Source organism: Paralichthys olivaceus, chromosome 6 (assembly GCF_024713975.1).
Source record: "Paralichthys olivaceus isolate ysfri-2021 chromosome 6, ASM2471397v2, whole genome shotgun sequence".
Classification (NCBI taxonomy): Eukaryota; Metazoa; Chordata; class Actinopteri; order Pleuronectiformes; family Paralichthyidae; genus Paralichthys; species Paralichthys olivaceus.
In genome coordinates this window covers 6,986,831-7,131,009 of record NC_091098.1, presented here as the reverse complement: position 1 = coordinate 7,131,009, position 144,179 = coordinate 6,986,831, and the positions used below count along the sequence as shown (strand labels likewise).

Genomic DNA, 144,179 nt, shown 5'->3' with positions numbered 1-144,179 from the left:
GGTAATTTGGTTTTGCTGCAGGCCATACGTAGATGTCTGTCTGTGTGTTTAAAAAAATATAGTGTGTGAATGTTGGTTAGACTGTGATGCAGGATGTGAACTTGAGTTAACCCTTGCCTATCTCTGGAAAAATGTGATTGCAACTAAATGAGTGACTAAAATGGGCTTGACAGGATCTCTTTTATCAGAATAAACATAGTTTTTCCATCACGACAGCAGTAACTTTGCTTGGTTAGTTCTGCCTCGCACTGCAAACTTTTTTCCTTCTTATTTGACCTGAGGTCAAAATGTACTTGATACACTGCTCCAGAAACAAGTCACCAGGCTGTTTCTTTGTTCCCTGCCTTTTAGTTTAGATTAGCATTCTCCACTGTGAAGCATGCCTGTGTGATCACACTGTGTAGGATTACAATGCATGATTCTCTGACTGGAAGCCTGCACTCACTGTGCCCGGCTGCGCAGACTGTATGCTGTATGCATGTTCGTGCCTGTGGAAAAACCCAGTGAGGTCATGGCCACGGCCACAGGGTCTGATTACATGTGTGTTGTCCACAGGGCAACTGACACTGGTGCTGTCTCCTTTTGTCTTCCTCTTTAATTCCTCGTTCTTTATCCACAAATAATCTCATGTTAGAGCGTATCACTTGCTGATGTATCTTCCTCTTGGTATTTTTTAAGTCCTCAAACTCAAATTTTACACAAAAAAAGAAGTACTATCTACTGGAAGTCTATCATAAGTTATATTCCATGACACTCCATCATATATTATAAATGTATACAAAAAATAAATGTTTAAATCTTCCATGTCAGTTTTAATAAATTCCACTTCTATATAAGTTAAATATATTTTTTTATCTAATATATAATGAGCAACAGACCTCAAGACCCTGGTTTAATGTGCCACTAATCTTTCTCATTTCTTTATATGACTGTTTAACATGGAGTAACCTGACCTCACTTTAACATTTAATCAATAGGTTTAGTCTTCATTGGGTACAGAGGTAATATATCACTGAACAACACACTGGAGTGGCACTGCTTCTGCAGCCATGGCACTATTTATTCAACAGTAAATTGTGCCCCAACCTGTATGTCCAGTGTGTGTAGCGCTTTTGTTCCTGAACAGTATAAAGTCTTTAAATCTCAGCTGCTGGCCTAAAAAGATTGATTTAAATTATTTATTATGATCACCAACCAAATTATTAACCTCTGCTGATATATTAGGGTCATTTTGAACTTTGGGGACAATTAAAGTTAAACTGCAGAGCGGACTCAAGCTGTGCAGTAGTTGTGTTAGTAATCGTAGTAATAGTAGACGCCACGGAAGGGGGCGGCTATTTTTTGACCTGCTGAACAAATGGCTCGATTGTCCTGCTTCTAGGTGCATGAAATCACTTGATATGTCTGCACTAATGTTATTTAATACTCTCTAAGGGGCCCATAGCACTGTGCATGTGTGTGTTTGTGTGTATGTGTGTGTTGTTCTGTTTCGCTGTGACAGCCTGGATATGTTAATGGTATTTTGGTGTGAAGTGTGTGTGGTGTGGCCTGAGGTAACAGAGTCCTTAAAGTTTTATTAGTGTGTCAAATCAGTTTGAGTTGCATTAACCTTCGAGCTAAAGGCTCCATGTTGTGGTCAGCTGGGTAAGTGGTCTCTGATCGCCCTTGAGCCACAGTCTGTATCCCCATCGGGACTTCTGACTCTCTCTCTCTCTCTCTCTTTCTCCTTCATACATACACACAGATGCAATCCTGTTATAATTTACTGAAGTCTGTGGAAGTATTTTTCTAAGGATCTATTCCTGTGGCGTTTCGGGAGGAAAAACCTTCAATTTTCACCTCAGCGTTTTTCCTCCTATCATAAAGCAACTTTTAACAATTTCTACTTTTGTGTAGAATCCCAGCATGGGCTCAAGGCTATAGGCTTGTGAAAACTGATACTGACACCATTGATACTGAATATTTCTGCTTGTGCTCAATCCAACTTTTGGTTTTTCATTCTTTTAAACTGCTAGTCCAGTGCCCATTCTACACCTGCCTGTTTGGAATGACCTGAACATTGTTTGCAAAGGTTTTTGTAAACAGTTGATGGTGCTGAGTCAAGTTAGGAAACTTTGCGTTAATCCTACCTGGTTTATCTGTAATGAAATATTTATCTTTTTCATATAATGAAACTGAATTTGCTTCTCCACTGTTTACGAGTGTGGTTTATATATAAGTCAGAAGATTCACTCAACTGCTGTTATTTTTTCATAAATTACATTTCATACAATCACAAGAAAAGCTCTGTTATTTAAGTTTTTACAAAGCATCACAGCAACACAACAAATCTTGTGCCTGTACTTTGATGACAGATTGCTAAATAGGAAGTGATTTTATGAATGTTGTTGCCATGATAGAGATCAGTGCCTTTGAATATCTGTGTACGACATCGTTAACAGTATATATACCAAGTGTGAAGCAGAGAAGACGAACGGGTTTCGAGATGTGTGTTCCACATACAGACTGACAAGCATTTGTGGAATTAGTAGGTAGATGCAAGCCTCACAAACCTTACTCAGTGGTAAGAAAAGTTCTTGGGTCCCTTCATGAAAATATTTGATCTACACCAAACATCTGGCTAATAAAATGACAGTTTAACAGATGTATCTGTCAGGGATGCTCATCATCTTGCACATGAATGATGATTGTCTGACATGTGATGTCTGATAAAGGGCGAGCATTGGACACATTTATCAGGGGAGCCTGAAGTTGTCCGAATCCAGACTACCTGCCGTTCTTTGATATTGTCTGACCTAGAGCGCTGCCGAGAGTAATGGCTGGCTCACATTCACTCTGCATCACGGGGGTGACTGACACTGACCTCAGATCAGATGGCCCGTTGTGATCGCACATGTAACAGGATCTCCTTTTATCAGGACTGACTCCTGACTTTAGATCTGACTGCGTGTGTGTGTGAGTGGGATGGATGGTCTTCAGTAAGGTTTACAGGTCAAGGCTGATTCCAAAAACCCTGTGTTTGGAAGTAGGAGTGAGACACAGTGTGTTTGTTTGTTTCGTGTGTGTCTGTCTGTGGGTGTGTGCACATGTCTGGGTGTGGATACAGACAGGTTTCTCAGATACAGCTTTTTGAGATGTGCACGCAGATGATGTCCGAAGGCACACAAGAGAATAGCAGGGACTTAAGGTGTGAGGAATTAGGCGTGGCTGTCACAAATGTGCTTGAGGAATATGTCCAATATCCCAAAGAGGACTCGTCAGTTTCTGTTTTCCTGGCAAACTGTTGGAAGTTCAAAAACTTAACAGTGAGTGCTGCCTGTGGCCTGAGACACTGCAAACCAGGTCACTTACACTACAGAGAATATATTGTGTAGCCTTGGTTATTTCTACGACGAGCTGCTATCACATTACTTGTGTCAAGTTAACTGCAAGTAAGTATTATTTTTTTCATGATCATTCTATTATTTTATTTTTATATCAGATCTAAAATAGTAAACCTCTCACTATTGTCTTCTTTTTAAACTTAAATAGAGCAATTAGATGATTATTTTACATCTTTGAACTTTCTAATTCTCATTTCTCCCATGAAATATATAGAGCAAGAATAGAAAAAAATGAATAACTGACTTTTTTTTTTAAATCGCAATTTTCCATAGTAACTTGGTGTTGGTTAATATTTTTTCAGTCAACTGGTAGACCAGAGCTTTAAAAAAGAGCTGTCAGCTGTTTTTCAGCTTGTGGCTTTATAAAAAAAAATCACATGACATATTACAGAGGGTATCTGTGCTTTCTGGCTACACACATCTTCAATTGTTTGTGAAAGAGAAGAAACCTTTTTTCTGTGTGCAGGTTTCAGAGTTACAGAGTTTATTTGTGGTTGTTCATGTCTGCATTTGTATGGATTTCCTTGTGTGTGTGCGCGCGTGCGTGTGTTCATCCCTGACAGAGTGTGGAGCATGTGCAGGAATGTTAATGTCTTCTTCCTTTGTTGTCGGTGCAGACAGCTGAGTGTGACTGTGCATATTCATTAGGCTGCCTTCCTGGAACATGTTAACTTTCACCATGAAAAGAGGGCAGATATATCTGTATAAAAACAAAGTATGATGAAGAAACTGAATGGAAGCAAAAAGATTTGATAAAGCCACAGTGTTTACTTAGAAATGGAGAGGGTGGTGGAAAGTTGTATCAGAACAAGAGCATGAAGTGAGAGATCCTGTCAGCCGATCCCATCACACATACACATCCCTTCATTAATGTTTTGCTCTTTCCAGAGGAACTGAAGTTGTTTTTATTAAATGTGAGTTGCTCTTGCAGTCAGCCAGCTCAAGGTGCTACAGTACAAAGTCTCTGTGTGAAGAGATCATTTGTCCTGCACTGAAACATTGAGAAATCCCCCAAAGATGAGTCCATGAGAAAAGAGAAGATGCTCGACTTTACTGACAGGACTGACCAAAGCTTTTATTTGACTTTTAGAAAAAGCTATTGAAAAGACAGTGAATTGAAAACATGATAACTTCGAATCGCTGATGAAACGTTGCATTTCTTCATTCAGCAATGTCTTTTTTTACTGAAGTGGGTTTTGACAGAAGTTCGTGTGTAGTTTTGCTGATTTTGCAGCAGGCTAAAGTGAGGCTTCAGCAGGATAAGCAGATAGCTGCACTGTTCCTTATCAGCAGAAAAGCCATTGCTGCAGATTGTCAAGGGTTTTTGATGTAGCTTCCAATCTCTCCACCGCTACCACAGGCTATCAGAGTGTCAGTCGCCACTGTTTTCATGCCATGCTGTTTTCACTACTGATAACCAATCATTCCGCCTCTGGTACTGTAAAGCATGTGTGAAGTCTTAAGTTAGAGTTGTGTGCCAATCTGCTTTTGTTGGTCTCATCTGTAGATTTGGGTGTGATGATAGAGGTGGACTGATAATTGTGTGCCTGTGTGTGATGTGAGTCTGTGTCTTATACAAGATAAAGGGGGAGATCCCTTTAAGTGAGCTGCCGTGTTGAGTGGCTTTATCTGTGTTGGCAAATGTGGAGAATGCGTTTGATGTGAAGGAGAGCAGGAGTGTGTGTGGAGAGGCGAAAAGGAAAGCTCGGACAGATGTACAATAACTTTTTGACCTTTCTTCCCCGTGTTGGTTACAAAATAATTTGTTTTTAGATCTGTGAGAGTGGAACCTGCAGATTTATGTCTGAAGACGCCCAGAAAAGGCTGACCGAGTGCAGAAATTGAAACCAAAAGTGTATTTGTTTTGGACATTTTCACTTGTAGCTGCTGCATGACCAGTGCTGCTGTTGGCCGCTGAGCAGCTGTATTGCAGCAGCTGCAGGAAACGGCGCTTTGCCAAAGGGTATCTACACAGTACTTGTTCCTGTCAGGTGTCCCACAAGTTCTCACATTCCTGATGGATGAAACATGCAGCGAAACGATTCAATGCTAAGAGAGATGTTCATCCTGTTACACTTTTCCTCATTACCACACATGCAGGAGAATTATTTTCACTGTGTGTGAAGAGCCTGGTATCTCAACTATTTCAAACAGATGACACAGATGAGTTCATGCTTTAAAATGTCCACAGGCCAAGGCCAGATCTTTCAGTTTCAGGATGCGTCTTCGTAACAACTCATGACCTTTTACCTCCCTGAGGAGGGCAGCACGAGAGCAGATGAAAGAATTTACCCACAGGGAGCAGTAAAGCATCAAAGCATGACTCCTCCATTAAAGGAATTTGGTTTTGAGACAAGTTTAGTGTTTTTTATTGTCTTCAATTCAAATTAAACCAGAGGCAAAATCTATCACTGCTCTCCACATAATATGTTGCTCCCTGTACATGGAGAGGTTGAATCACAGTTGCAGACCATGTTAAGTTCTTATCTATGCTATCGTGAACATCAGAACACAGTATGAAGTATTAAGGGCAGGAAACCGAGGTGAGAATGTCAACAAGGGCAAAAGTTGGACTCTTAGCCTAGCTCTTGTTGTGCTGCAGAAAAAGGACACATTGTCGTTTGTCCAACAGGACAGCACACCTGGTGTCTCCTCTCTGACTGACAGAGGCATTCACATACAGCAACTTGCGTGTCTGTGTGTTTGTGTGTAATGAAAGAGCTGTTCTAAAGTTTCCAGCTTCAGGCAAATTGCAACACCGCATCAAGCACAAGATGACGGGGACACATGGAATGTTTATGAAAGTGCTTTGTAAATGGGCGTGTTGCTGGCACGCAGACCTGATGAATCTAAAGCACCTGTTTAGTTGAAGTGGTGCAGGATGTAATAGTTCACTCAGATTCCTTTTTTATGATCTTGCATGGTGTTCACATAACCCTCAGAGAAGAAGGAAAAGCAGCCACATTTATGAACCTGTAATTTTACGAACGCAACATTTTGCTTGTGACGCAGCGTGTCAATGTAATTATTGTCCAAAAGTCTCCTTCGATCATATGAGTCTTCTAACCCGTTAAAACATGAGCATGAACATTGCTGTCATTATTGTGAGCGTTGCTTTCCTCAGAAATTCCAAAAAAGGTATATAGATTTGCTGATGTTTCATAAAAATTGTGATTGTAACAAGTTCCTTTTTGAGAAAAAAAAAACACAGCATTCATCATTTATTTTTCTTGTCACATAAAGCACTTATTTTTCCAGTTTTAAACTGCCGTCACGACGCTCACATCTTCTGTAATACGATCTCTCAAACAGGTAAACGTATCCTGGTAGATGTGAAGCACTGAACATTACAAGTGAGGTTAAATTCATGCGTGGATTTAATTTTCTGTACATGATGAGAACTAAAAGAATCCACCTTCCTTTCAAAGAGGTCTCACATGAAGGCCTGTAGCCAAAGAATTACAAGTCATGTGGATGATTTAGGTGCTGCCGGTGTCCTCACTTAACCCTCTGTAGATGTAAGCACCAGCAACACGTTCTCGCTGAAGAGGGTCATCAAGCTAACCTTGTAACACACACACACACACACACACACAGCAGAGGGTATAGATCTTAAACTTGTTGACAACTACACACACTTCATTTACACTTGAACACTTGAGTGTGCACCAACCAAGCAACATCATAAATATAGAAATAGTTTGGCGACAGTTGTAGGCAGGCAGGCCTGCACACACACACACAGACACACACACACAGACACACACACACACACACACACACACACACACACACACACACACACACACACACAGACAAGCCAGCGTCTGGCCAGCTGCTTTGGGTTTTGAATGGGAGTGACAGCTGTGGATTCCTCAGGATGAAGGAGGGAGAGAAAGAGAGATAGAAGTGAGCAAAAGAGGGCGATACGTTTTAGAGGGAATGAGTGTGTGTCTGTGAGAATCGCAAAGAAAGACACGGACAAGGAGGAATAAAAAGAGATGTGGTGTGAGAACATGAAAGATTTATATCTTTGCTTTTTTCCTTAAATGACAAAATATTTTTTTTCAATCCACGTCTGATTTGATTGATTTAAAATGGCTGACCTCGCAAAACACACACAGACACACTCACACATGCACACATGACTCTAACTGTCAGCATCAGACTATTCATAGAGATCCTGTGTTACACAAGACCAATTTAGCAACTCTGTAGATTTTCTTTGGGAATACACCCTCGGTGCGATTTACTCTGGCAAAAAAATCACTTCTGTGCTGATACATATATTTTCATAAAACAGTGAAATTAGAAAGAATATCCAAGGATCCAAGAACAAGATATATGAACAGTAGCTTTCAATGTAGCTGCCCTAAATGATAAATATCTGAAGGTCTTTCCAGGGAACTTACTTTGATTCCGATGACTTTTACAATTTCATGTTCAAACAGATCATTTTTTGTAATAGGGACGAGCTGGATATCACCATGGGCTGCAACACTCACTGTGGCTGAAGACAAAAGAAACACAAACAGCATCAGCTCAAACGTTATCAGAAGATCTAGAGAGAGAGAGAGAGAGATTATATTTCTTGAATGACAGGTAATATCTGCCGGAATGCATCCCTACACTCTCCTAAAATGTAAAGTAAGCAAGCAATGCAAAAGCACTAACCGTCTGCTGACATGAGGGAAATAATGTCCAAGACTGTTCTCTTACAGGCCATGTGACACTGATTGTAACTGACCTTATAGATTCAATTTCTGGGATCAGCACAGCAGCAAACAGCTTTTAGAAAAATTCACACTCCATCTGTAATGCAGGCTGCCATTTGTTTTAATATAGACAATATAACCTTTACGGTGTCTGCATCCTGCTTTAGGTTTTGGAAAGAAAAGGGAAACTCTTCACATCCTGTAAAAGCAACTTTCAAAGAATATTCTGATATTTTGGGGATTTGATTTGCTGCTGATAAAGCTTTAGTCAGCTTCCTCTTGCTTCTAAGCTAAGCTAAACTAACTCATTTTACCTACAAGAACAATGCATATAGTTCCTCCAAGTTTGTCAAAGTAATACTTGTAAGTTTTGTTCATAAAGTTCCACAAACAACTGAAGAAATAAAGCCCATTTTACTGGCTTATCGTTCCTTGGGCTATACCTGGTAGTTCTCCATGTTCCTGTAATGGGTGTTTTTGTGAGCGTGTTGCCTTCAGGGCCAGTCTTAGTCATTAATCAGAGTCGTATATGGATATCAAAGCACTCAATGTTTCTTTAAAGCCAAGTGTGAGAAAGAGAGTGAGCCTAAGTTTAAATGACTGCTAGTGTTCCAGCGGGACACTTTACTGCCGCAGGGCTCAAGGGCACTGCGGCAGCAGCGTCACATCAACAGCAGGGGGAGGAGAGGGGAGGAAATGGCAGTCTAAACTGAGCTCTTGTACAGGAAACCACCCCGGTTCTTTCATTGTTGTGTTTTTATAGACTCAACTTCCTGCTGGCACGACCGCCCCCGTTACCATGGTTACAGTGTCTGTTGTTTATGGGATGGATTGCAAAGATCCCTCAGTGGCAAGAGTTGATGGTCGTAAAGTGTCAAAGTGTGACACTTAAAAAAATTAGAGTGAAACAGGAGTTGGAATGTTGTTGAGCAACAGGCTCGTTGTGTGTTCTGGCCTGCGAAGTTGTAAAATGCTTCCTATATTGTTATTAAAGGTCTTATTTATCATTACTTCATATGTTTCTATTAAAAAAACATTTCCGTAGCCTGAACATTTATATTTCCAGGCTGATTTCAAAATTCATTATGCCTTAAATCATTCTGTCTGAAATGCATTTCCGAACAGCGTTTAAAGGGGGTTCTTCAGAAAGTGTTTTTCTGTCTGGATTTTGCCGATACACTGCGAAATGCCCTTTTGCACCCAAGCAAGGTGCGAGTGTGTGAATGAAATGATGAAATCAACAGTTCGGCGTCAGACAGCTGTCAACAAACACAAGCCGAGATAGCAAGAGGGAAGCAGGAGAAGAAAGAGAAGGAGTTAAAGAAAAAGAGGATGTGGCCGACAGTAAAAGATGACTGGAGGGGAGTGGAGTTCTCTGGCTAATTATAGATCCTGCTGTTAGCTGGCTGATGCAGAAGTGCTACTGGGGTTTTTCACATAGCCGGATATTTACAAGACAAACACGGGTACGTGCCTTTGACTTTATTGTTTACTCCATTGTGTCTGTGTTTGTGTGTGTGAGCTGCTTGTTGTTGCCGTGAACATTTCTACCTCAGTAATCCGTTCTTTTAAACTTTCTCACATCTGAACTGTGCAGTGGAAACCTGCTGTTTGTCAGTGTGACAAACGTCTGCCCCGTCAGTCCAGTGTGCAAGAGAGAGGCAGGAACACACACCCACCCACACACACACACACACACAGATTTTCTTTCTTGTTCAGTGATACTCTTCCCGAGCTTCTATTACTTCTACACTTGTATTTACAACAGTGACACAACACAAGCCATACCTGTATAGTGTGCATGTGTGTGTTTGTGAGAGAGCGAGAACTTGCTCTCCGCTCAGAAAATGGTCCTGGATGTTTATGGAAACTCAGTGAGGACCTTCGAAACTGGACCTGTGCTGCATTATACATCAACCTTCCTCTGTTACAGACGCACACACACACACACACACACACACACACTGACTTTGACTTACACGTTCGCATGCATACATTTCCTGGAGTTTTACTCTGACCTTAATCTTAGCTGCTACTTGCCTAACCCTAACCTTCAACCTTAACCTAAACAAGTCTTCACCTTAAAATGTAATGATTTACATGACTTGCTTTTTGTCTCCATAAGGAAGACAAGTTCCCATAATATGACTGTGTAAGCAGATTTAGGTCCCCACCACACACATACAAACACACACACACACACACACACACACACACACACACACACACAGTCGGCTTAGTCTTACATGTATGCACGCCAAAAAAAAACAACACAAATGTGCAAATCCATGATAACATCTCGAATGAGCTCGGACTTTCTCTCACACACATTGTTCATAACGATACCGACATTGACTTCAAGTGCACCTTTAATATGAATGAGAGCATTGAGTGTGGGAGGCCACTGACATTGCTCCATGTGTTATTGCCCAGTAACTGTGTCTGTTTTGGGATGGGTGCTATTTTGAGTTTGTTTAGCATCCTGTTTGTTCCTTTTAGGCCGCAGCTATATATCCAGCGTGTTAATGGAGCATGTAACTTGTGTGTGGGATCTACTGTATCTGCCGCAGCACAATTAAAACAAATAAAATCAAGCATTGAAAAAAGTACTCAAATTGCCCAAATAAAAGTGGAAGAAAATTAAATTGTACATTTCCAGGTGATGAGATGAATGATTTAATCAAATAATGATTTGAAAAAATGATCACTGTCAATGATGTTCTAAATCAACTCTGCAAACAAGTTATATTGTTATGCTGTGTCATTTGTACAGAATACGGTTTAAAATGCACTTTCAGCATAAAGTTCTGGTTTACTAAATAAGGAAGTGATGAATAGCAGGATTTCAACAGTGCCCAACTCTCCAATGCACTGTAGAACTCTCAATGATAACGTTAACCTCTACTCTGCCTGCATTACAATCAAGTGCTGTAAGAGTAAATTATTTTATTCATTAACAATAATCTCCAATAATAGAAGAACTTTGCACTGTTAAATCAGCACAAATAGAACAGTCAAACTAAAAAAGGAATTTCAAGAAGTCACTTTAACAACAAATTATGACCTGTTTGAGTTCTGAAAAATAATCATCAAAAGAATCAATAGTGTCAAATCATTTAAAGGTTCAGTGTGTAGAATTTTGTGACATCGAGTGTTGAAATTGCATGTTGCAGCTGAACACCCCTCACCTCACCCTCTCCTTCCAAACATGAAAAAGAACCTGTGGTAGCTTCAGTTGTCATAAAAACTCTAAAGGTGTTTAGTTTGTCCAGTCTGGACTACTGTAAAAAAAACACAGCGGCCTCCGTAGAGAGGGTCCCCTTGATTTAAATATAAAGTATTTAAATACAAAGGGCCTTTTCTGGGGTAAAGAAAACTACAATTCATAACATTTTGATGAAATGAACTAGTGAAAACATCATGAGAATTATTCTACATTAACTTTCTGCCAATAGTTCCCTTTCACCTAAATCTTACACACTGGACCTTTAAACCAGGTTTGACAGAGAAGTCTTAGTCATTGATATACCATTGTCAGGGATTGTTCCAAGTGGATACCATTCTTTTTTAATTGGCACTAGTAGGAAACAAATTGCACTTAGATCTTTTTTATTGTGTCACTCGCAGAAAGAGATAAGAAAGAACCTTTTCAGAGCGAGCGTCACAGATACCCTGAGGTAGTGACAACCTTAGTAACTCCAAGTAGCTGCTGCCTGTAAAAGGTGTTGTATGATTGAGACACACGGTACAGTCAAAACACAGGGAGGCTGTGCTGCTATATCTGGACGTGTAACAAGACACAAAGTGGTGGCGTCTGCTCGGACGTTTGTTGACTTTGCACGGCTTGAGTGCCTGTCACTAGTGGCACTGTGCTGGCTGTCAGCTCGTCCTCAGTGTGCAGAGAGTGACGAGGCTCCTCTGCAGGCTGTTGCAGACTCGCCTTGTCTCTACTTTTTTTTAATTTCATCTTTCTGTTTTTCTGTTTTGTGGCTTTTTTTTATCTCCTCAGCTTTCTCTCTATTAACATTTGTAAGAGGGTATGGAGGGGCTGAGGGGCAGAGGAAGATAACTTAAAGAGAGAGAAGGGGAGGGAGAAAGAGAACGTGAGATCTTTGTATAATCCTTGTCTTACCTGTAGAACCAGTCCCTATAGCAGAACACATGTTCACAGTAATAGAATGGAAAGGGGGGGAATGAGTGGGAGGGAATTAACCAAATACCAGATCAGAGAATGGACTGTCTCTCACTCTGCCTGTCAGTCAGTCACATGCACGTCACACACACACACACACACACACACACACACACGCACAAGAACATGATCCTCATCTACATAACCTTTTAGATAAATGGTACACTCCTAACTGTCTCTAACCAGACAGGCAGTATCATACTGCATCGTTGGTGATTTACATGACAGACTGACACACACACACACACACTCATAGTCACACACTGGTTAGATAACATTGTAATAACACAACTCTACATGAACAAGCCCCATCAGAAACACTCCAGCAAATACTGTACACTCTCATTTTTAAACTCTGTTCTGAGGTTATTAAGGTCAGTTTTATTTATAAAGCACAAATTCATAACAGTTATCTCAGGGCACTTCTCATATAGAACAGGTCTCGGATTGGAACTTGGATTGTGGAAGGAAGTAGAAGTGGCGAGACACAAGGACATAGAAACTGTGAGGCAAATCCACCAACTCTGACTCCTTTCAAGAACAACCAAAAATTAAAGATATAATATACAACTCTTCAGTAAAAAGTTTAAAAACATACACTCACATAATCCAAATGTTCAAACCCAGAGCAATGTTCAAACCCAGAGAAATTGTATTCAAGGTAATGGAATGTTTTATTTTGTTTTATATCCACCTTACCCATGACTTTGTCTTAAAAAAATAAAACTTTAGCTAGATTGCCAGTCGGCTGCTTTTCTCATTGTTTGTGTTGGTCACTTGTAATGGTTCACAGTTGATAATTGCTATTTACTGCGTTACATGAATACAACTTTAATACACCACATCATCCGTCAACAGGATTGGTGCTTCATGGGAGTTGTCAAGTAAACAACATCATCCAACTAGATTTTTTGTTGTTGTTTTAATTGACAGAACTCTAGAAGCCAAAGTGAAAAGAATGCACCTCCCACAAATCCTGCCACATCTTGACATACTTATACCAAAAATCTATTTGCAACTGTAAAATTTAGGTTAAGAAAATCCAAAAATAACTCTAGTCTCAGTTGTTGCGTTCACCTCTTGATGATGATACATTTTGTTTGAAGAACAGTGAAGCCCTGCTCCTTATGAGCAGCAGCAGGAAGATCAGGGAAATCCTCGTCATTCCAGCACTGACAAAGTGTAAACGTTGCTTTTGTGCTTGTTATTTAACTTTCCTGTGGGCTTTCTCAAGGCAAACATATTATCTCACATGGTACTACTGCTGTGTACATGCTTGTTATTCTAGTACATGCCTTCCCAACTCTGTACTATCTAAATTAAATCAACACAGAATCACACTCACAGGATGTCAGAAGATTTGTTATTCTTCTCTGAGTACTATAGACTAGATTTAATGAACTCTTACATGACACCACTTTTTAAGAGAACTAAAGACATTAGTGTCTGGAATTACTCAGAGACCCAGGAGGTACCAGGTTGCAGGTACAGAGACTAAACCACCTCAAGGACCATGTAGACTCAACCGTGATGGTGAGTGCCGTGTACACCAACGTACAATTTCCCTTAAGTATCCTTCTAAGTATTCCAGAAATCTCCATTAGTTCTTTTTCTTGACAATCGTTTCTCTGAGGATTTTTGTTTTGTGTTTTTTTTGGATGACTCTTTGCCAAGACCCCAACTTAAACCTCCAAGAGCATCATCACCAGGATCACTTTGATGTCATCCCATTACCAAAATGTTGCTTTGTGACTATTTTCTATTCCAGTGACACGCAGCAACAGGCACTTCTTCACGAGACAAGAATATAGTTAGTATTTTTCTATTGACTGAACCTTCCACTCTTGTCCACAAGTAACACATTGTTAGAGTTATGAGCCGTGAGCAAAAGGCGGAAATGTCTCTACCCAAGTGGTCACGGGATGTATCGACAAAGTCAATGACAGTGAAAAGTCACTAAAAGTCACTTTGCATTATTACCAAGTGAGACCAACATGTTACATCCCCAGTATCATTCTGAATCCCTTTAACTTTTCTTTTTCTAGACATCTCATTTATTCCTTTACTTCGCTAACAACTGGAAACTGGAGGTGACATCACTGTTACTACATATGTGTGTGTATTTGTGTGTGTGGTGTTCTCTGTAGAAACAAAAGGCCCTGTGTAGGTAAATGTTGGACCAGTGTGTGTGTGGCTATTTATAGCAAAGGAAAGAGAGACACTGGTGTTCCCGGCTGTGTGCGTCTGTGTGTGTTAACTGTGGCAGCCTTTGTTTCCTTGTATAAGCATGTTCTCCTCTCCTTTTCCTCTGAATAATAGCCTTGTTATTCTTTGCTGTCATTACCAAGAATATGTGCATCATCTTGTGTGTGTGTGTGTGTGTGTGTGTGTGTGTGTGTGTGTGTGTGTGTGTGTGTGTGTGTGTGTGTGTGTGTGTGCGTGTGTGTGTGTGAGACTGTGAGTGTTTACCACGGGATTTCTGTTATTCCAGCCATGGTCGGCATTCAGACTCTGCATTTGTGCCTCCTAATATGGAGGAGTACTGACACTACACACACACACACACACACACACACTCACACACACACACACACACACACACACACACACACACACACACACACACACACACACTCACACACGTGCACTGCAATGTCCTCCACAATCTGGTTTGGATCCAACTTCCGTCTCAGTGTACAATAAAACCAGTCGACCTCATTGTCTCACTGTCTCATTTACATGTTGTGATCTGAGTGAGCTGTGCAGTCACACCTCAGTGACACCAGCAGTGGATGAAGAAATCCCGTCTGAAGGATTCACTATTTTAGCATTTCCTTTTTAACCACACCCAGCATGCACCTGTTAGCGACCCGACCGCAGGCGGGTGTGTTTGATTTGAGACGGCGACGTGTTGGCCCGCAGGTGCATCAAATCAGCAGCCTCTTCTAATGATCTTTCATCGAAGCAAAGTAAAATACTTGAGTCCCAAACTATTGCATTAACCTACTGATTAGATAATTAAATGCACAAAACAAACAACGAATAACGTCATTCATTACTTCCATCTTTGAAGTTGTTTTCATTATCAAGGTTTGTTGGTGCAGTCAGTGGTGTGAATGAATGTCTGACATGTGAATGTGTAAGTGAGCATGTGTGATAGTTTGTGTTTGTGGGTTGAAATTTACTGTGTTAATAAATATACTCAAGTCTGAGACCATGGATGAGAAAGTGATCCCAGACTTTTGTTTGCAGCTGTTCATCTGCAGTTGAACATGTGTTGCTCTCTATTTTATCATCAAGTTTATTTGGTGAATGTCGGCATGTGTTTCTTTGTGAGTAAGTGTGCATTTTTGTCTGAATATGCAAGTGCATCTGTATGCGTGTGTATGTGTCTGTGTGTGTGCACTTATATGTGTTTATGTGTGTCATAGACAGAAACCACCTCCAGCCTTTTCCCAAGATCCTTCCTGGATCCTGTTTTTAGTGCCGGATGAGGCAATCTTTCCCATTGACTCAGCCATGCAATGCAAATAGCTCCAGAAGCATGCAAAGAGCATGGAAATTTGTGTGTATGCATTTGTGTCTGTGTTATATACAGACACACACAGACAGTGTGAGAGTGAGAGATGGTATAAGTTCATAACACTTTAAAGGAAAATAAAGACACATTGTAAGTGTGGTACTAGTTTACATATTGGCTCTTTATACTTCCATATTTTCAGCCTGTCTATCAGCAGTGGATTTTATTGGTGTTGGTTGGTTTCATTGTGAGTTGTGGATCTTTTTCTCTGGAGCACTTTCAGTATCCAGTATCGTTCATGGCCCACCCATTGTCTGTTGGTATTACAGAGCCCAAGTCATCTTTATATAAAACATATATACAGATCCTGTATTCATACGCAATTAGATAGATAGATAGATAGATAGATAGATAGAATAGAATAACATATGCATGCACACATACATGCCTAATGAATAAATCCCCAGTGAAATAATCAACAGACAAGTGACATAAACATTTTTGAAACATTCCTTGCCCAAAAAGAAGTTGGAAGAAGCAACATGTTTATCTTGTCTTACCCCAACAATTATTCAAATGCTATATTTGCCCCATACAATGATCCTCCTCCATGATACCCAACAAAAACAATGAAATAAACACTGACATTGTCGCTATGAACAGCATTCTCCTTCCTCATTTCCTTTTGAAAATAATTTTCTTCTAATCTTTTTGAACTGTATATTATTACTTTACTTCCTCCAGACTATTCCACATAATCACACCACAAACCGAAATACACATACTTTTAAGTGTGGTCAGACTACAACAATGTTGCAAATTAAATTTGCCTCTGAAATGACTGTACGCTTTTGTGTGTTACCAGGAAGTACGATATTTCTTCTTAAATGACACAGACAAAGCCTGACACAGAAAATTAAAAATAGCATTAATCAAACCTGACAGTTCTAAACTTATAAAATGATTCTGTAGCTACAATATAAAGTTATTATCATGACCAAAAGATAATGAGAGATATTTATTCAAGCAGTAAACTGTCTTGTTTTTATTCACATTATCTTCATTTGGAACTCAGTCACACAATATTTAACACTGAACATCTCTCAAATTTTTTTTAAACCATAATAAATTTCTCCAAACACTGGCTCTTTCAGAATCTGTTTCCATGTGCACATTGATTTTCAGGTCTAACTTTCTGCAGTGTTTGTTTAAATCAGCTGTTCTTTGGAGGATGAAGTAAATTTACACCTCCCCCCCTTCTCATCTTTTCCCAGATCCTTCGGTGGCGTTGCCGGTGTTGTGTGCGGCCTTGTTTCCCATGGACCTCAGGGTGGGAGAGCGGGGGATGCGCCCTGGTTCGGACACGGCGCTGTTCACGCCGCTGCACCCACCTTTACTCCTCACCCAGTTCTCCTCTCAGCCCTGCACCTCCTTCTCCCAACAGCAACTGCACCAGCAAATCAGGGTAACAGACATTAAGAACATGAAAAATGAATGAATTAGTTGAATGAAGAAAAATTGTGTTTATTATTATTATTTTCTTACATGTTGATCTTACACAAGCACTTGTTTCATGCATGTTGCTATGATGTAAATATGTGTGTGGTTTCAGTTTAATGTGGAGCAGAGGAGGCGAGAGCAGGAGCACCATGAGAAGCAGCAGGAGTTGCAGCAGTTAAAACACAAAGACAAGAGTCAACAAAGTGAGCCCACACACACGCACACACACACACACACACACACACACACACACACACACACACACACAAACACACACACACACACACACACACCCGCTTCACTAACATGTTTCTTCAAGTCTCTGTTCACATCATTGTATTTTTTTTTCATTTTCAATTATTTCTGCGACTGTTAAAATAATTATGGCCCAGAGTGTTGATCATGGGTGGAGAGGAAAGTACCCGTGAGAAATCTTTATTTCATCTTTATTCAACGGTGTTTCTCGACTTTCAAGGCTGTTTGCTTTGATATGAGAGCTAAATATAACCGGACAAGTGGAGCTGCAACAGTGGAGTCAAATATAGCTGTAGGTCTGTGCACATAAAGTCACTCGGTCAATATTGACTCCCCATCACCTCTGTGTGCATACACACACACACACACACACACTCACACACACACACACACACACACACACACACACACACACACACACACACACTCTCACATGCAAACAGAAATAGCAAACTTAATCTTAAACTGGTGACCACCCTGTCTCATACTAAAAAAATACAAAAAGCATCCATAGTCTCGCACTACATGTTTGCCATTAAACTCAACCACAGTTTGGTTGAGCTGTCTCTGTTATATGATTTACTATTAGTCACTGATTATGTGTTGCACAAATATTCAACAATGGCTGGTTGTGTCCTGTGCTTTTGACTTGGCCGCTCCTCCTCATGATGAAGCAGTTTGTGAGTCATTTATATTTTTAATCAGTGGTTTGTGCTCTTGACTGACAGGCGCGGTGGCCAGTTCCCTGGTAAAACAGAAATTGCAGGAGGTAATTCTTAAGAAGCGGAAACAGGCGGCGCAGGAGAGAACGAACTCCAACACTGTAGCCTACAGGTGATGCAAAATACACACATAAACATGGAAAATATCAATACTCTAAATATGTTTGGGCAAATAGTAACAAACTACTAAAATCATTTACTCGTTGACAGTAGTAATTATCTGACCTTAAAATGCAAATTAGAGAAATGGCTTTAAAAAAACAACTTGTGATCATGTGCAATCATTACACTTTACAATGACACCATTACGATGGACCATGATGGTTTACATGCATATTGGTAGCTTTGTATTATACCTGGCATTGTGTTGTTTAATTTTCAGCCAGTTTAATTCATTACCTTGTTGTACAGTTAGCTTGGATGGTATGTATAATACACATGCCTTATACATATATTTGCAACAATATAATATAGGTCCTTTTCTTTTATTTCAGGTTGCCATGTAAACAGATAAAAATGAGCCTATACAGACTCTCATACAGAATGCAGTATTAGTTATACCCTGTCAACTCTACAATCTGCATGCAAAATACACTTTAAGTTTATAATCTAATGTAAACTTTGATCTATTTGTGTTTGTGTGTTTCCTCAGAAATCTGGGTCCAGACCCAAGTGCGTCCTCCCAACCTCTGGTGCCATCACCGTCACAGCCGTCTCCAGAGGGTTCAGAAGGGACGCCACTCCGCAGAGCAGGTAAGTCATCATCACGTCACACTTTGAGCTCTATTTTAACAATTTAAGTACATGGTGCAGGTGCAATGAGGGTGTGTCAAAATACAGAGTTGAATAGTCTAAAAAAAGATTGCCGTGCCAGGCAGGATTTAAAAGGGTTTAGTCTCTTAATTAATCATGGGTGTGTTTTGGGCGTAACAAACTATAAATTTATCAGCGAGCTCTATTGTGTGAGCTTTGTAGGATTGTTTGTTTTATTTTTTTAGATAATAAGAGAGAACACTTCTCTGCAGAGGAAACACTTTTACTTTGTACACAGGCAGACAGACTGTGTGTGTGTGTGTGTGTGTATCTATATGATATCTAAACGAAGTGGGCACTGGTTCGAACCAGCTTAGCCACCATTTTGTGCCGTTGTCCTTTTAAACAAAAACACTCAGAAGTATATTCTTATTGGTTAGGGTGCTCATAATAAAATTAGAAATTCAAAATTAAGTGACAAATTACTATAAATTAGGATGTGAAACATCATCTTTGTTTGTTTCTTTTTTTTTTCTTCATTGATATGAAATATTCTGATCTTTTACCACCATGGATTTACCCAATAATGCAACTCACTACTTCAGGCAACAGTGATCTTATATTACTGAAACTAAAGCTGCAGAATTTAACTGCAATGAATAAAGAAATACATTATCCCGTCTTTTACAGTCAGCCATGTATTGTGTCCCCTCTTAACTCTTTGGTGAGATAACAGCTCTGGCCACACTTCATTGTTGCGTGTGTGTCACAGAATGTGTGTCTTCATCTCAGGCGTGTCTGCTTTTTGTTTTGTTAATCTTGGCTCACTGGGAGACATGGATACAACCAAACAATATTTAATGTTAATACCTGTATTTTTGTGTCTATGTCTGCTGTGACCAGTCGTTGTAATGATGTTAAATCGTTGTTAGGAGGTAACACTCTGCAGCAGAATAAAGTAAACCATTTAGACGCGATCATATAACATAACTTTCCTGCTGTTGTTTTAAATTGTCAGCATCTGAGCCCAATCTGAAGGTGAAACACAAGCTGAAGAAACACCTGAACACCCGCAAGAGCCCGCTCACCCGCAAAGAGAGTGCCCCGCCCACTGTCAGACACAGAGTTCCTGACACGCTGGGTAAGATCACACACACACAAACGAGTGGGATTGGTAACACACTACTGATTTGATATGTGATCATTTCATTGGGTCAAACAAAGGAGCTTAAACAATTGTTTCACAGATGTAATGTAATCGACTGTAAGTACACTATGGTCCAGAGACATTATTGTATTGACACTCTCCCACTGTCTGTCTCTGTCTCTCACCAGACTCGTCCCCCAGCAGCAGCAGTACTCCAGTCTCTGGCTGCAGTTCACCGAATGACAGTCTGCCCAATGAAAATGGACTACTGCCATCTGCAGGCGGCCTCTCACATGAGGTCAGCATGCATACATGCACACTCTCACACACACACATGCAACTCACACACACGCCTTCACAATGTTGATGAAGTAATGTAAAGAGAAGCCATTCTTGTTCCACCTGAAACAGATTTTTACATTTGGGACATAAGTAAAGAAATAACATTGAAGTTTTATGAGAGTAAGAAACATATAAAAGACCAACGATAAATAGAAGCACTTACTTTTAGCCTCTTAGACATTTAAACAAGTAAGCACACGGTCTAATTAAAAGGTTCTTTCATGTACATGAGCTGATCTGAGTCCTTGAGTAATGACATGTTTAAAGCAGTGACACAAGAGTAAAGGAACAATGAGTGTCAGCCGTTTATGCATAATTAATTTAATCACAGAGTCGGAACAGAGCAGCCTCTGCCACACCTGCCTCACATGTCTGATTCATGATTCAGCTCAGGACAAAACATTAGCTCAGGTTTAATTAGACTACATGGGTGTAGGTTACTCTACATGTGACATTCACTCATATTAAGAGCACACAGCAAAGACAGATGATGTAACTAGAGCGGAGCAGCGATGGAGGAAAGCTCCTCTGATGTGAGAATAAATGTAATGTTTTTTTAATAGAAAATATGTTTGGAATTTCCAGGCCCAGAAGCTGCTGCTCAGAGACGGCACTCTGGCTAACTTCACCATCCAGAGCCCCTCCACTCTGCCCACCATCACACTGGGACTACCAGCCAACGCCAGGGTAAACACTGAGCTGCACCACACGTCTGTCACAACAACTCGGTTATTCTTACATTGTCTTTTATCCCTAAAACAAGTGGGAGGAGCTGCTGAAAAGTTTGAGAGTTGCTGAAGTCTGGATATTTTCCTGAATTATTCCAAAAGGGGCTGGATGTAAGAATGCAAATGTCTAAGTCAGTTGCTCTGGATATTTTCTGGAACATTTCTCACCAGCCCCCTAGTAAAATACCAGGAAAATGTCAGAGTGAACCCATTTGAGAATACGACTGAGTGGGCATGTTGATAAAAGATGCTAAGCAGGAAGAATACAAATATCTCAGGATGTAATCTAACAATATATTTTATGAGACTAATGCAGCAATCTGCTTCATTTAAGAAACATTGTTATGTTGTATTATAGCCAGTGACTGAGTTTCAGACTAAGTGGCTTGAAGAGATGTGTAAAAGTTAAAAAACAAACATACCATGATTTGACAATGAATTGTTCCAGGTCACTACCTTGTGTTTAATAAGAAGTATATCAAAAAAAGGAAGCACGGTGCATGTTCTGTTTTTTTTTCTTCGACATTGTGGGACATGCAGTACATTATATTTATCTCCTACTTTGCTGTATGTTTCCATGGTAACTGAGCTGTGATAAAAGGAACGTGAGTGTGTTTTCTGTCGTTGTAAAGATGCTTGGTCGTGTGCAGGGTGAAGGAGAGCTGTCTTCTCTGAAGGTCGGCCGGTTGCCGGTGGTTACAGCCGGGGTCTCCCCCGTCTTCCTCCCCCTGAGCAGAGAGGATCAGGCCGGGCACCCTCACCTGCCCGTCATCATCCTGGAACCCTCTGGACTGGTGCACACTCCTCTACTCTCTGGTGAGGCAAACACACACACTTTAGACATTCATGATGAAACACAAATGTTACTTTGACTGTCTTTAACCAATTAACATCTCAGACTTGGATGCACATCAAAAAATGTACAAGGCTGCAAAATACACAAATATGTACGCATGGACACACACACTACATTCATTTACTTCAACCACCTGGGGAAGCAGTCGCTTTTCAATGAAAGGGCTTTTCCTTGTAGTTTATTAAATGCTAGAGCACCACCCAGTGGCTACATTCAGATTGTTTCTGTTCTTTGATGTACTTGTGTTAGTATATTATTAACTTCAGACTGATTAACTACACATCCATTGCTGCATTTTTTTTCAGTGGCTTTACCTTTTGAACACAGCATAATAAAAAAAGTCAAAACTCATGTAAAGTGAACTTTAAAGAAATTATCAAATTTAATCTCACAGAGTAACACATTTGATTTTTTCCCCCCAGTTCCAGGCTTAGACTCTGTCCCGCTGCAGTTTGCCACCCAGTTAGACCACCTGTCTCCTGGAGGCTCTCAGCCCCACAAGCCCCTGAGCCGGACACGCTCAGAACCCCTCCCCCAGAGCCAAAGGACCCTTCATACACACCTCCTTCAACAACAGCATAACACACAACTACTTGAGAGGCTCAAACAGCAGACCCACCTCGGCAAGGTATGAAAGCTCCCTTATTGTTGCTGCCTTATTCCACATCCCTCAAAGTCACAACACAGTCCAGTTTGAACACATATTATACACATTTAGAGTTACGTGTAAATTGATTGAGGGTGTCATTATCTCCATCTATTATAAGTATTATGTGCAAGAGAAATTATAGAAGAGACACTACTTATTAATCCAGAGAATCTCCTCCTGAGAATCACAGCATTTCCTTCAGTGCGTGCATCCATCCAGCAGCTAACCTGGCAACCCTCTAATGGAGTCAGACTTAGAACCCCTTTTGTTTACTGTGAACATGACACTTGAACAATCCTTTTTCAGGAGGAGAAAATTAAAATCTCAAGGCTGCAATCTTAGTTTTGATCATTACAGTTTATATAAACAGATTTTTGATTAGATTTAGTGACCGCAGCAACATTTTATTTCTAACAAGCACTTCAGATTTATACTCATAGTACCCTCACTTATCAGTCTTTGAGTGGTAAAGACTGTCTACACTACGTCAGCAATGTGCTGGGTCACCTTTTAAATTCCCCTGTTTGTATATGTTAATGAGCAAGTTATTACAAGATAATGTCATATCTGCGTAAACACACATTGATCTGCATGTGTGATTCATGCCAACTTCAATCCATGCATGTTTGTCCGTGTGCGTGTGCAGCTGATGACTAAGTCCAGCGAGAAGCCCAGACTGCATCAGATCCCCTCTGAGGACATGGACTCAGAGGACGGGGGTGGGATTTCGCCCACAGAGCCAACCTATCAGAGCAGAGTGCGGGCAGAGTCACTGAGGGAGGCGGAGCCAACAGCATCCAATAGCCATGAGGAGCAACTGAACCTGCAGCATGCACTCATACTCAACCAGGTTGGGAACGTAGTATACTTTGATAAATGAGCTCGATTCACACAGCAAGCAGGTGTAAATGACTCCTTTTATACATTTGTCCTGCAGATGGCAGCGTAACACCTGCACTTGCATCTTTCTAGTTGCAGCCTCATGGTTTTTTATTACAACTATTCATTACCTTAATGTGATCGTTTCAGCATGATGTGATAATATGGTGCACATACATGCTGAGCTTGTCAGAAAATGTGAAAGCTGCAAACAACACAAACCACACCGCTGAAAGTCTGGCTTCAACATTAAGAAGGATTAAAAAAAACATTTAAAGAAGAGTTCAGAATCAAAAAAACAGATTAAAATCATCACATTTGATAAAGTCTGCTCAGAGGTTTTAATGATATTAGGCTGGAGGAAGGTCTGCAACCTCCATCACACAATATCAGCTGACAATACAATTAACGTTGCAAATTGTAATGATTATTATGAGCAGTAATATTGACATATGTTATCAAAAGTTCTATGCACTTCTGTTTTGTTCATTATATTTATTTTGAATTCATCCATAATGTCAATATATTTCATCCTCATCACCCCAACTCTTCCTGTAGTCGTTGCTATGGGAGCAGCAGAAGCAGCTGCAGCAGCTGCATCGACAGATGGAGACCCTGGCAGTGCCCATGCTACGCGGCGGCAGTGGGGTTGGTAGCGGGCTGGGCGTCCATCGCCCCCTGTCACGGACACAGTCATCCCCAGCCTCCACCTCTCTCACTCTGCCTGAGAAGACCCTGAGCCTGGCTCCACAAGACACCAGCAGCAAACCACGCTTCACCACTGGTGAGTCAGACATGGGTATAAAATATTAAAAGTGGTACATATAATAACTGTATTTCAAATACAGCCATGGCTTATAGGGGTGAAGATCCTGACTTAATGATCACAACCTCCTGGTGTGAATTGAGGTGGAGCATTTGATGCATGTTGTCGGATATCTTGCTCCCATGTGAAATTACAAAGTGGATTAGCAATAAAGTTTGTTTAAAGGCAAGAATATAAGTGTTTTTTTCAAATAAGTAGTTTGAAATTATAGTAAATGCATATATATTTATATTGTTGTTGAGACTTAGAGGATAAGATAAAAATCCCTCACACAGACGTTTCCCCTAGTTGCACTCCAGGAAGTCTCCAGTCTAAAGAAACGAATATGCATAAATGAAATAACATTGGAAAAATATAAAAAAACTGTTCTTGATTCATATTTAATGCACAGAGATAATTGGTAAATGTCAATTTAAAATGTCAAGGAAGGAGAGAGTTGCCATCGATCACTCACAACTCTTCTGACTTTAGGATCATAAAAAAGAAGAAGCGTATGTTAGTGTTTTAACCTTTAAGTGCAAACGCTGCTTTATTGGCTCTGTTCATCTGAGAAATTGACAATGTCTATATGACGCTTGTGTGTGTATATGTATGTTCACGCAGGTCTGGTGTACGATTCTCAAATGCTGAAGCACCAGTGTACATGTGGAGACAACAGCAGTCACCCAGAGCACGCTGGCAGGATACAGAGCATCTGGTCTCGACTACAGGAGAGAGGCCTAAGGGGACAGTGTGAGGTAGAGCATGAGCGCGCACACACACACACACGCACACACACACACACACGGTATAACGTGCAGATCATTTGTTTTAAAAAATGATAATTTTTCATCCTAAATAAAAAAATCTATAAATAATTAAATAATTGTATTTATTTAAAAAGACAAAGTTTGAGTTTACAGTTACAGATTCTTTTGGAGCAGAACTTTGATAACAACAGCTTCTCTTTGTGCATCATCAAAGTATTAACGATAAGAGAGTCACTTAATACCTTTGTGTCTATACAGACTATTCGTGGTCGTAAAGCCACTCTGGAGGAGCTGCAGTCAGTCCACACGGAGCGACATGTGTTGCTCTATGGCACAAATCCTCTCAACAGACTCAAGCTGGATAACCGCAAACTGGCCGGTATGTATACACCTCACAGTGATGGATTTGTAAAGTCTGAAACTGATGAGGTGAACTCTATTTCATGAGTCATTTAGTCCACAGAGTAATGTCCTTGACCTACACTAGGTTTACAAAAATTCGAAAATTGATGGAGGAATATAGCGTAACAATAGTTTTCTTGTGCCAAGGGATTATGTCAGGCCAACCAATGCCTTCATTAGCCTCCAAAGCATAGACTTGTTATACTAAAAAGTGAAACTACATACATATATATGTTTCTGAATGTATAATAACACTTATTTCTGTTTCCTCAGGAATCCTCTCTCAGAGAATGTTTGTGATGTTGCCATGTAGAGGAGTAGGGGTAAGAGAAACACACACACGCACTTTTTTTGCTCTTAATGAAAGCTACACAACACACCACAATAAATGCACGCATGAAAGACGACATTGTTTCAGAGCAAAGCAAAAAAGATGAGCAAAAGACAGAATCATAAGAAGGACAGTGAGGAAGGCAGGATATGAAAGAGGAAAATAGAGCTGGCTGGGCCAAATGCTAATGTTGGCCTGACAGTTCGCGTCAGACCATGACAAGTCAGACTAACCAGAACAATATGTCCACGACCAAGGATAAAAGAAATGCCTCAAATTTCATTGTCCAAGCCAGATGGACAGTAATGCCAGCCCGTGAACAAACAGCAGAGAGAAAGGAAAAACTAATAAACAATGGAAATGGAAAAAGTATGGGTTTGACCACAACATTAGAGAGTGAAACATTTTCACTTTCGAGTCACAGCTGTAAGTTGGGTTCATCCTTGCCTCAGAGAAATTCTTCACTTTTCACATCCTGTTCTGTACAGGTGGAAATCATTCTTAGAATCAGTGTGAAGGTCTGTCTGATACTGGCCAGTTATAATAAATTAATGAACACATAAAGAGTTCCACACTTTTGGATATGTGTTGATATTTAGTTTTAATGGATAGATTAATAACCTCCATCATTTGTCTGTTAATTGACAGGTTGATAATGACACAATATGGAATGAGTCGCACACCTCTACAGCGGCACGCATGGCGGCGGGCAGCGTTGTCGAGCTGGCATGCAGAGTGGCCAAAGGAGAACTGAAGGTGAGAAACTAAACTCTGCAGTCGCTCTGCACTAAGGAGGCGACAGTGTCAAAGAACCAGAAGTTACTCTGTCAACTTCATAACAGGAGGCTAGTTGGAATATCTTATGTGAATGAACTGCCTCACATTGAAGTAATGTATGATGTATAAATACAAATCCAAACTGATGATTACAGATTAATCTTAAAAATATTAATTTAAAATCTCACCTCATACTTCTGCATAAGTGTATCAAAGGGTGTACCCCACAGGAGAGTATGTAAGGGGACACTTACCGTTTCAACCGTCTTATTTATCGTGAACAATAATGAAGCAAGTCCGATTATACCAAAAACATTGCCTGTAAAATCTTCACTGCAGATAAACTAGGTAGGATGAACACAAAGTTTATAGAAAGCTCTGCACACAAGCTCCAGCACACAAACAATAAAAAGTGGCAGTGGATTGTGAAGTAGCTCAGGAGCATTAACTCAGGACGAGGGAACAGAACATTACCCCCCAAAAAATGGATGAAATGTAGTCAAGGAACATGTAAACATCTCAACTTTTTTTTGCAGACATGAAAATGATGTTATACTCCTACAAGTTCTCCTTTTCAGGCTCTGGGCAGTGGGACAAAAGTAATTTTAAAAACATTGTGAAGTAATTCTGGAGTACTTGTGTCCACAGCTAACAGTGCTTTGTTCCTGTATGACAACTCCTAGCCTCTGAGAGAATTGGAAATGCTAAGGAGGCCTCATTCTGCCTTAAGAGGCCACCAACCCACTTCAAAGATGACTGGGTTTCAGAAAGAGTTTTCCCTGTTATAAAAATGCCTCCATTTCCTCACTCTCCTCCTCACGATGATTAAAAGTCTGGGATAAACATGAAATCAAATTTAAATATACCACTGGCTAAAAGCGTATCAAAGGCGGCAGCTTCATTCCAAACATTTCAACCCTAAAATAAAACAATAAAATTGGGCAAAACCAGGGGAGCAGAGAATGCAAAACAATAAACAGCAACCTATGATGAGCCATTGTAGTACACAACCACTACACTGCTACCACTGTATATATTTATTTTACAATAAGTACCATGAATGACTGGAACTGTGTGTGTGCTCTGGGGTTTACTCTTTGAGGCAAAGAAGTTGACTAATTCAAAGAACGTTTTACCAAAAATCTATTCATTTATAAAACAGTTTCAGAACATGAGGAATAAAAGAGGGTTCATGTCTTCTGCTTGTGCTCGTGGGCACCAATGTGCTCCGTGTGCTGCTGCTTTGAGGAACTGGGAGTTGAGGCTACAGGAAGGAACCTGTGTCAATATACATTTCCAGGATTTTCTATCATATGATTGAAGATTGTAATCATAACACTCTGCACTGATGTAAACAAACCTTACACAGACCAAAAAGCATTGGTTGTTGTGCGTCGTGGGTTTTGAATTTCGTCAGTGGGATTGTGCCTTTGAGGAAGAATTAAATTTTTCAGTTTAACTCCTGAACTGTATAAAAAGTAAGATTAAAGATTGTAGTGACGGTGCGTGTCAAGTTCCAGTCGCACACTGATTAATAGAATGTTCTTTCTTTCCACAGAACGGCTTTGCTGTGGTCAGACCGCCCGGGCATCACGCAGACCCCTCCAATCCAATGTAAGTGTGTGTGTGTGTGTGTGTGTGTGTGCGTGTGTGTGTGTCACATGCTCAGCCTGACCACAGAGTGCTGCACAGTCAGCAGCTTCTCTTTGAAGGATATTTACGAAAAAGGGACAAAATAAGAAAGATATATACTTTTTTTGATTTATACGTCCAACGTTATTGCACCAGTTTTAAAACCTCAATACTGTATACCGTCTCTTTTTTTTATTTTTCCATCTTGTGTACATCCAGGGCATGCATCATCAAGTAGCTGGTAACTAACATATGTCGATGTTCCAAAATGAAAACGTGGACGTGGACGTTAAAATAAGATTGTCTACATAATGTGACTTAGATTGTGATACTCTGCATGTCTTAATTTGTTAATTAATTATTCTGAATATGATCTTATTCAGGTTAAGTTACTAGGAAAATGCTGTCACAGTCAGTGTCATTTTGTCTTAATGGGGTTAATATTAGGATATTGGTGTCCATGCAAACGCAGTCACTGACTCTACAGACAAACCAGAGGGACAGAGGCTTTTCAACCTTTTATGACTGTATTACACTCACATAGCAACAATGGAGAATCAATGATCAATGGAAGAGCTCAATGAAAACGACTTTTTAATAATCATATGTATCCATTGTTTGTCTCTACAGGGGTTTTTGTTACTTCAATTCAGTGGCGATAGCGGCCAAGCAGCTCCAGCACAAGCTCAGCGTCAGCAAGGTTCTCATTGTTGACTGGGTAAGATGGTTTCTTTACTCTGACTCCATGCAGTTATTTTCACCGTTGTTAATTATTTTGATGTGGTATTTGATGTGAGCATGTCTGTGGAAGTGAAATTATATCCTGTGGAGCTGATTGGTACAGTTTAATAGTAATATGGCTTCCTTCATTCTGCTGCTAGGATGTTCACCATGGCAACGGCACCCAGGAAGTGTTCTACAGCGACCCCAGCGTTCTCTACATCTCGCTTCATCGCTACGACGACGGGAACTTCTTTCCTGGCAGTGGGTCACCGGCTGAGGTGGGTGGCATCCACATTCCTCCGTATCCCTTTCGTGAATCACAAGAATTCAAATAAATTCTAGATATTTTTCTGGTTTTAGGTTGGTTCTGGAGCAGGCGAGGGCTTCAATGTTAATGTGGCGTGGACGGGAGGACTGGACCCGCCCATGGGAGATGCTGAGTACCTCGCCGCATTCAGGTAGAGCCGGCTTCTGTTTCATACACAGGACTTTTTAACACAAGCTGAAAACATATAAACAGATGAGTGACAAATCAAAGGGGGATAACTGGCATTAAGTGTCTGAGCTGAGCTAGAGTGCTCCCTCATACAGATCCTCCATGTCTGTGGGAGCGCTGTACACCGCAGGGACCAACAACATCCCATAATGTTCCAAAATCTCCCATAGATCATAGGTTTGGCAGAGATCTGATTACTGTGAGGGATATAGCATATGATTCATATACATTTAATACTCATCAAAGCCTTCACTGACCCCATGTGTCCTTTATGGAGGCATCTGCTTTCGCTTATTCACATTTTCTCGTTATTTTGTCGCCCATCGTTAAGTTGTAGAGATGTGGAAGTTCTCCGATCCACTACATTTAAAGGGAAAAGGCCTCCTTGAACATATTTTGAGAGGAGTTTTTAAAGTTGGTTGATATTCTGTGAAATATGTATGTATTTGTTACCGCAGGTTTTTTTCATTAAGATCTGGACATAAAACGTTGTCATGGTGCAGAGACAATGAGCCACAGTAGATCTTTCTGTTGTCATTGTATCAGCATGCTCACAAATTAAGACCAGGACACGAGGAATGCAAATCGTTTTTCTGTCCTTCTGGGTTTAATTTGTGTCTGGGATGGGAAATCTGGTTGAATTGGCAAAAAAACAAAAAAGCCATAGTTTTGCCACCAGCTGTTTTATTGATCAGGATAAGGACATTAAGTGGGGCTGTAATCAGACAACCCCTCTCACTTCCTTTACACTGAGCCACAACAAACACACTGAAGCTGATCAGAAGCTCGGCCTCACATCGCCTCTGACGTACTTCTTGCGTAGTTAATAATCCTTGTCATTTGGAGAGCATGTGTCTGCCGATGCCTGTTTCCAGTAACTTCAGATGCTTTACAGCAAATAACATCCATGTTTGACAGACTACAGCCTGTTACTTCCTGCTCGTGGGTTGGGTAATTGTTGTCGGTGGGTGTTTGGCACCAGTAAAGTTTCAGTAGTGTGGGCTTTTTGGTTGTCTGGTGCAGCAAACCCAAAGGAAACTGCCGTAACCACACGGTTACTGGAAAAGGGGAACAGTGGCAAAGTCGCAGACATAACAGGGGGGAACCTGTGCCCATTCACACAAGCATGCATATGTTTATATGCAGCACAAACACACAAAGTCAAACACGCACTCACACACATGCGCCCATCAGGTGGGTGGGCTGTGATCCGAACATTAGCGAACTGACATAATAATGACACAGGCCCAGACAGCAATGGTCTGCCTCAGTGCATTAAGTTCCTGTCATTGCTGATACACAAGATTGAATTTACTTCATTAATATTTAGATACAGTGGCCGTTTTAAACCTGCATGTTTGGAATGGGCCGTCTGCATGACCTGTCCTTCTGAAACTGTAAAATTCAGAGTAATTGTAAGTAGAGACCTGCAGCGGGACCCTGAAGCTGCAGCACTGCTGCTGCATAAAGAGCTGTTCACCTGTTTATTCAAAGTTCAGTGAAACTCGACTCGACTTTGATCGATGATTAGTCTAAGCTGCGGACCACTGGAGTGTGTCCAATTCACATCAAATTCGACAATGCACTTTTTTGGGTTCTCAACAATACACATGCCAAGTGTGGAGATGAACAGTTCCTCATACAGAATGATTCAGGATTTAGTAGATAATTAAAAAGGCAAAGGCTGCAGTGCCAAAGGAGGCTGCCCTTGTAGTTTAATCCTGACCTCTGACCTTTGTTTTTGGAGCAGAGAACAGAAAAACAGATTTACCCATGAGAATAATTTGAAGGTGTGGGTTTGTGCACCCAGTATTTTTGAGAGGGAGCAGTTCACCTCCAGGGCAGTGACATGAAACTCGACACTCAAGATGTGTCAGTGTTCAACATGTAGGTTAGTAAGAGAACATGTTCGTCTGGCCCAGGATGTCGTGTGTGCAGTATGAATATTGCATTTTATATCATGGTAGTCCAGAAGGTGGTATAATGATATTGCATGGTATTTTGTTCCATTGACAGTGATTGTGCCACTTTGACAGAGAAAAGTTTTACAACCAGATATTTGATTTAGATGTAATCTTTTAATAATGGTGCCCTCCTTCTGGAGTCTGAAAAAAACTGCTGCTTGGAACTGCTCGATATTTGATGCTTTCACATCCATCTGCTTATTATTAAGAATGTGTCCCTCCCTGTTTGCACAGGAGAAGTTGTGTGTGCACTGAACGATGCAATGCTGGCTGCAGTCTCTTGTTTTCATGTGACAGACCGTCTTTAGCGTTTGGATGTTTAAGCGCTTCTGTTTTGTCCAAGTTTAAAACAAAGAAAGGATCAAATTACAAAATTGAGTTGAACCATTCTCCCAGAATCAAGATGGATGTTCCTCCTCATGTTCAATGGGGCCAACATAATTACATAATGCCACTTGTATGGCCTTGTCTTCAGATCTGGACCTAATAGAAGTTCTCAGCAATCATTTGATTTGTGTCAGTCTGCCTGCAGCTCCAGATGATGAGATGATGAGAGAAATATTTCCAGATGATTGTCCACTTAATTATAGAGAATAATTTAAAATTTTTGTTTTTAGTAGATCTCTCTAGAATCTATTTCTGCCACTGGTCACTATTAGCAATTATACAATGAGGCGGGAGAAAAAAAAAGTGTATTCAGACAGAGGATGGCTTGCAACAAAGTGAATATTGAACATTGTATATAGATGCAGAAGCCACCAGGATGCCAGATCAGTTAACAAATCAAATTTAGTAAATAATAATAGTGGGGAAATTCAAAGCAGTTGTTTCTATCAGCAGTAGTTTGGCTGCTTTCTTCTCCATACACATTAGGATGTGTACAATGAAAACTCTTCAAGTGTTTTCATACTTTGACACTTGTGCTTAATCTTCCCAGAAATTATGATTCCAAATGTGAGATTATTTCTGATAATGAAGTTCCCATTAAACTTTGGTACTGATTTGGATCAGGGGGTGCATCAGGAAATTATTTTTCACTTTAACATCGCAAGATAGGGAGTTCTTAAATCTTAATGAAAAAAATCAGGCATGTTTAGGGGACTGATAATTATAAGCAGATCCAAATTAGAATCTAGACTAGTGAATTTAAATGTAGATTCACAAGGAGACTGTTGGGCCATGATAGTTATTACATGATGATCATAGTGAATGTGCCGAGAAATTAAATAACTGCACTGTACTCACTGAGAAGCAAGAGCTGGTAATATTTGGAGCTTTTTATTTTTATTTTTTCAAGGAACATTTCTTAGGTTTTATGAATATCCTGTGAAATGCGGGTCTAACAACTGAAACATTTCATGCAGTCACTTACGTATCCTGCATCTCTTTGTAATTGGTAAAGTTTGCAAGTCTGAGGTAAAGAGTAGAAGAAGAGGTTTATGGGTAAAGTCTGAGTGCTGCAACTTCAGAGGGGGAGCTTTGGTGCTTTTTCACCTTATCCTTCACACTCACTCCCCCCTTTCTTTTCCACCCCCCTGACCCTCACCACCGTAGACACACACACACACACACAGGTTCTCCCCACTCTACTTCTCCTCATGTGATTGATCTTTAATAAGTGCCCCCCTTTTCCTCCACCTTCCCTCCTTCCCTCCATCTTTCCATTAGTTTGTCTGTAGTTACTGTCTGGGGGGAGCGCAGGAGTTTTAATGGGTCTACAGGAGAGGTGGGGTTGGGTTTTGTGGTAAGGTATGTGTGTGTGTGTGTGTGTGTGTGTGTGTGTGTGTGTGTGTGCGTGTATGTGTGTGATGAGTTTGTGCATGCTCTGCTTCATATCCGCATGTTTATGATGAAGTTTAGGTCTCCTTAATGGATCGTAATTATTCAACCAATTAAAGCGTAATACAACCCCAGCATGCAACACACAGCATTGTAAAAGTGTTACACAGTAAAACCACTTCCGCGTCATGTGTTTGTGTCAGTATGTGCATGAAATGTCATCCGTGTGCCGTCTTTGTCTTTGTATGTGCTGGAAGTGCGTTAGTGTTTTACGTACGTGCGCTCATTTCTGTGTGTGAGCTCATGTTGTCCATCTGCATGCAGTCATGACAGCAGTATGTGTTTGAATATGTGCGTGTGTGTTGGTGTGGTGTGTATGAAGGGGAGGGAGGTCTCCAAAGTCCCCAGGCAGAATAATGAAGTTAAATGGATCCCAGATGGGCAGTTTTTCCTCTTTTCTCTGTGTTGTCAATGACGTGAGGCGAGTGACAAGCCTCTAATGGGAAACAGACTCGCACACTCCGACTTTGAACTCGCCGACAGCATCGAGCAGCAGAGTTGAGCCTCTTTCCACCTCGGGACAGCTCAGCTCTCTTCTGAACAACAATAGCATTAAGGAAATGTTCACGTGTTTGAAGTTTACAAATAACACTGTGCAGCTATGAGAGCTGACAAAACAATATGACTTTGTCACACAGGCTCTGCTGCAGACGCACGAGAGGAACAATGGTCCTTTGTCAGCTCTGCCCAGGCTGCTGAGTCTGGGATCAGCCGAACCCTTGTTTCACTTTTCATGTAAATGATCATTTTAGACTTGATCATTAATATTTGTCACGTCAGGGAGATGGTCCGGTTTTGAAATGCCCAAATAAACAGCTACTATTTACTGAATATTAGGGACAGTGTTCATGAACACAGTGATGAAAAGTGATTTATTAAGCTGTGAATCAACTGAGATGTGGGCAACAAGTCAGACTGTGAAAGATCATTGTCATGTTTTCACCTCTGTTTGGTCCAGTTAGCTCTTTTTTTTTAATTCTCTTTATGTGATTTGTTCATTCCAACACAAATGCATGTTCTCATGCATTTAGTGATTTAATGCTGCTGTTTATTAGGGTGTCAAAACAACTCCACTCAGTGAAACCTTAAGCTGGACATACACAGTGAGACTGAAGACATGTATTTGTTAAAATCACCTCACACTGACATGTTCAAATTCATCACTGTCCGATGAGTCCTCTGACAATGAGGCTGAAAATCAGCCTGACTCTAAAATGAATAAATAAACATAGATGATTTCTGTATTTTGAACTGGTGGCGCTGACATTTCAAATCTCAGAATCCAGATTTCATGAAAGATTTCTGAGTCTTATTATTCTACGATTGGTTTTCCTGTGACTGCACAGAAAAAAACCCTGTTTCCTGTCTGTTCTTGTAGCAGCTGCTCTGTATAATTGAGGCTCAAATGTGCACATATCTGGACAAAGGACAGAAATACACAGTTTCAAAGATTGGATTTTTGTGCATTTCTAACCTTAAAGAGTTATTAAACACTGGTTGGATGCTACAACAAGGAGACTTCTCAAACCGGTGCATGGCAAAATAACAAAATCTTCAATGATCACCACTTATTTTAAAAGTAAAAAAGTAAAGTTGAATAACAATTGCGTTACCTTTGTTGTGGAATATATGACTTGTATCATACCTCTATTGGTAACCAGTAGGAACTGCATCAACACAGACGTCTCTTTATGGTCTGTTTAAGTGACAGTGGTCTGTGTTTGTGTGTCTGCAGGTCTGTGGTGATGCCCATCGCTCAGGAGTTCTCCCCGGACGTCGTGCTGGTGTCAGCTGGATTTGATGCTGCTGAGGGAAACCCGGCTCCTCTGGGAGGGTACAAGGTCTCCTCTAAATGTGAGCATAGCAGTCCCAACATCAAGGTCTAATTTTTAGCAACAGATGGAAATAAAACTTGATTCTCCTGTGGATGTTATTATTACTGTAATTAAAGCGACTTTTTTGCAATGTGTGGTGTCAACATTGCACCTGTACCTGCCAGCCAAGCTTTATTTCTGGCTTTTCATACTTTGTATGTGGACCTTTGTGCACCTCAGGTTTCAGTTTCCTGACCCGCCAGCTGATGTCTCTAGCAGGGGGTCGTCTGATTTTGGCCCTCGAGGGAGGTCACGACCTTACAGCTATCTGTGACGCATCTGAAGCCTGTGTCAGTGCACTCCTGGGCATACAGGTAAGGCATGCTGGGTAATGGAGTTGTTTTTAAGTGACTGATCCAAGATCATCTGTGACAAAGAAAGAAAGAAAACTTAGCATACAAACACAAATTCATGGAGCCTGTAGTATGATGTAGCATATTTAATAAAATGTTTTACTAACATCTGTGGATTCAGTAAACTTACAGTTTCGGTAGAAAGTTGTTCCTCGTAACAATAATCATGTAAATCTGTTACATCTCTTTAGTCACTAACCATTTAACGATTGAAACCATGACTCCCTCTCTGTCCTATAGGAGCCACTGTCAGAAGAAGTCCTTCTTCAGAAGCCCAACGCTAACGCAGTCCACTCGCTGCAGACTGTCATACAGATACAAAGTGAGCAGCACTATTATTTATTCTGTTTTGTTGTCAGAAATGAACTGAGTTTCTTCTCCTCCTTTGCCGCCTTCTTACCATTTTAACTTAATCCAATAAATCCGACAAACTTGCCAGGATTGCCCTTTCTCCTTCCTCCTTCAAAGTAATTTCCATCGTTGTTATCGTCAATGAAACTGCTGTAATCTATCGCTCCCCTGGCTTAGACTATGTGTGACCTGTGTGGGTTTGTACAGGTCAGTACTGGCAGAGTGTGAAGGCTAACAGTGGATCAGTGGGTCTGTCCCACCTGGCTGCTCAGACAAGAGACTGTGAGGAAACAGATGCTGTCAATGCTTTGGCCTCGCTCTCTGTGGGAGTCCTCTCCAACAAGAGGTACATAACACACACACACACACACACACATGCATGCTTAATGCTTGCACCAACTCTCCACTCACGTCTATTTTTCACCTTATTTTCCAGCGTCCCTGATGAGCCAATGGAGCACGACTGCGACTCCATGTAGAAGAATCTGACCAATCACCTCACAGAACTCGCTTTAAGGAGTTGGGCCCAACTCATCGCCTCGGATCTCTTGCGCTGTCACATTACCATGAAGTGGGGCGCCTTTGTAATGCCACTGAGCCCCATCCGCCTTATTCACACACACATGCACATCCACTGACTCTCAATGCTGAACCTCTACGGATCTGCCACGTGAACACCTCAATGCTGGTAACCGCTCAGATGAAGCCAGCAGCTCAACATGCAGCTGGGAAACCTTCTGAAACCTCACCAAAGAGCAATACACATGAGTTTTTATGGACTTTTCATGTCTCCTGACTAACATTGGACTGTTTGTACGTTCAGAGGTCTGAGCTCTGTGACCTCAAACCTTACAGGAAGTGACAGAATCCAGAGTCCAGCTCTGATTCTTCTTGAAGCACTATTTACCAGCAGCTGATTGGGTGCCTTAACTTTGCCTTAACGAAAGGACCAACAACTGTTTTCAGAAGGAGACGACTTTGGATTCTAACATTTTTTCTCTTGTGCCACGTGGCCTCACGTATCAGAAGCAGCTGTCAACCAAATGGGATCCAAAACAGCTGACGCAGAACGTACCTACTGTTTGACATCAGGTGAAATCATGAAGTGTACACATTAGAGATGCACGGATCGGCTCTGACGTCCTAATCTGCATGTATGCTTGACTCATCCACCCATCACCCACCCAAAGGAAATATATTCTCCAATGTAGAGATCTGCAACCACATGACCATTCCAAAAATAAAATAGCATCCACTGTGCCATGATTTTGGTGAGTCCGCCTCACCTCAATGATGCACCCTGCTGCACTGAACTCGCAGCGTTTGTCGCAGGAATGCACAAGATTTATTTTGCAAGGTGCTGCAGCCGTGGGAATGAGCGACCTTGTATCCCCCAAAAAGAAAGCAAATTGTTCTCTGATGACTCGTCCAATTGGCCCATTTCACCAAATCAAACCCAACCACTGTTAATCAGATATTTTCATTTTACGAACCGATCCACCAGACCTGCAGATCGACCACGAGTCCGCGGGTCTGACGGCAGTAAGCGCATCACCAGTACACACACACATACACGCCTAATGGATAAGATATCAAAAAAAATATCAACATGAAAAGTGACCACATGAAACAAAAGAGAACGTAAAAGGACAGAAATGGTCTGTTTAAATGATGTCATAACCACTAAAAGAAGATAAAAGAAGTCGAGGGAAATAGAGAAAATGAAGACACAAAGTGGACCACTGTGGTTTTTGTAGAAACAAAGAAAAGGGCAAATGTCCTTGTTGTTAAATTGCACTGTTCATTCCATAATGTGAACCATAAGAAATTCCAAAGCTCTGGGGAAAAGAACAACAACTCCTCTCTCTAGGTTATTTAATGTTTTTTTTTTTTGGAAGATCTGGATGAAATGGTGTTTGCTATTATTTTTTTTCCCACTCGTCATGAGATGTCTTATGAAGCCTGTTACTCATTCTTAGGACACGCATCGGCCGAAATACTGTACAGCTGTAGTTCCTATGAAGTTAATCGGAAAAGTAGGCAAGATTTTAATATTAACTCGTCTTCAGTGTCTTACACACTCACACACTTGATACATACCTACACACACACACACACACACACACACACACACACACACACACACACACACAAACACATACAAAGATGAACTCTTGATGTACCACTAGTATTGAATACTGTATGTTATTGTTAATATTTGAGACTAAAGGAGCATTCATTCCACTGTGGCACCACTGAGGACCATTGTATTGTTCTGTAGTGGCAATAATGTTAATGCACTTAATGGACATCACCCAAAGAAAACTGCCTTAAATCATTCTGCGCTTGGCAACAGGACTGTGTGTGCAAGCAGCTCGAGGGACCAGCATGGATAGTGCTCTCACAGAGACTCTTAATTTTAAAAGACGACATTTGAACCTGTGGATTTAAGTGAACATCATATATGCAGACTTTTTGATAATGGCCTCGTTTGAATGTTCTGTTCATTATGTTAAAAAAGAAAATTAGATTTGGAGCTTCATCACAGTCTAATTAAGGAAACTAATGCTTTGTGTTTTGTTTGCATGTGAACGTGAGGGTTTTTTTTCCATATGTGACAACCCAGCTTAGCTTCTGCACTTCTATAGACAACGCCATACTAAACATGTCAGTCCGGCATCTTTGTAGTAGCGGTCGTGTTGATCATTGATATGAGGAATTTTCTGACTTGCCCTGCTGTAGGGGCGTGGAAGGGCTCTGCATCCTAAAACTAACAACATCCTGTTTCTTGGTTTATTGTGTCTCTTAGGTTGTTAGGCAGCAAAGTAAAGTGTGTCGATGCACATTAGGTCCAATTTAGGCTTTTTTAGATTAAAGCTGCAAAATAATGACTTTTAGCTAAATTTTAATTCTTATTCCAGATTTCTTTAATTTTATGTTGTTAAAGCTTCTGGAGTAGCTTCTTAAGTAGACACTAAACAATCTCTCTAATGAAACTAAGACTAATGAAATCCTTTTTGTGGTTTGTACATCCATTATCCATTATTTGATTTAAAGCAGCTCATTTTGGCAGAGATTTGATAAAAAGAGACTCCATTTGATGTAAATGCAGCTTTTGTAAAATCTCGACTGAAATCAGGACAATGTGTAGACGGCTGAAGGAATAATTATCAGTCCAGCATCCAGGTAGGGAAGTGGATTGTAGCGTTGCTTCAATTAGACCCTGGGCAGTGTCTGCCCAACAGAAGGTCTCAGAGTTTTTTACATTGGACAAAATGACCACAGGGCCTCTGATACCACTGCTCCATGACAGTCGGAGCTATCAAGGAGGATTGATGTTCTTTAAAGCAGTGCAACTGAAACAAGTGTGTCACTCTTTTCATTTTGTCCATAGTGTTGTTAACAAGTGACAGTAACAATATGCTGTGTCAGTCTTACACAGCGTGCCTAGCAGGTGCCTGTAGTGTCTATGAAGTAAATGTCCACGTCGACGAGAGTGTGTGTGTGTGTGTGTGAGAGAGAGAGAGAAAAAGAGTGTCTGATTGTACGTGCACTAGTATATATGTAAACTTCTATCATGTGTTTTGAGTTTGCATCCACAAGTGTTAGTCTGTGTTTATGTTTGTGTGCCTGTTAATACTGTAAGTGACCTCCTGTATTATATTCCCCGTCTTTGTCCATGTAGAGGCCACTGTCGCCTCAACTCTTAATTCCCTTTATTAATGATGTCATGTGTACCTTCTTCTTAAAGAAAGACACTGTAAATAGAAACTTCAAGACCAAAATACACATGTCACACATGTGCCTTGATGCATTCAGTAGTGTGTGTATTGGTAACTCTTAACTAACTGGACTTACTCTGTATCTATGAACATGACATTGAAATCTTTGTTTCATACTATTCTTTATTATTTACCTGTTACATGTTATTTTTCTTTCACATTTCCTGCCATGTGTATGTATAGAAAGATTCTCTATTTTGTACTGTTATTTTTCTCTTTACTCTCGATTAAAAGAAATAACTTCTTGTATGAGCCAATTTTGTGTATTTCATTGTCCAAGTATCAGAATGTGAAATGATTTGCACGTAACTTGTGCATACAAGCAGTGACTTTCTCAATGGATTCGATTTTATGTTAGCAATAACAAGAAAAAAAGAGAATATTACCAGATCACTAGAGGGCACTCCACAGAACCACAACTCACCATTTTTATTCTGTAAATAAAACAATGCAAACGATAAAAGCAGCAAAACTACACATCCTTGCGCTTATATTAGCTGCTCCTCCTGAAGTTAAAGATGACACACATCCTAACTTTGAGACTTTAATGCAGAAATGTCTGAAAATTAAATAAATATATTGTAGATAACAAACGTCAGACAGAGTCAATATCAGTTCAGGGCAATTGAACTCAATGTTAGTCATCCAAGCATCTCAATTATAAACCTTCCATTTCTGTGCTGTGTGTAGACATGATGACTAAATAGGTGCAGACACGATTCAGCCATAAACCTTTGTGGTCACTGCTATAATCTGTTTTTGATATGGTTTAATCACTGCAGTGCTCTGTAAGCAGTCCGTCCATCTTGAGATGACGTGAATTCTTGGATGAGACATTTATCCCAGATGTGACGTCTCTGTGTGATCAGCTTTCTAATCAGTCACCTGCAGAAAGCCAGGATCCACAGAACAAGCAGCTCCACAGGTCTGTGAACTAAAGCTTCTCTTAATCAATGTGTCATTTGACTCCGTTGAACTCAATCAAAATAAAACAGTGAGGCTTTGTTGGCAGAATTTGATTTCACTGTTAAATTATTCCCATCACACACTTTGAGCCATGCGCAGCACTTCAGCTCTAAAACATTTGTCCTGAATCTGAAAAATAAATAAATAAAAACTGATTGACGTCTGGATTATTCTACAGTTAATTTTGTTGGACAGGACGGCTTGGTTCTTTCATGCACAAGGAGCTGAGAGATGCGTGGATTTGATTCCCTTCCTAACTTGAATCTGCAGACATCTGATCAGAACAACTGGAAACACCTGCGAGTTTGAACAGAGCCTTGACTGAAAACTCACCAGTCCTTCGATCTGCTACAAGTCAGTGTTTGATAAAGCCTGCTGCACACTGGAGTTTCAGCTCTCGACAAAATGACAGATTTCACAGGTTTGTAATAATTGAATCGTGAGAACCCCAGAATGTCAGGCCACACACTTGTCTTTTGAAGGAAACACGTTCACAGTGGCAATTCCAGATACTTGGAATCTCACAAAAACCTGTGATAGTCTAATGCTTCTTCAGTTTTAAACAAATATGGATTAAATCAAGGCTGAGAAGGCGTATACATTTTGCAACGTGAGCTGGAGGTGAGTTGGAAATGTGTTTTTGTTTTTAGCCACTGCTGTATAAGTATGCTACATCCAGTTTGTGACGCTTCCTGGTCAGGTCATGAAGCAAATTATATCAAACATGTTTGATGTTTGAGATTGTGAAGGCTCTAACTCAATTGCATTAAGATTATAGAGGCTAAAATCTGCCAGATTATCCTTTAGTGTGCAGCTGCGTTAAGATCAAGGCAGATTACCACATAACTTAAATGTAACGTGCAGCTAAATGTTGAATGTCATTTTAATAATTTTTTCAAGCCCTGCCAATACTTAAATATATCAAATCTCTTCTTTGCCTTCTGATCTGTGAGAGACTACCTTTGTTTCTTCATTTACACTGAGGATTAAATACATCAAGGAAGCTTGGTACAGAAATCCGTGGGCTGAAGAGACAGCAGCTGTGTCTCAATTCAGGGGCTGTATCCTTCGGAGGGTGCTTTTAAAGGAGGATTGCATCACAGCGGTGCGACCAGGCTTTCCAATTTGAATGCTCATCCAAATTCAGCCCACAATGGGTCCTTCCATGTCATGAAATGAAAGCTCCAACAGGCAGATCCTCCTCAGGTCAACCTATCCCAGAATTCACTGTGCTTTGATGACTAACTGTTTTTCAAAGAGGTCATGGCACCAGTAAGCAACAAGACGTCAGTATCACACTTTTATCATATCCAACTGCAGCTGTTGCTAGGCGACAGCAGTAAGGGCGTGACACGCTGCTGACGCCTATCACAAAAATCCTCCGCAGAACAAACCATTTAATTTCCGCTTGGTCTTTGTGGGCCATGTAGGCCGCATCCTCTGAAGAAGCCGGCCCCTGAATTTGGACACAGTTTGTGTGTTGTTTATTAGGTGTTATGATAGATGTGGGATGACCAGTCACTTCACTGCCAGGAGTTTTTATTTTTAATGGTTTGATATAATGTAATATGGCCAACATTTGGTGATACTGAATTACAAAAGCAAGTTACTGATCAGTTTAGTTCAGCCATGCTGTTTCTCTTTTTAGTGTTTTTGTCCAGTCTTGCACAAAGTATTAATGATTTCAAGCACCAGGATACACAACTGGAATAGGATCAAGTTACAACTTAGAGGGTAAGTCCATACAGGCTATAAATATTCCTTGAGTCCTTAATTGCACATTAACATGTTGTTTTTTGGAGGAATTAACTGTCCTTGACTGACCAGGCAAAGGCACAGAGAGACCTCATTAAAAAATGAGCGAGGGAGAGAGAGAGAGACAGAGAGAGAGAGAGCGGGGGAAGGAGGAAGGAAGGGAAAACAAGAGAGACAGTTTAACAAGTGAGACAGGAGACAAAGAGGGTGTGGTGCCAGCAGGACAAACAGTAAATCTCTGCGCTGTTCCTCGGCCAGTTTCAGCAACAACAGGAACGTCAGCAATAGTTTGAAGACAGTTTTATTTTCTTGGATTAATAATGATACGTGTCCTTTTTGTATCACTTGTTTATAACCAGTCAAAGTGTGTTGTTCATTTCACATAGAGCACCACACTGTACATACTTCAAGTAAATGCAACACAAAGCCACACAATCACCCTCTGTAAACTGATTCACAGGAGATGAACACACGATAGTGTAACGTCTGAGGGTGAAGTCTTGGTTTAACTGCAGGTTAAATCTTTTTCCAGTGACAGCAATTGTATAAATTCACTTTGAACAATTTAATAGGGGAAAATATTATGAAACAAAAACAGCGAAACACAAAAATGCTCCAGCTTCATCAGAAATGTTTGATTTTGATTGTTTGGCTGGTCAAAAGAAACGCCCCGATGTCAGTCTGTATCCTGATGCCTTCAATTAAGTCTCTTACACAGTCTCTCTCCATAATTCAAACATGAGGTACCTAAAGGTTTCCATTGCCATCAAATCCACATGATTAGAAATTGTAGCAAGGACTAGAGATGTACAAGGAAGATCAGTCACTTTATTCAGCAGCTGGAAAGATAGAAATACAGACATGTTACTATGGTAACGATTCATATTTGTATAAGAGCTTGTGATGGTCACATTGGACACAGTTTAATGTTTATATCACTTAATGTTGGACGTATGAATAAGATTCCCCCACATTACTGCTCCCAAAAGACATTAATGAGGCAATGATATAACAATGTTATATGGAAGGAAGAAGACAAATAGTTTTCTTAATTAATTTCATCATTGGATAATAACAGAAGTAAATGTTACATTATTTTTTATTCCTTAAATTCCTTCTCACTGAACACTGAAAAAAGCGTGAGCAGCTTAAAAAAATACTTAAATTCGGGACACACAATTGAATTCTGTTTCTTCAAATTAAAGTTAAGTGTTTTAAAAAAACATTTGCATGTCACCAAGTAGAGTAATTTTTAAGTTGGTCCAACAGTTCACTTTTTCAGTGAATCACTGTTTTTCCAAATGTGGTTCTCGTCCAGTCTCAGTAATTTGACGAATGCTTGACTGAAATTGAACCCTCTCTATAAAATGCTTAGGGGCCGTTTTTTTAGAACTGAATTATTTAGAAATTTCAAGTTACTTCTGGGTTCGTCCTCTGAGCCCACGCTGTGCTGACTGCTGGGGCTCGGTAAAAAAAGACTTCAAGAGTCTTTATAGGAGCTGGAAACATTAGCTACCTCCCTGCACATTCTAATGATAGGTTGCCGCATACTGGCACTGAAGGAACAAGTGGTTTGTCATGGATATGTGTTGGGTACAAACAGCAAGGCAACCTTTATCACTTTGTGGTTAGGTTAATGTGAAAATAAAGCTGAATGTTACAGGTGATGTTAGCTTGGCATTATCTCTTACGCAAGGACAGAATCAGAGGTACAGCAACTCAAATAACAGTTTGGTTTTTTTTAGTTGCTTTTTTGTCAGCTCTCACCTCCTCTATCACTCCCAGTGGTTTGACGGCGGGAAGCCACATCAGCCTCTCCCTTTGATGGCAACATGCATGATTCATGGCTTTTTAAGACCATTTGTTTTCATTACGCCTCCTCGTCAGCTCGCTGTAGCTGTATCACGCTTTCATGCAACGCAAGCAAATTTGGGCCAAAATGAGGGGAAAGAATTTCTGGAGGAGAGGCTTTTTTTTGGCTTTGGAAGAAACAAAGGGGCTTGGTTTGGGTAAAAAGAGAAGAAACTTTAGTCAGGATGACAGCCGCCCGCAGCTCCTTTTTCCACTGTCGCTTGGGTTCAGAGGTGGTCAGGGATTCACAGTGTGTCAGAATCTTGGAAAAGTAGGAGTTTAAAGGGTATGGAAATGTCAGAGGTCTGAAACATCAAATTTTGTCTTTCCAGTTCTGACTTTCTTCTAATCCCATCCCTGTGTTCTCTACATGTGTCGCTTACTGTATTACATAAAACCAGTGCAGTACTTCAATGCAGAAATTAAATCAAATAAAAAAATGAACAAAATATCTAATGTGGCTCAGAGTATGCATACCTATGATGATGATGTGATGATGCTGGTAGTGATGATGATGTTGACTGATGGCAGTTACAGGTGATAAAAGGTGGGGATGAAACCAGAGGTCAAGCTTTGGAAGCCAGGAGAGCTGAGGGGTCTGGAGGGGGGCTCCTGGAAGAACAAGCCGTGCTGTCATGTCTAGGCAACATTAAGGTAAGGGCATCCTTAACCAGCAGCTGGTTGAACTGAATGAATGTAGAATGAAGTCCGGCTGTTTTTGTCTCTCGCCTGTCCTGTCGTCCCCTGTGATCGATGTAAACAGAGGACAAGGGTCGTAAAAAAAGATCCTCAAAAAATACTAGGAATCGCACTGAGCACAATGTCCCTGTTTTGGAACATTTCTCCAAAACTGACACACATGAGCAGTAGGGTTTAACAAATGAATGATAAGAATTCATATTTACATCAGATATCTGGTCTGACAACAATGGATGTGACTGCAATTTACATGAAAGGGTAGTGGCTTCAAACTCCCAAACTCTCTTCTCATTGAGGTGTCAGATAGTCTTTCCACTGAGGCAAACAGATCAGCTAGGTTGAGGAGTTTATTAGTGTGAATCCACTGGTCAGCTGTCTGTAACAATATTTCCAACATGAGGAGGTTTTAGGTATTAGCAGTCAAAGGACAAATCTCTCTTCCAGGCGGGGTTAGTGACCCGCGGACATGGTCGACCAGGCCCCCTCCATCCTCCACACAGAGAAGGCGTAGCTCAGTCTTTCATGTGCAAGGTAGTTACATCCAGCTAGTTTAGAGTCCATCTCATCACTCTGCAACACCTGGTACAGGAAATCAATGTAGCGCGATGCCAGTTTAAGGGTCTGGATCTTGCTCAGTTTGTCAGAGGGGAGCGTGGGGATAATCTTACGCAACGAGGCAAAGGCTTCATTCAGAGATTGTGTCCGCTGGCGCTCCCGGATGTTGGCAATCACTCGCTGGCCGTTCGTGTCCTCGAGGGCTGAGAAGCCTCCAGGACTAGGACAGGGTACGGGGGAGAGGGAAGGGTCTGAGGAAGGTGGCCGGTGCAGAGGACTCTTCTTAAGTCTCTTGGGTCCAGAAGTAGTGTAGACCTGGATCTCGTCCACTGGCTTGACTTTGCTATCATCCACTACTGTAGTGGGAGCAACTGTGGTGGGAGCAACTGTGGCGACGTGATCCTCCGGATGTGAGCCTGTCTGCCTTTTACGCCCGGTGGCCCCTGGTGTTGCTACAACAACGGGACATGCGTTAGAAGGTGGTCTACCCATGTTTTCCTTGCTGGAAACCAACCCTCCCTCAGGGTGGTCATCATTAGACTGCTCCTCCTCTCTCATGCTTGGCCACGTTTTTCTTCTTTGAATATCTCAGTGCTTCTCTCTTCTCTTCAGTATGTTTCTCTCCACTCCCCCTCTGCTTCTTTCACACAGTTTTCTTGGCTCCGTTAGTCTTCAGAAACTCCCTCCGTTACCTCCTGTGTTCCTCTGGGCCTCTGCTGTGTCGTTCTACTTTCTCCAACAGTCGTCAGATTCTCACTTTGTCACATCTAAACGTGTCACGTCAAAATGGAAACGTAATCAGCTCTCAGGTTTGGATTGCCACAATGCTTCTTCATCGACACGCATGGAAATCTGCCAGCGACATCTACTCATTCTCTGTCAGCGCATACACTGCATCGGCAAACTGGACTGCTCTCATGCTCCGCTCCTGTAGCTGCATGTGAGACAGCAGCAACCCGAATCTGACTTTTTAAAGGGAGGGGACCGTAAAACTTTCAGCTTCCCTCCCATTTGACTCACTGATTGGTCCGGAGGTCTTTTTTTTGGACAGCTGAGCTTAAAACAACAGGAAGAACAAATTTTAAGCAATTGGTTCGATCAAAGTGATGAGGCGGAGACAAAGGTGTGCCTTACAGCCAACCAAATTGAACCGTTGTGACGTTTGCTTCTTGTCATAGAAGTTGCCCAAGTTTATAGGTTCCAGATTTCCTCCAAAGCTCGCCGACCACCCCCCTCCCTTTTGCTGCTTAGTTCTCTGTCCTCTCCGCAACACTGCTCTCCATATACTTGAGAGAAAAGAGAGAGAGAAAAAAAACTGCAGAAGAAGCTCCACAAATGTTTTTGTTTCTGGGTCGAAAGTTGGACAAAGTTCACCTACGTCCTTTTGCCACGTGCTGGGTCTTTAGTGAAATGTGTTGATATTTCTTAAGATGCAACATTCCAGTCAGATGGAGTCATGACTTAAGAAATATATCTTTACAGAAAACAAAATAACATTGTTGTAGGTGTCAGGTCGGCCAATTATAGTGAGTGAAGAGGAATAGAAATATATAATTCTTGTAAAAAAGAATTATGGCAAAAATGTATTTTTACAAAACAAAAATTGATTTTGGTGTTTTATGAGTAAGTGAAGAGCTTACTTTAAATACGTTATGTGACAAATTAGATGCTAGAATGCTTTATTATAGGCCTAACAGAGAGAGTTTCTTCTTGTTTGTGAAACAACAAAGACAGTGAGTTTCATTCTGCTGGCTATGACTTGACTGTAGATTGTGAGTGTAGACCTGGAGGGAGGAAAGCTGGCACTCTAGTCACAGCATTAAGGCAAGAATATGAGTCCTGTGAATCAGAAGGAGGCCTGTGGGACATTTGAATTTCTTTCATCCACTGAGCTTCATCTAGAACAAGCTTTGGTCCAGGTCCAATGGGGACTTCATGCTCCAAACTTTCTGGGTGAGCCTCTGGCATGGCCCTCAACCACACCTCCACAAGAAAAGAGTCTATTGTTAGCCTGATACTTTTTCAGAGACAAGATGATTCCCTGTGATGAACACGATGGAAAACTTAGAGTGGGTTTGCATTGAACTAGAAAATCTCAAAGTCTCTCCATTGAGTCATATCAAAGATGGCTCCACAACAAGAAGAGGGCCCTCTACTGTCTGACCACATATGATACCCCCCTTTTTTTTGTGCCAACACAATTTTGTCACGAGAATATTTGCACTGGTATTTGTAACACGCACAGTTTGAAACAGTTTCTGGGTGTTTTAGTATCATGACCCAGTTTTGTACCCACTGTTACCTACTTCATCTGTATCACATCCTTCTTGTTCTTTTCCACTCCAGTGCCTTGTTGTGCCTGTGTAGCCTTTTGTCTACTAGTCAAAAACTCACTAACACCTGTCTACCTCTGCATTTTGTCTGGGAAAGAATGCAATCAACATTCACTGCTGGGTCAAATGACACAGTAGCAGTAGACCCTGGTCTATGTCGGCCCTGATTGGCAGTGATGGAAACAAGAAACTTGGGTCAACGTGCTAATTAGGTAAGACAGCAAGGTGAGAAAGTGCCTCAGTTGTCAGTGCATTCGTGATGTTGAAATTGACGAATAGAGGAAAAAGGCAAACTCCTCTACTGGCAACCGGACAGGACTCAATTGCCCTTTTTAAAGATTTAACCGCATGTTTAACCAGGCGTATAGCTGCTAATTTTGTAATTTTGGTGGAAAAGAAGTCTAGTTCACTGGAGTTGCAGTTCTCTGCCAGTGTGAATGTGTGTAAGGTCCTATCACGCTGCCATCTTTCTGCTTGTTTCAAAAGTGTAGAGCTCCACTGGAGCATCACAGGATGTGGCTTCCTTGGAGTTCTCTGATTGGTTGGTTGAAAAGAGGTTGTCTAGATATTTTAACCTTGCAGTAGATATGCAAGAAAATATGGAGATTAATTAACAGGTAAATTGTCATTTGGGGATAAATGCACAGGTTTAGATAGTGTGACAGATAAAATATACTAATACCCAACTGTTCCTTAACAACAGCTGCATCTTGGTCAGGACATGGCAGCAGTTAAGAGGACAGTTCACCAAAAAATTAAAATTCACTCATTATCTACTCACCACTATGCTGGTGGAGGGATGGGTGAAGTGTTTTAATCCAGAAAACACTCCTGGAGTCTCAGGGGTAAACTGTGTTGCAGCAGAATCCGACTCAAACTCTTCACCCACTCCTCCATCGGCATAGTGGTGAGTAGATAATGAGTGAATTTTCATTTTTCAGTGAACTATCCCTTTAAGACGTCCATCCAGTTAGATCCTATCTCTGCCCATCTCATAGAGGGCACCATGTGTGAATGGCTGGTATGTCCTAAGACAAACCTACTATATGAACAGTGTGTTCTTTATCACAGCTGCTGTTAATTTGCCTCTTGCTGTTCATCTTGGCATCGTGGCTCAGTTGTTAACGTCGCTGGATGTACATAACATCTGTTGCCCTCAGCCAGGGCGGGTCAGGGTAGTTAACATGAAGTTTGCACAGCATAGAATAGCTGACTCATTTACTCAAAAACATAGCAAACCCTCTGTGGATATTTCCTGTAGAGTCTGTCTCATGTCACGGTGGGCAGACTGCAGGGTTCTCCCAGGTTCCCCCATCCACTGCAAGGTAAGGCCCTTAAATACAGCTGGTTGCTGGGTCATCGCCATAGAACAGTTCAGATGTGTAAAAAGCACAGTATAAAATGCACCATGGGGATTTATAGGGTATTACAAAAAGTAAACCAGAACACAGTGCAAACCTCTGCTGAGGCCAAACAATCACACGTCCACATCTGTAGAGCTCTAATAATAGAAAAGTACGAAAATGTTTCTAATTTTTTAAAACAAAATTTCAACTCAACTCACCATTGACTTCAATTGTATTGGATTTAAAACAGGTTAGCTCTGATAACTTGGCTACATACTACAGAGATGTTTTTAATGCTTCAATATTTTCACTGATATAATCATTTAAGATAAGATATGATAAGATAAACCTTTTTGATCCCACAACGGGGAAATTCACCCATTACAGCGGCAGATAATAATAACATAGATAACAATAATAATAATAATAACAAGAGAACACTATGGAAATAAACTTAAAAAGGTAATTAAATAGAAAAGGCAAATAATTAATTGAATAAAAAATGTCACTACAGAGGAAAATGCAGTGACACAGTATTATTACATGAGGACGTCTACTGTATTTGTGCAAATGTATAAGAAGATATTGAAAAAGGCTTAGATGTAGAGAGCGAGCAACTTCTCACACAAGCAGAGGGTAAATAAATAAAGTTTTAAATATTTAAAAACATAAGATGAAGATTGGTAGATATAGATTATCATTTTCGATGTCAAGGGAATTAAAGCATATACATTAGAGGCTCCTTGCATAGTTTTTTTTAAATAGTTTTTTATGCTTTCTCCAAAATGGAGCAACCACAAAGTAAATTTGGTCTTTGACCTGATCAATGTAAGTGTAGAGTTCACACTGTCCTTTTAATTATGTTTCTAAGCTGCTTAATGTTTCATTATATTCATCGCTAGCTCGTTAATTATCCACAATGTGTTTATCAGAATATATAGCTGCCTGCTGCAACTGGAAACAATGACAGTTGAGTTGCTGGACAGAAATCCACAACTTCATGCTGAAAATTGGTAGAATTAAAGTCAGAGGAGTTTCACATCATCATTTGAATCATTATCATAATAAAGCATTCCTTTCAGTGCAGTTAGAAGGTGGAGAGTATGAGTAACATATCCTCAAACATGACATGTGGTCACATAATGAAGAAATTAATATAAACACAATCAGCCTGGTGTTGAATGACTTGAAATATTTACATGACTTATTGCAGCCGTCCTGCTCTGCGACGTTTCAAATTGTTGTTGTGGAAATCAGTGTCTGTGTGCGCAGACCGCTGACTCCTTTTCATCTTCTTCTCTTCAAACATCATCAGACTGTGCGTCCTCTCTGTGGGCGACGGCACACCTGTGATGCATCACAACTATTTACAGATCACAGCTCCCTTGAAACTGTCCCTCGCTTGCTAAAAATAAATACCTCCGAGCTGGAGGAGTGATGGAAAATGGATATCAGGTTTTTGATATAAACACATATATATCGGAGCACGGGAAAGGGCGAGGGTCAGAGCCTCGCTCACAATGCTTGGTTTTGTACGGGAAGACCCCCCCGAGGCTGAGTGCGTCTGGAAACAGGGGAAAGAACACGGGACCCTGTCTGTTTGAACTGCACGCTCAAATGAGGGCTCGGCATAAATATTTCCACAATGAGAAATAGGAGAATGTTATCACATATGGAGCTTGTGTACACACACACACACACACACACACACACACACACACACACGGTTGAAAACGTATGGTTTTACAAAATGGTATACACAGACTCACAAAAAAGAGGAATAGAGGATTCACCATATAAACAAGTGAGTAAAAGATATTATATTTGGGTAACCGGTGAAAATGAGTTGTTTTTTATAAGTGAAACTCATTTTCCATTTTTTGTGCTACATGGATAATTTGAGTAGAATGTTTATTGAACTCTTTTAGACCTAAGGGGCAGAATAAAAACGCACTTCAAGACCTAAGCATTGTTTGAAAGCAACCTCTGGTTTCTGAGGAGCGGACTGAATTACCAACATTTACAAACAAGCAGATACAAACATGAATTATATACTTGGTGAATGTGAAAGAAGTATTTAAAAAGTGGACTAAGATGAGCAATACAGTTGGCACATTCGCAGAGATCCCCCCCCCCCCTTTCCTCAAACATGTCTCTTACCAAGTCTTGGTCAGCAGTTTCAAGTTTCATATTTTATTTGACATATGCAAGTCGACACAGGGTCAACAGTACAATGAAAGGATTGGGACAAGAAGGAACAGGTCAGCTCAGCATATTTTGACTCTCCCAGAGTACTATAGTGAGTCACTCATCAGTTCCATGTCCTATAAATGTTGACATTGTGGATGAGACGCACATGTCTCATCTGGCACGGTCACACATATAACAAATCAAATATCGTGGATCAAAGTTGAACAAAGTTGAACTCCACATGAGGCCATGCAGTGATTTGCCGTGCCACAGAAGGGAATGTGTTGCCACCTTGCGAGCACAGATTGGAAGTAAACAGGAGGTCCTCCAATGATAAAATATTACTGTGTGTAATAATACTCTGCTTGTACAGACAACCAGTAGATACATTTTTCTGTTCAATTTTTCAAACTCAAAAATGCTTCTATTCTGTTTTTCACATTTTATTTTATTTTGTTTCCTTTCCTTGTTTCTCATTTCAGTGCATTTCACTTCCTGTGTTTATCTTCATTGGTTCCTGCCCCTGTCGACTACCTGACCTTTCTTCACTAGTTTCACTTGTGTCTTGTTAACTTTGTGTATTTAGTTTGACTTACCTGGATACATTCTGCATTACTGTATATGTACTCATGTACATGTATGTCTAAATCATTTGGCATAAATTAGAGAAGATTTGTTAAAGGAGAAGGGACTGAAGAAGCATGAATCAAATCAGCAATAAATGAGTTATATAGATTTAGATTTTTTGTAGTTATTTACAGTATTCTCAAGTTTTTGGTTCTCATTGAAACAGTGTGCCTCTGGTAGACATTGCATATTACTTTTCCATCATAAATCAAGCACTTTGATGTAACTTATATAGGAAAAGACTTGAGACCAGCAGTTGTTGTCCGCTCAATGACGCACTATAGGAAACATGCAGATTCATTTTGGCAAAATGAAGTCAGATGCAGTCAGACCAAGTCCTTTAAGAATGCACCTTTTTTGCGATTGGTCCTCTTGTACTATTTGCATTTTGGGTCTTCATTCATTCCTGGACTAAGGACAAACCAAGTTTTCCAACACACCATTACTAGTCTAGTTGCATTTCACAAGGAAGGAGAATCATTAGGTAAAAAAGCCAATATTGCTTGTTCTGGTGCATTGATAACCTCAGTTCCTGCAAATGTAAAAATGTATTCTAGCAAATAAACTAGTGTAGGAGGGCACAGACATATTGCTTGGGTTCTTTTCTGAAGAAATAAACCGTTCACTTGGAATTTGTATTTTAAAGGAACAGTGTGTAGAATTTAGTGATATCTAGTGTTGAAGTTTCATGTTGCAGCTGAACACCCTTCACCTCACCCTCTCCTTCCAAACTTGAAAAAGAACCTGTGGTAGCTTCAGTTGTCATAAAAACTTAAAAGGTGTTTAGTTTGTACAGTCTGGACTAATGTACAAAACATGGCGGCCTCCATAGAGAGGGTCCCCTCGATGTAAATATAAAGTACTTAAATGTAAAGGGCTTTACTGGGGTAAAGAAAACTATGTCATACAATTCAGATGAAACAAACTAGTGAAAACATCATGAGAATTATTTTACATTAAATTTCTGCCAATAGTTCCTTTTCACCTAAATCTTACACACTGGACTTTTAAAGAAAAAAGAAAAATCCTTGACAGCAGAGGACTGAACTGTTTGCTCAGTAACGCTAAGACAATAAAGACAAATCTGCAGATGACCACAGGCATAAACTGCAAAAACAAAAACGTTCAATGATACAAGTTCAGAGCACAAAACAATACTGCTTAAATAAGCATACTGCTTTTCCTGATTCCATATCCCACATGATTACAAGTGCAATCGATTTACATTGAAAGTTGTTCTATAAAATGTTGCACTTAATGTACAAAACTACATTCTGACTGCTCCGTGCATCAGTCCAGGCACATATACTATATAGAGAAGGTCACCATGCATCCATCACAGCAAGTGTCGGCCTTCGCCGTATCTCACAGCACCTTTAGGTACATGATCTCTGTGTCGTTAGGAAGAACAAAACCTACTTGCTGTGTCATGTAAAAATCACTGAAGTGCCACTAGAGGTCATTGTGTCTATTAGGATTGTTTTTTACTGACAGTAGACTTTGCCTAACTTTTTACAAGTGACATTTAGTAGTAGTATTTCAACCATGGCTGTATGCTATATAAAGAGAGTCTGAATACTTTTTCTACAGCTACAGTCATTGATAAAGAATGCTGAAAATTTACATTTCGAAAAATCCATATCCTCATTTAGGATGATGCTTACCGGCAATGTGCAAAACATGTTACTGGTGGGAGTCAGCAATCTGATCACATAACACTTCTTGTTCTGTTTTTTTTTTTTTTTTTACATTTATTAACAATTGAACACTGAATATTTCTAAATTCATGTCAGGTCTGTAGTTTACAACAATTATCCCCATGCTTTGTTTCAACTGTAATTCTTACTATTCAGTCATGGGTCAAACATAATGTTGGTTTCTGTCTCAAATGTTTTCTTGCTTGGTTTAGGGATTGTTAGTTTTTCTTTCACATTAATAAAGATGCTTAGACATCATGGGAAATCATGTAGCCTAAATTTAAATTGATGATAAAGAATCTAGTTCCATACCTCCATGTCTGATCCTGATGTATATTTCTACAAAATGTAATATATTATCATATAATGCAGTGATAGTATATTTCATGCTATTTTTAAATATATATTTATTACACTATCAACCTGTATGTTGTGTATTAAAAAATAAGGCCTACAGTTACAATATATGGTTTTTGAGGTCTATGAACAGTCTTATGTGTTTCCTGTGATAGTGCTGATAAACTCCACAGTCCTCCTGCACACTCATGCATTCCAGTCCTGGTTGTTTTCATTTTGGTCCAGGACTGACAGTAGCTCGTATGGGACTCTAAACTGGAAAGACTTTGGAGGACATAGTATCTGCTTGATTATATTAAGTCTAGACTGATAAATGTTGGAATATACAATAATTTGCACAGAAGATTTTGCCCCCATCACTTGCATCTAAATCACACAAGGATCTCTAAAGGGTCAGTATGAATAAAACAAATAATGACCGCAAGAGGAAAAGACTGTTCACATGAGCACCAGATCATAATTTTAACACGAGAATGTACAGTATCATTTAAGCCAGAGACTTATCTTTATATTATGTGAAGAGCTAAAGCAACCTCATCAGCAACCTCATCAGCGTCACATTGGTTTAAGAAAAACTTCTCACTTGACTTGTCAAATACAATGAACAACAACTGATGCTGTCTCACTTTTCTTTTCTTTCTTTTCTCTGTACCAGTCGGATGAAATCTATCAAACTGCTGCTCAAACAGGAAATTCAGCATTTTTTTAACAGGACAACATGCCAGCACGTTAACCTTTAATTCTTTTGACATCTAATTGTTTTTGACTCAAACGTCACAAACTTTTGAAACTTGTCAGGCTTCTCCACAAAGAATCTATCGGAGCGTAACAAATAACATAAAGCTTGCTTGTTTCTTGGGAAAATAGTAATCATTGGCCATTTCATCCATCGTCAAGTTCTGCAAGTTAAAAATCCAAGAGAAAACACTGCTCCTGAATACGTCTCCTTAGCTTTCTGGCCGATACGTTCACATCATCATCATGATATCATGTGTCTTCCCCACGTTGGCATCATGCACACCTAATCTTTTTATGCCCATTGGGAAATCACAACAATGATGTTGTGAGTGTTGGCATTATGCACACCTAATCTGGCACGCCTCCTAACAAAGACAGGTATGGTGAGGTCCAACATTTCGTGAACATGCTAGAATGGGTTAGCCAATCACAACAGAGAGGGCCTGAAGGAGCTTAAACCAAGTGTTCTCGACAGAGGTTGAAAACAGGAGCTGCAGCAATGGAGGAAGGAGATGTGTTTTCTGAACATTAGAGCATGAAAACCTTTTCAAGTAATAAACCAAATTAAAATTGTCAAGCACAATATGAGCATAATATGTCTCCTTTAAGCACTGGCATCAATACTTAGTCTTACAATAGTGTGAAAGCCAATAGTGTCAAGAACTTGACAGCAACAGCAGCAATCCTCCAACAATCTTTCAATCAATTAAAACAAGTCCCAAAGCTCTAAGTATACACAGCCATTAGTCAGCGGAGGAGGCAGTCTGGGTTTCCAGGTAGCCTTTTATATTTCTGGTAAAGGAAAATCTCCTGACACAGCAGGAATGCCGATCATCAGGTTCAGTTTGATATTCAGGACTTTGGCTTTCAAGAATCTTTTCACGTCTAACTCCCAGTAGCTGGAACATTGGGGCTGTGATGAGAAACAAAAGACAGTAACTAAGGGTGCAGTTCATTTGGTATCGCTTTCCTGGCAAAAACAAAAGAGAGGATAGAAGATGATGTGAACATGATCACATAAGATTTCCACCTCTACTGAAACCTACACTGCAGACATATTAAAACATAAAGCAGCAGCTAAAGCAGATTAACAGCAGAGTTCATCATTTCACTTTGCCTGAGCTGATTGAAACAGTGGAGAACTGGGTGTGGACGTTATGAAGCCATTGTTCTAGCAGGTTTTCTCTACTGCAGGTACATTTCCTTCACTGGAAACACAATATGATCGCACCTGGCAGGGGGGGATATGACATCATGTGAAATGGATTATCATGCAAAAAAAAAAGATCACTATCATGCTAATATTTTCTTATGGTTGTTGTGAAAAAAATGACCATAATACATTGAAATGATATTAAACTAAGATATTACAATTAAATCTGTATTAATGGAGAAATTGCTAGATTTGTGTGTCTCTCTCCCAGCTTGCCAGTGTAGGCTAATAAGTCAAACAAGTAGTCAGGACATGGTCCTTGCAGTTGTCGGTTATAGTCATTGCTTTCGGCTGTATGACTAATTTCAGAGAAAGCACTTCACTTTCACTGCAAAACTTGTGATTGTGTTTTGCCCCCTCTTTCCTTTATATAGGTACAGGTGACCTTAAAACGCACCAAACATGGAACACAACAACACAGAAGGAGGTGGAAGCGATGAGTATTTCCTCCCGATGTGTTGACAGTCAACAGGAGACGCGTGCACATGTGATTTCACTGTGTGTACGGTACCAGCTTCCCCCATTTACAGTTTGTGGACCAAGCACATGCAGAAACAGACTTGTGCACACTTCCATGCTTACAATAAACCAGACAGAGATGCTGTTAGATAAAACTTCTGTTTTGTTAGATTGAGTGCAATGCATTTTCTCCGCTGAATTTTCTCAAAGTTGTGCGATGTAAATCTATTGAGAAAAAAACTGAGAGCTTGTGTGTGAAACTGTCATGTGGAGCATATTTTTACCATCAACAGCAGCCATGATGATGGTGTCAATTTCTGGCAGCACAGACGACCGGGCCTCTTGGACAGGAATGTTGTCGTGCACCTCCTACTATTCAGATAAATACATAAAGGGTGAGTACTTCCCCCTTTGCTCTGTATTACCAGTCTTTGCTTCACACTCACCTGTGGCTTTGACAGACAAGAAAGCAGAGAGAGCAAAGCAGATATTTCTTGGACCCAAGGTAGATATGTAGTGTGATGGGTAGAGGGCGTTGACAAGAAGAGAAAAACCAGTAAGCAGCTACCATCCGCTCTCAGCATGTCCAAGCCGGAGGAGCAGCTTGTTCAGGAGCTGAGTTGCCCCATCTGCCTTCAGCTCTTCTCCGACCCAGTGGTTCTCCCCTGTGGGCACAACTACTGCCAAGCCTGCATCTGCAAGACCGTAGCCATGACGGACGAGTGTGGCAAAACGCTCCCACGTTGCCCGGAGTGTCGAGAGGAATATGAGGGCATAGGCTCCCTCCAGAGAAACTTCAAACTCTGCAACATCATTGAGGGTTACCAAGCCGCCATACCGAATCTGGAAAAGCAGCACGACACTCATTCCCCGGCCGTGCAAGTTGTCTGCGAATACTGCATCGACCAGCCAGTGTTGGCTGTGAAGTCCTGCCTGAAGTGTGAGGTGTCCCTGTGCTCCAGGCACCTTCAGAAACACCATGAGAAGGAGTCATTCAGGATGCACTCCGTGGTGGAGCCTCTGAAAGAGCTGGGGATGAAGAGCTGCACCGTCCACCAGCAGCCACTGGAGTACTTCTGCTCCAATGACATGACCTCACTGTGCAGCACATGCTTCCTACAGGGCTATCACCAGAACCATGATGTACTCACCTTCAGCGTGGCCGAAGAAGAAATGAGGCGGGCACTGGCGAGCCGCAATAAGGTAGATTTGAGTCCCTTTCATAGGCTTTTGCTCCATTTTTTAAAAACATCTACAATGTGTGGAACCAGTTTTAAAAGAAAACATTTGAGTTTCACTTCATCAAATTCCTGAATAATTCAATAATTGACAAGGCATTTCCTGAATGGAATGTAATTCTGTATTATTATGAGAAAATTACAGACACTAGGATGAAATTGGTGCCTAGATATAACTTTGCGCACAGAAGGATCAGTGTGAAAGTGTACCATTTGACATACTTGGAGAAAAAGAATAATAGAAGAGCACTCAGTAGAGCACATACCTGCACCAAGGCCCAATAGGCCCCTTAAATTCAATCAAACCACACCAGATTTCGTACATTCATAGATATTAGTTCACTGAAACTCACAGATTTTTCAAGATTCACAATGTTAGAGAAAGTGAAATAAAAACCCCTGTGTTATGTGTTGGGTTGTTTTTGTGTAATCTTGCTTGCAAACACACAAACAAATAAATGAAAACAACCTCCTTGGCCAAGGTAATGAAGAATAATTAATGTCTTAACTTTAGTTTCAATCAAACTCCAGTTCTCCCCTTTAATTAGAACGTTATGTTTTATGCCCATTGGGAAACAATGATAGAAATATTTGATGCTGAAATAACAGTAACAATACAAAAGACTGATTGAGCTTGTTTAAGTAACGATGATGTCGTGAGTGTCAGTTCCACTGAGTTTTCCATTCTGTGTTTTACCCTTTCACTTTGCTAACACAATACATAAGCAATACATCAATATTTATTGAACCTTTGCTATATTGTTTTGGATGATAATTATATTGTGACAAATATGAAATCTATCAAACAGGCCAACCTCAACAGCAATGCTGTCAATTCACAGAGATCATGGGAATGGAAGAGAAGCTGTGAGAGAATGATATGAAAATATGCTCTCTGTGTTTTCCCCGCATCAGTAAAGAACAACCAGTCATTCCAGATTTTCCTCCTGCATTGTTTAACACACAAATGCTTTAAATGTGCGTTTGCAGCTTGTGTCCTGCAGGCTGCAGATGGCCGAGATCCTCCTTCAGAAAACTGCAGAGGAGCAGGGAGCCTCCGAAGCCATAGGTGACAAACTGATCAACAAGGCTGTCACACTCATGGACAGTATGGCTGCCGTCATGGACAGGTAATAGATTGTACATGTGCGGGTCGAGATACTACTCAAGCAGATACACTGACATATTGACGGATGTTTTTAAAAGCACTGTATTTCCCCAATCAGTGTCTTATATTATGAGCAGTGTTGGACATTAAAAGACGACAGTTTTAAATTCATGAGTGTCTCTGTCCTCCTCTCACCTGTGTGAAGTCTGACTCTGATGGCAAATGCGGGTTTGTTGCTGTTGTTTCTAGGCCAAATCTGAACAAAGCAGACCCACACAGTCCGCAGCAAATGTTTTGACTTAAACTCTTGATAAATAATATGTCAGCACACTTTTTTATTTTTCAAACTTTGACTTGGCTCACTCAGACACTGCGTGCAGAGGATGGCAGTAAATGTATTAGAGGAACTATCATTCAGTCCCCTTAATTTGGTTTATTATTTCTATCAAATCACAATTTGTGTCTAAAATAGAATGAATCTAATCCAATGAGAATATGCAGCCTTAATGCACAGTAATTCAAACACTGTATTTAAATTAGTAAAAACTAATTTACTCCATTATCATATAAAGGTGGTTTAACAGAGTTTCACACGATTGCTCTGCCTTTGTCAGAAATTTTTATCAGTGATAGAACAATAACAGACGTTCCTTCTTAAGACTGGACAAACCGGATCAGGGAGTGACTGCAGATTAAAACTATAATAAGATTTAATCTAATAAAGGAGGTTCAACTGCAGTCTAGGAGTAAACCTTTTCACTGATGATCAGTGAATTAGCGTCAGGGATTATTCAAGGTCAACTCTAACAAATTTCAAGATGTCTCATCATTCATTAGTTACAAAGTTTGTCTGTAGTAAGTAGTGGAATAGAAAGGCTAGTGATGATAACTAAAATGAATAAATCTCATGTGACCTGTTTGACTCCTATTGATGTAGTATTGTTGCTTTGGTTTCAGGTACAGGGAGCGTCTGCGTATGCTTTTGGAGGAGGAGAGAGGCCAGCGCAGGAAAAGCTGGCAGCAAGGAGTGATTGCATTGGAAGAGCAACAGCAGCAGTTACTGGATGCACAGCAAAGGGCAACAGAAGCCCTGAGTGAGACTGACACATGCGTCTTCATACACAGGTACAACAGAGCGAAAGTAATTATCTCTCTAAAGTCTACTTGTAAAATAATAAGGCTTCAGAGCTGATAACAAAGCTTTTATTTTGAAAAGTTGTGAACTTGGGTCAAAGGAGTGTTTGGATTATATTGTGAATTGTGTCCCAGTCCCTATGTAAAGATATTGTGGAAATGAAGTGAGGAACTTTCTCTGCTCATTAGGTTCCTGCTGATTGAAGATCAGCTGAGAAAGGTTGTGGAAATCACCCTCCCCTCTGCAATCCCATCAAAGGCACCGCTCAACACCAGGCGTCTCCAAACAGGCCTCAAAACCCAAGACTTCCGCTCCGAGATGATCCGCTTCATGGATTCTCTTCACATCATCCTCAACCCGCTGGAACTCACCTTCAACATCTACACTGCCCATCCCAGCTTGATCGTGTCCAATGATCTGCGCACGGTCAAGTACAGCTCCAGCAAGCAGACCTACCCAGATCACACGGAGCGTTTCACAAGTGCACCACAGGTTCTGTGCAGCCAAGGTTTCTCAAGTGGTGAGCACGTATGGGTGGTGGAGGTGGGGGCCAACAGCATGTGGTCACTGGGCGTGTGTTACAAGAGCATCCCGCGCCGCGGTGACCACAGTCGTCTGGGACACAACTCTGTGTCCTGGCGACTGCAGTGGAAAAACGGTAAGCTGACAGTGTGCCAGTCCTCGTCTAATGTGGCTCTGGGGGAAATTACTACCCATCCGCTGAGGATTGAGGTAGCGTTAGACTATGAGGGTGGCACGTTATCGTTCCACAGCACCAAAGGGCGCAGGGATCACCTGCATACCTTCAGGGCAGTGTTTAGGGAGCCGGTTTACCCAGCATTCAGTATTCACTCAAACACAACAGAGTCCTGGATCACTCTGCACAGTGGGATGTGAAGTCTAATTTAAAAAAATACTTTTCTTGCATATTTGTCTGTTCAACCAAGTAAACTGGCCTCAAGTGGAGGAAGCAACAAAAGTACAAATAAATAGACTAAAAGTAAAAGTTAAAATATCACAGTAATTGTTCTACTTGAGTGAAAGTAAGTGTTGTTAATTGTAGTTAAAGTATTTATGTAAAAGTACTTGCAAAGTGAAGCCTGTTGTCTAATGCAACACACAACTACATCGTTATGGTTGAGTCTCGGCCTCTTCCAGATCTACTGTATGCTGGACGTTGGTTCACCAGTGATGCAACCGCTGCAGTGGGCGGGGTCTAATGTATATGCGCACTCTCATTGGATCAGTTCCCCTCTTGTTATTGATTACTTTAAATCATTTAAACACCCAATATTAACTTGTAACACAATAAACTTTAAAAATGTTGTAGGAAGAACAGACATTTGCTGATATATGGAGTAAAAGTGAAAAGTCCCTGAAAATAAATCTACTCAAGTAATGCACAGATATGTTAAAAACTACATAAGTAAATGATTATAAACCATTTTGGATTTTCTGCTTCCTTTCAAATCTGCATGGAAATATTTATAAAATGTAAAGTCCTGCTACAAATGTTTATTATTTTTATTTGTACTTTTAATGTGACTTTCTTAATTAGTAATAAGCTTAGAAATGTGATATTCCGCAGCTGTGTAATCCAAGATTTTATGATGCTATGCTAATATAAAGGGTTTATTTACTACTAGGCATGACTGCATTACAAAAAATGTACTAATCGTGAGATAATTTGTTTACAATAGTTGTATTTCTTTCTCATGATCAGGATTCTTTTTGTGGAGTATGTATGCTATCTAGATCCTGATTCTAAATCCTCTACCACGTTACAGTAAACACCTCTTTCTAAATTACTCAGGGCTAAGTAATTACAGACTTATATTTAATTGACCTTTCCCAGGTAAATTTCTATGGAAAATGATGTTTGTTTAGCAAATAACAGAATTTAGAAAAGCAAACCGCAGCGCTGAGATTTGTAAATGACCTGAGAATCAGAGTGGATGTATTAAATGTATGAATTCTCTGTCATATTTCAGTGCAGCTTTGATATGATCGACTTGAGAAATGGGTTTACTTGGATGCTCGTGATCTATGTAATTGCTGTTGTTTTTTCATGATTTATGCTTCCACTGGGAACCAGTCACTATGTTAGTTGCTGACAACACACAGCTTTTTTACCAGATAACCTCAGTACACCGGATGCTCTTATTGCCTGCCTCATGGACATGAATGAATGAATGGGTAAAAGCTTTTTAAATCTAAATGAGGATATAACAAAACAGAGAAAGGAAACTTGTAATAGGACCCCCAACAGCACTGCTCTATGTTTGATTGTCTCAGCAAATTGATTAAAACACATGTCACAAATGAGGAGTGATAATCAACTCTTGTTTTGTTTCTCATTCGAACAAGGTCATTAAAATATTATTTTTTAAATTCTTCAAGTCAGATTTTTTAGAACCTTAGATTCTCCAAACTAATTCAGAATATCATCTGTATCGTTTAGAATAGATTTTAAAGTATTCATTTGTTGATCTTAGTCTTCCCAACATCTTTCCTTTTATAATGATTAATGCTCTAACTGAAGAAAAACCTAAATGGCTGACAGATATGGGGCGCTGTTTATTGTTGCATTTTAATAATATCCATGGTACAATATGTTAAAAGTCTTTGCAATGAATTGTCAAATGCTGTTTTCATTTTAAAATCATAATACGATTTCATTTAGATTTTTGCATTTACTATTAAAAATCGAGTTACATTATTTATACTTCATCTTAATTTTGAAATTTGAGTTAATGTTTGATTAATTGCCACTGCAAGACTTGGAAAATCAAATGTCACAGTTACTCCTTTTTGTATGGTCACAGAACACGTGAAAATAAAAATGCAAATTCCACTGATGTGTTTTCATTCTATTTTTTTTACTGAAATACATGGAAAATCCAAAGGCTGAAATTGCTTGTGCTGAATTATATTTTTTATTTTAAAATTGTATTCTATTTTAATATAGTGTGCTGCAGGCTTCCACAGATTAAAGGTTCAGTGTGTAAGATTCAGGTTGAAGGGATATTTAGGCAAAAAAAATGAATATAATTAAATACTTTATATTTAAACAGGGAGCGGATCCTCTCTGCAGAGGCGGCCATGTTTTTTTTACAGTAGTTCAAACTGGACAAACTAAAAACCTTTTGAGTTTTTATGAAAACTGAAGCTACCACAGGTTCCTCTCCATGTTTGGAAGGGGAGGATGAGGTGAGGGGTGTTCATACTGCAACATGACACTAAATTCTACACACTGAACCTTTAAGATCATTCATTCAACAGAGTGCAGTGGGTGGCACTGGGGTTGCCAGGTTGGGCAGTAAATAGGTAACTAATAATGACTCGAGCAGAAATGATTTTACTCAAAGACACATGTAAACACATTCTAATGAATCTTCTCATGAATCATTTCATCGTTTTGCTCAATGCCACAGAACAACACTGTCTGGGTTTTACACATCACCACGAGAGGGGGATGCTTCAGGAGAGCCTGGCAACCCAGATCCCATCTGTCACAGATCGAGTCCCTGGGCAGGACGCTAACATTATCTTTTCATGACAGTGTCATCCCCGTGCATTAGCAGGGCTCACACTTTAACCACACAGCCATGGGCTCCGGGGAGAGTACAACCAGAAAAGTGTCCTTCGGTGTGGATGACGAGGACAGAGTCAGGATTCTCCGTGGAGTCAAGGTAATGCTAATCTAGCTAGCGCTTGATAAGCCATGCTAATCTTTTTATATGACAGTGTGCGGTGCTGCCTGGTGCTAACTAGCTGTTAGCGTGTTGCTGCCCCAGCTAACCCGGTCCGTGGATCACCTGGATGACCGTGAGCGTGGAGCGTGTTAGAGCTGGAGGAGGAGGATGCGAAGAGAGAGGCAGTGACAGGTTGATGTACAACCTGGGGCGATTTAAACATTCCTCTTGTTCCCTGCACCAGACCTCAGCCGCAATACGCTGCAGGGAAGAAGTGTGCCTTGCTCATCAGCTCAGGGACATATCTGGCATATGATTAAGGTCTTTTAGCAACAATCAACTTGTTCTGGTTGATTCGGCTCGATTTTTATCCACCAAGCGGGACTGACTCCAGTGGAAATCCCACATTTCCCACAGCTCACCAGCGACTGTCCTGGGTTTGCTAGCACCAGGCGTCCTGGTCGCACCCAGGTGAACCAAGTGTTAACCTTCGTTAGTGGTTGAGGTGAACATGTCGGCTGCACTGTGGATGTGATGCAAAGTCAATGCACACAGTCTCGTTGTTGTCTCATGGGTTTAGCTGTGAGGTTTAATGTGCAGAACCACGGGGGATTTATATTTCATTTTTTCGCATGAAGTTTGGTTTGATGGCCTCAGCCTCCTGACAGCGGTGCCTTCCAGTGCTGTTGGACTTGTGGGAATTTTGCCCACTGCAAGTCATGACCAACCAATCAATCGATAATATAACTGCATATGAAGCCAAACACAGCACGCTAAACTATAAAATATAGTAAATCTATTTTGTCCACAAGCATTTCTTGCAGCAGTTGAGGTATACTTATGATTATGGCTTGTGTGCACAATGAATCATATTACAATAGAGTTCGATTGAGATCACTAGTGCTGCAACTAATCATTATTTTCATTATTACTTAATTAATCAACATCTTTTTAATTAATTATTTAATTGATATGTCTATAACATGATGGGAAAGAGTGCAGTGTTTCTCCACTGACTCATGTCAGTCCAAACTCCATTGCTATTTAGTTTATTATAAAGTATTATTAAGAAAAACATTAAACCCCACACTTAAGAAGCTGAGAACAGCAAGCACATTTTTGACAGTTTAGCAAAAAAAAAATAAAAAAATTTAGTGAATAAAACAATTATCTGTTAACTGATTGACTGATTAATTGGCTAATAGTTGCAGCGCTAGCCTATGGGCACATGCCCCAGTGCATTTGGTGATGTCAAGACACATATTTTGTTTAATTCTCAATAGCAGTACAACATAGATGAAAAAGGTTTTAAACAGGTACTTTCACAGAATACATAGACTTTTGATATTTACAGATTTAGTTTTGCAAACATTTATTTACAATTCTTTTTGTAACTTCAGTACTCAGTGCACCTTGATCCTCACAGGCTTTTTGGATGTGTTTGCATGTGGAGCACTCTCCTGACCCCATCTGACATCTGTTAAAGGGATAGTTCACCGGAAAATGAAAATTCACTGATTATCTACTCACCACAATGCAGACGGAGGGGTGGGTGAATTGTTTGAGTCCACCAAACCCTTTTGGAGTCTCAGGGTGTGTAAACGGTGTTGCAGCCAAATCCAATATAATTGAAGTAACTGGTGACTCCTTCTTCAGACATAAAAAACAACAGAACAAAAACATAACATGCCTCCATACTGTTCTTGTGGTGTCATCCAAGTGTCCGTGAGCCCCAACGTTCATATTTGACTCATTATGGCATCATTTACATCAAGTTTTTAGCCTAAATGTCCTCTAATATCCTTGGAGGCGAGTTCACGTTTTCACAGACAAACCGGAAAGCACGTCTGCTAGGATCGCTACTTCCGGTAGTGGACATTTAGGCTTAAAACACTATGTAAATGACGCCGTTTTGAGTGGAATATGAATGTCGGGGCTTGTGGACACTTGGGTGACACCACACAAGCAGTATGGAGAATAGGTCACCTTGGCTGCAACACTGTTTATCCCTGAGACTTCTAAAGTGTCTTGTGGACTCAACACTTTACCCAACACTCAATCGGCATAGTGGCAAGTAGATAATAAGTACATTTTGATTTTTCAGTATAAGAACTATACGAACTATCCCTTTAAGGTATCTGCTTGTGGTTTATCCTTGATCTGGTGCGACTGAATCTGTAGCATTCCTCCTCTCTGAGGACTTTTTGGATCTAATAGCCAAATTTCAAGGAGGATTTGAATTCACCTTTAGACCTAGCTCTATATAATCATCCACATGCAAGCTTGTCAAAGTATAACAACCATTGGATTACAAATGATAAACCACACACGTTAAATGTTAATAGTTGTGTAACTTCCATGCATCACAGTGATTGTGAACTTGTTTGTAAAAATGTAAAAAGCAAAAACAAAGAGGCTTACAGATAATGATATTTGGCAGCGCTGCCTGAACATTCACATGTTGTGAGTCATAGAAACAGTGAGTCAGTGACTCCAGCGGTTTTTGGTGTAGCTAAGTTTAACCATTTCCTTGGAGACACGTACGCACGCAGGCATACACAAACACACACATGCACACACACAGCATACACAAACGAAGTACAGCTGCAGTGATCCTGTGTTTTTCCTCAAGCCAAAGGATTAACAAGATGAAATAATGATTTTCATTTGAATAAAGATGACACCACATGATGTGCATTACATGCTTCATAGTCCAGTAAACCTTTATTAAGTTGTTTGAAAAGGAGGCCTCCCACTGTTGGTATTATGATAAACAGAGTTTAATGTCTTTGCAGTTCTGTGTTGATTCTTTATCTCTAGCCTATACCCGTCTTTGTCATTTTTTAAATTCACCCTGTATCCCTCTATTTAGCTGTCAGAAGACGTTCTTCAGAGGATGCGGGGAGTAGCCAACATTGCTCCAGAACGCACATCATCAGCAGACTCAAGCGCTCAGAAAGACACAGGTACCATTCATCTCTTAATTAGAGCTGATCTAGCAGGTGTCATCTCTGGAGCTTGATATACACTTGCACATGTCAACAAATGCATGTGTGTATCGTCTGTTGACCGAATAGTAACAACTTACGTCCTAAATATACTAATGAACACCTTTCTGCTAATGTCAACACTTTTGAATGTAAGGGTGAGTTGAGGGGGCTGTGAGAGAATGGCAGAGAACCCTGGGAAAACCCTCCCAGACAGGAGGAGGACATAAATGGAGACGTTAATGTCTTTTGTCATTACTGTGGATATAAAAGGAACTGCAGTACAAATTGGAGGCATACACATTGAAAGACAAGACAATAATAATGATAATCAGTAGACATGGAAAATGTAATCAATATAAATCTAGTAATTACTGTATTGACCTGTCAGATTACCATGGTTATAAGAGCCCCCAACTCGATTTTTCTGAAACAAGTTTTTCGAAAAAAAATTGTTTGAAAATAAAAAAGAAACGTTCTGAGGACCGGAGCTGATTTTAATCCAAATATAAGGCTCAATTCAATACAAATGTAACATCTCTTATTTATCTTTTGTCTCTCAGCCACTTACCTCCCACTCTTCTCTCTGGCTCTGAAGAGGATCATTGTCTCTGATAGTTGTAACCATCATTGAGCTCATTATGGCAGCTGTCACATGTATAATGTGACCAAATTGTACCAAATGAAACTGGGTTTACTCAGACTTTTACTTCTGCTGAACTGCAGAGACACTATAAATAGACTTGAGAAACTCACACGACCAGCAACAAAACAACAGCATCTGTTGGAATTGTTAATACACAAGTACTGTCCTTATTCCAAAAGTCTCCACATTTTTAAATGTCATTTTCGGGAAGGAAACTAAATTATATCTGAAATAATAGCTTGTCTTCTGTAAAAGGTGTTATGCACTTGATACCATTTCTGTATTTGTGCAGGTGCCTCTGGCAGTGCCAACTCAAGCCCTCGACCTCAGCAGAGCTCACAGCGCCGCGCCCAACCCAGCACCCCGTCCAGCACCCCGTCCAACACTAGCAAACCAGAAACTAAAGAGGAACAGAGGAGGTGGGTTTGAACGACAAACATTGACTTATATCTGTTAATGTGTTAAAATCACTTCGCTAATAGTGACTCACAATGTCTCTTTACATTTGTACATTTTCTGATGAAGTAATAGAATGGTGCACTGACATTAGAACTTTGCTCAACACTGTTGTATGGCTACATGCTTCATGTTTGCGAGGCCGTGCAGCCAAACACAGAGTTGAAAATTAGTTTGTTGAGACTGGATTTTTATTACAAGGAGTTTGCAAGTTCTTCCCGTGCCAGTTCTCTACAGATACTCCAGCTTCCTCCCACAGTCCAAAGACATGACGACTGGGGTGGCATTAGTATGAGACGCTAAATTAAGCGTAGGTGGGAATGTGAGTATGAATGGTTGTTTGTCTCTGTATGTTGGTCCTGTGATGCTCTGGAGACCTGTCCAGTGTGTACCCCACCTCTCACCTAATGTCCACTGGGATTGGCTCCTGCCCGTGGTATAGATGATGGATGGGTTGACTAAAGTTGTCAGTTATAGTTTACAATAAAGAGTCAGTTGTTTTGGGTTTGATACCTGTCAATGTTAAAAGTAAGGGAGGCACATTTGAAAGATGAAAGTTTTGTGTTTAGAATTTTCATTTCAAAGTTGTTAAAAGCTTTAAATATTGTGTTGAAATGTGCAGTAACTTTGATCATTCCTGTGGAGATCCAAATCTTCTGTGCTCATTTGAGGTGCTCAATGACTTTGACCAACCTGAATATTGGTATATGCTGCCCCCTTGTGTATATATAAGCCTATAGCATTTGACCATAATCTGAGGACTTTGTAAATCAACAAATGCGAGCATTATATTTTGTGTTATTTGATTCTATATTCAATTATTGTATGTGTGTTTCAGATTTGAGAAAAAGCAGACGATACCTAAGGAGGAGCTGGCAAAGAAGGTACAGAAAGAGAGGGAGGCAGCGAGGCAGCAGATGACTAAAGCCATGACCCAGGAAAGACAACAAACACGACAGGAAGCTGAGAAGGCCAAACAACTGGTACGCACACACACACTCTCTCTCACACACACACACACACACACACGCTCACAATCACACACAGACTCATGTACACATCAAATGTATTCCTTCTTTCATAAAGGGATAGTTCACCGAAAAATGAAAATTCACTGATTATCTGCTGACCACTATGCCAATGGAGGGCCAGGTGAAGTGTAGCCGAGGTGACTCCTTCTTCAGACGTAATAAAAGAACAGAAAAAAACATACTGCTCCTGTGGTCTCACCTAAGTATCGGCTTTCAAATTCAACTCTAAACAGCATCATTTACACCGTATGCTGTGTATGAACATGAACGATGATGATATCAGAGGACATTTAGGCTAAAAACCCCGGTGTAAATGACCCGGGAGGAGCATTTTTCTGTTGATTTATTAGGTCTGAAGAAGGAGTCACCAGTTACTTAAATTGCATTAGAGTAACTGGTGACTCCTTTGGCTGCATTGTGTTTTCCCCTGAGTTTCCAAAAGTGTGTTGTGGACTCAAACACTTCACCCACCTCTCCATCGGCATAGTGGTGAGTAGATAATAAGTAGATAATAAGAGTAGGAGATCATTTTCATTTTTCAGTGAACTATCCCTTTAAGCTGAACCCTTCATTGTGTCTGTTAACACGTATTTGGAAAACATCACAATCTGGGTTGACTTAGGTCAAACTCTGCTCTGTTTCCTGTCATAGCTGAGTCTTTGTTACTTCCATATGTACACGATATAAAAATCTCAGTGATTAATGGGAAACACTGCACAAGGGTGAGGCTGCCTGCAGCGAAAAATAACGTTAAAGATCAAAGTGGAGCTCTGCAGATACTGAGCAGACACACGTCTGTTGTAAAATATCCAGCGTAATCGGTAACACTGGTGTTGTCACGGGTGGTGGGAGAATTTCCAGTGTGCCGTCACTAATGGTAAAAGGACTGTATTTATATAGCGCTGTTGTTATCAACCACTTTACACTACCTCTTTACAGTACAAGTCACTTTCACCCATTCACACAGCCTTCTATAGGTCGGTACAGCTGTCAGGGGCATAATGTGTAACTGTGACAACAGAACCAGCCAATCGACCATGCAGCCACCATGTGTGTCTTCCAACTCCTAAATTTGTCTTATCATATTTGCTGGGTGTGCAGAAATATGCACCCGTCAGCCTGAAGGATATGGGATGGGACCATGTGAGATATGTACAGCTCAGTTCTGGTTACTTGATATCGAATGTAATAATGTATTTATATGGAATAAAATAGTCCGACTCTTGGTAAGTTTGTTCTACATTTATTGGTCTGGTGAGTCATTTCTTAATAATGAATAAGCTCAACATTTGTTCGAGAATCAGTATTTGCTAAAGTGATTAAAAAGTGATTAAATATGGACTAAACCAACCAGCACACATTCCGGATGGTGGGTTGTGGAGGCAGCTGATCGTGGTGTTGGATTGTGATTAAGGTGGCAGCTGATCTTGGACTGTGACAATATATAACAAGACTGCTTGAACAGTACGCCTACTCACATATTCTAGTATTGCTGACAATAGCTCCTCCAGTCTTTTGTCATTGCTGCTCCCTTCATCTCTATCAGACATTTTCTTATGTATAAATACTTAGAACATTGACACACTTCTCCTTTATGATACAGACTGTTTCTTCTAATCCCTCTCTCTGAGGTTTCAACGTTTTTTTGGTAGATTTTCCTTATTTCCTTTTGTTGATGGTTGAGGACAGAGGATGTCCCAATAGTGAGACAAATCCAATTTTTGTGACAACTTTGTGAATATGGGCTTTACAAATAAAATTTGATTGATTGATAAATTATGAACATGGTGATGTAAATTATGTTTTATATAGTTTGTGTGCAGTAGAAAAACGTTGTATTTTCCCACTTCTGCATTTCTCAGGAAATGAGGCCATGTTTTCGAATGTCCTTTTACTGAGAACTGGACAATACTTTGTGGAGGATGATTTAGTTTTATAATTATTGGATATTTGGACATGAACATTTAGATAAGAGTATTACTCTACAGTAGGTATAAAGCTGTTCAATATACATATGTGCAGTTAACTTGACATCTCTCCATACTGTACACAATCTGTTATTTCAGCTCATATAGAAGTTGCATATGATGTTGAACAGCATGTTTGTCTTTAGTTTCAAACAGACCTAATGAGACACTGGACGTTGCTGACAACAAATTGTACCTTTTAATTTGTGTTCTCATTTTTCTCCATGAATATGCTGATCTTCAAACGGTGATGTGTTAGGCCTTTGTGTTCCTGATACCTCTTTGTTGGAAAAGAACATGTTGTCTCATATCCCCATAGAGTCTCCGTCAGCATGAGAATGAGTGTGACACCACTGACAGTATATGATTTTCTAAAGAAAAGTCTCTAGTGGCAAAAGATGAATAGTCTTCTTAGGCAATGCTTTGCTGGCATTAGTCCTTCTGCTTTGTCTTTCTCTGTAAGACATAGTAATCTATGTCAGTGGCAAATAATTTTGCAATACTACACAACCCTAAAATCTTATTTGAGCTTTTTTTCTTGTCTCACATTTCCTGTTTTCTGACTGAATATTATAGTAGTTAAAAGAACATGTGAAAAATCCTCTCACCACTTCAACATGCAGTAGTCAGGCTGCGTGTGATGATGTTGTACCATGTGTCAACCCACTGTGAAGTCACCCATTGGTTTTTGAAATGCTGTTTTGAGGCCTCAAGTTTGGCCTTCTGACCAGCGCCATCTTGGTTTTTTGAAACAATTGCGCCTGGGACTTAAACCTATTGGACGGAACAAGCTGTCAATCACACAGTACCCACGCTCCTATGCATAGCGTCCTTTATCTTCTATTTGACTATAAATGAGACCATAATTTGTAAAATGAATGTTGTATTGAAGAACACTTGAAATTAGAGATTGGAGAGATTAACGCATTAACTGACATTATTAATTAAGTGAGAATTAGTCATGTTCTCTTAAACGTCCTTTTCCAACCAATGACGTTGCCCTCTGCTGGTCATTTGAGACGATACAGGTTTTAGTGACTTGTGCATTGGCTTCACTTTCTGGACCCAGAGTGTACGTCCTACCTATTTTTATATACAGTCCATGTGATGTGTTTTTTGGTTAGTTAGACTGAAGACTTAAGAGTTTACATGCTGTGAGTTAAAAGATAAATCTGTGCAAAAGCAGATCAATTCAAGGACATGAGTTTGTGTAGAGGGTCAATTTATGGTTCAGCCTGCTGCAGTTTTCTCTGGTTAAATCACACGTTGCATTTTCGCACAGACACAAATTGGGTCTTTGGAAATGCATTTGTAATTTGCATGGTGATGCTCCCTCTGCCTCCTCCTCTTCTTTTTGCTCGTTTTCTTCCTTCTCTCTTCACTTCCTCTCTGCCTCATTTCCTTGCTCTTCGTCATCTCTTCTCTCCCTCCTCCGGCCCTCTATCTCTGTCTGTTTTTCTCTTTTTTTGTATCCCGGCCCATCACTCTCTTCTGCCCTGCCCTGGAGACAGTATTATCAGTGCTGTGCAAGCGGTAAATAGCACCCCGAGAGTTTCCTGGAGCTGGAGATAGGACTGGTGTGGCGTTGGAGGTGTAGTCACAGGAAGGGGAGAGATTGTTTTACACACCAGCCGATGCCTGTTTCACGCAGCTCCCCCCCCCAGCTTCACCTTCTCTTCCACCTACCTCCCCCATGTCGAGACGTGCTGTAACACCTGCCTTATCTCCACTCCAACACACTCCCACTCCTATTAGAAAGATGGTGGTGGGACGTCGTGAGCAGAATGACCAGTCGAGCAGGACTGGACTTCCCAATGCCGAGGGCTCCTTGTAATTACTGTTTCTTGTGCTTTGAATACATATATGCATGGGCAGATTTGCTCAGAGTCTCAACTCAAATTCGATTTTTCTTTTTCCCTGTTGTGGAATCAGTGAGTGTGATCACTCATCAGCTACAGCTCTCTGCACATGTCAAGCAAGCTAAAGGACTGGGTTTGTTTTGAGCAGTTACTAGTTATTACACAGATGTAAAGATACAGACACCACCACGTGTGATATTTAAAGCAAAATATCAATACATTGAAAAGGGAATGTGTGGTCTTGCTTTCTTTTGCCCTGCTTCATGATTGACACATTATATCAGACTTAATGTTATAACAGTCACTGAAATTAAAAGTCAGAAATATAACATTTCAAAAATCCTTTTTGCAGTTTTAGAATATCACTGCATTGTTAGTGTAGCTACCTCTTTTTGAATCATCTGAAAGAGGCTTCACAGAGATTGTTGCCTTGCAAGTTCATAAAAGACTCAGATGTGACGAATATTTAAAAGAACAGTCACTGATGCAGCAGAGCCTGAGATTACAGATGGAGATGTTGCGATAACGATACCAGAAAATGCCTCAAATATTGCTAAAAATTCCAGTTGGGCATCAGCAGGTGCACAAATCTATGTACTGATTCAAAACCACTTCTTTAAAGTCTATAAGCTCCACCCAGATAAAACTGGAATCTTCTTTTTCTGCAATTCCCTTTTTTCAATGCTCCAAAACAGCAGTTGTGCTGTACTCTCACTAGCAAGTCTTATAAAATTGAATGTAGGTTCATCACTATTAGCAACTAATTTCATATCATTCATAGCAATATTAACTCATATATGTATATATATATATGTGTATATAGATATAATCTAGTTTAGCTTTTAAAGGCCACCACGAATAAGATCGATTAAACATGTAGAACTGATCATAACATTGATTATACAATGTGTTAGTTATTGTTTATACACACAAATCACAAGTAGGGCTTATTATCAATTACTACTTAGTGGAATAACACATTATAAACACCTACAGTACAGGTGTTTTCAAAATGGATTTCCAAGGATTCAAATGGATTTTCACAGCAGTGTCCCCAAATCTTGCCAAAGTTAGCGAGCTGCCATGGTCAGAACCAATCGACATTTGGCAGCAGGCCCTTGTTAATTTCGCACCCTGTGAGGGAAAAGTTTAAAGAGATGACAGTGATGCAATATTGCCAGGAGAGAAAGGGAGGATGAGGAAGACTGAACATATGAGAAAATGAGAAATAAGAGGTGGCAGCTGATTAAGAAATGACTAAGTAATAGGGAGCAAGAAGGATGTGAGGGTGGAAAAGAAGTAACTGAACACTTTGTGAAGGGGAAGGGTGAGAAATGAAGAGGAGCTGGGAATGAATGCGAGTGAAAGAGACGATGACACCCGTTTCCTGTAGAACTGAGCTGAAGAGGAGTGGATGAATGAAAAGGCTGAAAAGGAAAAAAAAAAAAAAAAAGTCTCCACGAGTGATTTGACAATTTCCTGGAGGATCAGGAGGAGGTTGAAGAGCCACAGCGAAAAGAGGAGAAGGGAGAAGTGACTATTCGTGATGTTGCTTTGATGCCTTGGAATGATGTATAGGAGTGAAAAGGAGGAGAGTATGATGAAAAAGGAAGTTGCAAATGCACTTAATATCAAAAGAAGGTGGGCAAGGAGAAGGATGAAGGGATGGAAAAGAGAGGTTGATAGAAAATAAAAATTCTGTTTAAGTGGCGATGATGAGACCGAGGCTGCAACGTGAGGGAGGATGACCTGCAGGAATCTGGTAAAGAGGAAGAGGAGGAGGGAGCTGTATTGTAAATGTGTGGCTGATAACTGTGTAAAGAATCACTGTAGTGTGATGTGGAGGGTTTAGCCTTGAATGAGGAACAAAGGTGTGAGGAGACCGAGCTACAGGTGACTATAGTGCTTCCTGTCCTGTGTGCGTGGGCTCTGCACTGAGTCACAAGTTAGGAGAGAGCCAGACAATGATGTGTGGCATCTTCCATTTAGTCCCCTCTGTCGTCTTCGCCTTCGCTCCCTCACCCATTTCATCCTGCCTTTTGTCCTCTTCAGAGTGAACTGCGCGATCCCGCCATTCCTCTGGCCCTTTCTTCATCTGTCAGCCAAGGCCCTCATCCACCGCGCTGCGCTCTGTGAATAGTCTTTGTTAAAGGCAAATCTTCTGCAGATTAATTTCGGAATGAAAGAGGGGGAACGGGAGAATTGAAAGAAAGGAAGCAAGTCGAACTAAAGGGCTAAAAGGGATTTTTTCTTTTTATAATGTATTAATTGCCTCTTGGTGTCTGTTGAAAGCAAAAAAAGGTTATAAGTCTTATTAGCATATGGTAAATTTCCCTCTCTCTCTATGTGCTCACAGAACAATTAGGATACCTATTTTATTGGCTGCCCTTTAACTTCGTCTGATGGAGCTTCAGCTCATACAAATGCTAACCGTGCTTTCCTCCGTCTTTCAACATGGCTGTGACTCACGGGTGAGTCAGCTGCATGTTACAGTGCCAGTTACTATGGGATCATATTTTTATGTTTTTGTATGATTAGAGAAATTTAAAAAGTATGTCATAGTTTACATTTTTGTAGATTAAATCAGCACTTAATAAATTAATTCTACTTAATAAACACAAACAAGCTTTGGTTGCCCGCAGGTTAACAGTCTTCGTGTAGAGACAAAGACGTGGAACACTGACAGAAATGTATCTACTTGCGACTTTTAAATTTATCTGCATTCATGTGCGGATAGCTGTTAGTAGAGATAACCCAAAATGGCGTCTGGTCCTTAAACACTGCAGTAAGTATTGCCGTTTTGTGTGGAGAAACGTTTACATCACATCTATACTCCATCTCATGCTGCTAGTCAGACTATGAACAGTTTTAATGGAAAACAGAAGAAGGAGTATTGGCCCAAATATCTGCTGTCGACTCCAGAAGCCACAATGTATTGGTCGTTGCTTCCAGAGGCTAATTCGTTGATAGGTAATAGCTAATGGGCTTCTAGATTGCCAAACTCCTGCCCAATAACAATCTCCAGAGCCTCATCAATTTTTCACACATGAACTTAAGTTTACCCATCATGACAAACCGTTTTCAACTCATTCAACAGAAAACTTACAACTAACAGGCTGTGGAGATGTGGGCTTTTACCATTGGAACAGATGCATGATGGGAAGTGTAGGATCCAGGGTTTGGTCTGCTTGGCCCACACTAGGAACTGCAAAAACAGGAAATCTCACCTACTCCTGCTTTAATTTCTTAAAATATATAATTAAATCCTAAAACAACACATAGACACACAGACACATGCTCCTGGCAGCAAATCCACCTTTGAGATTAAGTATGTTTCTTTAAAAACAGGCTGGAGAGAAGTGGATATTTTTCCCTTTCAAATGATAGAGCTCTTCGACAGTTACACCCCAGACATTGAGATTTTTTATGTTAAAAATGGCAAGGTGTTGAATGTCAGCTCCCTCAGTGGTTCCCACTTGTAAACCTTCCACAAAGTACACTGCTCGCAGGCGCACAGGCTGGTGTTATATAATTTACAGAGGTTATACAGGACTGTATAAAGCCAAAGGTTAGGTTAGCTGTCAGTTTGAAAGGGTAGTAGTAGTATAGAGGGATTTAGTTCTGTATACATCAGGTAAAGTTGTTTGAAGTAGCTTCATTTATGGGTTTTACTACAGTGAGATCTGTGAAAGTGCTGGATTAAGCAGTTCCTTCAATTGACTCTAGATGGCACCAAAGGGTAATCCATGTTGCACTGACATCACATAAATGTGGAGGCGTCTCTCTCTGCCTTGCACTGTAATATTTCGTCTACCTCTTTGTCTCTGCGGCCGTCATACTCACAATTAAGTTAAATTTGAAGCTCTCTTGTTTGGAGACTAGTGACAAATGTTATCCCACTGGTTCCCCAATGTCAATCTCATCTACCGACCTCTCTTCCATCACCCATCCAAAAGGTTTTACACTAAATTAATTCTGATTTTCCCTTCTCAGTTTTTCATTGACATTTATTTTGCTGTTGGAGTCCACCACAAGTGTAAAGTTGCCCATGAACCACTCTAAAAAGTCACAAGTCAAGTATGTTGTTTGAACATTAATTTCCCTTTTCAGTCCATTTCATCCATGTGAACAGTTTAAAGAAAAATATAAATACGAAATATAAAATAATTCTAGTGATGTTTTCTCCAAACTGGACAAACTAAACAAACTGAAGGTTTACACAGGTTGTCTTTACTGTTTGGTTCCCATTTGGGAACCACTGCTGTAATTTAGAAGGTGTGGGTTAAAACGATTCTCTCTGTATAAGCATCTTTTCACCATTGTCTGTGGTTGCTTTCTGCTAATATCTATTGCTACAGTACACCATAATAAAAACACTTGCAGAATATGCCTCATATCTCAGGAATGCTCCCCTAACACCACCGCTACTTTACGAATAAAGATTCTGCCTAATTTATCGCGTTTGACTCCTGGTTTTCGGAGGAGGCAGAACGAGTTTGGATCAAAATATGGCTGTGATCCCTCTTGTCTGTATCTGTTTGTCAGACGGTGCTGCCGGAATGAGCCAGATGTTGGCTCTGATTGGACAAACCTGCCTCTCCTGTTTATACCTAAATCCTTGCAATCAACCAGAGATTCTCTGCTGAGGGGGCGACAATGTTGTGTCTCTCTCACACACTCAGGAAACTCATTCAGATTTTTGCTAAGTGTGTGAGAGAATCAGCTGCGTTCACACGCGCACACACACATTAGAGTGAAACAGACCGAGGCAGATGGGGACATGCTTCATTATAGCAGTACGTATGAGCTGTTGAATTGCTTGATGTTTTATCATGTACGCCTCTGACTGCTTATTTAGTCCGACATATGGTAACACACTGCTATTATGCTATTTAGATGAGTGAAGAACAGGTTAAATGAGTTGCTTTGCTCAGAACACAGATGTTGTCTTGAATTCAAATGGGTTTACATTGTTGGAGCAATTTGAGTGTTACTTTGTAGATGCTGAACACGCACACTTTAATTTGTGTTCATTTTACTGAGAAATATGAGCTCTCACGCAGAAGTTGTTCCGGTGTTTGGGCAGAAGAAAATGAGGAAGAAATGATTGTAAAGGGGAAGAGACGATTTAATAAAACAGGGGTGAACAGGAGAGAGAGGAGATGCTGGACAATGAGGGTGCTGGAGAGACGGCAGGAGTGGCATTGAAGGAAATAGGGAGAAAGAGGTGGGTGAAGGAAAGGTATAGACGAGGCTGCGGAGAGGAGGCTGCAGCACAGATAAGCCTGCGGTTGTATCAGTAATTGTAATCTGCAGGAACTGACATGGTTCTGCATGTAAAGCTATTAGGCTGCTCAAAAGCCTGCTTCCCTGTGCTCTGTCAGATAGTCAGGTGAGACGAGCCATGTAAGCAGGCGGACAAGTCCAGTTAATCTCGGCACGCTGAAAAACAGGGCTGAGAGAAGAATGGAGTCAGAGGAGATGACTTCTGTCAACGTTTATCAACAACAATGCTGCTGCAAATTCAGTCCCCTTAGAGTGGTCTGCAATGACAAAAAGACCCATTTCCACATTAGACATGAGCACGTTATAGGTCACTGAAGCAGTTAAGGGGCAGGTACACTGTGTCATCATGCTAAATGTAGTTTGTGCGCTGTAATACTGTAATACAGGCTGGGAAGATGAGAGGTGCCGCAATTTTCCCTAACGGACTGGGACATACATTTTATTATTGCAAAATCAATATTCTCAACACCTCCGTCTATTCCTTTGGTCCTTAACTCATCCTCACTCACAGTCCACTGCAAGCCGCCTCCAAACTAACACCGACTCGGGCTGATAATGAAATTCAGTCACGGCAGCCGACAAGTAGTTTTTCAGCAGGGTTTGATTCCAGTTACAGAGTTTAAGCTTCTTGACATGTTCAATTCAAAGTCCCAGCAGCATGTCTGCTGGCAAAAAAAACCAGATGTTGCTACAAATGAGGGTGTATTTTATTTTTGGGGAGTTAACATCAAAGATTCATGAGCTTAGTCAATATCAAATAGCAGCTGAATTTTTTCATGGTAGACATCTTGACATGTCACAGTAGGAAAAACACAGGTGTAAAGGAAATGAATGACGGCTGAATTGCATTAAGCTGTTTCATTTTCAGGGTCCTGGTGTTGTTCATGTTGGCTCGGTGTCAGACTCTTTTCTCACGGAGACACTCAATATTCATGTCATAATCAACCCCTGCACCTTTTCTACAAGAACAAGTCAAACTGTCAGCTGTGAAAATACTTATTGTAATCAAAGCTGGACTTCTTAACTTTTTCTTTCATGCAACACAGATTTATTTTGATGGGTCACAAAAAAAAGATTTGACTGCAGTGACTCATGCATCAGGTTTGACTCTTTTAGATAAGCAATTCAGGTTTAACCACACAAAACTTAAGATTAAGATTCCTATTTTTGGTCCCACACACAGCATGCAACATGCAAACATGGGGGAATTTGACCTCTGTATTTAACCCATCCGTGTGAACGGAGCACACACGGAACACAATCCACACAGTGACCACACACGGAACAGTGGGCAGCCATGAAGGATGTTGCCCGGGGAGCAATTGGGGGGTTCAGTGCCTTGCTCAAGGGCACCTCGGCAGTGCCCAGGAGGTGAACTAGCACCTCTCCAACTGCCGCCCATGCTGAACTTGAACCGGCCACCCTCCGGTTCCCAAGCCAAGTTGCTATGGACTGAGCTACTGCCTCCCCTTAACTGCGATGTTGAAACTTAAGAAGAAGTTAAATGATTCCTATCATTTCTCTGCATAAATCTGAGATTAAGTTTGTATATTTGTTTGTAAGCAAGATAACAACAGATCCTGAAATGTCTTAGAAATATATTAGACATGTTTAAGAATAGTTTTATCAAGTCAACAGAGAAAACCCATATAGTGGGGTTGATTTAAATAACTTTTCATAGACCCCCTCTCAGTGTGCCACCGACCCCCATTTGAGAACATTAGTCAACATGTCATGATTATAAGGAAAGTAATTTATAACAAAAAATGGGAACATTAAAGAAAGAGTATCACGTGAAAGATGAAGCAATCAGCGTAAAGGGAGGAAAACTATAAACGGAGGAGTACCACTCCTCCCTCTGAATCGCTGCCTAGCTGTAATTATCAGTCAGATTATTATTGAGTGCTAATTTATTTCCTCGCTGGGAGCTATGTGTTAAATAAACGCAGCAGAGTAAATAAAGAGAGGGGGAGAACAGACTGCTGCTGCTATCAGATGGCAACACAGCGCACACGCTGCCCACGGGGGAAGAGTGAGATGCGTTTATATTTATACGCGTCTGTCCCAGAGATACTTGTGAGCCCAAACACTAGTATTCCCTGCCCATGTGGTTTTCTCAACATCCATTGGACTGTTAACATTGGTGCGCCCTGGATGCTCTCTTCATGTGTTCCTCCTGCACTGAATCAGGGAGTTGGCCTTCCACCACTGATATCACCACCCAGTAGACACACTAGCAGCTCAGCCAGCCACCATCTGTTGTCCCTTCAGCACAGTCTCTCAACCTACAGTAAGACATGGCTGTGAAAGAAACATGTTCTTCTTAAAGCGAGTTCAATAATGAGGGATAATTTAGTGTCTGAAACTTGTATTTTGGGTTTGGTTCAGCTGGAATTATTTGAATGGATCGAGGGCTTTTATGATACCTGAGTCTCTGGACCAATTCAGTAATTATTCAATATCTTTCTCGTTTTAGTTTTTTTTTTGATAAGAAGCAAACATTCCTAATCGTCAAATGATCTGTTAATACAGGCAGTCATACAAGAACTTTGCCTGAATAAAAACTCCTTACATTTTCCATATTAATTAAAAACCATCTCAATTAAATCATGAGTAAACAAAAGAGACTTGACTTTAAATGGCACCTCTTGCTACTTGTCGGTTTAATGTACTCAGCACAATGGACAGAATTGTTCTGTATCAAAAAAGTATTGCAGCCAATGCGATTTTTTTGTTTCCAAACAAGTCTTATTTTTTCTTCCTTTCCTTTCTTTTCTCAATAATTGTCTGTGTTACAGTGTTCACATACCAAGTACATAACTTGCCCACCGTCTGCTTTTTATTGATGTAAAATTTGGTTTGTGTATCCGTTGAGCCCCCATTCATCAAATAAAACATCAAGTGACAGTCTTGTCACGACATGAGGAGAGTTGACTGACAAGTATGATGAGGATTTTGTGTAAAAACCTTCCAGATGTTTTGAAGGCTCACCGCCTCACCACCTCACCGTCACAGACAGTTCAACGTGTTTCACAGAGAGAGAACCAGCAAGTGAGCAACAGACAGTGGTGCAGAGCACTGTAAGTTATACAATGAAGCAGCAGCGCGAAACTTCTTTAAGATCTTTTATGTTATTATGAGACGTGGACTGTCACAGTCTTGGTAATTAATGGGAAACTGCACACAGTTTCAAGTGCAGCAGAAGAAGATTAAAGCTACCCACAGTGACATTTAACCCACTCTTCTCTTGTCAAATGTCTGCTGTAATCGGTAGCACCAGTGTTGTCAGGAGTTTATTACCCGGTGGGAAAATTTAATTCATATATGCGTCCCTACCTGGATGTATTAAGATGTACAGATGGGGACTGCTACTAAAACAATTCATGTTTTCCATAGACCATGACAGTGTTTGCAGGGGCATGATAAACTGCAGACTAGCTCAATTATCCCTGGTTATATTATCAACTTTTCTTCCACAGAGGTTTTATATTTGTTATACTTTGCCAGAGCTTGGCAAAAGGTGGAACTTGAAATCTAGAAATCTTTTTTATGCTGCACGGTGACTAATTTTCCTTCAATGTCCAATTCTAATAATGCATCCCTGTTTATATAAGATAATTCAGCTTTCAGGAAACTCATTCATTGTACAGCTTTGATGACTTAACCGTTTCATCAGCACTACACAGACAGTTTGTGGAAAATCAAAACAAGATCTCTTGGCAGCAGATCGAAACCCACATGTCAGTTTTGGTGTTTGGTCCACGCCATGGTGCATCTGGCAGTGAGACATGTAGACAGCTGGGGCCAAAGATGGACAAAGATGACATAAAGAACGGTCAAAGCAGGAGTAAAACAGTATGCCACTCATTTCACAGAATTGTCATATTCTGACAGAGCCAAATATATCGATAAGATGGAAAAGTACAGCAACAACATTTGAATCAGCAGAAATTGATTGTGGCTCAGCTTTACTGAAATAGGTTGTTTTGTCTCTGACAGTAAATAAGTTGGCAAAATTAAGCTGTTTTCAGACATGACTCCCATAAAATGTTGCTTTAACGTATGAACAATGCAGCAGGAGATTGTCCGAGTCAGATGCTTTCACAACAACAGGAAAACGTCCTGAACATTAGGGCGAGGGTGGGTAGAACATACATGAGACAGATTATTGTGCTGTGTTTTTGTTTACAGTACATCAACACTGGTAACAGCCCTAATCGTCAAAGCTCTCAAATTTCATTGTCTTTCTAAGTTGACATCTTCCTCTATGTCAGGGGTGTGAAACTCAATCACAGACAGGGACAAAATTAAAAACTGGGACTACGAGGGCCAAACAGGGTCAACATTTATTAAACAGGATAGACGGGATATTGGACAACGTGCAAAAAGAAAACATATTTAGGTAGGCTACATTTTTCTTTTATTTACATGTGCCAGAGCCAGATGTTTGGCATCTTTTCTTGGCTGCCAGTTCATTAATGTTTGGCGTTAGGTTCTGTGCTGTGGAAACCCTCAAGATGGAGTGAAGGTGCATCACTGAGACGACTCCTGTGTGGGTTTTCGTTCATCTTCATCACAGAGAAAAGCGTGTGGGCGAACTTGGCGGGGCACAGACAGCAGCACACAGGCACTGGGATGTCTGGAACACTGGAAAAATAATTTACTAACACCAAATACTCGGCGGGGGAGGAGGGGCGCTCATTCCGCATGCGTCTAGCCGGGCATTCCGGCACTCTGGCTCGACTTATGGAGCTTTTTTTTCACACACAAAAGTTGGGCATCCTCACATATGATATTTTATCGCGGGCTGGATATAATTGCACCACGGGCCGGAAGTGAGTTTGACATGTCTGCTCTATGTCTTTTTATGTGTATGGTACCTCTGTCTTCTTAAAATATGTATATTCTTCCAGTTTTGCATCAGTCCCGTGCTGTCATGTGTCATCAACACGCCCACTTACTTACTGTGACATTTTCCCAGTGTATTCTCTCAGTGGGACGTTTTATTAGATGGACTTGCCAGCCCCTCTATAAACCTCTATACATTTTTGGGAAAAAATTATAGTGACTATAGTGAATTGCTGTTGTTTTATCTTCTCCATAACTAATACGTGTCCTATTAGCTTAACCAGAACTCTGTGGTCGTGTGAAACAACTTTTACATGTTTGTTGAACAGGTGGTTTGATGAAGTGCTTCATTGGCCTTTTCTTTTTATTGCACCGACAGTAACGAGCGTGGCTTTCGTCAACTTATGTTGTAATTGCCTGGTTCGCTGTGTCCACTGCAGTGTCTCCACTCGTTCATTCTGTGTGTGTGTGTGTGTGTGTGTGTGTGTGTGTGTGTGTGTGTGTGTGTGTGTGTATCCCTCACTATCCTTGTTTAAATTATTGTTGTCGTGACTGTCATGGGTTAAGTGGGTTTGTTCAGGCAAATAAGTGACAAATGTTTGACATGTTTGTGATTGTTATAACAGGCGTGTCTTGACTCCACTTTCTCAAACAGCCTTTTATTTCTAGAGGTAGAAATCCAGGTATGATCAGCAGCAGGTTGTGGGGGTCGGGTGTAGTCTCTCTGGCTCTGAAAATGTTCCCACTGTCATGAGAGTTTTACCCTGACGACAGGGCTGTCAGGTCTAAGGTTGGCAGTCTCTGTTGGTTGTTTCCTTGGCTCAGACCCCTTCAGTCCATTTGGCATGCACACTAAAGATGGATACTTCTAGATTGTTGTTTATGCTGTTCCTTATTTCTTAAAAGTAACTCCAGTCAACAAAGCAAACTGATCACAGATAATAGGAACGTCTCTGCGAGATTTCTTTTTCGATGTAAGATGTTTAAACAACAGAGACTCTGCTTGCTCACTCATTCTTGCCCTGATTTTCTTTTTTTCATTTTCTTCTTTTCCCCATTTGTCAACTTGTCTCTCATTTCTTTCACCACAAATTGCTCTGTCTTGTTTATTCTGTCTCACACATTAACACGTTTTAGATGCTTCGCACTTCAAGCTGTGTGCGAGTATGGTTTCATATGCAGAAGGTGCCCAGGCAGGAATGATATACAATAACCAGCCAGCATCTGCCATATTCAACTATGCACCTTATTATAAGTCGGGGTTATTTTTCTGCACTTGTTTACATCTGTTGAGAATTAGTTTTCCCTGTTTTCTGAATCGACAATCTTTTCGATTTCTTCCTCTCAACCAGATGAAGTAATTTTATTGTTGTCACTTTAATCAATTTTAGGATATTTTTGGAGCATTTTTTTTAAATTGCCAGGGGAAAATAAAATTGATGTCCTATGTGAAAATCATAATTTCTTTAAACAGAGGGAAACATTGTAAATCTCTTCTTAAATACATAAGTCAGTTTGAGTTTGCATGTGAGATCAGAGCAAATTAGTACTCTGATATACATTGTCAGAAGTTATCTAGATATTCCTTTTAAGCCTACAGTATATTTAATAATTGATTTTTTTTATGCACTGAGTAAAAGGAGCAGCTCTTTTATGTACGTGCAACATCACATTGCTTAATATCCCTGTTATTTCACACTGTGGTACAGCTTGTATTGATTACATGATGAACTTTTATTATCTTCCTCAGCTATTCTTTCGTCCTACATCCTATGTTTACTGATTTAAATCAAACATTTACCCAAGGACTCATCCACCTCAAGTTAAAGTTCTTGTGTTTACACCATATTTAATTTTTGAAAAGTTTGGTTTTCTTAATAAAATCAAAAAGTGTAGGAGCTAGCAGTTCTCTGAGGTTATTATGGCATGATGAGCTAAAGGCTAACATGTAAGGGAGTCCTGCATGCATAGGTCATAACCGCTGCTTGTGTAACAGCACCAAAAACTGTCAATGGAACCTTTATCACATGTTGATTCAGACAAATCCATGTCCAGAGCTCCACAAAATTTGATGGAATTGAGTTTCGTAGTTTGTGAGTAATCCATGAGCAGACCAACAGTCAATGGTACTGAAAATGTAACCTCCTTGGCAAAAATAATGACATCTTTGGTGAAATTTTTCTGTGTATGTTGAATTTTTAAGTTTGGCTACACTTTTGCTAACCTCTTTAAACAGATTCTGCATCTTTATGTGCAGGATCTGTAGGGGAGGGACAACATTTTGTGGATGTTAGCCTTCTCGCTGTTTATAACAAAAGCCCCAAAATATTGTCCGTTTCCCCCAGTAGCTAATTTGTAGTTAGACAACAGCCGACGGGCCCCTGGATCGCAACTTGGCTAACCTAAAGGAAGCAGGCTTTGTGACCTACACTGCAGCCACCCACCAGGGGGCAATCTACATGTATTGGCTTCACTTTTGGAATCTGTCGTGTTATCTATCCTTATATAGTCTATGGGTGTGATGTCAGTTAAATACAACTTCTTTATCAAATGGCTGTTTGTTTTGCTGGAGCCCTCAATATGGCGCCACCACTATGCCAGTCTAAAAGGTCATTTGAAATATACTGGGGGACTGTTTGTTTCATGAAGTGATAATGCTACTTTAAAGCAGGTACACGTGAAAACAGATAACACTCAATAGTACAATAATACAAAAAGACTAAATGAATGACTGACACTCTCAGGCGTCCCAAAAGAGAGACAGACCAAACAAGGATAAGCATAGAAGCCTCAGCCATCCTCTGTGTGCATGTGTTCCTTTGAATGTGCCTTGATGTGGGTGTGGTGTGGTGTGTTGTGTATAAAGTCACGCCTGGCTGGCTATTATCTACCATAGACTCCGAGGTCCCTGGAGGGACACCAGAGGAGTCATCTGATTCACTTGCAGTTTCTTCTCCGACTACAAATTAAAACAGGGCCGACACGGAGAGAGACACAGATAGGAAGGAGAGCTGTGTTTTTTTAATTAAATCCATTCTGTTTCTGCTTAATCCCTGCCAAACAGATACTTGTCTGACATAAAATGAACACATGAACAGTTTCAGTTCCTCTTCCCACCTGCATTAACATGCACCAGCTGCAGCTTTTCAGCTCACAGGGCATGTATCTCTCACATCAGAACCAGGAGCCCCCTCGCTCTCCGTCTCTCCTCGGTTAAAGTCTGTTTATGAAACACAGACGATCGGCTCTGATTTGATTTGGCGTTCAGCAGCCCTGATAATTATGATGAATCTTCCTCCCTCTGTTTGTGGTTGTGTGTGTAGACTCTCTTCACCTCAGCTTTTTCTTTACTGATGCTGCTTTCAGTGCCACAGTGCTGTTATTCAGATCTGGGGACAAGTGAGTGCTTCGAAAGTATTGATTGGCATTAATTTGCCGGGTGTAACAGATGCATGCGATCTAGTACATTAGTTTAGTTCAGTCACTGTCTGACAGCCTGTCAATCACAGAGATACGTTACAGTTATTATTCAAACTTTCTCCATGTCAGGTTTCCAGTGTGTCAATATACCCATCTGGTGCCAAAATTAACTCTATGAACCAGATTCTGTTTGCTCAAAGTTACATGAAGTTTGCCTCATGGTTATACTTTAGTTTATAACCTAGGGAATGATGTGACAGTGCTAATATGCTGCAGGCTAACTGTCGTTCTGTTTCACAAGGCACAACTTCATTGCATAAGGGAAGTGTAAATTATAATTATTAAAATAGCATGTGTGATATATCAGAAAATATTATTTCATTAAAGCCAATTTGATGTTTTACCCACTTTATTTCTGAGGCACATACATAACCTAATTTTTTTCTGAGGTTGAGAGTTGAGAGTTTGAGCTTCTTGCTTCAGAAAGAAGGTTTTCTGGGGTTGAATAATAATGTAAGTGGCACCATGGTGCATTGATCAGTGCTGTCACCTCACAGCGAGAAGGTTCGAATCGCAGTTCAGCCGGGGTCTTTCTGTTTTTGCATGTTCACCTTGTGTTCTCTGTGGGTACGCCATCTTCCTTCAACAGTCCAAAGACATGCACTTTGGTCTGATATGCTGGCAACAACCAGGGTGTAACCCGCCCCTTGCCCGATGCCAGCTCCACCCACAATCCTCAAGGGATAAGATAGATAATGGATGGATCGATATGAGAACCTAATATTTTGACTAATTTCAAGTATTTTAGTTTTTTGTTTGCGTAACACTGTGTTATATTGAAGCTGTATCTCAGTTTGTGCTTCATGCTCCCTCTTTCTTTATCTTTCCTTCCTAACTCTGCTTTGTTTATCTGCCCCCGCTGCTCTTTCTCTTTTTACTTTCCATTTCCCAACCTCTCTAGTCAACAGATGAGATAGAGGTGATGGTAAGTTTCGCCACTATTTACAAATTTCTTCTCTCCACTCCATTTCTGCTGCGTTCAAACCATTGCAGTTTTTTTATTTCCCCATTGTCTCTTTGCACTGGCTAAGAATCACTTTAAAGAAGTGGAATTCATTTTCAATTATTTCTAGTAAACTGGAGCCCTTGACTGTTGAAGAGGTAAAAAGACTCAAAATTTTAGTTTTTGGAGACTTGACTAAATAGAAATCATATTGAACACCTCCATCCTCCCTAAAAAATGTGAACATCATGCATGTCTTGAGTGCTAATATCCTCTACACCAGCAATCCAGTTACTAATTTACTACTTCATTAATTGAGGTTATTTAATAAAATGCTAACTAAATGAAAACTGACTCTTTAATAAAGTCAAGAGGTTTCATTTAAAATAAAGTTCCACTTTCTATCTTACGTTTTACATGATCCCACTTTGACTTTTATCTTGATCGAAAATTGTCTGGATATTTTCCAGAGTTTGCAACAGCAACAAAAAAATGTTTGGAGCAAGGAGTGGGGTCTGTGTAGATCATGCCTGAGGTAGGACATTACATATAAATTCCACTGTAAAAAGTACAGTTTTAGCACTGCATCAACTTTTCAAGGTGTTGGCTTTTATCACCAACAGGTCTTGGATGTCTTCGTCTTTCCAATTTGACATCTTCATTGGCAACTCCTACGTGTTAACGCCTCTTTTTATTCATCAGATATTTGTACTCTTCCAGTTTTGCATCCGTCACATATTTGAAACATCAACACATGTACCCGCTCGCTCGCTCGTACATTTTCTGGACATTTTCCTGCTCTTTTCTCACACGGGCTCATGCAGACATTCTGACATTCTACGCTGGCGCAGGCAGGAAAAGTTCTGAAAACGTTTTCTGAAAGCAGCTTGTCTTTTCTTTCCAAACCTTGTTTTGCTTTCTCTGTTTCACTTCACTCACTGTTGTGTATCCCCCTCCTGTTTTTATTTCCTCCTGTCGCTCTGTCAGTGGTTTTTTTATTTTGTGGGTTTGCATGTGTATTCATGAGCCTGTTTGTGCATGGGAATGTTTTTGTGAACATACGAGTATGTATTCCATCTTCGGTGCTTTTGAACTACCTGAAAATAATCAGATGTGTAGTGTGCTGGGGTTCTGGCGTGATTTTTCTGTGCTGGCGCAAGCAGGGACACAATGGATAAGTTGAGATCGATGAATGAATGGGTGGGTGGATAGAGAGGCAGGTGAAAATTGAAGATTTTCAAAGAGCTGTAATTTGAAGCTTGGGGCTTTTCATGGAATTTTATTTTATCTTTCACATCGTAGGCCTTTCAAGACAATATGGTCAAATATATACAGAGAGAGGGTGTATGTCCCAACGTGTGTTGGCCCACATGCTTGGATGTCTTTGGGTAGCTTACTAGCATGTACAAGAATGTAATTGCAGCATCAGTGCTTAAAAAATGCTTTCGTTGGGTTGCATGAATATTCAGTATTTTGGACTTTAACACTGGTGTGTGAGAACTGTGTGTTTCCTTCTGTATGTAGGAAATTACATATTAACATTGATAAGCAGAAGTGATCTTAAATTTATACTCACTATGTATGATATCAATTTAACATAGACGCATATAAATTATTTCGTTCTTGTCTTTTGGTTGACCTTGGTTCTGGCTCTGGAAGTAAAGTAAATTGATTTTTTCCATTAACAATATAACATCACTATAAGTTGGAGTACAACTTGGACCAGAGTTGAATTTTGTGGTCCCGGAAGTAAAAATCTTGCATTTTCATAATTATCAGCCATAATATTGTAACCATCCAATGTAGACTTGTGTTTTAAGAAACACATGTTTTAAGTGATGTCAAAGACAAGTACTTCACTACCCACAATCTTCAGGTGTAGTCGGGGTGTCTCTGAATGGTGACGCTCACGGTTACCATGGATTAATAATTCGATGGTTCAGTTTTACTAAACTAGGTTACTGTTCTGTACATCATATGAAACTATAAACTATACTAAACATATAATATATAAACCACAACTCTATAGTATGACTATATTTTAAGGTTGCATAGCATAACATAATATTCTTATTATAACATACATAGTCTTATTATATCATCTGTCAGAGTCCCGTGTTTCTATTTGAAGGTTTGTAAGAACTACTTTCCAATAAACTTGAAAATGTACAGAATAAACATGTTACCCCTGTGTGTGTGTGTGTGTGTGTGTGTGTGTGTGTGTGTGTGTGTGTGTGTGTGTGTGTGTGTGTGTGTCATCTTGCAGACTCTGCAGCTACAGAAGAAAGATGCACAGCTCACAGCGCTGGATGCCTTCTACAAGGAACAGCTGGCACAACTGGAGAAGAGGGTACAACATTTACACAAACACAAACACATGCACACAGACAAACACTTGGAAAGACTTCATTAGATGCTTTCACAGACTCCCAGAGAAGACAAAGCTGTAGATGCTGACACGTATACTGTATGTATATACATATATTAAACATCTCATACACTGATGTACAATCACAAAAAAATAGACACACACACATGCAATAACTCTCCTCAAGATCTGTGACGGAGAGGAAACATCTATAGATGATCTGTGTTGTAAGTCTGCTGAAACACACAGGTCTGACACTTAGATGCACTATTAAAGTACAATTACAAGATTAAGATGGTGTTTGACTCTAACAGAAACCCTTTCAGATGGGACATGATACTAGTATCTTTGGTATTAAAGTAATATTACCCTGGACGCTGTATGTGCCATGTTTGAACGCAGTGCTAATACAGTGGGTGCAGTGGGTGTTCGTACTGAAGCACAAGTCTAAAGTAAATTAAAACAAGCTGCAACAGAGTAAGACAGCAAGTGCAGTCTGGACAAAATCTGTCGAAAAAGCTGAGAATTTGATCCAGGCTGAGCATCTCCTGAGAGCCCTTAGAAGCCCTTTCATTCTCTTTCATCCACCTGTCTGACATTTACAAGGCAGAAAGGTGTGGAAGCTGTTCGTCTCGAGTTAGGTCTCAGCCTCACCAGGCGCCACACAAGAAGGACCTTTACACAGGCTCTCTGGGGAGAAGCACTCCTCTGGTTCTCCTATGGAGAAGACCTTTACTGGACATTATGTGTCAAATTGCAGTATTATGTTCTGTTTACCATTGCCTAATTCAAGCCTGTCCCAGGGGTGGAGGGAGTGTTGGCATCAGAGGGCATCACATGGGGCAACTGTGACATTAGAGTGTCATTACTACAGTTACAGTTGCCCCCTGTGGACCATCAACTTACAGCTGATGTCATACTCAGTCACTGTTATTTCTTCATGTTTTGAAAAAACACTGTTTTTTCTGGATCAGGACAGAAATCTTTGCTCAAAGTTTGCTGGTTAATGTACTTTGTTTATTTTGATCAATATATCTATTGATATACACAAATAAATGATTGAATGTGAAAATAATACAGAACTTTCCCACATCTCTTTAACTTCAATTCTTTCTTTTATTAAACAAAATGTGTGTTTAACTGGCTGTAGGCTACTGGTTTTCATTTTTATGTTTTGCATGTAAGTAAATTGCGGACAATAAAAAGGAGGAGGAGTTGGCATCACATCAGAGATCCTTAAGGTTGATATAGGATTGAATACACTTCCAGTTGACTCACATATAAACACAGAGATGTGGAAACAAGGCGTGAATGACAGAAAATGTCCAACCAAGTTTGGGATTGGCTTTGATGGTTTAAATCTGTGTGTATATGCTCATGTGAGTAGAAGTTACGTTTAGTGAATCTGCCATAAGCCACAATAAGCGGATAGAGTCACTGACTCGAGCAACAGGCTTTTCTCTGTTCGGTTAAATCTGAAGTTTTGGCTTTTTGAAACTAGGCATGTCCAATCCTGTCCTGTTAGGCTCTGCTGAAGACTTTTTTCTTTCTCTCTCACTTTCTTTCTTTTGCTTCGTCTTTCTTTCTTTCTCCCTGTTCTGTAAGTATTATTTTCTTTCTGTCGATGTCTAACTTAAATAATAGTCAAACACCCACTGGCTTACATCACAATAGCACAAAATCTGTATTCTAATTACCACACAGTCAGCCCATTTATTACCCTGGTAAATTGTCTCTACACACATTTTAAACACACACACACACACACACACAGGTCTTGGTGTCAGCTGCCCGGCTATTTGTGTTGGTCTCATTAGTAACAGGTTGGGTTTGCAGAGGGAGCAGTAGACTGGCAGGCTGGCATACGAGTGGCACAAGCTGTATTTGCTGCTGAGCTTAGGATGTTTGTTTACAGAGCACAGTGTGTGTGTGTGTGTGTGTGTGTGTGTGTGTGTGTGTGTGTGTGTGTGTGTGTGTGTGTGTGTGCATCAGAGACGTGTTTTGCATGCATACTGTATATTCAGCTGCATGTGTGCTGTACATGTATATTTGGGAGTTTGTGTGTGTATCTGAGGGGCTCAGTGTGTTTGCAGACTGCATTGCTGTGGTTTTAGTCTGCTTGACTTCTCAAAATGTTCTCAGCGCTTGAGATTTGGTTTTCTCAAACTGCTCATCTAAACTGAACAAAAAACAGAGCTAGGTTTTTGTTTATGTTATCCCACTTATTGCATTAATATACCTACTGGGTGGAGATGTAGCAAAGTGTCATGACATTAGACCCATTCTCAATATGCACTGGGGAGTAAGACTGATTTTTTTGCAGCCTATACCTCAGAACAGACACTCAGGATAAACGCCTACTTAAAAAAATTATTTACTTTAAAAAACTACACAGACGTTCTCAATTCTCATCAGTTTAAAAGTGGCTTATACACACTAGTATGATGTTACAGAGTATGTCTTTCTTTGTCTCGCTCCCTCTTCTTACTGGCTGTCAATCTCTCTCTCTCACACTCACACATTATCTATTATAGTGGAGTATAGTTTGAAACAGGTGGAATTAGAGTGTACAGAAGGAGATAATAATCCTCCTCTGAGTCGGACAGGCTGCTTGATAGGGGGTTAGGGTTACGCACGCACGCAGGCTCGGATGCACAGACACGCGCACTCATGCACACACAAATACACTGCTTCTAAAATTACATTTCCTGGTGACTAATAATAAACTATAATCAGGTCTTCACCTCAAAATCTATACAGAATTATGTACATTTATATACGTACAACATACTGTATGTATGTGTATATATGTGTATATATATATATATATATATATGAACTTAAACACACATATTGACAACATGCTGTTCGTGTATCTCATGAGTCAGATTGGCTCTGTGATCAGAGAGTGATTTTTATAAAATGCTGTATTAAAAAACAACTTTCCTTCTGTGTTGCACTTTCTTATGGAAATGAATACACTCTGGGGTCTATGTAGAGTCAAAGTTTAATGCTTTCATCCTGTGAAAAGCTTCTCAATATGCTGCAGCGAGGGCTTCGAATCAGCTTATTAGTTTAGTTTGCTAACAATTTTTCCAGTGAGGCTACACCCATCTGGAGATGAAGATATGAGTTTTATAATAAATTAATGTTTCTAAACATTGCAAAGTTGTGGCTAAGGTTCCAGTCACCTCATTATTTTTGCCTAAGAAGAAAAAAATGTGCTTGTGTACATTCCTCAACAGAGGTAAACACTCCACGAAATCCATCCAGCTACAATCAATTAGAATATGTGGCGGGGAAATGCATGCACTGTGAGACAGAGAAATATGAAAACTAATTTTGTCAGATCCTCTGAAGGTGTTGGTATAAATGTTGTTGAAATGCTTTTACTTTTCCTCTTTCACTAAATGGGTTTTTTAATTGTATTTTTAAATATTTCTGTATTTTTAGATCCAAAGTCAGTGCTTTTATTGTTGTAGGCTTATATCAAAATATATAATAGAGCCAAACAATCCCTTAAAAATAAATTGTTCACTCTAGGAATGCACACATGGGTATAGAGTTTGATACTGAGGAGGATGGGACTGGTGGCAGATACACCTCAGCTAATATGGAATTACTATAATACTAGAGGGAAGTGGTTTTAAGATGTTAATGAAATATCTACATTTCATTTATATTTGTATCTAATAGAATTTTTGTTGTATGCGTGGGTATAGGTCATCATAAAGGATGATGAACAGCGACTGGTGGAATACAGATTCAAGGATATGCAGGTTAAGGACTAAAAGGCTTTTAGAAAAAAAAAATAGAAAAGTAGAGGATGAAATTTTCTGTCAGTTCAGTGCCAGTGTAAAAGTAGTATAAACATGGCAGATGACAGCTGGATCAGAAATTCTGCAAACACCCCTTAATTCATGTCACTATGGCAACCAATGCTCCCACTCCTTTTAATTTGTCCCCATGAGTGAGGTAAAAAGGATAATTCATACTAAAGGGAAATTCATTTTTCTGTGTAAGACTGATACTTTATACTTTATATGAACTGATCCTGATGTGTGTGAACAAACGTGTGTGTGTGTGCACGTGTGTTAAGTATACCTTCTTATATTCAGAAAAAAGAAAACACTAATAACACAGGCAACACTGATGGATGTTAATAACACAGTTGTCTAACAGTAGTAAAATGTGTCCAACCTCGATTCAGTGACAGGGTTTATTGTATTTTCTCAGCGAGCAACACTTTCTTCCCCTGTTCACTGTCAGTCTGTCTCTATGATTTATCTCTTTATGGTCTTTTTGACAAGGTGTGCATAAATTCATCTGAGGCTAGATGGACTCTATATAAACAAAATATGTAGGGGCAACACACGCCATTTTCAAAGATATAAACTGCACAGTAAAACAGCACACTTCAACTGTACCACCTAACCCTAACTCCTTTATGCAAATAGGATGTGTGGTGTGCTTTAGACCATGCGCAAGGTAACACAAGGATTTATAGTCTGGCAATGTGACGAGGTAGAGATGGGGGAAATAGTGCCTGAACAAAGCTTTGTTTGGCAGCCAGCTGCACCGACTTATTAAAAAAACACCTTATCAAAATCTGAAAAAACAATTGACTTTAATTAGTAAATTCCATTATTATCAATTTTTTCACATTTCATTTTATTTGCATTGGGGTTGCATTTCTGTTGGTGGTAGATTTAATGTACAAACAGTTTTGTTAATTTGACCAGAGACGTGTCTAGCCAGTATATGCAGTATCACCAACCCTGTACGTGCTAAAGTTTAATGTAGCATCTGACCAGGGGGATGATAATATTAAAAAAGCACTAATTAAAGGTGAACTGAGGCAAAGTCTGTGTGGGATTTTAATGCTCATGCATAAGGTGCAGAGATGTAAACAGTTCTGGTGGCCATTCAAATGCAGAAGGGGAAATCTGTGTTGTCGCCGAAAATAGATGTTAATCTGATGACATTTGTCTGATTTTGTCAAGAACTGTAAACTGAATTCTTGGAGAAAATGTGTAGAAAAAAGACAATATTGTTTAAAATGATCTATACATTTCAAAAAAGCTGTGTTGTCCCCACCTGTAAGAAATGTTTCGTCCTCTGATCACTGAGCAGCCTCTGCCGAGAATCTGCACTTCCACGTCTTGTTTCCGTGGCTCCGTGTTTGTATGTGACTCAACCAGAAGTGTATTCAATCCTTTGGCAAACCTCCAGGAAAAGTAAAGGAAATAAATTTCCGTGGATCCAGCATGACTCAGTGTTCTGACTGTTAATGGGAGACATTGGATCTCATTAATCCTTTACATCAAAGACTAATTTCTAACTTGAAAATAAAATGAAAGCATTCAGCTGTTCATTTTTCATTATTGAAAGTCATCACATTGTTAATGCGTGACTCTGCCACATTTTAAGATATCATGTAAATCTGTGTTTGAGTCACAGTCAGTTCAACTATTGTACCTGAATTGTCAAGGCGAATGATTGTTGCTTGTAAATGCCAGTTCACAAATCTGCCCCCCTCTATCTTTTCCCTCTTACCTTGAAGCCTTCTGCTGCTTCACTGTTATTCTTCTCTGACCCCCCATGCAGCTTTTTCGCTTTTCTTCCCCAGTAACCCTTCCCTCCCCAGCTGGTACAGTTTGCTGGTTAAATATTTGGTTGGGATACTCGGGGCTGGAAGGCCTAAGCTCGGAGGATCAGCACAAGAGAGGCTGCAGTTGTTGGGGATTAGCTGCTTGTTTTATCATAATACCACTGCCTGCTTGTTTGGGGTTGGTGCTCTCTGGGCTGCAAACTCAGAAATCACAGTTTCTTAAAAAATGTATGAGTAATGTGTAAGTCATTATTGCTGAGCTTTAGTTTTGCCAGAGGAGACTGAACAAAAAACATCCTTGGGATGGAAATACAACAATGCTACTTTTGTTCATACTGTTCTAATATTGTCTGTTGTAAAGTAAAAAAAAAAAACTATAAATATAATAAAATATAACTAAATAAAATACAATAAATTCTGAGTTGTAACTCTGAAAAGCAGAAAATGGAAAAGAGAAAGACAAGACAGAAAAGGATGGTGCTACAAAAGAGGGAAAGACTGGGAACATATTATTTGGTCATGTGTGTAGACAATATTCAGAGTAAACGAACATCAAATCACAATTAAAATAAGGCAAGAGTCAAAAGGGTGGGTATCCACAGAACATTGTGATGAATTTAATGGTATATTATCTTTAAAGTTATGCTGTTGAAAAAAAATGTCAGTTTTCCAGAAGTTAAAAGGATTAGTTCTGTAGACATTTTGGAAACTACTTGTTGTTCTTGGTTTAACTTAGATCAGGAGATATCCAATATCGGTAAACAGAGAAGCATATCATTAGCAGAGCATAAAGACCAGAAAACGAAGGGAAACCATTTGACTTGCCAAAATGTAGCACTTAATGGTCTGTATTCAAAACCCATTTTTCTAGTCTTGATGATCACTGAATATGCTTTGAACAAAAATGAATTAATACTTCATGACAAAAAAAAGCCTCCAAAAGCCTTTGTCCATTTAAATGCACATCTGTTTAGAAAATAAAAAAAATCAAACTTCAAAAACTAAAGGAAAGAGCTCAACTAATGCTTCCTGTTTGTCTTCTTGTGTTTTCCTATGTCTAGAATCTGGAAAGATACGAACAGAGCAAGGACCAATTCCACCAAGCTGCCTCCAAGAGTGAAGAAAACGTGAGGTGAGACACGTGCACACACACACACGCACACACACAAACACACACACACACACACACATGCACACACACACACACTCCCAAGCTAATTTGCAGTTCCTAACGTAAGGAGATATTATTCCCCGGAGCCTCTGACACGCACCCACCAACTCGCACATTTACATGAGCATGCAACAGCAGAATAATAAGCTGCGATTGATAGTGATCTGCACTTTTCCTCATCTCTTAACCAGTTAAATGCATACAATCTCTTGAGCAAACCTGACTAATGTGATAAGTGTTTTAATTGGCTGCTTTAATTAAGCTAAATTTAACAATACCCTATTTCCCCATCCTCGCCTCCCACTGTGGACTTGTAATGAGCCATAGCCTGGGAAAAGGTACCTAATTATTGCCACTGCAGTCTGTAAGACACACAGCTGTAATTCACATTGGAGACCAGGCCTCTACTTGCTGTTAAATTTGTGTCACACCAGTAACAGTGCTTTTAAAGGACAAGAATACAGCTAGCTAAAAAAGATGCCAGAGGACAAACTATACTTGTTGATGTCCTTCGGTGTGTCCATATCCCTGAAGGGAGACTTCAGCTTGTGGCCAACTTCTTGTCACTGAAGTTTTAGTGAAGTGTTTTTCTTATGCTGTTATGTCTACAACTTTGAATTTGTATCAACATTGCAGAAAAAAAAGGGCCAATGGGAAAAGAGATGAGCAGTAAGAAAAACATGCAGGTTTGAGAAAAAAACAACAAAATTATTAAATTTAGCATTAGCAGCACCATTTAAAGGTCCAGTGTGTAAGATTTAGGTAAAAGGAACTATTGGCAGTAATTTAATGTAGAATAATCCCCACAATGTTTTCAGTAGTATGTTTCATCTCAATTGTATGAATTGTAGTTTTCTTTACCCCAAAAAAGACTCTTTATATTCAAATACTTTATATTTACATGGAGGGGGTCCTCTCTACGGAGGCCGCCATGTTTTTTACATTAGTCCAGACTCGACAAACTAAACACCTTTTGAGTTTTTATGACAACTGAAGCTACCACAGTTTCTTTTTCATGTTTGGAAGGAGAGGGTGAGGTGAGGGGTGTTCAGCTGCAACATGCAATTTCAACACTAGATATCACAAAATTCTACACACTGTACCTTTAAGGCAAATGGTAAATTTAAACACGCCATTGTAAAAATCTAATTTCTTAGTTTAGCTTTGACCAATGGTTGCTGCACTTGTACATGTTCTCCTTCGTAGCCACATCACATCTTTTCCCTCCTCGTGTGGGATGTTCCTAAGCCACTGTGTTGTGGGTCTGTCCAAAGCAATCATCCACACTGGACATGCGCAGAAATAATTTAAACGGATGGGCTACAACAGCAGAGGACCACATCGGGCAGCTCTTTTCCCAGCCAAGAACAGTTCTCTAAGGCTGCATTGGGCACAGACGCACCAAAACTGGACCATTTAAGACAATAACAAGTTGCCTTGCATGGATGAAACACAGACTGGTTTACAGTTCCATGACAGAACAAGCTGCCAAATGCTGTCATGGCAGGGCTGACATCCATCTCTATTTTTTTCTCATCACCTCCACCGTCAACATCTAACACAACATGTATATATATACGTTGTAAGGTGTTCTGAACAAAAGCAAATGAGCTGTGAATAACTAGAATTATTTTTCAAAGTTGCATTTTCAAGTATAAATCCTATCTTGAGCCAAACTAAATTGAAGGATTTGAGGAAAATAATAAGTAACACTGGTTCTTTCCGTTATCTCTAAATAATGAATGAAGCACCTACTGCTCCAGTTATGAATGGCAGGTCCTAAAATAGGAAATTTTACCAAGGATTTAGAGTTTGAACATTTGCATGGTCAGTCAATTCTACCTGGATGACTCAAAAAATGAAAACAATAATGCACCTTTTCAAAAGAATAGAGGATTACCTGCTGACTTTACTTTCACAACAAAACCTTGTACTTGAGTCTTAAACCCAGCGACAACAAGAAGCTTTGGACTATATTCATGCATATATACACTGCACAATGTGTGTTCGCGGGGAAGTTAATAATACAGCCTCTCCATAATTTTGAGTGACTGTTCACTGCTATCTGCAGCTTAGGAATATAAGATTCCCATTAGTCTACTGCAACATGCTTTTGATCTATTCTGATGTTGAAGACCATGGTGATCTTACCTCTAGGGAATACTGTACAGTAATACCTCTAATCCTTTGCTGGATGGTGTGTCTGTGTGTGTGTGTCTGTGTGTGTGTGTAGAGAGAGGGAGGCTGGGTATTCTAAATCCATGAGTGTTCTATCAAGAAAGATAAAACAATCCAAGCTTCCTGTATGGCAGTACCTTTATGGTCAATTATATGGTGCTTTTACAGGCTTTAGGGAATGGATTAGGCTTCCATTCATTCCGTAATCTAGTCTAAACCTAACCTTTGTAGAATTTAGAAGTGATACTTAAATGAATGGATTAGAGAGGAGAAGACTGACTGTGTATCTGGTGTCAGAATACAAAAACAGGATGTTTTTGATGTGTTCATGTATACTTAAGTGGTTACAACATGGTTCACTTCAATAGAGTCATTGTTATGATAGTTACACCTGTGCTTTTCCTTCTGGCGCAAGTCAGATACATGTCTGGCTCCTTATACGTCCTCAGCTGTGTGATCTCTTCAAGTCCTTCAAAGTAAACAACCAAATGGGTATGGTGTCTTCCTGCGCATGGTTACTACCAGCAGTGGAAGAACTAGACCTCTGTCTTCATTGTAACAATAATGAACCTGATGTTTGAGTTGTGGAGGGGTCATGGTCTATTTAGATAGTTGATGCACAAAAAAACGTTTTGCAAATCATATCATCTTTTTAAAGTGAGGTACGGATTAAAGGGAGGTTCAATAATATTGTCTCCTGTGTGACAGGAACCAGCAAAGTCACCATGGTTTCTATGATCCATGACAGTTCCACGACCTAAACTCTGTGTATATTATTGGAACCACAACAAAGATGCCAATTAATTTAACCACAATCGTTCCTAAACCTTACCAAGTCATTTTTTGCCAAACCCTAACCACACTGAGACCTCACACATTCTTCACTGTAACCATGAAGAAAAAGGTCCTGTTTGCCTGCAGCCATGGTAGCTCTTCTGCTCATCTGGGTCATGAGAGGGTGGAGACAAACAGCTTTTTGATTGTTCAGGTCACAGGTTGACCGTTGTCTTCTCTTTTGTCTCTTTTGCAAGGGAGATTGTCACAGCTACAGGACATTAGGAGAAACCTTAGATTGTATCAAGTACATCCACATTCTTAATATATGAGATTAAAATGGTAAACAGATATGATTTCATCACATGATGTTAACACACGTGATGTTACCAAGAGGTCAGCCAGACCAGAATTACATTCACTCACGATACTTAAAGTTAATGAATTAGACTACATAGTCTAAGTAGTTGTAAGAGATATTATTTATTTTAGCTCAGTACCAACGTTTAAATTTTAAAATTAAAATACAGCCACTGCAGCTTTGATACAAGTTAATAAGTCTCACATTAATTAAATTCAAAATGCCCCTGCTGTTAGTAATAGAGACATAGAGCCTGGACATTGATAGACACTGTGTGTATTGGTGTAGTTGAAAACAAAAGACAATTTTCAGACATTTCAACATTTTCAGATGACAAAGCGCCTGAGAAATCTGTAGGAAACTTCAGACAGACTCTGGTTTTGTGCTGTAAACAGTTCGACTGAAGTTTGTCTCAGAGCAGAGCGGTAGAACAAAGCCCCTATAATATTTGAGGTGTCTAACCCCCTCTGGCTCCTCCGTGTGTGTGTGTGTGTGTGTGTGTGTGTGTGTGTGTGTGTGTGTGTGTGTGTGTGTGTGCGTGTGCGTGTGCGTGTGCGTGCGCGTGTGTGCGTGTTCGTTCTTGTGATGTGTTAATCCAGTGTTAATCCTTGAAGTAAAATGGCAGCTTTTGCTTCCAGCACTCTGGTTTGAGGGACCCAGACAAGCACAGGGCCACTCTGTGGCATTGTCCTGTGTGTTTATATGAAAGAGATAGAAGATGAAAAGAGAGAGAAAGGCACCTGTAGCTCTCTGAAATATCAAACTCAGCGAAGCATAAAAGAACATAATCATCAACTTTCCTATTGTTGTCTTTTCCTCTCCCTGTCTCTGTTTGCTTTCTTTGACTAAACCTTCATATTTGCCAGCACAGATGTACCGACTGTATGCACTGCACACCAGAGCTCCGTGTTTCTTGAAAGTAACACAATTTTAATCGAGCTGGTTTGCTTTGCTCACTGCCAACTTTATCATAGCTGCCATATATAAAAAGTCTGCAATCACATGACCAGTGTTTTTAATTTACAATAATTAAAATTCAGTTTAATTAACCAAATAGAGAAGAGAATTATAAAACAAAATATACCAATAATGTCTCTAAACTTAAATATCTTACAACATGAATGCATTATGTACTTAATATATATTTGAATATCTGTATACACCTCAAAAGGTAATTTATACAATACATTTTTAAATTATTTCTTAAATCTCAAGACCATAAGTGAAAGCAAACAACCACTGTTGTACACAGTTACACTAATAATGTGTTCTCTCCAGCACATAATGCACTATATTCATTGTTCATAACTTGTTAAGGGAAGTAAAAGAACACTATCCGTACATGCAGCCATGTTGTATAAATTCAATACATACAAAAGAAAGAAATGTAAATTAATGGCTACACAATATGAGTAATAAATGAAACTAATTCTACAGTCCCCCAATCCACCACCTTCTCATCACATGTTCCAGTGTTTATTAGCGCTGGAGCACATCTCACTGAGCTTCCACCTCACAGGAATCCACAGAATCCAACAGATTTCATCAGGTTACATAATGCTGTAGATGGTAGTATGACTTCAGGCTTGCATCAGCAAAACAATATTGAAACTTAAGTCTACACCACTGGGTCTCTAGATGGTTTTGTACATTTGAAGACTAAAGCTCCAGCTGCAGCTTTTGTAGCTTTATGCCCTGTCCCAATTCCTCTCCCTTGGCCCTACCCTTAGATATGAAGTGCCCTTCGCTGGGAGTGTCCCCTCCAAACGAAGCCACAAGGAGTAGGGTTGGAACATCTTCCCCTAGGAATTGGGACACTACTTGCTACTTTACCAGTGACGCGCAAAACAATGGGATAGGGCCAAGTGGTAGGGCTAAGGGCTGAATTAGGACAGGGCGATACTGTATGTGGGTGACACTACTGGGGCTGAAAGTCTAAGTGAGGTACAATCTTATAGTAAGAGTGAGTCAATAGCTTTGAAACAAAGTATAGTAGGATTTCTGCAGTGTTTCAGCACAACAACATTGCCTTATGACATGTGTACCCTCTTGGTGCTGCCACAAACAAGGCCTCTTAGCAGTGGTCTGTGGCCTCAGTGATTGCTACACCTAAGTGTTGGCCACTTAACAAAGGCATTTAGAATTTTCTCACTCGTCGACAGCCTTTAACTGTGCAATTACAAAAAGACTGAGAGAGCCGTAAGGATGGAAACTGTTGTCTTTTCAGATCCATTTTGTATGAGAGAGCTAGAGAGACAACCTCTTCCTCTTCAAAGTTGAAAGTAATAGAACGGGAGCTAGGGGGAGACGGACAAGGCAGATGTCCACGTCTAACCGCTCAGGTCAGTATCCAAGGCTTTTTAACAAGGCCAGCTGTCTGTAACAGTAGTAGCTGAACTAGCCTTAATAGCCAGCCTTTGTCAGATGATACCAGCCAAAGGAGATCACTCAGAGATAAGGCTGGAAACATTGGCAAGGCAAGTCTGAGTGAAAAAAGGCAGTGTTGCTGTGCTGTAAAAGAAAAGCCAAGCCAAAACATTGCATGTCGTTAACTGAAGTTAGACCCAGATACATTTCAGATGTGTTCATTAAATGCCACTGAACTTTAAATTAGCATTTTGAAGAAAACCAAAATAAAGAACCTTGATTTGAATGGGAATGTTAACTGTGTCATTAACAATATTAAGTGGACAGCACCTTTGGATGAAACCTTAGTCTGCCTTGATTTTACAGCTGTCAGGAATATTAGCTTATCACAAGGTTCATTGTATTAACACACGCTGTTTCTGTTAATCCTGAATCTGATGTGTTCATAAGAAACAACTTGTGTTTTACTGACTAATGAAAACATTTGAACAATTTATACAAATGTTCTCATTTCCAACCGTGAGAATGAAAAGTTCTTATATTCAACACACACACACACACAAACACACACACACACACACACACACACACACACACACACACACACACACACACACACAACACATCACAAGGCCTGTAAGGCTCCAGTAAAGTCACTGGGTGGACTGGTAGTATCTGACTGCAGTTTTTAAACTGTCAACTTTCTTATCATTAGCCTGCGTCTTTAACCTTTCAGCAGCTGCCCTCTGGAGATTTTATTAAAAAATGAATAAATGTCTCTCTCTGCTGTACATGGACTTTTATTTTTTATAATAGCTGTTAAGATATGTGGCCGCAAATGCTTCAAACGGTCCATGAGTAAAAAAGTTTTTGATTAGTAAGGAAGGTTTATGGGCTCAGGGTCAGTGTGATTTTTTTATTTGTAAAGTTACTTCAAAAGCTGAAAAAAAGTTGGTATCAGTAAACCAAAAAAGGGAAGATGTTATAAATTTACTTCATGCTCTTTATACAGGGAAAGGCTGAATGTGGTGTTCACAGAGAAAGCCGCAGTTGAAGCCATGGTTGTCCTGGAGGTGTCTGCCCCATTCAAGGGGGGCATTTAACCGTGTTGTGAAAACTGTACAACGCTAACCTTAACATGATATAAAAAGTCACATTAGACATGAGTTGTCAGATTTTGTCGAACAAATGAGAAGCTTGGCTTGACATCGTTCTTGCTACAATGTAAAGCGCTCAATATGTGAATGCTAGATTGTTTACAAAATCATTTCTGAGCAGCATAAAAAAACCTTTAAACTATGAATACAGTAAGAGTGGGGTTTAAACCATCTTCAGCCAGGCATACAGACACTGGTTTCTAATGCACATTTACTTGTTCACATTTATTTTGTGCCTCACAAAATGTACTGTAGTAACGAGGAGCCTCATAAGACCAGTGATCCTGACCTTTATTTTATGGGAAACAATTTGTGTTTAGGTTTTATCATTGTTATAATTTTGCAATAAGCGATTAAAATATATGTGATATAATGAGATTTATAAGTACAGGACATATACAGGACATGTGTGTCTATATATGAAGCATCATGCGGCTCCATACTTTTATATTTAGGGTTATGTTACAGAGTTGGGTAAGAAGAAGAAAATATATGCCGCAATGACAAAGGAGTATCGGAAGAGAGGGGCACTGAGAGGAATGTGCTGTGCCTCATCTCCAATGTTAGTATAAGAGACAAAGTGAAGACTAAGCTCTAGTATATAGAGGGCACTCTCTTCCTGGTTGCAGGTGTGATAGGAATGGAGAGATGGGGGAGGACGTATGAAGCAGAGTGGAGATACAAGATAGAGGAGAAGAGGATATGTGCCCTCAGTCAATTGAAAATCTGTCAGGGTGCAGGTGCATACAAGCTACAAGCTGGAGATAAGAGGCAACTCTGTCTCTCTAGCTGTTTTCCTCTTCACCTCTCTTGCCCTCTTCTTCCCTTGTTATCATCTCTTTTGTTTCTCTTTACTTCTCCGCAGCGCTAGTATTAATCAAGCCAGCCATGGTAAAACAGTCAGGAATTCTGACCCTGTAACTTGTCAAATGACAGTTTATGCCTCAGTGAGTAAGGATGGATCCGTGTACTCCAGAGTCTCTAGTCAGCATTTTCTCATTATTGGACCTGTCCAGTAGTGAGCAAATTCTTTAAACGCTGCAAAGCATTCTGGATTTGAACTAATGAGAAGGTTTCCCCAAAAGAATAGTTAGACATCTATCTACTAATTCCAGAAATCTCTTGTCTGTATGTGGCTTGCATAATTTAAGAACCATTCATCTTATCAGTTTCACACTTCGAATGTGTATTGTTAAGCGCCCAAGAAAGTGCTGTGTCGAATTTGATGCGATGCGTTCAATAGGCTTGATTAAACAGCAGCATTGGCAAAGCTTCTGCAGACTGAGCCCTGCACCAGGTCTTCACCTGCTGTGGCTCAATTATTGCAGGTCACTGTTACAGAAAGCTGTAACCAGTATTACTACAATGCAAGCAGCTAGCCCATTCCAAGCAGGCATGTTCAGAACGGGCACTGCACTAGTTTAGGGTAATGTGCTAACTCTTTTTTTCTCTCTGTACTTTAAATTCAATGTTAAACATGCTGTGAAACTGGAAGAAACATCTTCCTATTGTGTTGATTGAGTAGTTGCAGTGGTGCAGGTTGGTGTTTTCTCATTTCTTTCTCCTTTTTTTATTCGAAGGTTACACCTTGAATACAAATATCAGAGGGCTATAGATCTTCCATCGTCAATCATTAAATCAGATATATGCCATATGTCCCCTTATACACAGGCCTATACACCCCACAGTAACACAAGAATGGCTGCGGCAGCTGCCTCGATAAGTCACGTATCAGACAATGAATCAACAAGACTTGGAAGGGGAAGAAATAGAGGAGAGTGTAAAACAGACGATGATTGATAGTGTAAGCCCAAGTTGTTCAGGGCTAAGACTGCTTCTGGAGTCCAGAAACAGAAGGTCGACAAAAATAGACAAAATGCCCAGGTTGATGACTGGCCATAGAAACCTGATATAGACATTTCTTGCAGGACTGTCAAGAAAGTCAGTGCCCATGCACTACCTGGCTTTTTCTTTCCACTCTTTTTCATTGCATAGAATAAAAGTTTTTACTACTCTGTAATGAAAGAAAGAATGTTTCATTCAGCAGTATTTTATGTCGTTAGGACCATACAATATGTCGTTAGGACTTAATCTCACAAACAAGATGTTGCAGAGTTTGACTGCACTTGTGTTGTAGCCCTCAAGTCAGTCGCAATATTGGATTCCCTTAATTTTTCCTCCTAAGGCGCTGCTTCCTATGAGATGTTAACAAGATTTTCTAATTACTCGCCTGAAACGCAGTAGAGATACCAATGCTTTGTAGCTGACAGCCTGGAAATAAATGGTGCATGGGAGAAAACAATGTGTCACATGTACAGCCAAAGAAAAATGTCACTCTTAACTAAGCATGGTTTAGAGGCAATAAAAACATCTTTCTTATCAGTCTTGTAGCTTTGCCAGTAGCTTTTGTAGTTGTGTGTTGTGTGTTGTGTGTCTTTTCCATTTACCAGTTTCTCCCCTTTGATTTCCCTCTCTCTCTGTGTTTTGGTAAGCTGGTCTGCGTTGTCCACAAGTCTGAAGCCTCTGTGTTCCGTCCGCCTCCGCCTTCGCTGCCGGAGATTAAAAATAATGGGCAGCACCATTAATTAAGCAGCTAATCTTACTGTTTATGTTTTGTCACATTTACCACTCTCAGATGCTTAGAGAGCTCCCCCAAAAAATGACTGCAGCACACACACACACACATACGCACACATTAACGCCTTTACATGGCTCGACGAGCTGTGAGGGATTCTGCTTTGCTTCACTCCAGTTAAAAACCAGAGGCCTCCTCTCTCTCGCACTCTCTTTATTTATTTATTTTTGGAAGCGGCTCAGTTAATATTGTTGATTTAAGACCTCACCTTCAATTTGGTGTAGCATGTGGACAGAGCTTTAGCTTTTGCTGCTGCTGAACCAATTTTCTGCTTCAAGCGCCTTTAATAAACCACACGGCGCTATCAGGGGGCTTCGGCTTCCCTGATGAAGGCCATTTATTTCAAATTAAAGGAGAGTTCCTTATCTTCGGGAGCCTCAAATGGAGAGAGAGATAAGGATGGCGCACTTTGGTGTCGTCTTGTCTATGTTGTTAATGTAACGAGAGAAACGTAAGGCGTGAGCGAGGGAGTAGTAAGACAGGAGACTGAGTTGGAGAGAAGACAATCGAGTAAAAAAACAAGACAGATTAAATAGGCAAGATTAACCATTAGAGGTGGTGTGCGAGAACAGATATGATTGACTGTCTTTCCTCTTTTTGAAATGGGCCTCTGAGTGAACACCAGTGGATGTTTCATCCCTCCCTTTTCATCTTTTTATCTCATTTCCTTTTATATGTGTTTCCCTCTGCCTCTTTTTTTATTTTCCTCTTTTACCTCTATCACCCATTCTCAGATCAACTGCCTTTGCCTTCATGATATTGTTGCTGATGATAAAACGGGTGTTTGCCTTTGTGGATACGACTATGAAATGCTGGGGTCAGCTCTCCTCTGTTAATCAAAGCTAAAAAGAGCCTTTAATTTGGCTTTCAATGAAATCTGCTGTTAGCTGCCCCTTGCAGTGAAAGCGTGTATGCTCGGGGCACAATGTGGCGGTGACTGGTGTGTGTGCGTGCGTGCGTGCATGCGTGTGTGTTGAACATGTTCATAGTGCTTTCATGTTCATAGTGCTTTCATGTTTACAGTGCACTCCGAAGTTTGTGCACTTGCCTTTTTATACTTGTGTGTACAAAACTCTCTTGGATTTGCTTCAATCAGTCAGAATCCATGAGAGTGAGGTATACAGGCACACCTGTCAAAGTTAACAATCTGATAGATACACAGGCAAAGACCAATTATAATACAACCCTCATATCAAATTAAGCATGCTCAGTCTCTCAAAGCACACGTTTCTCTTGTATTTGATCAGTATGCTCCTATCCACTTAATCAAATGTGATTTAGCACTAATTACATGATTTGCAATAAGGCACGTACTATGCACACATTAGCTTGTTAAACAGGTTGCAGTGGGTGTAAATGTTAATTGTTTTTCATCTTTGTCTTGCTTCATTTAATCAGCTAAAAAAATGTCAGCTTGGGAATAGCTTTTCTTCGTCATATATTTTCTTTTGTTTGGTTGGTTTGTTACTTGGTGTCCTCCCGCAACTGTTGCCATCTTTTACCATGGTTACTGCCATAATGTCTTAAAGCAAGTTAAGTGAAAAATGCAAAGTTCACCTGTTCCCTTGCACATTGTGCTCGGGTCCCTCTGCTCTGCAGTAATAACAAATGACACTTGACACAGTGAATTCAGTTTTCATTTCCAGGCTGCCTCTGTGTGGACAGAACCTCTCTCTCTGTCGTTTTACTCACTCTGTGTTCTATACTACTGTTCTATACAGACTGAAATATTTCTTTAAGGAACATCAAGAGGAAGATTTAGATAGTTGACCGTCCACATTAAAGGTCAACATTTCCTTTCTTTTATTTCAAAGTTTGATATCCATAAGAGGATATATTTGTAGTTTTAATTACCAAAAACGCTTTGTTTCAGTTTAGACAGACAGTTCTAATTGCCCGACTCTTCTCTCAGTCTTTTCTGAGTGACACATGGCCATGCCTACTTCATGTAATCCATTTTTGCCATCTGCTGTAGCCCACCGGTATGCAAATGCTGATATACAGGATATACTGTAGAGAAATACACAACTGGTAAAACAAGAAAGTTTAAACCCCAAGACAAAAGTAATGCAATGATTGGTAGAATAATAGCATTGGAAGCCCAGAGGAGATGCTGAAAAAAGCAATATAGTTGTCCTTAAAAGAGGTTGAATAAAAATTGTTCTCAGGTAAACAGTCAAAAACCAAATTGTACAAAGTTGAAGGGTGGTTCAGAGTGGGCTGTACTGGCAGTATGGCTCAGGGCTGTGACTATCACAAAATCACAGAAGTCCTAATAGATCATTTAAAAACAGTTCTGAGTACAGGTTGTGTGCATTTCTCCACGGATTGAGTGTTTTTATACTTTCACAGTGTTTATCGATCATTCATTTGGAATGTTGTTTGTGGCTAGCTGGGCGATGTACATCAGATAGTCTCTGTAATTGATCTCTTTAGCTCAGATTCTGTTCTCATAAAACTGCAATGGGAAATATCTGGTTTTTGTCTGTTAAATGCTCCTTGACATTTACCGAGTTGTGTTCGCCAGTTCACCACGTCTGCCTCCCATTTGGTGCTGAGCGAGTAGTGTTCAGCTGCTGCTGCTGCTGCAGAAGGTGTAGTTATGAGAGGGAGAGAGCGAATCAACCAGTGAGCTAAGCTACCTGTTGACTTCATATAATTATGATTTATTTTATACATTGGTCATGACTCATAAAAACGCTTAACAAATACAGCCCAGATGTATACATTGAGATAGTCTGGTCCAATATCTGGACTTTATATGCTGTTGCACATGAGTTGTTAAAAATCTTCGAGGTTCTGCTCTATCCTAGTTTTTTCAGTCTCTATTTTCTCTCTGCAAGGCCAAATTTTGTGACGTAGAGGGAAGCAAACTTAACTCTTTTCTCTTGTCTGTGTTTTTGCAGGTCTCGTAATACAGACCCAGTGTGTCTCGGCCTGCAGGCTCAGATTTTATCCTGCTACAAGGTCAACAGAGACCAGACCCTAAAGTGTTCAGACCTCGCCAAAACATACATGCAGTGTATCAATGCTGCAAAGAAGGTAAGATCTGTTCAGTCTAGATCTGATGGTTTAATATATCTATTTAGATCACCCATTTAATTAGAAAAAAAACCCAGCAATATTGAGCAACACCCTCTTAAGCCATGTTGGTGTTGACTTTCTGAAAAAGGGGAAGTCCTACCTGTGAATCTACAGGTGTCAATACAATAAATAATAATCTACATAAAGTAAGTACATTTATTAAATCACTTGGTTGTGGTTAAGCATTTCTCATCAGCAATTTCACACAACAAATATCTACCGGACAGAGCATCAGCCAGTCCTAGAGATCAACAATCAACAAATGAAGAAGAACCCGGGGAAGAGTGAAGGAATGAATTAATAATCAAAAAGAATCACTAGTGTATCACATCATATGGTCAATAGTGAGAGACCAGAATTGTCAATGAACATCAGTAGGTTTTTTAAGATAAAGGGAAATATACTAAGTAGAAAAGAATTTACAAATGTACTCAAAAATACAAAACATTTCCATCACCAGCACAATCACCATAGACATCATTATCTCCTGATGGATAAATAAAAAAATCATTGCACATAAGAACACATCTTTAATTACCCACACAGTAAAATATTTTACTGCTGCCCATGAAATTTATTAAGAGAAGTTGCTCACATAATGACCAGAATGTTAAGCAATAGGTCAAAATCCATTCACATTAAAACTAGAACAAGCAATAACTTGCTATATTGGTCCCCCCAAAGTTTTATATCAGACAGTGATTCACACACCAGTGATTCCAAATTACAATACACAACATCAGTACAATGTTAGTCACACATGTCCACTGACTTATCCCCACAGTGCTGTGTCAAAACTGGATATTGGTCTGTCTGCACTCATTAACATTCTGCTATTGGGGTGAAAAGACTGCTCTAACTTGTTGGTTTTTCTTTAAACCAATGACAATAGTCTTGGACAGCACTAAGCCGAGGATGCAAGGATTGTGTCCCTGCAAAGTGGTGTCTGCAGGGGACTTGTTTTGTTGTAACATTTGCACATGAGGAGGCAAGTACTGTCAATTCAAAATGGCTAAATCCCAGTTAAAGAAAACTGAAAACAGAAACAAACTGTCAACAACGTATCCAAACTGTGCGATTGCACAATTCCACATTTTGGTAAAAACGGCATTTTCAAAGTGTAGGTTGTTTCTCACAACTTTTTATCAGTGGTAGTGACAGTTTTGAAATTGTGTTTGAGTTCTTTTTTGGTTTGAGTTGCAACTTTCTTACAAAATAATTAATAATATTATGTTAGAGAGATGTTTGTTTTATTTCCACAGCTGTGCTCTGTCTGATGTTCTTTTAAAGATTATTCTGAACAAGTAAAGGAGGGAAAATCTGGTTTATATGGTTTTGAGTGCTGTCACAGCCTTGTCATTAAAATCAGCTTTCAGACTGAACATTTTCTTTTTACATGTTTTCAATTTTTCCTGCACTGTCAACCTTGTTTTTTTACCAGTGCCCAAACTGACACGTTTTCAAGGCAAACTCAGTGAAGGCTGTGATAAAACAAGTCTTCAGTTAAAGTTTCCCTGGTCACTGTAGCTCCTTGCCTTTCTGGCTCTTATTACAGACGTTAAATGATTTTAAGAAAGTTATGAAAAACAGGCTGTCCAAGTCAGATGCTGTTGTATCTCCATTTTACCATTAGAATTCTAGGAGGGTGTGGAAGCAAAATGCTTGCACTGCAGACTTTGTTTGCCTGAAAATAATAATATGTAATACCACACTCTTTTTGTTTTTTTGCATTATATATTTTTCCATATTTTAAGTCTGATGCCTCATCTTTTAACCAAGTCCCTAATCACAGCAAAGAGGACATACTTTATATTATGCATGTGAGTCATGTTTTTATAGCATCATTTTAGATGTGAAATTTGATAACAACAAATATGCAATGTTGTCCTATTAAGCTTTAAGCTGACAAATATGGAGCAGAAAAACTCCCCAAAGGCAGCAACAGGTTATCAGACAAGTTGAAACAATTACATCAATGACTTGATAACTTGTGGTGTTTGTGGCTTGGTGCTATTTTTATAGCACATTTCAAACAAACAAACAACTTAACATGAAGTGCTTTACAGAAGAAAAGCAATAAATACAATATAGAATAAAGCAAAGACAAAAGTAACTGAGTAAAAGCTATTGTGAGTGTCATGAATATATAAATGATGTCCACTGCCACCAGCACCAGAATCTTAAGTTAAAACAACTGCTTTGTTGGCAGTGTCCACCAGCCTCCCTCCGGCCACAACTCTCCCCTTGTTTGGTGTTCTCACCAAGTTGTTGCCAATACAATCTATGTGTGTGGTGGAGCCAAGTAAAGCCATCCCCTATAAACATTACCAGAAGCACAACTGAATAAAATTACTCTCTGTACAGGAGAGCTGACAAAATCCAGCTGGCTGCTCCTTGTGAGACGCTTGGTAAATTAACTTATTTCGGCATTGCGTTAACTCTTGCAGACCCAAGGGCTACACATTCCCAGCATGGCTGCTGGAAGCTATTCAAATGGTTAGCGTGTTTATCATATTTTGCCATGCTGTGTGTAGCTCATGTAGTGTATTAAAAAAAATGAAGGTGAAGCTGTGGTGTTTTTGGTTTAGCGGCAGCGTGATGGGCAAATGGCAGGTGCGTCCACAGTGTTTGTGTGCTCCTCGATCCATCGCAGTGTAGAATACGGGTGAGCATAATCATGTTCCTCTGTTCACCACCAATCACGGGTGGAGCCATTTCACCTTGTAAAGAGGTGATGGTTTTGAGGGGTGGAACACACATGCACTAGCATGAGAAAATTCCTGGAATGGCGAAGAACAGAGGCTTCGATCATAACACACACTGGATATCAGTGTGAGGCTCCGCTCAGGATGCTTTTATGCACCACCCCCACCAGAGGAAAAGATATGTAAAACTGGAGATGGTAAAAAATACAAAAACAAATACAGATAGAGGAGTAAAATAAATGTAGTTCAAATATATTTTGCAACTTGTTTGAAATGAGGGGGGAAAGAAACCTAAACTTTACTTTTTTATACCAGCTGCTTGGAGGTTTAAAGTAAAGCTCTATTTAAATGCAGTACTGTTTGTATATATTCTCATTTATATATTCAACTTATTATATGTTTGACATGTCTGATGATTTTTCTCTTCAGCACTGTAATTTTATTTGCAACATAGAGAGCACACAAGAACCACTTCTTATGCATGCACTCAGTAAAATCTAGCCCTTGTACTTTACTTCTCAGTTTCTCCACATTCCTCAGTTGGACTTGCTGCTGTATTATTCAAAACCAAAGACAAGTTCTACAAGTATGTGCATTATTGCAGCAGCTTTAAGTTACGAATTCACAGAAAGTTAGAGAGGAGGAGGAGGGGAAGTTGGAGTTCCAAAGTTTTTACAGAAGAGGCATTTGAAGGTGTAGCTGCTCATCATGCACCCAAACAACGTATTAATCTACCTCATGCTGCTCCCTGCTCACATCTCCACTGCATTGCTCAGGGGCACTGAGGCTTCCCCTGGCATACAGTAATACAGCATGTGATAATCAACTCGCCGCTGAAACTTGATTCCTCTGTCCTCGCACTAATGTAATGTGTGAGTGAGGCTGCACGTACGTGTGTGCCCTGTCAATAGCATCTGAGGCTTTGTATATGCTTTGTATTACACCGTGTGTACGAAAACACACATTTATATACACGTGTTTCGACCCCAAGTTTGTGCTCTTGTATTTGAGCACTTCTGAGAACCACATGGTTAAGCTGTGTGTGTGTGTGTGTGTGTGTGTGTGTGTGTGTGTGTGTGTGTGTGTGTGTGTGTGTGTGTGTGTGTGTGTGTGTGTGTGTGCGTTTTCTTTCTCATATTAGCTAGTGTGAGATAACGAGGAGTGAAGTGAAGACGCTTTGAAGACCGTCTTTAAAAGAGCACGGCAGATCATACACTGTGCGTGTGTGTGTGTGTGGTGCGTGAATAGCTTGCTATATTGCAGTCTGCTTAAACCTACACATCAAGGTCTTTGCTTCTGATTGGCCCCCAAGGCATCTCCCTGACTTTCACCCCATCAATTTGAAAGTTTATAAAGTTCTTCCTCCATTTTCTGTCTTTAGAAGCTGTCACAGTGAGTTTGGTTATCCCTGATAACTTTCTTTTTTGGAAAGCTGCAAAGGCTGAAAAATTCACATCAACAACATCATTATTGTTTTTTATTAGAGATGGAAATGAAACCCACATGGTACCATTCCAGGTAAAATCCTGTTCATATTTCAATCAAAATATCTGTCATAATAATCACAAGTTTTTTTTGCCAATGGTTCAGCCTAACTTTGATTCTGCTGTATTTATTAGAAAACCTAAAAAGCTGCCAAGTAGTAACATACCATGTTCAAAGACAAAACAACAATCTCAATTGACAGAACTAGAATAACCTGTCTTTTCATAATAGTATGAAAAGATCAGAAGTACTGTAGTCTGCCCATGTATTCTCAGTCAACTCAAACCTCATACTTATGATGGAATTGGCACATTTTCTAACTGTTTGCCTCAAATTTACCACAACTGGCTCCTAAATGACCGTGTTTTCAGCTCAGTTTTCATATCAGTTGCCATGGTAACTGATGCTATGGTCCCACGCAGCAAAGACTGTCTGAAATACTGGCCCCCAAGCTAGCTGCTGTTCTAGCTTAGCAAATGAGAGCCAGGTGGTCTTTGACCACACCTAAAAGATATCTGACAACAGATAATTTCATTTTGTTTTTTTATTTTCACATAAAATTTGAAATAATTGATTTTTGACTTTGATCCAGAGCAGTCTTTATATTGTCATTAAATGATGACATCCCAACTAATATTTACGTATTTGTGCCCTTGACTTTGACTTTATCAGTATTTTGGTTTCTGTGTATGTGCCTCAAAAATTCACCTTATCAATCTTTGAAGTGAACTTCAAAATGCAGCACTTTATTCTTGATGATTTCCTTTTTGTCTCTATTAAAGTGTAATAGAGGACTAGGTTGAAATGTCTGTGTTCATATTTAACTATTCATATTTAATTATAATATTTAATTATCAAAGTTCTAGATGCTGGAGTCCAACTATTTGGAAGGGGATATGATGCTCCGATAGTTACCATGTGCTTTTAATAAAGCACAACAGTGTTTGCTTGTCCTCTCTGTAATACATTAGGTTTGTGCTCTAAGCCCAGTTTTTTTATCTAATTCTCATGAACGGTTGATCCTTGATGTCTTCTGTATTGAATTTTTAATCTTTAAAAATGTTGTATTAAGAGACTACTGCTAATTCAGTTGATCAAAGTTTAATAATTAAATGATAAAAGCAAACCTCTGAGGGTAAATTACTTCTGAACGTTTGTGCAAAAGGTCTTAATTTGATACTGATTTTGGTCCAGGACCTGTGTTGTGGTTCCAGTCTCACAGACAGGACTGTGGTATGTTTTGATCAGTGTCACAGCAGGTCAGTGAACAGGCCTGCATGTCAAAGGAGTCTTCCAGCTGGGTTACGCTAACATCTCTGCGCGTGCATGTGTGTTTGAAGGCAAATGGGCTGGGGGCTCCCCACAGAGTCTGCAGAAAAAGACCAGACAACCCCTCATCATTATTCTCTGGGAGACTGAGCCTGACATGGGCACTGCCACATCGGACACATACAGACTGCCCGGTCCAGTGGGATGCGCTAGTCATTCATCTGCACTCTCAGATGCGGACACATAAACATCACATACACATACATGTTCACACCATCTGTACACCTGGTGGGATTCTGAACTCATTTAGCGCCGGTCTCAGAGAGAGCCCGGCATCGATGCTGATCAGTGTCAGAGTCTGTGTTCACAAGACAAAATCTGAGCAGAGAAATACAGAATCTTCATACTCTTTATAGGTGAGAGTGAAAACACCAAAATGGAGAGGAAAAATGGAGCTGGTGAAGGATATAGGAAGTGAAGAAGAGTTTTGGATAAAGAAAAACATAGAGTTGACTGGTCTACACTGTGTCCCATCACAGATATACTGTATGTGGAGCTACAGCAAGGTTGGGATCTTCTCGGCTGCAAGTCTAAACCTCTGAATCTATAAATGCTGTTATTTTCTCCTTCAGCAAGGCCAACTACTGACACGTACACACATTCACAGGTATATATCCGGAGCCCTGCTGTGGAGTACAGACATGCAGGCTTTGGGTCTAATACCAAGGGAGTTGCTCCTAAAGTTAAAAGCTGCCTGTCGGACTGAAGATTGAGATGCTGAAACGGAACCACAAAGAGAGAGAAGGAGGTAGAATCAGAGTCGAGCAGAGCCAAAGCAAAAAAAAATATTTTGAAAGTTTAGGGAGTGCTGAGGGCAAGCAGACTGAATGAGAAACTGATTTCGAAACACCTCTACCTCTGCATATCTCAGTCGGTCTTGATACACTTTTCTCCTTTATGTCTTGTCATGTTAAAATGTATGTACATGTTTTAAGTTATTGGCTAATAGTCGCTGTTGATCTATGTCATTGTCATGGGCAAAAAATTACGAATGACAGTTATAAACACTACAGAGTGAATGATCAGTTCTCACAGGTGACATGCCACATACACACAAATGCACCTGAAGCTGAGATCTGATTGTGTGGATGGTAACAACTTTATGGAAAAGGAGGCACACAGCTGTACAGAGTTAGAGATCACTTAAGTTTATGAGGCGGGAAAAATGTAAATATGGCAGACCGCTACAGTCTAGATAACTAATGGGAAAAACAGGTCTAACAACAAAGTAACTGTGACGCATTCAGAGATGTAGTGAAATTGAAGAGCTATGTTTTCTGCTTTACTCTATAGCAAAGATAGCTAGCATACGGTCAAATCTGAACTTGGCATCACTTTGTCTACTGACTGGGCTGACGTAGCGTGTCCAGGCTCAACCTTACAGATGGGGTGAGGATTTTGCCCATCTAGACCCAGAACTCTTTGGAAGGACTACTTATCTCATCTGGCCTTGGAGCACCTTGTCATCATATATTCATACACAAGTTGTTGTTCCTTTGTGATGCTTCATGAAAGAAGTCAGGTGAAAGGCAGATATCCTTGACCAGTGGTAGATATCAAGGGCGGGTTTGCTGGGTTGTTCAGTTGTTGACAGCTGTATCATCCAGGGCTACAGGTAAATCATCTATACTGTCCAGCAGAGGCCCCATTGCTGATTTTCTATGAGCTGTGTCAAGATAGAGCTTTCTCAGTGGCAGAATTTAGACATATATCCCTTATATTTTACATCAAGCTGACTTTAGTTTCTTAAGGTGAAAGAGACCTTTTATTATAAAACCTTTCTTCTGCCCAGGTAGCAGTTATGAGATACCACTAGTACCGCCTGACAAAATCCAATATGACAGTCCAGCAATGAATCCTATGTGAAGCTGTTAATGCTCAGTTTTTGTTGACAATGAGACATTTTTAGAGCTGCTGTTGTTGATGTACTGAACTGGATTATAGTGAGAGGTGTTAGGAGAAATCTGTCCCTCTCATTTATGTTTATCCTGAGGGGTTGGACAGAACATTTGAGCGTGACAGTTCTGCAGTTAAAGCAAGGGAGCTTCACATGTACCCACTGCGGGATGTTATAGCAATTTTTCGGAACACTGTTGTGATGCGAAATGGGGCAGCTTCAAAGTGCAGGAGCCTGTGTGCTGCTTCTGAGGAATACTTATTGTATGAGTATGAGTCCCTGTGGATGGCACACCAGAAAATGGGAGGAAAGAGAAAATAGTTTCATCAACTTTTGATAAGTCCATTTGGAAGGAAAACCCCTATTGACAATACTGACACACTGATAATAAATCTGTATCTGTTGCCTATTTGAATGCACACTGACTTTTGCGAAGCCAGTGAATCACAGTGGTATAAACCTGATATTGATTTTCCTTTTTTTTTTTTTACCTTCCATCTTATTCTTGATTGAACAGGAGTCATGTTGGTACAAAGATCACAGCAGCTCAGCTACTCTGCGGACAGACAACAATAAAGACAAATTTACTGAAGAAAAAATACAAAAAGAGGACTGAGGACAAAGAATTGTATTGAATAACAAAAAAAAAAAGATTCTGTAGATACACACAATGTTGAACTCACTTATATGAGGGTGGCAGATGTGAAAGAGGCCTTGAGAAATGCAGACAATGATGAAAAATGCTGTTGAAAGTCAAGAAGTAGGAGAACATTAAAATGTGACAAGAGAGGAGAGTGAAAAACTAAATATTTTAAGTTGGAAAAAAAACTCAGACTGTTGAAAAAAAGTATTTGAACCTTGTGATGAGGACTAATGTCACTATTATGACAGTAAAAGGCTCATATATGCTGCTTTTTAAAAGAGATTTGTCCATTTTAAAATATATGTAACCATCCCTCTCAACATGCTGTCATGCATGCTTTATTTTGGCATGGTTGTGAGGCAATGCATCCATCAGCACGAGAGATTCTGATAACAACATGGTATTCGTGGAGGAGGTTGTGACAATGGAACTATTGAGAAAGACTGGCTAGATTAGAAAAGAGGGTGGGGATCAATACATTAATTCTTAACCAGTCATACTACTGGTCTCATCACAGCTGTGTAAATCCCAGTGACGCATGACAGAGAATGCACAAAAAACTGAAAGAAAGCTTCTCCTAGAAAGTATATTGTCTGGATGGTGCATGATCATGTGAACACGCAGCAGCTCGGATCTGCGTCTAGAGGCAGATGGTGTGGGCTTTTATTGCATGAACGTGTGCAATGATGATAGAAATAAATAATCCACATTGTGGCTGAAGCCTTTTTATCTGATCACAACAATCTTTCACCATGTCTGTTTTATTTTTACAGTATTTGTCTTCACATTTATACCATAAAAGCCGGCACATTGCACTGTAGGGCATTTAAACATGGGATGATACTTATTCTAAAGACAAAGTTTGTAAGGAGGCAAGGATGCACAGGATTGATGAGCTGCTGTAATCGGACATCTTCCACTTTAACAACAGAATACCAAGTCACCCTGGACCAATCTGATGTGTGTAGTGTTGTATGGGTTTACTCTGTAGCAGCCTGGTGTCAGTTCCCCAAGATTTATCAAAAGGTTTAACACAGACAGCTGTGCGTAGTGGCACTGTGCTCTGCCACAGCACTTTTCATATCAAATTTATCAACATGTCTTACTCTGCTGCCTTCAGATGGCTGCAGGGATTTAATGATCTGATAGAGAAACTTTTCAAACAGTATATAAAGCAGCTGTGACAACAGACACTGTAAGAATCCCTGCAGAATGATTAACAGAGGTTCCTGCTCTAAGCACAATAAACTTTAATTTTTATGCTGATTTCAACACCTCTACTGCTGGAAAGTGAATATTTAATATGGTTTATTTACATTCTTACCATCATTCTGTCATAGCTGCACAACTGTGTCATGTATTTAGTTTGCTCCTGTTGATTAAAAACTACTTAGTATCATCAAGTGACACCAAATTGATGTTGTGTCAGATAGACATGGTCTTGCGTCTATTCTATTCTCAGCCCAAAGTCTAAGGGGTTCTATCTTACACGCAGAGCAAAGCAGCACCGCACACAACATCTTGGATAGTGCCAGACTGTCACAGGTTTCCCATCCTGATCCAAAGTTGTTTAAATAGCAAAGAGCCCATATTGAAGCTGTCGAAAGTGAATCCCTGATAGACCAAAAAAATCTGTTCTAACGTCTACTTTGTAGTATTTCCCTGTAGTTTTAAGTGCAATGTAGACTCCTGCACAACACACATACTTTGTGCTTGTTATACACATAGATTTGTCTGCAGAGAAGCATTTTTTCTTACTATGTGACAAATCCATCTTTAAAATACCAGTCCGTCATGGTGCAAATGCACCTGACTTTTAAAGGGAATGGGAGCTGATAATCTGATTGGTTTTATTTAATGTTACACCCACAACACACAAATGAATAATCAAGAAACTAAATACAAACCTTTTGAACCATGTGCATATTGCAGCGACCATTTGTCCCACCATGAAAGTAGTAAAACTGGTTTTGGACACTGTCAAATGCACTTGCACCATATGCTTCGGACAATGTGCTCATCCCTCTGCCTGTGCACCTTATGATTGTACACGTACAAGCAAAGTGAATTTCAAGGTCAGGAAATCACTGAACTGTCAGACCACCACTGAATGCCTTGATAGCGAATGGAGAGACGTTACAAATAAAATAAAAAATAAACCAGAGTAATGAACAGAAAGAATTAAAGTAGCAACTGAAAAATGAAGGCGAGTAGAGGAGGAGGGGAAGAGTTGAAGAACATAGATGGAGGCAGACGAGGGATGATGGGGGAAGGAGCCTTTGTGAGGCAGGAAGATGGAGAAGAAAGAGTGGACCAGATAAGACGAGGCCAGATGGGTGGAGGCGTGTGTCTAGAAGGGAGATGTTTGGAGAAAAGGGTGAAGATCAGGAGGTTAAAAAAAGCAAAAAATGGAAATATGGGTGGCTGCAGAGAGGAGAGACTTGGCAATGGAGGAAGAGTTGGAGATGGACAGAGGATGAATAGATGTAGAGAGAGAAAGAGGAGGCAGGCCCCTCAGCAGTCAGCACTAATGAAGAAGAATGAGGAGCCTGAGCTGCTTGCTGGACCTGTAACTGACCAAACACACACACACACACACACACACACACACACACACATACGTACGTCGAGAAACTCTGCTTATCTGCTTCTTATGTCACGACACAAACTGCATAAAGCGAACAAGTAGTTAAACTCCATATTCACCTCATTGCTATGTATGAATAAATATAACAGTGTCTTGTAGCTTCCTTTAAATTCTCTATGTTTTCAATTCTTCGGAGAAAACCATCTTAAATTCGAAACCCAGGCATGGAGTTTCACAACGAGCTTCTAAATTAGTGAAGCCGGCTTTACAGTTCATTTTTCTGTATCCATTTTCTAAATCAAGAACTTCTTTACAAAGTAGATGTACCATTGCGCAGATAGCACTTTTTATCTTTTGACATGATCCTATGACTCTGTGCTCAAACTACTCTGAGTTTGTGCCCACCAGAGATAGAAATAAAACTTAGAGGAAAAATAATATAATAATAAATTATTCAGAAGTTTTCTTTCATGCTTTGTGCAGGTGTAGAACTGGTTTAAAAAGGTGACTTGCACTTCGAGCACATTTTTGTCACATTCTTGTTACTCTTTGCTCCGAGTTAAAGGGCTGTTTGTGCCTCATTAGCTGTGACTGCTTACAGACAAGGGAAAAAAAATTCTTAAAAGAGTCCTTGAACTTTTTTTCCGCTCCAGCTTACAGCTTTGAACTAAAGTTGATAAAGACTCGCCAGAACACGGTATTATAATTGTGATGAATGTCTGTCGACCAAAACTTTTATTTTATATCTCTTTCTCATAACTGAAGTTGCAGCCTACCAATGAAGGTATTTGTTTGTCTTTAACTATTTTGTCTGTGTTGCTTTTTATATGTAGACCAAAAGTCTGAGCCAACTTTAAAATGGGAAACTTGTCCCTACAAACAACGTGAATGGCTTTGTTGTAGTGTCATATGGTGTTTCTAAATAAACTATTACTGCAAAGTTTATAATTACTCACAAACTGCAGTAGTCAGCGTACCGTAGAAGTGTGTGGTGATGCGAGGATAGAAGTGCAGTACCAAGTGGAACAGTGGTAATGACTGCAGGGGCATCGCCATGGTTCGGAGGTTAGAAACACCAATGTCCCTTTAAGATCCAGTTTGGGACTTATATCTTTTCTCCTTGTTTCCTGTCAGCTCTACACTACTGATATCATATAAATGAAATAAATAAGGGAAATAAAAGGGATGCAATGAATGTGGTTGGGAGTAGACTACTACTAATTTCTGTTTGAATGCATGCTGGTTAATTCGAAAAATAAGCCAGCAATTTCACTTTTATTCTGTGTTTTTCATTGTCCCCACATTGCTCATCAAATGCTTTGGTGTCATTATTGTCTGTGAGTTTTGATAAAAGGGAACAGTTACCAGCAGGACAATCGTTAGATGAGTGACTGTGCATTTTTCCAACTCTAGAGTACAAAGGCCTGTTGCTTTTAAACACTATGAATTTCCAATTAAATCGTTACAGTTTGAAAATGAATTTAATTTAGAATTGTAATTTGATAGGGACAGCCTTAGGAAGTAGATGTTTTGACATGCTTCACACGCTGCCTGATGTCCTTCAGACTCAGCAGTCCTTCACTCTGGGCATGCACCAGCAAGTCAATTATTATTCTCCATACAACAGTCCTCCACAAACAATTCAGGCACTGTAGATGTTCATGTTCTTCTCCGTCTATAACACAACAATGACCCCAAACATCAGCAGCTTTCAGACATGGACTCTGGAAAATCCACACAATTGGATCTGGACCCTCCAAACTTTGCCTCTTCACACATTCTCCGTCAGACGCATTCACAACAGCACATACATCTCTTGAGCGTTTAGGCGTGGTGTGGTGCAGCATGCAGGAGGAAAGACATCATGTGTAAATTCTAGGGCTGCAGCTAACAATTCTTTTTGGTATTCGATTAATCTGTTGCTCATTATTTCAATGAATTGATTATTCATTGGATAGAATTGTAGATATCTATAATGAAAAACTGCACACACAAGAATGACAGAAAATCTCAGCAGCAACTGACTCAGACATCTGTATTTTCACATATAGTCCCTCCAGATAATTTCAGGGGATTATCTGAAGTTCAGTGCATGTCTGAAAGCAACTAAAGAGTCATAATTAACTGTGAGTTCTTTAACAAATTATCTGGTCCCCAAAGAACCCTGCACACTCATAAGCAGGATGGTGAGGTTGTCTAACAATTGTGTGATAGTCTTGTGCTGATGAATGATCAACATGGAACCTTGATGCTTGTAGTTTGGAGCAGTTGCCACGGAGGGTATGCACAGATGATACAGTCGAATGTTGAGCATGATAATATTTTGCATTCCAATTCAAATCGAGTCAGTGCTGTTATGATTTATTTCAAGCATGGTTGAGTTTTGTGTGGACCCAAAACATAATGAAGGCCGCTGGTAGCTGTAGACGCTTTAGTAGAAGACAAGGTACAAGAGTAAGAGACGAAAAAACACAAGCAAACTGCTCAGGTTTAATTGGTTTCGTATAATTCATTGAACCTGGTTGTTTTATGACGTTCATTCGACTAAACTGATGGATGTGGTGGACAAGATGGGCAATCAAACAGTCATTTAACCTCTGACCTGTGTTCTGTAAAACCTTTTGAGAGTATGTGGCTAACTGCATTTTAGCTGCATAAATGTGGGTGTGCTGTTATCGAGCTTTGTGAAAAGTTTGATGCTGGAGTCGTGGGTTTCTGAAGAACAGCCATAATTGTTTTGAGGAATCGTGGGATGGTGTCTAGAACACTCATTAGTGTCAGTTTAAAATCTGTTTTCCGTTTACCTATATCCTGTTGAATATACACAAAACAATATACTGATTTATGAAGCAGTTATTCTCTTTAACATGGTGGTATTTGTTGACTTTTATAGAAAGCCGAATCAAGGAACCAATATTATTCATTTGAACTGACATCAAATTTGCACTATAGAGGATAATTATCTAGAGGGTCACTTCTATGATAAGCTTCAAAATATTTGCTTGTAACTTACAATGGCAGACTCTAGTGACAACACAGAATCCAGTATTCTCTCCATCTCCTCTGTGAAGTCTCTCCCAGATGTTTCGCTCTACAATACAGCCTCTCTCCTCACAAGGTGAATCGTGAGACAAATCACACCAGTTTGTTAAATTACAGTATAATTAGCTTTCTTCTTTATGCTTTCGAAAATAAATTTGCTGAAATACTTCTGTAATGCAGAACTGCAGTTTTCAAGCATATCTGGGCACGTGTATCATAATGTGTGAAATATCTTAACTGATCTCGGAACTGCTGAAGCTTGACAGGCACTTGTCTGTAGCGCTAGCTGTTGTCAATCATCCATCAGAGATCCCAAGATTATCCACAAACACTAGTGCTTGTCAGCATGACACAAAAACATGCTGTGTCCTCTATACCATCTATGATTTAAACGGACAATATCAGATCCTTAATGGGACAGAACGCTGCTCTGACATGTCCGGAGAAATATCTCTTCCACTCTGGTATTGTTCCTATTGTTTAGCTTGTTTTAGCTTCAACTAGTCAGGCTCTGCTTGCCTTCCTTTTTTCTCTGCTCAGGCTAAAAGGGACAGGGAACATGTGATTATATGTTGAGCATCTCATCATCCCTGTGTATGGTAACCTGCATACATTAACACATACATAAAACAACACTCAATTACTCAAGTATACTTAGAAGTTTTGTAGAAAACTTGACTGTTTGTCAGTTATTTTTTTATTTTTTATCTATCTTTAATGAAATCTTGCTTCATCTGTCAGTGGTGCTTTTCTTTGCCTGTTTTCTTTAAACCAAAACCTTTCATCTAGCTCCTGCGTCTGTCTGTATTTCTTTATTTCTCTCTCGCTCTGTGTCCACTCCACTCTCTTTGTCTCCCTTGTTATATTCCACCTTGTCTCCTCTCCATTTCCTTTCTTTTCTTTTTTCTGAGCTGCTTCCTCCATTTCTCTCCCCCTGCTCTGCAGTCGACTTATTGATTTCATTTTCATACTGTTGGCAGTTGTTCCCTCTGTCATAAACCATCAGGTTTGCCTCCTTTCAAGCTGGCATTGATCATTGTACAGCTGATCACAACCAATCACCCCTGAGCATCATTATCTGCTCTTACTCGTTCTCTTTTGTTGTTCGTCTGTCTGGTATTGTGTACTCTTGGTTATTTTTTAAATCTAGCTTTTTAGAGCTCCAGTGAAATGGCAGGCCTGTACATGCAGGGGCTTTGGAAGTGAATTAGGCTTCAGAATCAGAAAATTGACTCACTCAGAAGGAAGGCAGAGTACTTTTTAAGAAAACAGCATTGCAAAACTTTGATAAGAAATTATCAGAAGCATACTTTTCTTCTTTGCAAATACACAAAATGTTGAATGTTTGTGAGGGAATCCATAGCCAGTCAATGTTGTGTCAAACATTTCAAACAGATGTAGTTGAATATAAACAGCATCTAGAATTAGAGTCAAACAAAAATGAAATAGCTTTTTCCTACAGCTTACATGTCTGCTCTGTAAATCACATGTCCTGCTATGTTGTAATTGTTGGAAATAATTAAAGAGCGAGGGTGGTGGAAGCGTAGCATATGAAGTAGAAAAGATAAAACAACAACAGAATGAGGGGGAAACAAATAATTAAGTGAGTAAGGATTTAAAAAATGAAACAATTGGAAATGATAGAGGACACAAGAATGAATAATAAGTATAGAACTATAATTGTTTTTATGTGTACATCAAGTGTGGTAATGTGAAGTGCAATGTGCAGACATGTCAGTAACAGAGAAAGTACAAAACAAAGTATTTATCGTTCTAAATTCATTATTATTGTTAAAAAACAGAATAAATCCAATTACATTTCATCAAAAAATAAAAATAATTAAATGTGACACAATACACAAAGTAGCTTGTGGCTTTGAAAAAAGAAGCCTGGTGACATGTTTGCTCTGGTTTGAGACTTTCTTTAAAAAATGTAGGAAGGGGGGAAGACACTATTTCATTGTATTATGTGACCTGTAGGATCCATTATTTTGACATTGGCACCCAAACAAGAGACTCTTTGTTTGTGAGTTCACTAATTTAATTGAGACGTAATAAAGAATGACTGGAATACCCCTTTAATAATGGGAAAAGCCTTTAGGTAACACCACAACTGCATCCTTTTCACACATGCAAGCATGTTGAGGTATATGAGCACATGTGATTAAGTTGCTGTTGTTAAATTAGACTTAGTACTTACCAAACATGGCCACTGCTGTGTTGCAGGTGAGACTTTTTGTTTTTGTACTTCTTATTTTTCTCTAAGAGTCGTAACACTTGCTGGGTCTCTATCTGCCACCTCTCTGCCTGCCCTCCCTCTCCTGTACTCCCATTTCTCTGTCTTTTGTTGCTCTGCAGTGAGCAATCCAACGAGCCTCTGTTTCCTCTTTCATCTGCCTCGAGTTTCCCCACCGGCCCTCAGATGCCTCCAAGCTTTTGAACAGGGGAAGGGGTCGGGAGAGCATGGGGACGTGGAGTGAGGGGGGGTCAGAGTTGAGGGTACGCACAACCGCCTTCTGCGGGAGGCTTTTTTCACCAGCTTTTGTCCCCCTTGCTAGCTACCCTGACCTTTCTGTATGCCACCGTGCTGGTCTGCTCGCGCCACCAGACCTCCCGCCTACTTCTTTTCTTTCTGCATTCACTGATGGGGGGTCTAAATCATATTTTAACATCGTACTGTATTATGTTACACTGAAAGCAACCTCGACTGCATAAGCATTAGATATACTGGGAGCATTCACACCGATATTCTGGACGGCATTTCATCACCGTCTTTCGCACACACTTAAGAGGAGCTTTTGTGGAAGAAAGAACCCCAGCTGGGATAAGTGAGGACAACAGCAGGGTTTTTAGGTGGCTTTTGTCGCCTCGACGCAGCTTCAACATTATCGGAACAGTCCACTTTGTACCAGCCTCTCTTTTGTGTCCCACTGTCACTCAATCCATCTGTCTCTCCACCTTCTCTTTGTCTTTTTCAGTTGACGCCTGCCTTGCTTTTGTGATTGTTGTTCAATTCACACCTTGTACTCCCAAAGGAGATCGATGTTTGTTTTTTTTCCTGTGGCCTTTTTGTAAATAAATAAATACCATTGCATTATTGTTTGCTCCCATTGCGCTGTTGACAAGTTCGATTTAATGTGAAACTTTGAAAATTGCTTTTTTTTGTAGATGTGCTGCAGTTTTTTTTTACAATGATTTGTCTGACAAATGTACAAAAGGCACCATATTATTGATGTTGTACCAGAACGATGACTAATGAACTTGTCACTTTTGGTGTTTTTTTGTCCTGTAAGCCTGAGGGTAGCATCCACTTTAAGTGTTGGTTCTTTTTACGCAAACTTCGCCTCTGGGCACTAATTACAGCAGCAAGGCAAGTTTGTGCACTTCTTCTCAGTGCTTTAAGCAGCAGGGACAATTCTGTCTATCAAAAGTCTCCTGTTTTCAAGGAAGGGTGAACTTTTCAGTACCGCTATCAAGACTTAAAGGCTACATCTATGCTAGTGCTTTAGTGAAATGCTAACAGTCTTATCGTTAGCATGCCAAAGTTAAGCAGGAATAATCTTTACCAATTCACCATCTTAAAGTGTGTAGAATTTTGTGACATCTAGTGTTGAAATTGCATGTTGCAGCTGAACACCCCTCACCTCACCCTCTCCTTCCAAACATGAAAAAGAAACTGTGGTAGTCTTTTATTGTCATGAAAACTCAAAAGGTGTTTAGTTTGTCCAGTCTGGACTAATGTAAAAAACATGGCGGCCTCCGTAGAGAGGACCCCCTCGATGTAAATATAAAGTATTTAAATATAAAGAGTAATTTTTGGGTAAAGAAAACTACAATTCATACAATTGAGATGAAACGAACTAGTGAAAACATCATAAGAATTATTTTACATTAAATTTCTGCCAATGTTCGCTTTCACCTAAATCTTACACACTGGACCTTTAAAGGGACAGTTCAAGGGTTTGAGTCCAGTGTTTGAGTTTCAGGAGTAAACAGTGTTGCAGCCAAATCCAATACATTTGAAGTAAATGGAAACCACGTCTTCAAACATTCTTCTCCTGTGGTATCATCCAAGTGTCCCTACGTTCAAATTCAACTAGAAGCGGCATCATATACAGATTTTTAGTCCTGAAAAACCTGGACTCAAACACAGATAATGAGTGACTTTAAAATTTTTTCGATGAACTAACCCCTACAAATTTGGGGTTTAGGAGGGAAACTTATTGCTGCTTTTTTTCATTTCATTGTAAATAAATTCAGTTTTTGGACTGGTTGTATGAAAAAGTTGAGATTACTTGATACTGGAAATATACTTGAGTTGCACTTGTATGTTTGATAGAAGTGGTGGACAGCTGGTTATCTTGATAATCTGAAGTCAAGTTTGTTAGTGGAGACAATCTTTGTGGAACATGTTCTCATCCACATCCCCCTCCATCTCCATCCCTCAGAACTTGAGTGTTCAGGCCAATCAACCGCAGAGCCTTAGCCTATCACCAGGGAGCTCCAATTGCCTGCCAGTCATCAGATAAAATGGATTTCCAATCTAGTCAAGGCTGGATCAGGTAAAATGGAGGACAGGCAGACCTCTGACTTTCTGCTTGTTGTTTGTTTCTCTCTCTCTTTCTCCTACTGTGTTTGGCCCCTGTCTCCACTCCTATCACGCTGCACCGATCTACTGGCTAGAGCCACATGAAATGAAAATAGGCTCATTGTAAAAGCCCAGGGACCAAACATACTATCTTGGAGGCAGTGTGATGTAACCACAGCATGTCTTCCTTGTCTGCTTTAACTCAGGATGGATCTTCAATTAGAGCAACAGGTGGGAAATCCATTAGTTTGTTAGTGGGTGAGTTGTGGAGTATTGCTAGTTTTCTCTTATACAGTACAAGTGCACAGATACGATTTTAAGAGCCTGTCTGTGTACTAATTGCTTCTGCTGTTCATGCCAGGGTTAGTGGTTACATCCATTTCTATGAGTTCCATCTCATTGAATAGTAGGCTATTCTAAAAATGGCCCTATAATCAAAACTCCATGGTACACATGCAACTTAACTGTGCTTTGATAATTTGGATTCTTCTTCTTTTTTTTCCATTTCATCTATTTCATTTGTTAAGATCCTGATTAAGCTAAATCAGTGGATCATTTTCTGGGGTCCAGTTGCTCAGTAGGTTGATAAAAGATAAATTGTTTAGGTTGTTTATCAAGCAAACATTTGAAATATGCTTCCTGCATCTCACACACCAGGATCTGATGCTTTTCTCCATTTTTTTGTAGAATTGATCAGATGAAAATATTATGAACAGATCAACTGATATTGAGTTCTTACTCGTTTCTAGGTGATAAAAATGGTGGAAAGCTGATTGTCTAGGTTGGCTTGAAATAACTTTGTAATTCGAAACAGTCTTTGCATTATGTTCTTCATCCCTTTCCATTTCCATTATTTTCCCCTCTTCCTTTACAATTGCTTTTGAATCTCTGCAATACAGACATTTTTCTAGACAGCGAACACGTTTATTACCCACAATTGAAACATGTTGGTCATTTATGAAACTAAACTAATTAGTACTTTGGTAAGGATACCTTTAAGGTTCTCTTTTTCTATATGGACACATGATTATTACCTAAAAGGGGCTTTAAAATATAAATCTGATGCTCATCCATATTCTTCTTGGAGTCAACAAATACCAAACAATAAACAGATCCCACTAACTAAATATTGTCTTTTTCCAAAGCCCGATGAATCTTTATCCTCTGTGTCCTAGATCTCCATTGTTGTCATAGTTACACTGTATCCCTTTTTAAAAATATAAAGCAATCTGCTTCTGATGTAACTCTTTATTAGGAACCTATTGTCTTTGGGCTGAGCAACGGGACATGGAAGAAAAATTAACTGTTGTTTTCATGACATTTATGGACAGTAAGACAAATATAGACTAACTTCAGCCGCATCCTTTTACTGGACCAATTTATTCCCAGTTCAAATGCAATTATACCAAAGCAACATATACGCAGCACTGGCAGAGCTAAATTCGAATCCTCTCTTTTTCTTTGTGATTACAAGGTCAATAACGTAGGTAATGTAACATACTTGTGAAAATGAACTGACCACAAGGTGAACTTAGTTGCTATTCTGGAGTTGTACTCCTATCAAAACATTTTTCTAAAGCAGGTTATGTTTGCCCAGTTGTCATGGAGATTAGTTTAAACAGTGCTTTAAGTCCAACAATGATACCTTGCTGTGGAAATTACATACTTTCACATTTACTGCAAAGATTATTTTGACATTGAAGAAGAAGTTCATTTTGTATGTCATTAAAAGCTGTCAATGATAATTATAAGATTAAGGGAAAAATAAACTCTTTTTCAGTTTTTTATAATACGTGTACATGTTTTTAAACTATTTTATCTGATGAATTTTGCGAGTACAGGTTGGAGGTCACCACCTCCTGTCCTTCAGTGTGTCTGTGTAGGTCCATTCATTCCCCCCTGATCTGAACGCTCAAGAGCATTCTCACTCCTGAACATAGTGTTCAGTAGCAGAGAAGAAAGGAAAGAAGTTGAAATGAGGAATGGAGATTTTGAAAAATTGTAAGATAGACGAGTGGATTAGAGAAGAAACGAACAGATGATATAGTGGAGCTGATAGGAGAAGAGAATATGAGAGTGGGAGAGGAAACCATAGGATGAGATGAGACGACAGGAGCAGGGAGCCATATTGATCACCCTGCTCTGTGAGTCTCTCAGTGGTTTTAATGGTTTGAGTTTCACAGCTGGACTGAACTCTGCAGTGCCTAGAGCCGATAACATGCTCTCATACACACACACACACACACACACACATATGCACCACATACACAGTCCACGCCAGCTGGATGTGGGTCAATGTTCCCTAGCTTTCTGTCAGTTTAGCTCATTGCATCGTTCCACATGGACTTCAGGAACTGTACTGCAGGTTCAGTGGGACCAGTGGTCATCCTGAAACTACCCTCCACCCTGCTGCTATCCAGCCTCTTAACCCAAGCTTGGCTGAGTCTGATTGATTTCTGACTGTGGAAATGAAAGCAAATTGAAGCTGTGTTGTTTTTATGATTTTATGACCATAGAAAACCTCATTTGATTAAACATGAGCAGGTTCAGTTGGTGAAACTGTCAACTTCATCTTCAAGTTAAATAAAAAGAAATGATATTGTATTTATCTTTATTCCAAAGCATTTACTGTGGTCACACTTGAACCCCACTTGATAAAAACTATGACTGATAAAATGTTGATATTTATTAAGTTGTGGTCGAGCAGCTCCGGCTGCAGCAGGTGGAGATGATGTTGATAATGCTCTTATCTGATTGGAGAAGTGAGGTAAACAGAGTCACTGTCAATCAAAAGAAAGAAAAGTGCAGTATGTTCAATGTCAGGTTCAAATTCAGGTTTTTAAACACAAACCACAAGCAAAAAAAGATGTTGACTGATTGATTATTGCTCTTCTTTCATCTCTGATACGTTTTTAGTTAGGTAGGCCGATATTTTTATCAGTTCATATATTTTCACTATAATGGCAGTGGAGCTCAATGGTTGATTTGTTACAGTTCATCTCTAGATCATTTTGTGGTGTGTGATTATTTTTATATATCTGCAGAATATGGGTTCATTCATGTTTTGTTTTCAGTAACAAACTGAATCTTGTGCTAATCCCATCTGAGCAAATGTATTTCAGAAACAATTGATTTTCCTCAACAAAATTCATCATCCCAACTTCTGTGACTTTAATATATCCAGTGAAATAATAATCATACTCTTCTTTTAGGCTCACAGATTATTTGCATGATCCACCCCTCAAAGAAATAGTGGAACATCTTGCAAACACTCACAGAAATGAAACACAAACTGTCAGTCTGGAGCTGGTGTATAATTAATACACTTTAAATACATGTGTCTACGAGTTGTATGGTTTACATCTGCATCTGAAAAACAAGTACAAAATCCTCAGTATATCTGATCAGCTGTTTTCTCTGATTCTGTGTGGGAGAAGAAGTAGTCAGGGTCAAGCCTCTCCTGTAATCAGCATCTGATCATGGCCAGGAGTCACCTTGGTGGATATTATCTCTCTTGACAGGCATAATTTATAACTAATAAGGCTTCAACAAGTTTATTGACTTCACAGAGAAGGTCAGTCATTTACCATATAATGCCCATGAGCATACTATTAGTGCTCCGGTACTCAATATGTTCTGTTGAGACAATCTCACTAACAAGGCACTGTATATCACCAAGCATTATTGATCACTTTGAAATCAGGTCTGCATGTACCGAAGCTCTATTCATACTGTATCATGTTGGATTCAAAGCTTTTGTGTGTCTCTGGATTGTCTTGCAGGGATTCCAAGGTGTTAATTGATGATTGTCATTTCATGGGAGAGCACACAACCTCAGTAAAGTCCTCTTGGTTTTATACTGTAACTGTAGACCTCTAGTAGATCAGGCCCTAAGAGTTCTTTGATCCCTCAGTCGCATCCTCCCAACAAAATAAATAATGCATTAAAAGAATTTAAATTGGGACAAACAGAGTTTTAAATGGTTTCAATTTGTACTAAAGTTTCTGTTATTAAATGATGGAGATGTGTTTTACTGTTCTTTAAAGTAGAACCTGACAAATCTACCAGTACAAGAGAATTATTATTTGAAGGCTGGGAAATGAAAATTTAAGTAAAAGAGACATTGGGAGTTTTCTTACAAGTATGAACAGAATTTACAAGTAGTCCAGACCTGTCATATGAGTCATGTTCGATTTGTCTGCTGTTATTCAGATCAAATTTCTCTCTAATAGTTTATTTCATTAATAATTGTATGTCTAAAAAACTTTAAACAACTCATCTCTCTTCTGTCTTAGGAATCACTGCATCTGTGGGACATGCACTGATTTGAAAGAGTATAATTGGTTGGGTTTGATGCTGCTGTTAATATATTTCACCTCATTACACAACGCTCCCAACTCTGCTGCTCTTAAATGATACATTTGGCAGCACAGCTAATGAAGCCACCTTTAGGATGAAGAGTGAACTCGTCAGCAGCCATTAGCGCAGCGTTCAGCTATTAAAGAGGTGTTTGCAATTAAAGTTTTATTAAGTTCCATGCCCAAATTTTGTGTGTGTTGAAGATTAAAGGTTAATTATTTAGTTATTTACATAGTAGGTCACAAAGAACAGTCCCATAAAATTCTAACAGCAAATGGTAAACACATCAAAAATAGGAGTTAACAGACAGAATAACCAAGAGGCAGATTCTCTTCTTGTTGTTTTTCATGTGTAGCTACAGTTTGTTGTGATATGAAAAAGCCTCTGGGGTTGCAGGGCTGCTTAATAGTGGTCAACAAGTTCACCTCTCTCCATTTCTGAGATAATCCGTACTATGACCTTTCCATTGTGGTCAGTTAATGGTGGAAATGTGTGCACAAAGTATAGAAGGTCCTTGTGCCTAAGAGCATCTCAAAGGTCACAGGAAGTGAAATGAGTTCAAATGTTCTAATCACCATGTTTTTCTCTTTTTTTGTCTCTTAGAACCTGCAGGTCAACCATGGATGAAGAGTGGGAGGAAAAGGGTAAAGCAGACGAAGGCTTTTACTGTGGCACTAAGAGCAGCAATTGTTGCATTCTTGTTTTGACTTACGAGAGAGTTGATTTGCTTTTGGCATGCCTTGATTTTAATACGTTCATATTATGCTATTTATCTGCGGTATAATCCGTTAACGTTGCTCCACTATTCTGCACTGCTACATTTTACAGGGAAGCTTTTGAAAAGAAGTTTGTGTATTTAGTTCATGGTCTGAGTCAGCACACTTTCTGTTTAGCCAGAGAGGTGTAAAGATAGTCAGGGTCACTCCTCCGTCAGCTGAATAGGATTAGGTTCACGTCCAAACCTGCTTTTTGTACACGAGAACGCAGTAAAGGCCGAAGCTGAAGCGGGCACATGGGGATCGTCCTTGCTCTGATCTCTGAAAGAACTGATTGAGTTGATTTGCTTTCAAGGTTTTCAGTTTGTTTAGTTTTTTTACAACATAGGAACAAGCTCAGGTAACCCTGGCCATGACTTTAATTCATCCGACCTGTGATGTATTATATGATTTTATTAAACCATTCATACCTGGTCTCATGAACTCTCTGAAGTTTGTTTTATTGAAGCTAACACTTGATTAGTTTATATGTATATGTTAAATTCAGATTTAATGCTCTGCACATTTGTTTTCAACTAAGTGATTAATCATTCCTCAAAAGTCAGACTCAATTTTAATGTGAAATGGTGGCAATGGAAACTTTACTGCAGCTGTTTGCAGTCAAATTTGCCCTTAACAAATGAAAAAATAAACAAGAATAGCACTGACTAGAGAACATATCGCAGACAAGAACCAATATTCCCCTAAATTCAATCAGGCTGCACCAAATTTATCACACTCATTGATATCAGTCTGCTACTTATGCCTGGTTAGTTTCATCAAGAGCTATGAATTATTCCCTAGTAATCAGTGAAAATATGAAAATAAGGCCCCATCTTACGATATTAAAGACAGAGAATACAACATTCTGGATCTGCCCCCAACATGAAAGTGGTTCTTCATGGCCCATGCCCCATCCTTTTACCGGTCAGAAGTTGAAACATTTCAATTCAATTATAGTTCCACATTACAACATACATTATCTTAAGACTCATTCCATAGGGATGTGGAGACCTAACAGTATTATACAGAAACCCAACAAGTCCCACAGTGTGAAAGCACTCGGCAACTGTTGAGAAAAAAACCTTTGAACCGGAAAAAATCAGTATGAGCAGCCCTCTGCCTCGACAGGTTGTCTGTGAGTTTGTTAACAAACTAAAACTACTTGACAGAGGTTATAAACCTTATACTGCTGTGAGGAAAAGTGACCGACAGAGGGACAACACAAGGACTGACAAAAGGTAAGTCGCTGATAATGGAGACCCTGTAATACACAAGTGGTTCATTTAGGATTTTGTTAATCCAAAAAATGCATTGAGGGGACTTGTAGAGCATCTTGTATCAAAAACCTTTTAACAGCAAAATGAACACACACACATTAAACGAAGGTAAACCTTTTAAAAAGGGGGTTGAATCATTTCAGATTCCATTAGATGAGCTTCAGTTTATATAATTGTGTGTAACATTAAATGTATAGGAGGTTTAGTCCCTGGCCTTCATATTGCTTTCTACCGTTTCCTTTGTTGCTTTAACACATCTTTTACTTCAGCCTCTTCAAACTCAGACCCAAACACAGATTGAATGATGTAGCGGCACTTGAACGGAAACAGTCAAGCCTTCACTGCCTCCATAATAATTATGGTTGATGATGGAGACCCGAGCACTGGCGCAGGAAAAGAGGTGGAAGGTAGCGTGGCGACTCTGTTGTCAAGTTATTTATAACAGCTGGAACAGATTAATGCCTGTGACTAGTGAGCAGGCATTTGAAGACTGATTTCAACCATTCCCACTGAAGACAAAAGACAGATGTTCATGGGTGTTAGTGGGTTTTTTGTCCTGTGTGAAATGTGTAGTAGAGTCTTAATTGGTTTCTATACAAATGTGGAGTGGAGTGCGGCGAGTGGAGTGCGGCGAGTGGAGATTAGGGCTCGCTCGCTCGCTCTGTGTGCGTCTAGCCAGGCATTGCGCACCGGCGCACCAGTTAAGATAGATATATGATATTTTATTGCAGGCCCGATATAATTGTACCACGGGCCTTGAGTTTGACATCTCTGCTTTAAGGCTTGCAGATGAAAAGGACGGCAATATGTTGTGATTAAAAGAGCTCCAATCAAACTATAGTTTTGTCTCTTCATATTATTTTGAAATATTTTGAGTTTTCTCTGCATTTTCAACTCAGGTTTTAGGCACAATTTGAAAATGTGTATTACAACTGGTGGATAGAAATGCTCATGTTTTGGCCCCTGAATGAAGAAGTACACTAATGAGACACAAAAGAAATATTGATTATTAAGGAAATTGCTGGTGTCTTGTGAATGTGTTCATAAATAAAAATGTGTGTAATACTGTGTACTGTATGTGTGCCAATGCTTTTCAAGAAAGATAACAAGTCACTAAACTGTGATGTTTAAACTCACCCAAGCCATGAAGACCAATTGATACCATGTTCTCAGATGTTCGAGGAGGGTTGAGTTCGGAACAACTGGACTTAAGTGGACTCTCCTTTTCATGGTGGGTGGTCCTAGGTGTTTAAGGGGTCAAGGCTCTCGTAAAAATGTGACAGGTTTCACAGTAACTTTGAATTCAACACTTGTGTCTAGATCTGGTGTTAAAATCTGACTTGTATGATCCAACTACAAGTGGACAGCTCTATAAGTACACCAGTTCACACCTGGTGTTCACATTAAAAGCTTTCAGCTAGTGAAACTGAAAATTGACTTTACTGTGAAGCATCCTCAGGGAATGCAATGCATTTGTTGTCCATGGTTAAGGCTGACCATGATCTTTGATACATGCTTCTGCTAAACAACACGAGTAATGGAAGATGAAGAAGTGGTGACACATACAACCTCTCAACACAACAATATTCTACAACATATTCTAGTTCCAAATTGAAGAACCAGAGCCCCTTTAAAGCAGTCACTTTGTATTCAAAGTCATAATCAAAAAAAATATTTTAATTTTCAGCAGTTAGAAAAAGTGAAACTAAGCCCTGATGTCCTTGATGGCCTCAGCTAAAATTTAGTGGGAAAATAGTTGTAGCTCTCACATTTTTTAACATTTCTGATAGGGGGAGATTAAATAGGTGCTTTTCTTTTTTTATCTTTTAAAAAGCTGTATTTCCTGGCAGCAGTGGGACAAGTCCCCCATCAGCAGCACTGAGGTTTACCCAGGTGTGCCATAATGTACTTGATCGACTTAAATGTTACAAGTTTGACTCAAGTGGCTACATTTTGTCTGCTCGAGCTAATTCTTCCTGAGCTGTGGCTTTAGATTCTTCGGCGAGGATCTGGTAATTGGCTTTGAGCGTTGAGTTAGGCTGGAAACGCTCTGCTGCTGCCGTGCGCGTCACTGTTCAGCAGTTGCACACACACAAACATACATTTGGGCACTTGCGGCCAATCTTAATAAAAGAAATGACACGGGTGGAGGAGGGAGGCTGCGAGATTCGGTCACGCAGATGTTGCCACGGCAACAGCGGTAAGCGAGGACGAGGGGCTGCAGGCAGCAGGTTAGAGAAGAGAAGTGAGGAAGACGACATTTGGCGCATTCAAATGCGTCCGTGCTTTCTCCCTGTTGATCTCGTGTCATACCCAATTACCACTGCAGCGAGGGGAAGCAGGGAGCGCAGAGAGGGGGGGGGGGGGGGCTCGGATGGGGGTTGTACTGAGAATACAAACAGAGAAAGAGGAGTATTCTGGTCTCTGCTTGAACCCTACAGAGAGATGGTGCACACGCATGTGCCGGGGTGGACACCCACGCCTGTCATGACAGCTTCAAGATAACATGCACATGACAGGTGTAATTTTCAGTGTGTTTGTGTGTGTGTTTGCGTGTGTATAGGGTTTTCATTGCACAGTAAAATTGAAGTTGCACAGGTCAAAGATGCTCCAGATCCTTGTTCTGTAAAACGATGGATGTTTTAACTGTCAGTAGTAGTCGTAATTCTTTCTGTTCACCTTTTGTTTTGTTTCTCTTTAGTTTGTCTATCAAACAAAGCGGTGAGGTCACATGACTGGAGGAATAGAGTCTCATAATGGTGGTTTGAGAAGAGATGAACCATGAGCTGGAGACAGGGTTGTGGAGTATGTTCCAGAAGAAGTCTAGAAGTCTAATCTACAGCAGCCACACAGTAGTCTTGTTTTGTTCATGTTTTGACAGGTTGAAAATGTTTTGATAGGACGTAGAGGACCAACAGAATTTGAACTCATGTCGACTGTTGGTTTAAGGCTGTTATTATTACAGGCGTACAGTTTTGTGCAGTTTTATCTGATAGATCTGCAATGAATTCAATGACCACAACTGGCCTTGGCTCAGCAGGTAGAGCGGGCTGGTGGTTCGAACTGCCGGCTCCCCCTGCCAACAAGTTCAGATGTCCTTCAGCGAGACACTGAACTCAAAATGTCCCCTGATAGTTATGCAAAGGGAATAATGAACAAAACAGGAAAGTAACAGTTTAAAACTGTGTGTTGAAATACTGAATCAGAATTCTCCATGCTATGCTCACATGCCATATAACACAGTCTGTATAACCACACCACCACAGACAGGGGTCTGCACTCAGAGTCATGATCTCATTTATAATGTTTGCAATGTAAACCTACAATTGAAGCAGTGTAAGAACAGACGCTGGAATATGTTGATGTCTATTTGGAAACAAGATAATTGTTTGTTCTCACACACAAAGATGTAACATATGAACACACAGTTCTACACACCCACCACAGGGGAAATCAATCACTTAGCCCCTTATCTCTGCCCTCCATCGGATTATCAGAAATACTGACATCCATGAGCCCGACACTCCATCGGCACAACATCTGTATGTGTGTGTCTGTGTGTGTGTGTGTGTGTGTGTGTGTGTGTGTGTGCACTCAGTGGTCTCTAGAGGACTCCCTCAGACAGCGCTCCTCTGATTAAAGACTTCCACCTCTAATGCCATTAGAGGGATGAGAGAAGAACAGAAAGTGAATGAGGGGATGAGGCAAGAGAGGAGAAACAGCAGAGGGAGGGAATGGTCTTCTTAACCTCTGCTTCCTCACGGAGCAGGCGAACGTGCTACGAGAGAACAATTTAATCCTACTGTAGTAGCCCGGATTAGTCCGCCCATTTATCACTGCCTTGCTCTTTTCTCAGGGCTGCACTGTCATTTTCCCTCCACTCTCCATCCATTTCTTCATCCCCTCTTTCTCTCAGTAATGTGTCTGGCACTGAGTGGCTTAATGCTGTTTAATGTGGTGACATCCCTTTATCTGCCTATTGTCATTACTCTTTCTCAGGCCCACTGGGCCCCAATGGGCTCCTATAGTGAGGACTGTATGGAGCTAAAATGGCATCGTGTATTTATGTGTGTATGTGACGATATAGGGCTTTGCATTTATTTTTATCTAATATTAATTTAACTTTATTTGTTGTTGATGTAGATTAAGTTAAAAAAAACACTTCAGTGTTCATAGAAGCAACAGTGCACAAGATTAAGTTGGAGATCTAAAGTTGTGTATGAAATGTAACTATCATTATATCATTAATGTTGGCGGGACAAATAAAGTATAGTATGTAAAGAGTAGCCTATTTACAGCTGGCCTTGTGCTCCTATGATGCTTTTCATTCTAGTTTTCATCTCCAATATCACAACAAAGAAAACTAGACATTGTTCTGTGGCTTCTGCCAGTTTCTTTTCTGTCATCTTGTAAACAAATACACATGTTGTGTGCATGGAGAGGCTCAAACCAACTGATGCATGTGTATATACATAATATGCATCAGTTGGTTGCATATGTCTATACACATGCATATGCTGGTGTTAACATGGAGAAGATTGTCTGCACTGAAGTTGGTTGCTTAACCGCAGAAAATACTTTTAACCTTTGAGGAACAGCAGCAGCCAAATGTAAGACCAGGGATTTCTTTTCTCAGACCGACAATGAGGCTTAATTGTTACTTACAGTAAGAAGCTTTTTTTATTCATTGTCCATATTGTACTCAGTGACTCAGGAAGCAAACGTTTGGGTTATAATTTCCAAAAGTCACAGTAAAAAACAGTGAAAATGTAAAAATACCCTAAATGTCAATCTTTTACCCTGTAGTTTGATGACTTCACAGTGACACCTAAAATACACAAAAACTGAAAATATTTTTTAAATGTTATACTTTCGTACACGTGCTACAAATGTTTGTACATTGAGGCTGTTCTGGCTCCAATTTGACCTGAATCTACTGAAATGGATTTTGGATCCACCAGTGTGGGTCAAATCAAGGACGATTGTGGTTTTAGGGAATCTTGTGTTCCAAGACAATTTATTTTTAATGTGTTTAAGTCTTATGTCCTGACTCCACCTCTACTCTAAACACACAGGCATGTGATTCCTAAAATTATCTCAAAAACCGTCAGGGTCCAGATGAGTGTTGCAGTTTGGTCTGACCTGTAATTGTATATTTTGTTGGGCAGTGCAATTTTTGGAAATCCTGGATACCGATCCTCAGTGCAGCACTCCTTGTTAAAAGTTAACAAACTGACTACCTCTCACCTGCTATCAATATGTTGCCCTCACAGCCACTGTCAAGTAGCTTACTTTAAATTGCCCTCACCTTGTTAGGCAAAAAAAAAAATCTTAATGTTAAATTGTCTTTCTGCTGACCATTTCTTGGTTTAGGGATGATTCCCACTGGGGCCACATGTAGCATAACCAGGCCTGTCTTCAGTCAAATGGTAATTAGTTAATATAGCATCACAGATGAATTAGAGGGTGAATTTAACTGAAATTAAAACAAATATGAGATGATTTCTTTAATCTACAGGTAGAGACTTTCATCAGCCACTGGCCACCTCACAGGTCTGTAAGACAAGTGCTGGTGCAGCAAACTAATCACAAGGACCTTTTATTGGCTGCTCTAGAGCTTTTAGTCAGAACTTGACATTTTCAAAGACTGTCAGTCTGAGAGCAATCTCACTCACTGCTTTTAACTTACTTTCAACCTCTCTAATGACATTCTACTCTTGGTGTGAATAATACACCTCCTCCATTAAAGCTCACAAACACTCAGAAGTATATTCTTGCGCTGTCGCCTCCTCATAAGAAGAGCCACTATGATCTTTTAAAGCAACTATCTTTTCTTTCTTTCTTTCTTTCTGTGTTATAGTTGTAGTGCTGGACAACTGGAAAGCAGCTTTTCATCTCTTTCAGAGTCTCTATCGATGTCTCAATTAAAAAATGCACTTGTATCTTTTTTTATACACTGGCACATAATATTTGCGATGGAGCATTATGGCACTTAACTTCTTCTTCTTCTTTGTTGTTCATCTACTGTGTTGGTGCACCGTGAGGTACTGCATTAGCCAACCTAAAGCTTCATAACATCTAAACCAAACTGGAAGAGTCGTAGCAACAAAGGTGCTTGGACAAACTTCATGCACAAATGTAAATATATACATACCTGGTCTTTATTTCTGCATATTTATATCTTTTATTTCTTTTAGCCTTACTTGATTTTTTATATTGCTATGTTTATACCTGCTGTTGCTCTTTCACCTCTTTCTCAGGGGCTCTGTAATGTCTGAATGTCCCTACAGGGATTAATAAAGTACTACTGATTCTGATTCTGATTCTGGTTTGCCAACAACATTTTCTCAAGACCACGTCCTTCGAGAGGCCTACACAGGGAGAATTTGTGAAGGAGCGGCTTTTTGCAGTAGCACACCTGCGATAACCAAACAACATTTATAAAGTGTCTGTTTGTCTGATATGGCATGAGATATTAAAAACAAAATTCTGATGTGCAATGAAACAATATCACCCAACCTGCCATTTACGCTTGGGATCACTGCACTGTTTTGTTACAGTTTAAAAGGAATTGCTCCCTTTTCAAGTGATGCATGCTGCGTCAAGTGTGCAGGGACAAAATCCTACCTGAACCTGGAAAACCTACTGCATCATCACTACCATTTGACATCAGGTGTTCAACAAGAGGTCAGTGTGACTGTTATTATTGCCTCTTCAGTCAGGGCTGTTACAAAACATCATTTCATTTATAAAGATGTTTTCAGACATGACCTGCAGGTAAAATCCGGAGAATTGGCTACGGAGTTTACCCACAGTCTATCAGTGGAGAGGTGGAGCAGCCGGGAGAGACAGAGACAGAGGCAGGAAATTATGTATTAACTCTGCTGCGGAGATCATGTGATTTTCATTACAACAGACGCCGATGTCAGCTTATCACCATAAACTCACACATTAGAAGCTAAAGTAAAGTACTCGCACACACATGCACTCGTTCGCTGTGAATCCAGCGGGGTTTCACGCATCAATTCCTCCTGGATTTCTAGGGGTCCAGGCGGAGAAAGACCGTGTCTCACTTGGACATTTGCTTTCACACATGCACCTCCTCGGGAGAAAATACGGAGGAGCTGCAGAGTTCAGCGCATGTCTGAAAGCAGCTTAAGAGAGCACAGAGGAAGACCGATATAGATTCTGTGAAACAAGCTGGGTTCATGTCTTCCACGATGACCTGTAAAGTACACAACTCATTATAGAGCGGGTCTTACTTTGACTTGCATCATGTCGTGTTGTGTGTGCATGTGTGTGCGTGTGCATGTGGATATGTGTGAAAGAGAGACCAACACCTTCCTACTGAAGAAAAGAAAGTAAAATGGGTCATGTTGTAAATACAAGGTCATGAGGAAAGTCCATACTTTAAATGGAGACTCACCAGGTGATTCGCTGCTTCTGGGGCTGGTTTCAGACGCAGGTGTAGGCTGAAGATCGAGAAAAGCAGTTGCCTTCAGTTTTAAAATGCAGACTGGTTAAAGACTGTAAATAGACCTTGTTTCTAAAGTTTTTACTTTCAGAATGTGACTGCAACAAGGAAATCATTAACCGGGATATAATATAAATTTGTCAAAATCATTTGGACATTTTTCAGCACTTATTTATTTCAGTCAGACAACCCACGTTCAACCGCTTCTTGCGGTAGTAGAACATAGTTTGTGTTTGGCGTCTAGGCTCCGACTCAATCGCTCCCCCGATATGATTACACAGATATGATGGGAGTGATGAGCAAATACTTGTAACCCCCCCGCCCCAGAGGCTACAGGTGGCTGCTGGGGTGGTGGAGGGGCTGAAGCAACTGGTACTACTGCAGCAGCAGTGCGAGCAAAGGGGTTGATGGGAAATTCCTCTCTGCTTAAATAGGCTGCTTAATAAGGTGGGTGTGTATAATAGATGATTGTGGATAACGAGGTATGTCACTTGATGTGTGTCACATGATTGGAGCAGCGCAGCTCGAGTTGGCTGCGTGAACTAGCTCGCAGGGTTCGCTCCATTTGTTTTAGTTAATTCGCTCACTATTTATTTAGAACAAAAATTCAAAAACATATCTTCAGTACTATAGACCAAGACTCAGGGAGCTTGGGATTTTATCTCAGTGCTGCCTGAGACATCAGACCAGTTTCTCATCATTTTACTATTGTTAAGTAGTTTGTTTGTATAACTAACAAGCAGTTTACCAGCCCCTGCAATCAAAATGGCTGGAGAAAAAAAAAAGCTTTTACAGGAGGCTCACTTTTACTCTCAGGCACTGATTGCCATGGAAACCAGGTGCTAACTGAATGACTTGATATCCACCTCAGTCTTCAGCTACTGTGAATGAAAAGCTTTCATTGATTGAGCGCTGTCCTTCATCTGGGAAACAGTCATTTCATTGCAGTTGTCAGCTCTGACTACTAATTACTTCAAGCTAAAAGAGAACATCATCTCAGTGCATGACTCAGCTGTTTACTACACCGTATATTTATAATTCAATAAATATACAATGTCAAAGTGGTGTAATTAAGTCTAGATATACTATGTTCATTTATAATTATGAGGTGAACCAGTGAATCTGAGAGCAGTGTTATTGAGAGGAGGAGGCAGAGCAGAGTGTGACAGAGTAGAATAGAATTATTCCGAATCACACACACGTTTTTATCCTGTTGTTATAGTTATATTTGACAGCCGGCAACAGAGTTGTTCTGTTAGCCTTAGTATATGACAGCAGGGACACAGACCAGGACATCTGACAGCAGTAGGAGAGTATGGGACATGTATTTACTGACAAACAGCCTGGATTGCACATACATTGCACCACCAGCTCACAGATATACTAATGAATTCACACTCTGCCTCAGACACCAGCTTCTCCGGACCAGGGCCCCTCTGCATTCACTGTGTACGTCCTCCTTGTGTCTGCGTGGGTGTTATCCGAGTTCTCCAACTACCTTCCACAGTCCATGCTTTTATTCATCCATTTGGAGACTCTTACTTTCCTGTAGGAAAAAACATGAGCGTCAATGTTTCTCTCTGTATGTAGAGTGTGCCCCGCCTCTTGCGCAATGCAAGGATTGGCTCTGGAGTTTTCTGTCTGAACCCGACAGGCATTCTGTTTTATTGTGTCAGAATCTGACTTGAGCCCGATGTTTTCCAACCATTACAGGCATGTGCATCTTAAAAAGTAGATCGTCCAGCCAACGTGACCAAACACGACCCCAGCCTGAATGCTATCTAACATTTTAGTCTAAGCTCAGCCCATCTTGTCCGGTCCTAACAGGTCCCGATGGGCAAGGGTTGGGTTTCAATAATCTAATTGGCTCTAGTAGCATCATGACCCTCAAAAGATAAATATTATTGATGATGGATGGATGGATTGATTGACAGATTAATAATAATAATAATAACTTAATTTGTTTAGCACTTATCTAAACAAGGTTACTAAGTGTTTCACACAAAAAATCCTTGGCAAAATGAGGAATGAATTATAATAAAAAATATTCAGTTCAGTTCAATTTTAAGACCTTTTCATTTATAGAAAGATAACAAATGGATGGGGAATTAAATAAAACATTAAATATTAAGTTTAATAATTCTTCCAATCTTGCCAAACAACGTCCTTCAAAAACTGATGTCTCCTCTTTGTTCGGTGTCTTTCTGCTTTGATATGTCAGTCTTAAAACTCCCTCAGTTTTCCTGCAAAGCCAGGAGCAGTGCGCAAAGGGCGGAGTTCAGGGAAGGGATGAAATGAGAGAGAATCTTAAAAAGGCTTATGTGCACTCACAATCCCAAATTTATAACACCATGTGTTGGAGCCTTCACAGAGACACTGCATGCTTGGCTGAGAAGGACTTAGACTGGATGTGATAATTGAAAGGTTTGGCACACCTTTACTCAAGCACCATGACACATGGATTACTGGCAGATCAATAGAAGATGGGTCTTGTCTCTACGTAATGAAGGTTTTTAAATACTAACATTCCCTTCATAGCAGTCTTATAAGACTGGACCAGAGATGCAGCATTGCTGTCTGACTGCCCTGCAGATATGCCTGAGGAATTCCCGTTATATATTTTGATGCCTGCTGCAGATATCATATTTTTCCAGGTAACATGAACAGCATAACCCACATGTCTGATCCCCAGTGTGGAGACTTAACAAATGCTCAATGTCAAATTTTCATCATTGCGCTGTGTCTCACCACACTAAGAACAGCAAAACCCTTGACGTGTGCAGTGTTTCTGTCGGAGAGGCCGATGCTCTAAATCTGAGAGCCCTGCGTCCGCTGCAGACGGCTGATCACAACAGCATAAACTTCATCCGTGCCAGTTGCACTCTGCTAAAGATGTTCCGAAACGGCCCGATGATTCTGTTTGACCCTCCCGAGATGTTTGGACTGTCTGAACCTGAACATTGGAAAGAGACCTTGCAGTGATATTAATGACCACAGAGATGCTCTCAGCTCTTCGGTGTCACTTCATACCAATACATTCATCTCTAACAACACTGAAAGTATTAGAAAAACCTTCAAGGATGGCAGGCTCTCTGAAAGAGAAGGTAGGAAATTAAAAAGCAGG

The 144,179-nt window shown here is 40.0% G+C and overlaps 4 protein-coding genes across 11 annotated transcripts in view; 3 read left to right on the top strand and 1 right to left on the bottom strand.

Annotated features, from left to right (window-relative positions):
* Positions 1-39,997, top strand: part of hdac7a (histone deacetylase 7a) — a 59,039-nt gene extending 19,042 nt beyond the window's left edge. For 4 of the 5 annotated variants that reach the window (XM_020089440.2, XM_069526231.1, XM_069526233.1 and 1 more), the window contains 24 exons: positions 17,085-17,275; positions 17,423-17,513; positions 18,294-18,399; positions 18,940-19,040; positions 20,059-20,181; positions 20,376-20,485; positions 21,115-21,216; positions 21,908-22,073; positions 22,536-22,741; positions 23,409-23,612; positions 24,200-24,425; positions 25,071-25,204; positions 25,475-25,595; positions 25,892-25,941; positions 26,598-26,705; positions 28,285-28,340; positions 28,989-29,076; positions 29,240-29,359; positions 29,442-29,539; positions 35,116-35,234; positions 35,435-35,568; positions 35,848-35,929; positions 36,166-36,304; positions 36,395-39,997. In XM_020089440.2, coding sequence (XP_019944999.1) covers positions 17,085-17,275; positions 17,423-17,513; positions 18,294-18,399; positions 18,940-19,040; positions 20,059-20,181; positions 20,376-20,485; positions 21,115-21,216; positions 21,908-22,073; positions 22,536-22,741; positions 23,409-23,612; positions 24,200-24,425; positions 25,071-25,204; positions 25,475-25,595; positions 25,892-25,941; positions 26,598-26,705; positions 28,285-28,340; positions 28,989-29,076; positions 29,240-29,359; positions 29,442-29,539; positions 35,116-35,234; positions 35,435-35,568; positions 35,848-35,929; positions 36,166-36,304; positions 36,395-36,437 — 2,918 coding nt within the window. In that variant the 3' untranslated portion in view covers positions 36,438-39,997. Of the gene's footprint in view, positions 1-9,433; positions 9,565-17,084; positions 17,276-17,422; positions 17,514-18,293; positions 18,400-18,939; positions 19,041-20,058; positions 20,182-20,375; positions 20,486-21,114; positions 21,217-21,907; positions 22,074-22,535; positions 22,742-23,408; positions 23,613-24,199; positions 24,426-25,070; positions 25,205-25,474; positions 25,596-25,891; positions 25,942-26,597; positions 26,706-28,284; positions 28,341-28,988; positions 29,077-29,239; positions 29,360-29,441; positions 29,540-35,115; positions 35,235-35,434; positions 35,569-35,847; positions 35,930-36,165; positions 36,305-36,394 lie in introns of those variants that run through there. The other variant, XM_069526234.1, reaches the window with a different exon arrangement.
* Positions 39,998-45,314: 5,317 nt separating this feature from the next.
* Positions 45,315-46,270, bottom strand: LOC109630477 (twist-related protein 2-like). The gene has a single exon (XM_020088696.2). It carries the CDS (start codon positions 46,122-46,124, stop codon positions 45,462-45,464), a length of 663 nt encoding a protein of 220 aa, XP_019944255.1. The 5' UTR covers positions 46,125-46,270; the 3' UTR covers positions 45,315-45,461.
* A 10,630-nt stretch (positions 46,271-56,900) lies between these two features.
* Positions 56,901-62,861, top strand: LOC109630476 (E3 ubiquitin/ISG15 ligase TRIM25-like). The gene is made up of 4 exons (XM_069527277.1): positions 56,901-57,729; positions 58,755-58,894; positions 59,830-59,997; positions 60,196-62,861. The coding sequence occupies exons 1-4, from the start codon at positions 57,109-57,111 to the stop codon at positions 60,902-60,904; spliced, it is 1,638 nt and encodes a 545-aa protein (XP_069383378.1). The 5' UTR covers positions 56,901-57,108; the 3' UTR covers positions 60,905-62,861.
* A 623-nt stretch (positions 62,862-63,484) lies between these two features.
* On the top strand, positions 63,485-132,736 carry chchd6a (coiled-coil-helix-coiled-coil-helix domain containing 6a). Of its 4 annotated transcripts, XM_069526229.1 has the most exons (10): positions 63,485-63,699; positions 66,575-66,668; positions 67,628-67,754; positions 68,630-68,774; positions 87,164-87,187; positions 89,472-89,555; positions 96,246-96,316; positions 108,734-108,869; positions 127,048-127,161; positions 132,150-132,288. In XM_069526229.1, the coding sequence occupies exons 1-9, from the start codon at positions 63,616-63,618 to the stop codon at positions 127,126-127,128; spliced, it is 846 nt and encodes a 281-aa protein (XP_069382330.1). In that variant the 5' UTR covers positions 63,485-63,615; the 3' UTR covers positions 127,129-127,161; positions 132,150-132,288. The 4 variants fall into 4 exon arrangements, with proteins under 4 accessions (XP_069382330.1, XP_069382331.1, XP_019944513.2 ...); XM_069526230.1 differs by lacking the exon at positions 87,164-87,187 and having other exon boundaries at positions 63,486-63,699; positions 132,150-132,736; XM_020088954.2 differs by lacking the exon at positions 127,048-127,161 and having other exon boundaries at positions 63,487-63,699; positions 132,150-132,736.
* Positions 132,737-144,179: the final 11,443 nt, after the last annotated feature.

Bases quoted from the DNA above. Each gene is read 5' to 3' on its own strand.
- LOC109630477 (XM_020088696.2), bottom strand. From the start codon at position 46,124: ATGAGAGAGGAGGAGCAGTCTAATGATGACCACCCTGAGGGAGGGTTG.
- LOC109630476 (XM_069527277.1), top strand. From the start codon at position 57,109: ATGTCCAAGCCGGAGGAGCAGCTTGTTCAGGAGCTGAGTTGCCCCATC. The intron at 57,730-58,754 runs GTAGATTTGAGT...GTGCGTTTGCAG, and splicing joins CACTGGCGAGCCGCAATAAG to CTTGTGTCCTGCAGGCTGCA. The intron at 58,895-59,829 runs GTAATAGATTGT...CTTTGGTTTCAG, and splicing joins ATGGCTGCCGTCATGGACAG to GTACAGGGAGCGTCTGCGTA.
- chchd6a (XM_069526229.1), top strand. From the start codon at position 63,616: ATGGGCTCCGGGGAGAGTACAACCAGAAAAGTGTCCTTCGGTGTGGAT. The intron at 63,700-66,574 runs GTAATGCTAATC...CCCTCTATTTAG, and splicing joins GGATTCTCCGTGGAGTCAAG to CTGTCAGAAGACGTTCTTCA. The intron at 68,775-87,163 runs GTACGCACACAC...CAACCTCTCTAG, and splicing joins CTGAGAAGGCCAAACAACTG to TCAACAGATGAGATAGAGGT.